Below are 144,179 nucleotides of genomic sequence, written 5' to 3'. Positions count from 1 at the left end.
TCTGCGCAACTAAGTCTACGACTGGAATATAATAATATAGCCATTTGCTGCTGGTAATTAATAACCACCTCTTTCTTTTTGCACGCAAATAGTACGCTGATATTCCCGAAAGAGCATCATACAGTAGCTTATATGTGTTTGTTAAATAGGGCACAAAAATGCTTTACTCAAATCTGCATACTATATTTGTTTGTATGATTGATTAGTTGGTGAACTTGTCGATGAGGACTTTATATTTACTGTTGCAGCAAGATACTGGCAATGTTACATGACTGAAATGTTGCGATCTCACTCAGTATGTACATGGCCCCTTCATACATTACTGACGGCGCACTGTCAATAAATGTGTCGAAGTCAGATAATTTTATTCCATGGAGCTGGATAATCTCTTTAAAGGATGCAGAGAAGACAGGAATATCCTTTGTTGCATTGTTTAGGGAGTCCTTGTTTAATTCGGAGTAATAAAATTTTGGCTTGATGTACAGTCAGTATAATGGCACATTTTTTCATAAAAGATTTAAATTACTGGCCCAAACCACATGAACAAGTTAATTACTAGCTGCAGGCATAACAAGAATTAAGGAAAAACTGCTACTTAACCATAGCTGACACAACACAGCATTGAACATGTGCGAAAAAGTGCCTTTGTGCGGTCCCTTTAGTAAAGCTATGATGTGTAGCAGTACAGTACTATCATATGTATCATGTGAAGCAGTAGTGGGAGGTCTTAAATAAGAAAAATGAAGCACTTAAACACTCAGCCTAATGGCATGCCAGAAGTTACAAAAGACAGATTTGTGAACTGGAGTTGTAAACATATACAAATTGTACTTGGTCACGAAGTAAGCATTCAGTGCATTTTAGTAATTGCAATCAATCAATATTAATTTCACTTAACTTCAGGAGAAGGAGTCAGTGGCACAATGTATCAGACGTTCGAAAGCTAAAAGGATACATTCAACGCAAGAACCAAGTTCAAGAGTGGAGATCAAGTTAGTGAACATGACAATAGTTGTGTTTTGCATGAGAGAGAAGGTCCTTATGGCAGTTATGTTGACATTTGCTGAAGAAACCATTTTGTTACTCAATTAAGGATTACTGTGGAGCTTGAAATAAGTGATGTAGTGGTGGGTCATAGCAGCAGGGAGCCTTGGCCTGGTGATCAAGGCCAGCAATTGCTCTGCCCGAGTGTCTCCTACGATACTACTGCGGTATGTCACCACATGCATTCTGTTCTAGAACCTTAAAGGCAATGCTGATCAGGGTGATTGACCTGTCGAATGCCGACGACAGTGCGATTATGCCAGTGTGACAACGATCGTATGATTGACGATGGGATGACAATTCTTGAGTCACGACGACTGAGGCATAATGACCGTGGGATGACGGCTGCATGCGTGACTACGACTGCGTGATCTACGACACAGCGTAAAGGCTGTGTCAAAGGGGTGGTATTACGATGAATTCGAAATGACAACACAATGCCAACCACAGTGTGAAGACAGTAATTGGTGACGGTGTACGATGACGCGTCTGAGGACATGTCCAATTGAATGTCGGTGAGCAGTCCTTCGAATTTTGCACTGTGAGCAATGTGCCATAGTGGTATGTGCTGCCCGAGCCAGCAAGCAGCAGCAACAGCTTGCGATGCCAACGCCATATGCCACCAACGTCCTGCATGTTGACAGACCGAGGAAGTAGCAGCGGTCACCAAGACCGGCAGGCGCGCGCATCAGCTAAGCCAAGTGGGCTTGAGAAAGAGAGAGATACGGACCGCGCGCTGACTTGTGAGAGGGAGGATGACGTGGCGTTGAGGCGATGCCCTCTCCTCTCCCGCAATACCCGAGGCCCTAGCGAGCAGCAGGTGTTCCCTTTCGTTGGGCCCGCTATACCCCGTCGAGGCGCGTTTGTGACGTGGCATCCCCAGCCAATGACAATTTAGATGCCGTTTCGCCGAGACGACAGATGCCGGCCTTTTCCCTCAATGGGCTATTTGATGCTTTCGCATCAATCATCGCAACAGAATAACAACGATGGCATGTTTATGTAGAGCTCACGTACGTTCACGCTTCGTCCGCGCGCGCTGTTTAATGCAAATTGCTTATAAGCAATGTTTATAAGCAATTGCTTATCGCAACCGCGGCGGCTGTAGCTGCTTTGATTGGATACTTTGGCTATAAAGTACAGTAAGTCTAGTTAATGAATTTTTTTGGTATAGATCTGAGGTTTTATAATTTTGTTAAATCAAGAACTTCGTTAAATCGAAACAACTTGATTAGATCATGCAACATACTATAAAATGTATGCCAGAGCCAAAAGTATGTCTTTTTTGAATACATTCGCACTAATTGTAGCAGTTGAGCATGCACTCTGCCTTCATGGGAGAAATAATTAAACATTCTTAAAAGCTATATACGTCAATGATGCTAAAATCACCAGAATTCAATTAGACCTACAATACACATATTTTGCTTTTTAATTATCGTAAATCAGGCAAGACGTTAGTTGATACTAGGTTTCCAGTGCTCATGAATGTGACAGCTAGAGTATCGAGTGGCATGTAGTGTAGCGCAGTGAAAACAAGGATACGAGAAGAAACGGAACGCAGACATAATTAGGTGCTTATGTCTGTGTTTCGTTGCTTATGGTATCCTTGCTTTTGCTGCAGTACACTACATGCCATTCCATGATGATCAACCAACAAGCCTACATTGCCACCCTTGTAGAGAACAGAAAATTTAATTTATCAATATTTGAATGTGTATATATATCTTGTTGTACAGCTCCTTGAGTCATGGTGCCCACATCATTTGTGGGTGCAAATTCTTTTTGTCAATTCTGTCCAATATAGCGGCAAGAAAAAAACAAATACAGAAACTGAGCTCGGGTCAATTGATGCTGTTTACCCAGTGTTACTCCAGTTCATTCAATCAGGCTGCAGAGTACTGCTATACACATGACAGCTTTACTAAAGGGACCACACAAAGGCACTTTTTCCGCACATGTTCAATGCTGTGTTGTGTCAGCTATGGTGAAGTAGCAGTTTTTCCTTAATTCTTGTTATGCTTGCAGCTAGTAATAAACTTGTTCATGTGGTTTGGGCCAGTATGGTAAATCTTTTATGAAAAAATGTGGCATTATACTGACTGTACATCAGGCCAAAATTTTATCACTCCGTATTAAACAAGGACTCCCTAAACAATGCAACAAAGGGTATTCCTGTCTTCTCTGCATCCTTTAAAGAGATTATCCAGCTCCATGGAATAAAATTATCTGACGTCGACACATTTAGTGACAGTGCGCCGTCAGTCATGTATGAAGGGGCCATGTACATACTGAGCGAGATCGCAACATTTCAGTCATGTAACATTGCCAGTACCTTGCTGCAACAGTAAATATAAAGTCCTCATCGACAAGTTCACCAACTAATCAATCATACAAACAAATATAGTATGCAGATTTGAGTAAAGCATTTTTGTACCCTATTTAACAAACACAAACAAGCTACTGTATGATGCTCTTTCGGGAATATCAGCATACTATTTGCGTGCAAAAAGAAAGAGGTGGTTATTAATTACAAGCAGCAATAAATGGCTATATTATTATATTCCAGTCGTAGACTTAGTTGCGCAGATTTACGTTTTATCTGCCAGTTGGCAACTGCTATATTAAAACAGCAATGGCCCAAGTTCAAAGGGTAACACAGTATGAAAAAAATATAGTACTTTACGCCTATCACACCGGAATATATGTATGCATGTATGTATGTACGTATGTATATATATATATATATATATACTATATATATATATATATATATATATATATACACCATTTTGCCTACATCATTGGCAGATTCAGTTTGTGTCTTCCCCGAGACATGTTGGAGTTAATTGTGATACGTATGACTTGTATCTGTTATGTCGAAAATCTCTCTCCCTCTTGTTCTCTTTTTTGGAGGAGGCCCCCTCTTGATGCTATCCTTGATTATACACTCAGCTTAGCCCACATCATTTTATATTTGAGGCGTGTAGGGCCACGGTTCTTTATGAGATTCAACTCTCACATCGTGCATACCATACGGAATTCTACATAAGCCTGCACCCATGCTTAATCATTTTCTGATCAACTGTTAATGTTTGTACTAGCATCCTTTCCTCTTGCATGACAGTTATCTCGGCTGTATTGCTGCTGCCCTCTCATGTATGTATTCTAATAAATTGTCATATTCAACTTCTTCTTGAACATTGAGTCCAATCTTTGCCACCTTTATGCGTGTGTTGGATGTCATTTTTAAAGACGTATCTTCACATTCTGCTTCCACTTCATCCACTTTAGCATCCTCACTTCAGTCCCTTCTCTGCCCTGACTTCTACATGACTTTATTAAAATTGTTTCAGTTCCCTATACAGTATTGCTGGTCATGTATTGCCTTATAAGTTTATTAGAAAGTAAAAATCTTTCAACTTGACTGGGACCTGTATAACATAAATATACACCATGATGCATCTTTCCAGTTTTTCCAATCTATGTCAGTTTTGCTGATCCTCTGGACTGCCTAATAGTTCCATTTTGGCGTTTTAGTTTATCATTGAACCTAGGTATCCGTCTTCTCTATGACTTACCCTCGTGGCTTCCCTTTCATTTACTATTAAGTTATTCAAAAGAAAAATCAACCTGGTGAAAGCTTCTTGAATGTTGCTGAGCAACACATACAAGTTAAGGAATGCTTTGGAAAGCCTGTGACCTGGCTTTAATTCAAGTTGCATGCCTCAATGAAATATTGCATTGAGAATTATTTTATGCCGGTAAGTGCACACATATTTGTGTTTATTTCTGATGTTCTTCTTCGTTAATTACTTTCTTGGTTCAGTGCATATATTTATAAAGCAAGAGATACTGGCTTGTTTTTTTCTTTGCATTAGCAAATTACAATATTCATTTAACAGCACACCTAACATAAATGAGCACACTAAACGTTGATTAGCAAGCAAAACACGTACTTGTCTTTTGAATATCCCAGCTTATGTTTTAGTGTGTGCAGTTCGAACACGATTCTTGAGAAGCACTACTTGACTGTTACAAGTATGTGATGTACAATTACTCAGCACAGCCGACAGATCCAAACTATTGCAGACTGGTACTTACCACACAATGCAAATCTAATCATGCCTCAGGATTGTAGAGGTGGATGCCGAGTACATATTAAGGAGAAGGGAGGGGGGGAGGGGGCTTTGGCATGAACACTGGTAAAGGAAGTATTATTTGTAGGGGTGGAAGAATATTTGAAGTTTTTGATATGAATCGAACGTCACATGCTAACTATTCGTATTCTAAAATAATCAACTATTCAGCATTTTTGATTAAATAAAACTAGCCAAATACTTCGCAGTAACCGACTGTTAAAGTTACTGTTCACCATCTGCTAACAAAGTATCCCAAATTATCACAAGTGAAACAACAAAAGTTTTCGAAGCAATGCAGAAACAAAATTGGTAATGCAAACTGTGTTTTTGGTTTCATGATGGAAGGCTACATGACAACTCCTGATTTTTTATTATAGTCTATCATTTATTTTTATTGACAGTCTGAGCATGTAAATTTTTTATAACCAGTGATTTTTTTCTTGCAACCTGTCCTTTTACATGTCTTTACAGCAAAATAGTCCTTCTGCAGCTTTTGTCTTCCGTTTTTTTTTCTGCCACAACCATTTATTTAGTACTTTTTTACAGCTAGTCATACAGCAGCTATTTATTCTTAGAACTCTTGTTTTGCCACCAGGCTCTAAAGATTTTGAGAGGTGTTTGTGCAGTTTTTTAAATCACAATTAGTGAACTTGTGTTGAAAAGTAATCCTAATCTTCCCTGATAGTTAGCAGTATTTTTCTTTTTTTTGTAGTCAGTACAAGCACGGTGCTTAATTATATCAAGATAAATAAGCCTGCTGTAAATGTATTCATCTGTATTCGACTATTCGACACTTACTATTCCCATTAGAAAAAATTTACATTTGCCAACCTCTAATTGGCATTGGAAAATGCCAATATTGTTGTATGGAAAATGTGCCGACACAGTGGCATTGAAGTAGTGAAGAGTTTGACGAAAGCTCATCTGGTCTGGTCGAAAGAGGCATGGTAAGTAGTTTAAACACAAATCATGAAAATGAAAAATTAGAGATGGTTCAACTGGAGCTTTGTTCACAATCATGGCTCTCAGGTAGGAGCTAAAACATTTATAACATTTTTTTTTCGTGGTTGGCATTCGATTTTCAATTGATTATTATAATTAATTGCATTCATCTAGTCCTAAAGAAGAGGTAATGTATTTGGAGTACTACTCTGAATTTAGTTTCTATTGCCAAGTTTTTTTTATGTAACTTTATTCACCACATAGGTACAACTGATACATATTCATTCTTTCAAGGACGTCACCACTAGTGGAGGGTGTTATTCTGTGCTTGCACAATTATTTTCAGAGATTTCCAGCAAATATGTAGTCCTCATAAACAGTACCTAAATAATTTTAGCCTATGTGGTTATTCATTAACCATGTTAATGGATAGTTACCTTCCGGTTAACCTCCCTGCCTTTCGCATCTCATTTATCTCTCTCTCTCTCTCTCATGTAGTCTTCATCAACTACCGACACGACGAGGCCTTGGCAAACTTGTGAGCTCACAAATTTGAGCATGCAGTAACCCCCCTCCATATTTGTCTTGATAAAGGCTTCTCCTTTGGTGCTACTCTGGATCCGCCCTGTTTCCGGTGATTACCACCATGGGCTTCAAGGCAGACAACCTCAGGAAAACGTTTCATGCACAAACGTGGCTCTTTCTCACTTTTGCTGATAAAGACGGATATTGAAAGCAAGGGTGCCATACCAGGCATGTTGGCCACAGACAGAACTGCGGGGGGGGGGGGGTGTTCTGAAAGTATTCATCTAGTGGACACATCCATTTCATCTGTTGCTGAAACGTTGATTGACTGGGGCACCTGTCTCCCTCTCACGTGTGCCCCAGCCCAGCCAATCAGAACTTAAGCAGCAGTTGAAATGGTTATGTCCATTTGGTTGACACTTGCAGAATACAACCCCTGTGCTCTGTCCTATCTTTCTGCCCTTCCCCATGTAATTAACTCAGTAAACTACTTGTTCATATGTTGGTTACCTTAATCAATGTTCAAATAGCTCAACGCTTAAATAGGTATGTACAAGTAAGGCACTATAAACCCAAGCAGTTAGGTTGGTGATTGCCACCATACAGACTCAACCAATGGCTTCACTGTAGCTTTCCATGGTAACTTTACTGCACTTTGAATGTAGAGAAGGTGGAATATAAAAATAGACTAGCATTTCTCTAATGTGCATCACCCCCTCCACTTTGTGTTGTTACAATCAGTATATTCAACCCAAACGAAGTCCTAACAAAAAGGAATTGTGACACTAATTTCATTTCACTGCCTCATCTTTAGAGCTGTAGCAAGATTCTTTAATTGCATTACCAGTTGTTACTCAGGTTTCAGCTATCAAGGCCTTATGGCACGTTTGGACGTTACCTGAACTGAGTAAATGGCACAGATTGCATAATTTCTAAATACATTTGCACAGCTTCCTTCACCTTTAGTTTTGAATTAAAGCCAGCATTTCTCTTGTGACCATCTTTAAAGAGGTTGTAGTAATTTATACCTAACACAAAAGATGGGTGCTTTGTAGTGCTAGCATGCTGTCCTAGAGTATATTGTTGTATGGAAAATGTGCCGACACACAAGCCCGACAAATGCCACATCAAGCATTGGTGTTTGCTACTCCACCTGGTGTTTCAACTTTACAGCATGTGCACATTTTACCTGTGCACCAGTAAAAAGGGTCCAAAGCTCTTCCTGAAAACTCTCACAAGCACTTATCACAATCAATTCCCCATATAAGTGGTTTTGCTGAAGAGAACACAGGGATACAAGCATAATTAGACACTGAGGAATGTGGGTAGGAACACTTTATTTTCAGCACACATGTTTTTTTTTGATGAACTGCTTCTATACTGGTGAAATCTGTGCTTTTAATAAAAGTACACCATGCTGCTTCACCACTCCATGCCAACTGCAAGTATCCTGTACCAGGAAGTCAAACCAAGATGTGGGACGTTCAGTCTGTCAAAAATAAAAACGAGTTTGAAACGTTGACGTGTAAAAAGTAAAGCACACTCAAGAAAAATAGCACAAGAACAAATCCAACGAATCAGAATTACATTTGAGAGCAAACATATAGTTTCTATGGCAGAGTGAAGGAACCTTATTCCTCCGACGTTTTTTTTTTTTTTGTTGTTGTTGTTGTTGTGAGAAAAGATGAAAGTGCACGTGTTCTATCCCATTTTGTGTATCTTTCACCTTTTCACACACAAAAAGATGTCTTAACGTGCCCAACTGTCTTTGCATATCCATTTCTCTGCTCTCACACCATAATACCTACAGTTAAAGGTTGTAGTAATGCTTAGCTTGAATGAACTAACACCAACTATGAGCACTGTGCTACTAAACATGGCAATGTAAGTCAAGTTCAAGCACAGCACATTCATGTGCTATATACGTGTGCTCTTGATTGTAGGTAAGATAAATAAAAGGAAGGCATGTTAATAAGAATGGTCCTTGATGTGCTATGCAGAAGTGCTCTCCTATTTGGACAGAAGTTATGCGCAACCGCAATGAACAAGAAGACAACTTATACAGCATTTCAAATCTAGGGACTCGATGTGCTGGAGATTTTTCTGAATTCATGGTAAAAAATCTAGATGCTAAAGACGACACATATATAAACAGGTCTCTGCTCAAACTGGTAATGCTATGTGTAGCTTAGTTTTACAAAATGTGCCCTACCACTGGTCTCCCAAGCTGAGGCTGCAGTCCAGTTGCAACTGCAAATCACTCAATTATGTCTAGGGCACACTTGAGCAAAATGCAGACAAAAATTACTGCCCCACTGAGAATGTACTAGAGGCTTCAACAAAGCAGCTGACAGCCTGCATGGACTGGAGCAAGAGAAGCGCGTTTTGGGTCTAGGTGAACACAGCTTGCAGTTGCTCCATGGACGCTATTTAATATATTTACATATTTCACTTACTTGTTGGTTTCAGACAAGAAATATAATGTATTTTGTATCCTTTCCACGGTTAAATACTCAAACCCAGGATACCAGAGGTCTGTTTCTGGCATCTGATTTCTCAGAAAACTACCCCTCTAAAAAAATTTCACAGGTACTTAACCCCAACCTCTCTTGAGTAGAGCCTGGTTTTTTAACATGACAAGGCCACTAATTACACAGTGACTTCTTGCGATGTGATGTACGTAAGCATTTTAAAAGGAAAGGAATATTTAATAGCAGTATGACAGGTACACAACAAAGCAAAGTGCCTGTTTTCGCCCACATATTCAATGTTTGCTTGTCTACTGGTGTTTACCCTACAAAAATGCAACAGGCGAAGCTGACTGCACTGTTTAAATCAGGGGACAGAAATGACATGTCAAATTATCGGTCGGTGTCAGTGCTCCCTGTCATTTCAAAAGGCTTAGAGAATGTTATCTGTAAAAGAGTTGTGTCATCACCAACAGCCAACAAAAGTTGCCGAAACGTCATCCTGGCGCAAAAATGTGCTTTGTTGAGACTAGAACGTTGAGACTGGTAGGGTTCGTCGCTGGGTGAAACCCTACACTCCCGATTCGCGTGACCCCTACCCACTATCGGTATGCTTCACCGCAATACACAAACTGCGGTGATATAACAGTGGTCGAACAGGCTGGTGCAAACGTTTCGACAAGAGAGCTTGCCTTAACCAGCTTTTCTTGGCAGTTTTCACATATGTGAGTACACCTGCCAATACACTTATTACGCTCCTGGGCGTGCGTAATGTGATGGGCGAAGGCGAGTGCGCGCGTACATAGTTAAGGAACATATACATGTCCCGTGATAGCGGCCCCTTTTCACTTTTGGTATGCTTCACTGCAATAATTTTTGGGTAAGCTTCACCGCGTAACACGTCTACTGCGGCGAAGCTGACTTTAGAAAGCCGATTCATTCAACGCATCTTACGAGGCAGGTCCGCTTATCACGCTTGGCAACGTTTGAACACCACACTTACTGCATTAATTTCTTTAGTTATTTTAATTGTATTGTCATCGTGATCCTGCAGCCCGAAGTAGCAGGCTGATACTGCGTCATAATCGTTCCAACTGCATCAGGACAGCGTGTAGCTGGTAAGCGTGCATGCAACAGGCACGGCGGCATTGGCTGTTGTTGGCAAACTTCCGAGACGCTCTTTCGCGCAGTAATGCCATTGTCTTATTAAAAAGAATGCAGGTGATGATTAAATGAAATGCAGCAAAGCTGTAGAAAAGCAGTAGCAACGCTGTTCGACCATCTCGCGCAAAAACGCGATTCAACACGATCTGGCGGAACAGCTCACCATGCCAGGATTTTCTTGCGTCCTCGTTTTTTCACGCATCATTCACTGAACCACACTACTGGATGGTTCTGTACACGTACTAACGATCCTGACGGAGGATCAGCTTTATAGCTTTATATGGGATGCCACGGCCCATTCCACGGGCCGGCTGCAATTTGACGCGGCCACGAGGCAAAATATGCGCGCAAGATAACTAACGGCAACACATCAAGCAGCTGACAGCCCCAACCTTTTATTACATGCATATAGAGTGGAAAAATGGATTACTTACTCTGTAAGAAGGCACGGAATACGGACCGCTTCACAACGCGACCGGCCCCGAAAAACAGCCGCCATGAAAATAAACGGACGTGACATCATGGGTTATAGCGGACGTGACGTCATGGGTCGCACCAAACGTTTTGGGCACCTTTTGTTTGCTGCGACCGGGTCGCAATGAATGCCGACCAAAAAAGAAAATGATATACCAATGTTGCTTGTTGACTTTTTTAGATTTCGCTAGATTTGGTAAAAACATCGAACATCATTTTTTTTTCGAAAAACTTCAGTATTTTATTATTTGTCGTCAGCTATACACCGAGTGTAATACAATAAAATACATCCTTGTGCAAATGACTATTGGCTGCGTTAAAACAATCATTTAGTGTTGAGGACAACACTTAGGCAAAGCCTTCGAGATCACCTCAGCGCACCAGATCTCAAAGGCCACACTTCGATCAATTTGGTCACAAAGCAACCGATCGCAAATGATCGCGAATCACCACTGTTCTGGTTCATTCGCTAAGAGCTTGATTTCTCAGTCGCGCGAACGCAGTGGCAAGCTGGTTAACCAATGCGCTGAAGATTATGTTACGCGGCGATGACGGCGCGAGCAGACGTGAACGGCATCAATCGCGAAATGTTTTGTTGATGCGATTGGGCAGGTCGCGCTTGCTGCTGTGTACATAAGTCTCCATGAGTCGAGTCGCCATTTACAGATGTTGTAAATCTTGAATAAACCAAGCAGGCTAGGTGACATATGTCTCCGCCCTGTTTCAAAGGTTTTTGATGCCGATAAATATAATAATCATCATCATCATCATCATCATTGTGGCTGGTCGCACGACCTCTGCCAACCGTCGGTGGGAATCGCACTGCATTTTGTTGCATGTCTTGCCGTAAAGTAATAAGGAAAATTTACTCGAGGTGGCCAAACCACTGGCTTTGTATCCGCGTGATAGCTTGCGATGCCACGTAATAGACATTTTAGTAGACACCAGTGGGATCCATACATCGACGTATGATGGGTTCGAAACCCAAGTTCAAAAACCAGTCATCTGTTAGTATTCTGTCTGCTTCTGCATGCATTGAGCAAGGCATGAAGCTAGGCATGCTATCGCCAGCCATTGTAAATAAATGATGAGGGGTATTAGCGCAACAAAAGAGGCGCTCAGTGGTTAGTTCGTGGACAGCAAGAAACGTAAGTTTGGGCAAGTTGGTGCGTCATCCTGAAGTATGTGCTTACAGCGCGAGGCTACACGTGGGCGGAGAGAAGTAAACACGGACAACGTTTTCGCTGTTTTGTCGCAGGGTCTCTTTTCTGGATCCGCCAATGGGTAAGACGGGGGGAGGGGGGATTGTGGGAGGTGGGAGAGTGACCTCAAAAATTCAAGAATGGCAATCTTCGGCCTACGATGGCAGCGCATATCCGAACGTAAAGCAAACAGTTAGCCAGGATGCCTGGCTTCCCTCATTGGATCGCGCGGCTTAAGTGAGAAAATGCAACGAGAAATCCATGAAAATTCGTCAACAGAAAACTTATTGAGCAATGCACAACGGAATTTTTAATGAAATCTCATTGTGCTGGCTCATTGAGTGTTGTAATTTCATAGAATTTCCATGGAATCAATGATAGTTCAACAAATCGACAACGGAAATTCAATACTCATTTTTGTAAGGGAAAGCGCCAAAACAACGGACCAAAACAAAATGTCGAGATGGAGCCGCGTATGAGAACATGAGCGCACCCTGCGCGGCGCTTCAAGCATAAAAGACTGCGCAACGAAACGCGCCAGCGCCTCGTATTGTTATCAACGTATTATTGCAAATTAGCAATACCGTGACTGTCCCGCTATCTATATGCACACTTGCCGTGAGCCGCTCCCCACGCCTTTCTCGGGCGCGTCAAGGGCGTGCCTCCTCTTTCGGGCATTCTATTTCTATCCTCCATTGTATGCGAACAGGGCACATGGGGTGCATTCTTGCACCTACACTTTCCCTGAATCGAATACTTTAAGATACGACAAATAAAATAACGGACAATTTATTTCCTAAAGTATCGGTTTTTCGTTTTGATTGCTATAAATTTCTGATGACAAATGGAACTCGAGCGAATTATTAGATTTTGCGCTTTTTTGCCGCTACTGGCGACAGTGAGGCGACAGCTTACAAGCGGATACATTCCAGAGGGTCGCACGCACGAGGTAGTTCATACGATGAGAAGTCGCCAGGGGGGATGCAGTGCTATTCTCGATTAAGTCAGTCATGACAATGATCTGACCAATCCCTGTCTATTAGGGGAAGGGCAACGCATCACCGCGGCATAGCTGTTCATGGCAGGCGCTTCACTGAGGCTATTAAGGCCGCCGCTTTACCAACGAAAAACGAGACTCTAGCCATAGAGAGGGGAGCAATGGCTGTCGCTGCAAAATGGCTGTGCGGTTCCAGTTTAATTCTGCGCGCCAAGACTCCGTGATACATTGTGAAGAAGAGCGTGCTGCCCAGCGTCACAATTAATTGCTTTTCATCGCTTGCCCAGTGAAGGTGCCTCTGTGCGCATATACGCAGTATTTTGAGTCTGTTGGGCACTCCAAGGTGCTTAACGATTGTTTCGGCTGGAGCTAACAGCGATCGCAGATGGATATCGTAATGACACCGCAACAATCGCATTTTGGCAGGTGAGGGCTCTAGTGTGCAGTTATGAAGTGCGACTTCGAATGCAGGAAATTGTTGCAACAGTTAATGTGCAGTGCTTGTGATGAAAAAAAATGTCATCGTAATGGGTCTAGAAAAGCGAGCGATGCCCGAGGCTGACCGTGTTAGCGACACTGTCGCTTCGATACATAGCCGACGACAGAGCAGTCATCTCAATGACAACTGCGATACGTTGTCGTTGGAAAACACTACGCACTCCTCAGCATCGTCGTCCACCACGGCGCATCGACACCATGCAAGTAGCTGCAGTGACGTGCCGATAATTATTTTCTGTGTGCTATGTCGCCACAATGCAGGCAATAAACCATGTTGTGGGGCCATCACAGCCCGAGAAGATATATGTATAAGCTAGCGATAGTCGGCGCTCAGTACATCGCCGATGACACTGCGTTGTGCGTGTTTTATCTCGGCGGTCAAGATTGTTGATGCCTCTCTGCTCAGCACCGCGTCACTGTTGCCGAACAATAGGTTGGGCGTGGCTCAACTGTGGTGGTTGCGCGCACAAGAGTCACATGCCTCGCGTGGGGCGTGACCTATGGTTTTGATTGACAGGCGAACTCTTGTCAAACTAGTACATCGCGAAACCCCCCTCGAGTTGAACTCGGTAACATGGCGGCGGCAGCAGAAGCCTGTGTCATTGCAATCAGCGACAGCAAGCGTCAATAGACAGTCTGGACCCGTTCACCTACATGGCCGACGTAGAGTTTGTACGTCATTTGCGCCTTTCCAATACGTCAGTGCGCTGGCTGTGTAGCGAGTTAGGCGAAGGCTCCCGTCTGTGGAGACAGCGTGGTGGGCAAATTATGCTTTCGGAGCACAGATTGGTGTGATTAGGCTGCAGAGGAAGACTTCATGCAATCGCTTCGGCTCTCTCCGGCTTCAAGCGATGTGCGTACACTGTGTCCCAGCGCTGGGACATGTCCGGTGGCGTCATCGGAGTACTGGCGCACCTGCAAGCACCAACCGGATTGGTCCCATTGTAGTGGTCACATTGTACAGGAAAACTCAGAATGGACGCCAGGCTGCCTTCCGGTGCAACAGGTGCCGAAAGCAGTCTTTGCAGTTACACGGTACCGCTGCACTGTACAGGCAGAGAGGCGAAGGAAATTACTTCGCCAACACGGACCGCCTCGGCCGTCCGAACGTCCACCTCCTTAGGCGGCAAGTGATTTGGCTCACGTACTGCGTGAGCATCAGTGTAGACGTGTGGCTATTGAAGGAGATGACCACCGACTTGTTTCCTTAATCGAAGCACGCCATCGCCGACTGGAAGAACTAGGCCCGTGAGGTTGTGATGGACTAGCTGCTGGCGCGATCTCCACTCGTGTGCCCCGGGAAGATTGTGCAAATTGGCGTGTGCTTTCTTCGCGGCAAGCGAAAGTAAAATCGAGGCCGCGTGATGAAGGGCGACAATGTTCCACCGAGCCGCCAAAATTACGGCGATGTTGAAAGATCGTGCACCTTGGGTCTTCGGCACGGTCTGCGCTACCACAGTAGTGCTTCGACATTTAAAGGTCAACCGACGCGAGACGAAGCAATTATTGCAGCCATTGTTCAACCGGGGGCCGTTATTCGCAGTAACGAATGGGCCGCATAGAACTATATTCCAAATTTAGTGGATGCTAACGAGGCTAGCTTTAATCTGCACTGCGAGACAGTCAACCACAGCGTGAAGTTTCTGGGCCCCATCACGGGCGTTCAAAAGCAGAAAATAGATTTTTATTGTCAAAAAGTGAATCGCCACCTCAACAGCGGTGGTTACAGGGTAACTGCACCGCTGCTGGAGGCCTTCCTAGCATAGATGTGGTGGAAGTCAATTAACGGCCACATACGCCGCAAAGACCTTTTCTTGCGTTTGTTAGAAGCCACAGATCGCTCGGCCTACCCAGTACAAAGTCTCTTTCCTGCGGTTGTTAGAAGCCATCGCTCAGCGCTATCCAGCACGAAGGTTCATCACAAAGTAAAAAAAATAAATAAAGCGTTGTTTTCTGACATGAGTGCGTTTCTGTATGAGTGCGTTTCGGCATTCGTGAGTGCTTACACGGTAAACGCGTGGCAAACCACTTCTGCGCTAGCCGACGCTCATTCGTCTCGCAGCCTTACTTTGGCGCCAGCAACGAGAGATCTGTTGTAAGAACAATGTGAGAATCAGGCTCACACCAATCTGTGCTCGGAAAGGGAGCGCAAGCACGTAGCGAGCCACACCAATTCAATCCAGAGGAAAGAGAAGGACCGACGAGCGATCTGTTCAAAGAATAGTGCGAAAACCAAGTGCACACCGATCTGTGCTCGGAAATGCTAGCGCAAGCACGTAGCGAGCCGCGCCAATGCAATCGAGAGGAAGAAAGAGGAGGGCGAGCGTCCCCTCGTGGTATAACGCGAAACGTATTAAACGGCAAATTAGTATAATACACATTCAGTGCACATCTTGTAAACTTTAAAATGCTTATAACCCACCTTAATGTGACTAATATTATCGTACTAACTACATTTATTTTATAACTTGCTTGTGCCTGTAATGCACTCGGTGGAACGACAAACAAGTGAAAGAAGGTACGACCATGCACCGACCACATGATCACGTGAGCTCCAGTTTGTCGACCGCCCATATGGCAACGCCCAAGGGATGATAGCCACCCAGAGTGAATCTAGATAAACTAATGAAACTGGAGACGTGCCGACGGACAAACTTTGTCTTGTTACCATTAGTTCTTTCATCTTGGGGCGTCGCCAGAGCTCGTGACGATGGCGAGTTTCACGTTCGCACGAGTTTTACCCGAGTTTGCTCGATGGCAGTCAGTGAAAGGAGATAGCAAGGAACATGCAAAAACAGCAGGCAAAAAAATGTCGCAGTTTCGCCCGAAAGGCGAAGCATCGATTGCGATAGCAAATTAGTAGAGAGCTATTCAGAGTAGGGATAGCGGTTTTATCGGCTGCATAAACTTGGACACATTCGCTTACTAACTGAATTGACAGTCGTGGTGTCAGCGCGCACAAGCAAACATGAATAGATCTCACTGAATGACCGCAGACAACGACTGTTAAAACGCTGGCAGCAAGCGCAGCCACCGGGGCGAAAGCTCGCGCGGTCTATCGCTTCAACGGAAACTAAGCGGTTAATGCACAGCGCATACAAAGGTCAGAGCCGTGTGGAGATAAGAGACGGTGCGGGTGACCGCCACAGCAAGGCAAAGTGCAGAGGAGTTGTGCAAAGGAGAAGTTGTTGGCAGAGGAGAAGCTGCCCCCCACCCTCCCCCCCTCCTTCGCGCGCTGCCTTCCCGCTTTCTTGCTTTCGCGCGAAGGTCGCGTTTGCTTTCCGCCGTGCGTTCGCTATCCGTGATAGCGCGCGGGGGAGTTCGCCCGCCGTGATAGCGCGCGTCCTCCGCGCGCTTTCGCTCGCGCATACGGCGCGCGGCGACGATTTTATCGCCCTTGGAATCTATACGGAACCTCACGGCGACGACGACGGCGACGCCGACGGCAGAAATCCGGTTGAAGTGTCCATATAATTGCTATCGCAATAAAAGAAATGTCGAGATAAAGCCGCGTATCACATCATGAGAGCACTCTGCCCAGCACAGTGCTTCCGCGCTTCAAGCACAGAAGACTGCGTAACAAAACGCGCCAGCGCCGCGTGTTGTTATCAACGTATTATCGCAATTTAGCAATACCGTCACTGTCCCGCTGTCTATCTGCACACTTGCCGTGAGCCGTTTGCGACGCCTTTCTCCGGCGCGTCAAGGGCGTGCCTCTTCTTTCGGGCATTATCTGTCTATCCTCCTTCGAATGCGAACGGTGCACATGCGGTGCATTGTTGCACCTACACTTTCCCCCAATCGAATACTTTAAAATACAACAAATAAAATAATGAACATTTTATTTCTTGAAGTATCAGTTTTTGGTTTTGAATGCTATAAATTTGTGATGAGAAACAGATCGAGCGAATGATTAAATGTTGCACTTTTTTGCCGCGAGTGGCGACAGTGAGGTGAAAGCTTACAAGCGGATACATTCTAGAGGGTCGCACGCACGAGGGAGTTCATACGGTGAGCAGTCGCCAGGGGCGCTGCAGCGCTATGTTCGATTAAGTCAGTCATGACAATGATCTGTCCATTCCCTGTCTATTAGGGGAATGGCAATGCAGCGCTGCGGCATGACTGTTCACCGCAGGTGCTTCACTGAGGCGGCTCTTTACCAACTGAAACGAAACTCTAGCCATACAGACGGGAGAAACGGCTGTAACCTGTCGCTTCAAAATGTCTGTGCGGTATTCTGGGGTCCGTAGTGACGCAGCACAGTGAAAATGCGCCAGTTTATCTGCGTGCGTGAAGCCTCCGCGATGCATTGCGAAGAAGAGCGTGCTGCCCAGCGACACAATACATTGCTTGTTATCGCTTGCCGAGTGAAGGTGCCTCCGTGCGCATGTACGCAGAATTTGAGTGCTTTGTTCATTCCAATGTGCTTGACGATTGCCTCTGCTGCTTAGCTAACAGCGATCGCAGATGGATATCGCAACGACAGCGCAGCAGTCGCCTTTTTGGCGGGTGAGGGCTGTTGTGTGGAGTTAGGAAATTAGACTTCGAACGCAGGAAGGTGTTTTAACTGTTTAGTGTGCCGTGCTTGTGATGAAGAAATACCATCGCACAGGGTCTACAAAAGCGAGCGTTTCTCGACGCTGACCGTGTTTGCGACACTGCGGCTCTCATACATCACCGATGACAGAGCAGCCATCTCAAAGGACAGCTGCGATACGTTGTCGCTGGAAAACACTACGAACTGAACTGCTCAGCATCGTCGTCCTCCACGGTGCATCGACAGTGGCGTGCCGATAATTATTTCCTATGCGCTACATCGCCACAATGCAAGCAATGAAACAGTGTTGCGGGGCCATGACAGCGCAAGAGGATATATGCATAAGCCAGCGAAAGTCGACGCTTTGTTTTCGATAGTGGTGCTCAGTACATCCCCGATAACTGTGCGTCATGCGTGTGTTATTTCAGAGGTCAAGATTGTTGATGCCTCTCCGTTCCGCACGACGTCGCTGTTGCCGAAAAATAAGTTGGGCGTGTCCCAAACGTGGTGGGCGCGCGCACAAGTTACATGCCTCGCGTGGGGCGTGATCTATGGTTTTGATTGACAGGCGAACTCGTGCGAAACTCGTACATCGCGAAAGCCCCCTCGAGTTGAACTCCGGAACATGGCGGCGGCAGCCTGCGTCATCGCATCCAGCGGCAGCAAGCGTCAATATGACCGTCTGAACCCGTTCATCTACATGACCGACGTAGAGTTTCAGCGTCATTTTTGCCTTTCCAAAACGTCAGTGCGCTGGCTGTGTGACGAGTTAGGTGAAGGCCCTCGTCTTCGCCTATGCTTTCTGAGCACAGACTGGTGTGACTAGGCTGCGGAGGAAAAGTTCGTGCGATCGTTTCGGCTCTCTCCAGCTTCAAGCGCTGTTCGTCCACCGCGCCCCAGCCCCAGGCCAGGTTCGGCGGCGTCATCGGAGTACTGGGGCACCTCCGAGCACCTGGGGTTGAACCCGGACCAACCAACCTGCGAAGGCGAAGTGGTCACATTATATAGGAAGACTCAGAATGGTCGCCGGGCTGCCTTCCGGTGAAACAGGTGCCGAAAGCAGTTTTCGCAGTTACACGGTACCGCTGCATGGCACGGGCAGAGAGGTGAAGGAAGTTACTTCGCCAACACGGACCGCCTCGGCCGTCCGAACGACCACCTCTCCAAGCGACAAATTATTTCGCTCACGTACTACGTGAGCAAAAGCAAGGCTGTTGAAGGAGATGATCTGCGACGTGTTTCCTCTATCGGAACATGCCATCGCCGACTGGAGGAACTACACCCGTGAGGTCGCGAGGGACGAGCTACTGGTGCGACCTCCACTCAGTGGCCCCGGGAAGATAGCGCAAATTGACGAGTGCCTTCTTCGCGGCGAGCAAAAGTACAATGGAGGCCGCCTAATGACGGGCCACAACGTTCCGCCGAGCCGCCAAAATTACGGCGGTGTTAAAGATGGTGGCCCATGGGTCTTCGGCATGTTCTGCGCGACCAAAGGGGTGCTGCGACTTTTCAAGGTCGAACGACGAAAGGCGGCGACATTAGGCGCCATTATTGCAGCGAATGTTCAACCAGGGACCATTAATATCGACGAATTGGCCGCATACAACTGTATCCCAAATTTAGTGGATGCAATGGGGCTATGCATCAATGTGCATTAGGAGACAGTCAACCACAGCGTGAACTTTGTGGACCCCATCACGGGCGTTCACACGCAAAGAATAGAAAGTTATTGTAAAAAAAATCACAGCATATCCACGAAGTGAATGATGATGAGTGGGCGAAGCACCGGGGGATCATTCGGGTAAACCACAGCTACGGACGAGAGATAAAGAGAGCGCGCGTCGGGAACGAACGCCCTTGTGCACCGCAGCGCACCTAGCTACGGACGAGAGAGAAAAACGCCGGAAGCGTTCTCCGGAAGCCGGAAGCTGGATTCCGGAACCGGAAGGGGAACCGGAAGTGGAAACGGAAGTCGGCTTCCGGTTATACTATACATATATATGTATATATGCGCATACATACATACATAGCGGTCTCCATGCCAACCAGAGCTACGGACTTCTAGTGAACACTTCATAAAACTACATGCGGCGTCTCTTTCACGTACGGACACACAACGCCATCTATTGAGCAGTTCATAAACTAGAGGTGGCTACATACTACTACTACTACTACTACTACTACTACTACTACTACTACTACTACTACTACTACAGAGGAGGGAACAACTCACACCCTAAGGAGCTTCGCCCCTAAAAAAAGTGAGGCGCAACCTCGTCAGCGGTGGTTACACGGCAACTGCACCGATGCTGGAGTCCCATCTGAGATGGATGTGGTGGCACTCAACGGCCACGTGCGCTGCAAAGATTTCTTGCGTTTGTTAGAAGCCACGGATCGCTCGGCCTACCCAGTATAAAAATTCTTTCTTTCCTGCGGTTGTTAGAAGCCATCGCTCGGCGCTATCCAGTATGAAGGTGTATCATAAAGTAAAAGAAAATAAAGCGTATTTTTCTTACCCTTGATATGAGTGCTTTCCGGCATTCCTGAGTGCTTACACGGTAAGCGCGTGGCAAACCACTTCTGCACTAGCCGACGCTCACATCGTCTCGCAGCCTTACTTTGGCGCGAGCAACGAGCGATTTAAAGCCTAGTGTGAAAAGCAGGCACACATCAATCTGTGCTCGGAAATGCTAGCGCAAGCACGTAGCGACCCGTGCCAAGAGGGCGAGCGTCCCCTCGTGGTATAACACGACACGTATTAAACTACGAATTAGTCTAATACACATTCAGTGTACACCTTGTAATCTTTAAACTGCTTATAACCCACGTTAATGTGACTAATAATATTGTACTGAATGCATTTATTTCATAACTTGCTTGTCCCCTGTAATGCACTCAGTGGAACGACAAACAAGTGAAAGAAGGCACGACCATGCACCGACCGTGTCATATCACGTCAGCCCCAGTTTGTCGACCGCCCATATGGCAACGCCCAAGGGATGATAGCCACCCAAAGGGAATCTAGATAAACCAATGAAACTGGAGGCGTGCCGACGGACAAACTTTGTCTTGTTACCATTTGTTCTTTCATCTTGGGGCGTCGCCAGAGCTCGTGAAGATACCGAGTTTCGCCAAGCTCGGCGCATCCTGGGTCGCGATTTTGTAGCGATGCCTTATGACTAATTTTAGAATAGTCTTATCATCCACCGCTCACGGCTGGCTGATCCCGTTGATAACGCGAGCGGACCGTCGCTCTGACCACTGACAAAGCGCGATAAGCGCGAAAAGGCATTATTACTTTAAGGCGGTGGTCCCACTCCGGCGGCACGATCCCCCCGTTTTCAGTACTTTTGGAGTAATCGTGGCGGCTCTTTTACTTAGGATATAAAGTTGTGGTATATACCATAAAAAGCTTATTTCTTGTAGATTCCAACTATATATAATATATTGAAATTGATTAATGCGATTTAGAGATAAATGTTCAAGAACAAGCATGAGATACATGGTTTTTGCGAACTGTGTCTCAGTTGTGACCATATTTAGAAGAAACTACCGCACTTACTGCATTGCGGCTTGTTGTGTAGCTTTAGGACATATTTATCTAGTTCCTAGACGTAGCAAATTAATTTTTCGTTTTTACTTTTTGGATAATTTGCTTTTGAAAATTGCCAAATATTGCAATCTTCTGTTGTAAACATCCCGGCAACTGCATGCTCAAGCAAGCTAAATTTTGGATAAAGTAGAGCTCAAGGAATTTCCATTTAGGACACAATATTTCATTTATGTAACTTTATTAGTTTTAAAGCGCAGCTTCGTAGCTTTATTACCTTCCCGCAAAAATGGGCAAAAATAAAGCCAGAATTCTAAATATTGCTTATTTTCGGCCGCATTATTAGCAAAACTAATAAAGTTACATGAATGAAATTTTGCGTCCTAAATGTAAATTCTTTGAACTCTACTTTCTCTAAAATGAAGCTTCGTTGAGCATGTAGTTGCCAGGCTGTTTACAACAGAAGATTGCAATATTTGGCAATTTTCAAAAGCAAATTATCCAAAAAGTAAAAATTAAAAATTAATTTGCTACGTCTAGGAACTAGATAAATATGTCCTAAAGCAATAGAGCAAGCCGCAATGCAGTAAGTGTGGTAGTTTCTTCTAAATATGGTCGAGGACCACGATTCCGCAAAGCAATGGTGAACGCATCGAGGCGAGCACCGCGAACGGAGCTGGCTCCGATGCGAGTGCAGCTAAGACAGCCGTTCCCTCCACGCCGGTAAGCAGTGTCGCAAACGTCAGTGATTGTCACGAAGGGGCTACCACCACGGAGGATACATAGAATTTTCTGGAGTGGAGGAGGCGCTCCTCGAGTGAAGCCGGCCGTCGCCATCTTGCCAGTAGCGAAAGCGCGCTCCAACTAGCTACACGCGCCGTCGCACGCTGCTGCATTCGCGCGTTGTTACTTCACTCTGTGGGCATGTAAACACCTATTGTTTGACAAATGGTTGCCTCTTGCGTCACTTACGGATGTGCAAACAGGCTGAAAAAACGTTGTGGCCTCACATTCCACCTGTAAGTATACGAAAACGTCTTCGACTGAGCCATTCCGCGCGCGCTACTGAGGGGTGCTAACTGACACGATGTGAACGTGCAAAAATATACTATCCCCAATTATTTTTACAGGTTTCCTAAAGATCCCGAAGTGCGGAGTCTGTGGGAGCGGGCCGTTCGCCGTGAAAAGTGGAATGCGAAAGATGGAGATCACATATGCTCCGTGATCTTCGCGCCAGAGTGCTTTGATCGCACCAGGCATACGACCAGATTGCGGGCGGGAATTGTGCCTTCCGTGTTTCCCGCGTTTCCACAGCATCTACAGAAGCCCTTGTGTACTAATACAAAGTATAACACCATGATACGCACGCTTGTCTTTCTCGCGCGAGATGTGTTATGCTGCAGCGGGCTGCAGAAGTCGAAAATAGACGAATTCACTTGTCGTACATCTAAAGGAAATGTCGTTGTTGTCTTCAGTGTTTTATGTCTTTCTCGCGTGTGCTGGTAAAAAAAACGTGGAGAGCGAGTGCCGTTTTTGTGCATCGTAAACTGTTGAATGGAAGTGATCGCGATTGCGTGGTCACAGTCGAGTGAAAGTTAAGACGCAGTTACTGCTCTACGTCTCCCAGTAGATATGAAAAGTGTGTGTCGTGTCCCCACTGCTCACGTGTGACAGCTCTCTGAGCCTGTAATTTGCTTCGTAAAGCAAAAACTTTAGGTATTCAGAAGTGCCAGCGCTAAGTTGGTGGTAGCAAATCATGCACATTTGGGTAATTAGGTCTTTCTCTTCTAACTTGAAACTCAACAAGAAATATAGGGTGTCCATTCCAGGCAAAAAGAAAGCGGCAAGAGCGCAAGCATGAAGACATCACATCCAGTAATTGTGCACCCTTCTGCGCAGTGCCTGAAGTTGAAGAACCACCTGCGTCTTCGCCGACCAAACAGAAAGTCACTGCCTCTGAAGAAGAGATAACACACCTGAAGAAGAAAATCAAGACTGCAGCAAACGAAGCGAAGGCTTGCGAAGAGAAATGAGACCGCACAAGAAATCATCAAAGAAGTCAGGGAACGAAAACTCTTCTCAGAAAAAGGCTCGATTGTGTTTACATCTGCGTTTTCAAGTGACATTCAGCAGCTTCTCTGCAGGGCTAGCAACGAAAAGAAAGGAAAGTACCCACCAGAGCTGCGTGCGTTCGCATTTTTATTCTCCAGCCGCTTATGAGTATGTTTGGTCTAAATTCAATAGTGTACAGCGCACACTTCGGGATTGGCATCGATCAATCGACGGAGCTCATGGCTTCACGGCTGAAGCATTTTCTTTCCTCAAACAGTTTGCACAATCACGGAGTGAACACTCTACTGCTCTTTGGTCGTGGATGACATGCCCATAAGAAAACACGTAGAACTTGTTGGCGAGAAAGTAATCGGTTATGGGGACTTTGGGACGGGGCTAGATGATGACAGCCTCCCCGAGGCCAAAAATGCGTGTGTGTTCATGGTTGTTGGTGTAAACATCAGACTCAAAATGCCAGTTGCATACTTCTTAATTGACTCACTCACTGGCGCAGAGAGGTAGGAGCTGACCAAACAATGTATCGAGAAACTTGCGTGAGTGCGAGTTGAAGTTGTCTCTCTTACGCTTGATGGTGCCTCGTCAAACTTTACAATGGCTAGATGTTTAGCTGCTCAGCTTCAACCGAACTCTCATTTTATTACAAACTTTGCCAACCCAGCTCATAAGGCTAAACATGTTCACTCTATTTTAAATGCCTGCCATATGATTAAGCTTGTGCGCAACTCGTTGGCAACAGTGAGCCACCTCGTTGACATTGAAGAAAAGCATGTCAAATGGGCTTACGTAGTGGCATTGGAGGCACTTCAACGTGAAGAAGGGTTGCGGCTTGGCAACAAGCTAACGAAGGTCCACGTTCAGTGGGAAAAGCAAAAAATGAAGGTGCGATATGCTGTACAAGCACTAAGTGCCTCAGTTGCTGATGCTTTGGACTTCTGCGAGCAAGAGCTCAAGCTGCCGCAATTCAAGGGTGCCAGCGCAACATCAAAGTTCATTAGAACTTTCGATCGCTTGTTTGACATCCTAAACTCCAGGAACCCGCTGCAGTGAGTGACAGAGGGACTGAAGAAAACTGGATTTGTTGGCTTTTTGGTATGCATGGCAAGCACTGAAAGAATGTTCGACGAGCTTGTCGGCCAGGGCCAGCGAAGTACTTGTTGACACACAAACTCAGTTGAGATCATGCTGAAAACTTTTGTGGGTCAATACGTGGGCGAGGCGGATATAACAACAATCAAACAGCTGCGCAGTTCATGGCTGCATACAAGCGTCTCTTGGTTCAGATCGAAGTTACGTCTTCCAGTTCTGGATACTGCTCCGAAGATATTGTCTCCGTATTGAATGCCACCGCTACTGCAGCCATGGTAGATGCAAGAAGCACGCTCACTGACATGCGCAGGGAATCAGTTCTACAGCCCAATGACCACCACTACACATATCGTATTGACTGGCCCGAAAGCCTCTCTGCTTTTGTCGGTTCTGTGGTGCCATACATTGCAGGCTTCATTGTTCGAAAAGTTTGTGCAACAACTACCTGTGAACAGTGCATCGCAGCCATGCACTCAGATGAGCTGGCACCTTTAATTAATGGAAGAACCGAGGTAGACCTAATTCAGCAATGTGATGCCATCTTAACGGTGAAGTCAAGAGCAAAACAGCTTATCTTGGAAGTTCTGGGAGCTACCGCTAAGAAAAAGTGGTTCCATAAACTGGAGTAGCACCTCCTCGACTTTGATGCACTTGATAGTCATATCTACAATTTGTGCAAGCAAATCGGCGAAGAATATGTAAAACTTAGGATGCACCACATAACGAAGGAACGAAACCGTGAACTGACCAAGAATAAGGTGAGACCACTTCGCCCAAGGGCGATCATGTTCCATCACCAGTAAGACACCTGTAATTTTTTTTACCGTGCATCTGATTCAAGTGTCGCTACTTAATGCCTGTGCTGCTGAATTTTCTTCTATACATGCCACTTGGCTGCTTACAAGTCGCACTAAACATTTGTAACCACAACTACTTGTTTTCATTGCTTTATAAACGCGAGTAACTTCATCCGCGGCGCGAATACGCATGAGTGCGGCAGCGCTCGGCTCCCTTTTGCCACTCTACTCTGCCAACAACCGTGCTCGTACGTTAGCTTTGGCGGTCGCCCGCACCGTCTCTTACCCCACACGGCTCTGAACTTTGTATGCGCTGTGCATTCGCCGCTCAGTTTCCGTTCAAGCGATAGACCACACGAACCTTCGCCCGCTGCGGTGGCTGAGCTTGCTGCCAGCGTTTTGACAGTCGTTGTCTGCGATCGTTCAGTGTGATCTATTAATGTTTGCTTGTGCGCGCTGATACCACGCTTGTTAATTGAGTTAGTAATAGTCGAACCTATCTCACATGTTCATTTTCCAACGCGCGCTACACATGCAATGTTGCCCGGATCGGCAGTGCAGCGCTACAGGTGTGCATATCTCCCTTCGCACCCGCACGCGTTGCCCACGGGAAGCGCTTCTCATCAACACCACCGTTTCACATGCGCCTTGTCGTGGTCATTGTGTCTCTCTTCATGTCGGTCTACGTACGCCGCAGCACGCCTGCTTACTTAATAAGCTCATGTTTACTACAATTCATATTGCTACCAAAGCCGCTCACCTTACTTCGTATGACATTGCTGTGTTGCTATCGCATTCATTGCTTCGCCCTTAGGGCGAAACTGTGCCATTTTTTAAACAGCGGCGCTGTTTAAGCCAGCCGTAATTTGTGGTGCATAGCAAGACACTACCAAGAAATACAAGAAAAAATGACATCATCTCACCCTACGGGTAACCATGGTGGGATGCGAAAGCATCGCGGGGGTGCGCATCGAGTTTTCGTTTCGTTTCACTTGGCAACAAAACCCAATGAAAGTTAGAGTGAGATAATGTATTGAGAAGAGAGGAGACGTTTGTACGGGGTCGTTGCGTCTTTATTTAGAGATCGTACGTGATTCCTAGCGTCGGTGCGCGCGGTATCTTGAAGACGATGGCTTTGTGGTCGGTGAAGTGTAGCGTCAATGGGTCTTGCTGCAGAGGGTCGAGTTTGAAATTTGCGAAGACGAGGTCTATGCACGTTCCCCTGATGGTGGTGGGTTGCTTGTGATCTTGGGAAATGCACCAGCCATGTGTCACCAGCCAATCGGTTGTCAGTATGTCTACGTTGAAGTCCCCTGCGAGTATGAAGAGTGTGAGTCCGGAGTTCGGGGTCGGCTTGATAACGCTGACGTTCCACTTCGGCGTGCCGAGCCCATGTTGCTTCCGTAGAAGTTTCCTGCCGACGTTGACGTTCTGCTTCCCTGGCCCGAAGTTTCGTTCTGCTTCCCTGGCCCGATTGCCGACGCCGACGTTTACGTTCGGCTTCCCGAGCCTGACTCTACTCCGCGGCGCTGCCGCTGCAACTAGCGCCGACGTTGACGTTGTGCATGGCGTTTCGCACATCGTTGCACAGAGAGAGAATGACGGAAGCACAGCGAACGCGCGATTTATACTACGCCGCGACACTTGCGCCGCCTACCGGCGTACCCTTAGAGAGAGTGGGAGAAAGGTATATGCAATGATTTGCTGCGCCGCACCTGTGGCGGAGAGGGGGAGAGGAGAGCGCACACCTGCGTAGGAGAGGAGAATGAGGGAGAGTGGCGCATGCGCAGTATGGGCGCGGACGCCACAGAACGGACACTGCCCCGAGCATAAGATGCTCTCGCATCTAATAAATTTTCTTGCCGAAGTGTGATTCGAGCCCGCGCGCCCCCGGTCCCAAAGCCAGCGTCGTAACCACTAGGCTATACAGCCACGCTTGCAGAACGTGCATTTATGCGAACCATATGATTGCGTTCGAGCATCGTCGCCTTCGGAGGAGACCACCCCACCGGAGACAAGGTGTGCAAGCATAGATTTCAAACACCCTATGTGGTACGGGCTCGCCGAAGGGAACGCGCCCGGTCGCGATCGGCCACGAGGGAGAGAAGTTGCTCTAAGTCGGGAGGAGCGCAGGTACGCTTAGAAGACGGAACACCTGGTGCCAACCCGACAGTTGGGACCACCTGGGCGGATAAAGTCAAAGGTACGGTGAGAATCGCTGGTGGCGCCGCCACGCCGGCGGTGACTGAAAGCAATGATGCCAGAATAGAACAGTTCATTAGGGAGGTAAACTCTTTGCGGAAAGCTAACGAAGAGCTGACCAAACAGGTGGTAGAACTCAAAAAGAAGGCACAGCCGAGCCCTGCCAGCGTAGCAGTAGCCAGACCAGTAAGTCAAAGCAATGAACCAAGCGAGGGAGACAGCTCCCCCGCCCCGAAAAAAGAGCAGTAAGCCCCGAAACTGACTCGATTTTCTCAGTCCTCAGCGAGCTGAAAGAGGTAATTAAAGAAATTAGAGATACGACGGAAAGGACTAACTTTAAAGTGGATAAACTACAGAAATGGAGGTTAATGGCCGAACAGTGATTCAAGAAACTTGAAACGAGATGCGATGACGACAAATTCTCGCCCTCAGACTCAGAAAGCGTCAAATCGCTCCCCGAAACGTCAGGGGGCGCTCCAAAGAGAACGATCGCCGGTAATAGCAAAATGAATCCATCCAATAATCATGGATAGCGCCCACAGTTTTAGTGCGTGGCAGTGGAATTGTCGCGGATTCCTCAACAAGAAGGCATCGCTGCACCAATTAATTAGATCAATGGGGGTCAAACCGAAAGTAATTATGCTGCAGGAAACTTTAGCGGACGAAGTCAAGCTAACCGGGTACAAATCGGTATGTAGACAAAAAGATTGCGGGAGGGGATTGGCAACCCTCGTTGACAAGAAACTACCCTTTATCGAACACGATATCCATCTCGGATTGAGTAAAATCGAGTATGCCCTAGTAGAAATCGTGCTCAAAAGGCACAAGGGCCGGGCGTAGAGTATCTTCTGCCTTAACATTTACAGCAGCCCCACCGACAAGACACAAAGCTTTAGGGCACTTTTCAACAAGGCACTTGCAGTCGCAAAGAGCTCCCCGCTCATCATCGGAGGGGACTTTATTGCCCCCTACCACGCGTGGGGATACGCTTGGAATACAAAGAAAGGCGAGGGGTTATGGAACCTTTCCACGGACCTGGGACTGTGCCTGATCACCGATCCGGCTTTCCCCGCCCGCTGTTGCACGTCCACATGCAGGGACTCTACACCCGACCTTACTTTTGTCAACAACTCGAAACAAGCTAGTTGGGAAAACTCTGGCACCGATCTAGGCAGCGACCACTATATAATACACATAGGTATAGGCATGCCGAAACAAGAGACTAGAACCTTTCGGTGCACAGACTGGGACCTTTTTAGGATAGTTAGAGCGAAGAGACTAGAATCGAAACCGATAGAAGCGGGCAGACAGTCCTTCCAGACCTGGGTCAACCAGCTCGAAGAGGAGCTCAGGGAGGCCACTAAAGAAATTAAGACCGAAGAAAACAGAGAGCATAGACAGTAGGCTCGCGCATCTGATCGAGGCCAAACAATCCATCCTGCAAAGATGGAAAACGCAAAGAGTGAACCGAAGGCTCAGGAAAAAGATAGCTTTGCTAAACAGACAGATCGAGGAGCATTCGAGAACACTCACGAAACAACAGTGGGACGAAGTTTGCCATTTGGCAGACGGCAGAATCAAACATGGGGGCAGTTGGAACCTCCTCAAACACCTATTGAACGAAAGCGAAACTAAGTCAAACAAGCGACCGGAAATTGCAAAACTAGTACATCAGGTCAGCCAGTACAGTACTCAAGAGGTAGTCATGAGACAGCTAGCGGAAAAATATCTCCCTCTCAAACAACCGGGCCATTGCGACGAACGCGTAGAGTACTTGGGAGGACCGTGCGAGGAAATGGACCACGATTTCACCGAGGGTGAAGTACGGGCCGCACTCCATGGTCTCTTTAGTAGATCGGCAGCCGGACCCGACGGTATTACCAATAAACTCTTAATGAATCTAGACGACGCCTCGATCACTTTCTTGACAGGTCATTTCAACGAGTTGTGGAGAAATGGAGACTATCCAGAGGAATGGTAGATGGCCAACACCATTCTCATACCCAAACAGGGCAAACCGCTCCATCTGGATAACCTCCGTCCAATCTCTCTTACATCGTGCCTAGGTAAAGCTATCGAGCACGTTATTCTCAACAGACTCACTAGATACGTCGAGCAAAACGACATACTCCCGTATAACCTGATCGGTTTCCGCCCCGGTCTATCGACTCAAGACGCCATGCTCCTGATCAAACACCAGTTCATACAAGTTAGCCCGGTGCACGCGAGAGCGCTCCTGGGACTAGACGTCGAAAAAGCTTTTGATCGCATAGAGCACAAGGCCATCCTCGAGGTCCTCTCCGAGCTGGGGTTCGGCGAGAGGCTTTTCAGCGTAGTCAAGGCGTTTCTCGGCGGTAGGCAAGCGAGCCTCACGCTAGGAGAACTAAATTCGAAGGTGATGAATCTGGGAAACAGGGGCAGCCCGCAGGGGGCCGTGCTCTCGCCCATGTTATTTAATTTAGCAATGACCAGAGTCGTGAGGTAACTGGAGCGTATAGAAGGTATACACTTTGCCATATACGCCGATGACATAACCATATGGAGTGCCAAAGGTAACGTAGGCCAAACGGAGACTAGACTGCCGGAGAGATTACACACCGTGGAAAGCACACTAGGCGAGATGGGACTAAACTGTTCGGCGGAAAAATCGGAGCTTTTGGTCCTAAAACATCAAGGCAGGGGTCGACGACCCAGGGGCTACGTCCCCGGGGAGGAACCCAAGATTATCTTACGCTGTCACGACGAATCCGCGATCAAGCAGGTCGAAAAAATTAGAGTTTTAAGCTTCCACATAGCAGCGGAAGGTACCAACCTCAATGCCATTCAACACATTTCAAACAAAACGGACCAAGTCATCAGGTTACTAAGGAGAATCACCAACAGACACAGGGGCCTGGGTGAGGACAGCGCTCTAAGGCTAGTGCACGCCCTCGCTCTCTGTCACTTCACCTACGTGGCAGGTCTACTCAAATGGTCGCAAGCCGAGCTGAACAAGCTCAACACTACGATCAGGAAGTTAGTCAAGGATAACCCTAGGTATACCCAACAGCACCTCGAACGTGAAGCTCATGAACCTAGGCGTACACAATACGATAGAAGAGATGGCGGAAGCGCAACAGATGGCGCAGCAGGAAAGACTGACGAAAACGCGAGCGGGCAGGCTTATACTCAAAGCAATAGGGACATGCCCCAATAGATCGAGGAACCTGAAGGAGGCCGAGGTAGAGTTGAGCGCGGACCTTAGAGACGGGATCAGAACCACCCCCCTCCCGAGAAACATGCACCCAGAACACAATGTTAGCAGGAGAAAAGCGAGAGCGAAAGCTTTGTTGAAAGAAATTGAACAGCTAGGACAACAGGCGGCCCTCGTAGACGCTGCCTGGGTCAAAGGCAAAGAGGCCTACACGGCCGTGGTGGTCGACAGCCAGGGAGAGGTATGGGACGCCGTCACCATATTCACTAAGGATTCCACGGTTGCGGAGCAAGCCGCGATTGCTCTAGCCATCAGGAACCGTAAATGGTCTTTCATTTATAGCGATTCAAAAGCAGCAATTAAGAGCTTTGACAAAGGCTATGTCGCTGGGACTGCGGCTAAAATTATCGACAAGGTATAAACTATCAAAACTGAAATCCGCTGGTTTCCTGCACATATGGGACAAGTGGACGAGGCTCGGCTCAACCTCAACGAGGTGACGAATGACCTGGCACGAGGACTTGCTTGCCGTGCCGGTCAGAACCGAACCGACGCCCACTACCATTCCGGGGATCATAAAGATCATTTACTAACTTACAACGACATAACTAAGTACTACTACTTGGGGCGTTGGCAATTCCCCCTGCCACACGTAAAGTTGAACAGGGCTCAGGCAGTCACGCTACGTTTACTGCAAACCGGGACGTACCCAACTCCCTATTTCGTAAATAAAATTCACCCCGAAAGAGAAACTAGGAAAGAATGTAACGTGTGCGAAGGCATCATTGAAATCAGAGACATGCTGGCGGGCTGTCCCGCGACTCTCGCCGACCCCGACGAAAAATGGCTTTACTGGCACAAGACGATGTCAAGCTCGTCTTATCAAGATCAACTACGGGCTGTCCAGAGGGTACACGATTGCGCCATAACGTTCGGCCTGACGGTGCCGACGTGGACGCGGCCCGCCTCGGTCTGAGAAAACCGAGCTTCAGGACTCTAATAAAGTTTTGTGAATTAATGAATGAATGAATCGTCGCATTCGTCCACAGCTGGCGCGTTCGTACGCTCGTGCTGTGCGAGGTGAAGAGGTTTTGCATGCTATGAGAGCGAGAGAGAGACGCATTCACGGAGGGGGTCTCCTGGAACGCGGTGTCGGCATTGCAACGCAAGTTGCGCGGTGTTGCAAGCTGCGCTATGCAACGCGCAGTGACGGTCGTAACTCCCAGACGCGCGAAAAGAAATTGTCATCCTCATGAGTAATAAGATAAAAGTTCGCGCGCACTTCCGGAAAATGCTGGGCTACGATCGCCCAGCTTCGCTGTTTCAAGCGTTGCGCGGCCGAGTGCAAGGTTTTTTTTCGTGAAAATGTTTTGTGCTTCACCTGCTGTGTATACGAGAGGGCTGGTCAAGCTTTCCTAGTTGTTACTCTGCTTCTGTGTTGATGATGGGAATGTTGTTCTGTTCTGTTATAAATCGATGGTACAGGAGCCATGAGAAATCAGGCATTTAACCCTTTCAGGCCCAAATTAATTCTGTTCATTGTAAAAAAATTGGTCTTTGCAATTTGAGATGTGCATGATCCTGGTAGTAAAAAACAATTTAAAAATCTGTGCTCACACTTTTCAATCAAAACTTATTAAATGATTCCAATTGGAATCAGTGGGACTTGGTGGACTTGAAATGCGTCGTTTCAAGCAATACGTGAAAAGTCTATTTTAGATGAAATTCTTTGAAGCAATTCTTTTCTTTGTTGAGGCAGAGGTGTGTGCCACACTTCTTGCAACGAATGCGGGAGTAAGAGCACATTCTTTATTTTTTATAGCTTGTGCAATGACTTCTTTTTCATCGGACGAATCAATGTCACCTCGAGGGATCAGCTCGAGCTTCGCGACTTCTTTCTTTTTCCAATAAAACTCGTATGCGCTGATTGTCGCCATCTGTTCCGAAAGCAATTGCCCCCAAAAAAGTTTATCTACACGGCATAAGCTATATCAGCAGCATAAAATCACAAATAGCTGAGCAAGGCTCCACCAATAATACAGGCTCCTGACGCGATAATGATCCATCAGATAACACGCGCCCAAAACATGGCCACGTATGGCATGGAAACGCCGTTTGAGCGCGAACAAACACGCGATTTAGTCAGTGAGGTAACGTCAATCGAAAAGGTATCGCGTGAGTAGTCGGGGCCGCTACGTCCCAATGATTCCATTTGGAATCATCAAGATTCGCAAAGATCTCCGGTACCCGCAAATACTTTTTGCCGAATAAATTTACTTCGAAGGGATAGCATAGCACCTAATAATTCAAATCGAAATGTTCGAGAAAAAAATAAAATAATTGTCGTACCTCTGCACGGTAAAACGAAGAGGGGATCTCAGCTAATGGCAGGAACAGTGCAAGCGATTCTTTTATTTTTTTCGTTCAGAGGTGACAGCACTTCCTTGAGTCTACCAGCTTGCCAGCATATGTAGAGCAAGGGCTAAATACGAGTTGTAGCGCAAGAACACTGTTTTTCTTTCAACCCGGGGTTGCCCACTTAGCTACAAAATTGCTGATTCCATTTGGAATAACTGGGCCTTAAAGGGTTAATAAAGACATTAAATGAGCTTGGTACCTTTGCACTGTCATTTCAACAATTATTGTTGTTATTTCAACGTTTACATGTGGATAATGTGACTTTTGCTGTATTTGTCACTACAAGCCTCTCTCACCTGCATCTTTTGATAGAAACAGCCTACTGTATGCCATGAACTAATAGTTTTCAGCATTCAGTTCCGCACTAAGTTGGCGCAAGAAGTACGTGGGAACTACTGACAGTGGAAAAAGGAGGAAGAGAAGACTGCAGGCAGGGTACAGGTCTGGGCAGTAACAAAGATACCTATATCGGTCAGACACTGATCCACTGCAAGTACCTTGTATTATGATGTTTTGAAAGAAGTGCTTCCTTGCTGGTGCCTTATCTTAGTTTCAGTTGCCATGGGATAGTCCAGGTGCCCAGGAAGCGAGGAAGGTATGGTGCCCATGACCACACCCCTTTTATCTTCCACAATCTTAACATCTTAAACTGAACCTTTCTTTCCAAATGCTTCCGGACTTTGCTGACAGTAGCTGCTTTTCTCTCCTGCAATCTAACTCAGAGAAAATAAACATAAAAAATTTTACACATTACATACGCATCACGTAAACATATACAAAAGTATATACGCGTTTGACAGTGGCTTTGAACCTCCGTCTCCCAGCACAATAGCCTATGCTCTTGCCAACATGCCGCTTCACAGCAATAAGTCCAGTAAGGCAACACACAACCCTATTGCAAAAACCAGCGTCTTCCAGTGCCTTCCAGTGTGAAACCAGCGCGTTTTTTGACACTGGATGGCACTGGGGACGCTGGCGCACGCTGGGAGTCACTGGGAGTCACTGCGACACTGGTGCGATCGCTGGATAAGAGCTGGGGACAATGCACGAGACGCTGGTTTCACTGGTATGACGCTGGGGCGCACTGGTTGTCGCTGGAGTTCGCTGGCTCGCACTGGACGCTGCGCTGGTTTCGTTTGTGCCGCACTGCCGGAGTACAGGCGCTGTTGAATATTAAATGCTCGATACAATTTCATGGGCATCTCCGGTCCAAAAAAACAGACTCCTGTCCTAAACAGCGCTATAATTTGGGATCATAAATGTCTGTTTCGTGTCGGCGGAGTTGCAGCTTGAAATAAAGATGCGTGAGCTAGCCCACGCATATGCGACACTTCACATCACTTTCGCTTTGTACATTTCCCTTTTGACTGTGCGGATAGCTGTATTCGTGAACGAAATTACGCCAACGCAGATAACGCCTCGTTTTCTAGTAGTTTGTACGCAATCGATGACTGCGAGTTGTCTCAGTGTTGTACAGTCGGCACGAAACCCAGCAGCCGTTCAGACGCGTTCGAACGGACCTCAGAAAGCCTCCCGCTGATTGATATTATCGCACCGACAACATAACTGCGGCGATTCGTGTGCTTCCACTTTCCCTGCTGTACTAAAAATAACAGTTAAAAGGTTCTGAAGCTCAAATACAAACATTTTCGCGTTCGCCTGGTACCCACACCGAGATCGTTCGCTTCCACCGAAGATTAGGCCCACCGTACCCACCGAGTACGCGTCTACACTCTATCGGCCCGTCTGGGCTGAGGAATAAACAAGTCTAACGAGGATAAATCACTCTGTAGTTCAGTTTTCCCGTCGGTGTCTTTAACAGACCATTCTTTCGTGTCTACAGTGTCAGCACAACAAGCCATGAGCGCCGATATGACGCGTTATAAACATACCTATATGTGCTGTCGCCGAAGCCTGCCAGCCGCATTAACCGACCGCTTCTCTGAAAGAAATATGTTCCTAAACATACGTGTCGATTGAAAAGCATTGTCGAGCTATGAAAATGTTGCATTATCTTTGCGCGAAGAATAAGAAACGGCTGTCAAAATCGACAGTAACAGCCCGTACAACATCCCGGGTAGGCGGTTCATTTAAGGCTTTTTTCGTAGTCAATATATCTATCGCAAAAGCAAATCGGTGTTGCAGCACTTCCAGTCATACTATGCAATACGGACAACAACTTTTCGTTCTGATAGATGTTTAAGTTTTAGTTTAGGGCGATATCACATCTACCATGTCTGTGCGAGATGTCTGCGCAAAGCTGCAACTGTGTCTGCGCGTTGACATGGCAAAATATGAATTGGTAATCACGAATCGGCGTGGCGTAGTTTGAAGCATTCCCACTTTTCTAGCATTGTTTTCGATGTATCATCGCGTAATTTTGTAACCATATCGCGTACTGCCTCTACAAATGGCTCGTCGTTAAGTAACCTGGCATTCATTTTCCAAAGATCCCAATTAAACGCATGTCGCCTCTTCTCTATACCTATGTGACATTTTACAAGACAATGGTCTGAAAAGGACACAGGTACAACGCAATAGTCGTGGCATTTTGGAATCGCATCCAACGAACAGTACATGCGATCCAATCGCGCATGGCTACTGCCTTGATAACGTTAATGTTAAAATGAAAGCCATAGAAAGATCCAGCTGCCTAAAATATGAGATGTAAGTGAAAGAAAAGGGTTTAAGAACGCTACTTAAGCAGCTGATAACGCTTGAGTGCAGGGAGCCTGGTGCGTATAAAGAAGATGTGCGCAACGTCAACGAAAATCTCGAACAGTTCGACAAGGAGCGGTATCAAGGGGCCATTGTGCGAGCATGTGCCGATGCACTAACGGCAGGGGAGATGCCCACAAAAAGGGCGCTCGGTCTAGAGAAGGCATACCGAAGACGAAACAACGTCGATAAGATTTTATTGAACGGCACTGTTGTTGACGACAACGAGAGCATAGGCCGCGCCTTCTTCGAGTACTACCAGTCGCTCTTTGCATTTCAGGCAGCCAATGTAGAGGGGCTTAAAGCTGATTTTCTTCATCGTATGCCACGAGTGGATGATGACACCAAAGAGGGACTAGAGGGTAAAATAACCGAGAAGGAAGTCGAGAAAGCAATCGCAATTTGAACCTGGGCAAGTCACCTGGACCAGATGGTCTCAGCGCTGGGTGGTATAAGGTTTTTAAAAGCGAACTGACCCCTATGTTAGCAGACGTCTTTAATAACGCGTAGGACCAGAAAACTTAGCCACCTTCATTTGGGAAAGCTGACACAATTCTAATACCGAAGAGCGATCAAATAGATAAACTCAAATTCGCCTCATCCTACAGGCCCATATCATTAACAAACATTGATTATAAAATATTTATGAAGGTTATAGCCACCATACTCCAAGGTGTCATCAAGCAAATAGTCGCTGACCACCAAACTTGCGGCATCAAGGGGCGATCTATTTTTGCGAACATCCATAAGATGCGGTGTGTTCTGGAGTGCTGTGACGTCACCTATGGTGGTGTTGCAGTCCTCCAGCTCGATCTCGAGAAAGCGTTCGATTGTGTCGCTCATGCTATTTTGTTGGCCATCATAGATCACGTTAACGTCGGTTCCATCATCACTGAGGGTGTGGCCTTGGCGTACCAGAATTGCACAACAGGATTAATTGTTAATAAGTCACTGGGGGCCCCCATTAACATCATGCGTTCAGTGCGCCAAGGCTGCCCCCTCAGTCCGCTTCTATTTGATATTTATATCGAAGCAATGTGTCTGGCGATTACTGAAAATGAGAAAATACGCGCTTTTAGACTAGCAGAGACTGAAGTGAAGCTGCTCGCGTATGCAGATGACATTGCAGTGTGTTGTACTGACAAACCAAGTATAACCGAAACAATTAAGGTAGTGAAACATTTCTGTGATGTAACCGGCAGCACAGTAAATTGGGGCAAATCCCTCGGGCTGTGGCCTGGGCAGTGGCCGTCTGCACCGGGCCACTTCGCAAACATGAACTGGGTGAAAACTCCGACACGGTATCTAGGTGTTCCTCTCGACAGCTACAATAGTAGCGATGAATACTGGAGGAGCCAGACTAAAGAAACAAAAGAAAAAGCAGACAGATGGACAGGTACTAACCTGTCCATTTTTGCAAGAGCGACTGTGTGTAACATGTTCTTTATAACTAAGTTGTACTACGTGATGCAAGTGTTGTATTGTTCCCGAGCAAACGTGCAAAGGCTGCACAGAGTGTTTGCTGTTTTCATCTGGGGTTCGACATGGGAAAGGTGTAGCCGAACAAACTTGTTCAGAAGGGTGAAGGACGGGGGTGTGGTCTTGGTTCATCTTTTTGTTAGACAGCTGGTAAATCGATTTTTGTTTTTTCGCGATGTGCGGGACCCCTTTCTGCGCACTGTGTGCCAGCTCAGGTTGAGCGACGCATTGCCGGAACATGTAGTTAGTACGGAAAGCATGACAAGACCACCACGTTGGTATTTCAAGGAAGTGGTCGATAGTGTACGCTTCTTGTCTGTGCGTTTTTCGAATGATTATCTTTGTGAAGTGAAAAGGAAAACACTGTACAGAGATCTATGTGATGTATTTTTCCCAGTGCCATTATACAGGGCCATATACAGTGGAGGGCCAGGGCAGGATGTGCTGAAAAGGGTGAAACGCATGCAGGTACCACCAGGGGTAAAAACCTTTTTCTTTAAGCTTCACACCGGAACGCTCTCCGTCAAGACTTTTATGAAAGAACGGGGTTGTACAGTACCATGGGGATCGCACTGCTTGATCTGCAAGCAGCCCGAAACCATTGACCATGCTTTTTTGCACTGTTGGGAGGGGGTTTACTTCTGGGATATGTTAAAGCGAACACTCAAGAAAGAGTTGCCAGTGGACCCCCGTGGGATCAGATACCTGTCCATTAAAGATGATGATGGTGTTCCTTATGACTTTATTATGTTGATTGCACTCCACTGTTTATGGCGGGCTCCCCGCAGGGGCGTCTGCGTCAGCAGGCGTTTGGTGCGTTGCGACACCACGTACCCGAGCACATGAGGGTTGGACCCTCCCGCGTGTAGCCGTGCGCGGCTTCGCCGTGTCCGGGGAAACGGGGATCCTGGGGGTTGAGCCGATGCCGGGTGTTTGGACCTCTACGGCCCCTCGGCGGAGGCAACACACCTCTTTGGCCTCTGCTTCACGTAGACGGCACCCCCGGACTGACCCACCCGGGGGAAACCGGTGGTCGCCTTTTCCTGTCCCCCTCTCCAACCTTTTGCTTTCCTATCTCCTTTCTTTTACTCTCCTATCATCTCTTCTTTTCCGTCACTTCCTAATTTTCACAGGCGGCTTGGGTTAACCTTGTGTATGTGCCCTCCCTTGGGTATAATATATTAGGTTATAGTGGCAATGTACGGTTGGCGCCTGCAGCCTTACGCGTTAAGTGCTGCAGCGTCCCCTATTTGGGCTCCGTGGTGGGTGGCCGCCATTGCTGCCGAAATAAACCAAACCAGTATGGGAACGCCTGCATTTCCCCGTTTACTTGATCGTCACCCTCACAAGAGGGGACGCACCGAAGAACTATTAAGCTTATTCAGACCAAGAGAAATTTTCCCCCGTTACCAAGTAGTTCACAGTGAGAAGACCGAAAAACCAGCAAGAACCGTATCCCCTTTTCTAGTCGCAAAAGGCTTGACTGACGCTCTTGGCCCAGGTTACAAAGTCACCAAAATGGCGAGCGGGGACCTCCTGCTTGAGATCCGTGATAAAGAGCAGCACAATAAACTCAACAAGCTTGTGGCATTTGGAGACATTCCTGTTACCGTTTCACCTCACCGTTCTATGAATACAGCACGCGGAGTAGTTTCTGATGCAGATCTCATTGACTTGTCCGAAACCGAACTATTGGAGGGCTGGAAAGAGCAAAATGTAACCAACGTACAGCGTATCATTATCCGACGAGACAATAAAGAAATTCCTACAAAACACCTGATCCTGACCTTTGCCACTTGCGATCTGCCACAAACAATAGAAACCGGATACACTAAGATAGCTGTCAGACCATACATACCTAATCCAAGACGATGTTTCCAATGTCAAAGATTTGGCCACGGCTCGCAGAGCTGTCGTGGTAGACTTACATGCGCGAAATGTGGAGTCCAAGGTCACGCCTCAGATAACTGCGAAGCGACACCACACTGTGTAAACTGTGATGGTGAACATCCAGCTTACTCCAGATCCTGTCCTAACTGGAAAAAAGAAAAAGAAATTATCACTCTCAAAGTGCGCGAGAACATATCGTTCAGGGAAGCACGCAAAAGGTGCTCACCATTCCACACTACCACATATGCTGATGCGGCGCGTCAAGGGGCAGCGTCGCAGCGGCTACTGCCACCTGCCCAGCTCGCGCGCAGCGAGCTGTCGCTTGTGGCTCCTGCCCCCAGGGTGGAAGGAGCTAAGTCTACTCCACCCAACCAGCGAACAGGCCCGGTTACCCTAGGGTTGCCGGCACCACAACAGTCCTCGGTGGCAGCCTGCGCTTCGCGTAGCGAACCCGCAGGCCCGCCAGCAGCTCCCTCGGTGGGTGCAGTCAAGGCTGCCTCACCCTCACCGGCCCCTGCTGGTGCTGGCAACAGCCGGCGCAGCTCAGGCCCAAAGGCAGCCCCATCGACATCCGGGCTGGTGGGCGCAAATGTCTCGTCCTTCGCGGCGAGACTTTCTCGTGAAACTTCTCGCTCGCAAGAGCGCGTGTCCGGCGCCTCACAAGAGGCAATGGACACCACACCCACCCCGACGGCGCACCAAGCGCCTAAGGAGCGGCGAGGTTCCCTCGACCGCTTCAGAAAAGACAAATCCCGCGTTACAGGGCCTGGAAAGGGCTCTGTAATCTACTGCAACACTTCCTTTTTGTTTTTAGTACACACAGCACCCATTTACTTTCAGTATGGCCACACAAATTATACAATGGAACATCAGAGGCCTTCTTAGGAACCTCGATGATGTGCAAGAACTTCTCCACAAACACAATCCAAAAGTGCTGTGTGTACAGGAAACTCATTTAAAATCGACACATACAAACTTTCTTCGACAGTATGTTGCGTTTCGTAAAGATCGCGATGATGGTCTCGCATCATCAGGCGGTGTTGCCATCATGACTCACAAAAGCATAGCATGTCAACGTTTGCAGCTGCAAACACCCCTTGAAGCAGTGGCAGTTCGACTGGTTCTCCTTAACAAACTCATCACCATTTGCTCACTATACATACCCCCACATTACCGCTTACACAAACACGAATTTCAGTCCTTGATAGACGAATTGCCAGAGCCCTATCTTGTTCTTGGCGATCTCAATGCACACAACAGTCTGTGGGGCGACGCTCGCATCGATGCGCGAGGCCGTCTAATTCAAGATTTTCTTTTCTCATCCGGTGCTTGTCTGCTTAACAAAAAAGAACCGACATATTATTGTCTTGCAAACAAAACCTTTTCCTCTATAGACCTCAGCATAGCTTCTCCATCCATATTACCTGAACTTGAATGGGAAGTTATAAAAAACCCTTACGGGAGCGACCATTTCCCAATACTGCTGAGAGCGCCAAGACAATACGAATGTCCACCACATGCTCCCCGGTGGAAGGTCAATGCAGCGGACTGGGAAAAATTCCAAACACTTACCAGTAAGCTCTCGTGGGCTGACATTTCATCGCTCGGAATTGACGGTGCCATCGAGTATTTTACAAATTTCATAATAGATGCAGCTTCTAAGTGTATTCCCCAAACAAGTGGTCTTTCTAGCAAACGCCGTGTTCCGTGGTGGAATGAACAATGCCGGAACGTACGTAGGCAGCAGAACAGAGCATGGAGGCAGCTTCGCAATTATCCTACTGCTGAAAACCTTGTAAGTTTCAAGAAAATCAAGTCCCAAGGTAGGAGAACACGCAGACAAGCCAGGAGAGACAGCTGGCAAACATTTTTATCAAGTATCAACTCGTACACGGATGAGGCCAAGGTTTGGAACAGGGTGAATAGAGTAAGAGGACGACAAACACATCCGCCTCCCCTGGTAGACAGACAGGGAGACAGCCTGGAGGACCAAGCGAACCATCTGGGTGCACATTTTGAACATGTTTCCAGTTCATCACACTATTCTCCAGCGTTTAAAAGATACAAATCAGCAATAGAAAAACAAAAACTGGACCGAAAGAGCACCGGAAACGAGCCATATAACCTACCTTTCTCCCTAGCAGAGCTGCATGCATCACTCACCTGTTGCAACCAATCTGCCCCAGGACCTGACCGTATACTATATGACATGTTGAAAAACCTACCCTCTGAAACTAAGAAAACCCTTCTCTGTCTCTATAACTCTATATGGACCTCCGGCGAGATCCCCTCTGCCTGGAAAGAGGCCATAGTGATCCCTATCCTGAAGCAGGGCAAGGATCCATCGTCCGTATCCAGTTACCGGCCCATAGCTCTAACAAGCTGCCTCTGCAAAGCTTTCGAGAAAATGATAAACCGCCGTCTGATACATTTCCTAGAATCAAACAAGCTGCTTGACCCATACCAGTGTGGATTCCGCGACGGCCGATCCACCACTGACCATCTGATACGCCTAGAGGCTCAGATTCGTGAGGCTTTTGTCCACAAGCAATTCTTCCTGTCTGTTTTCCTTGATATGGAAAAAGCATACGACACCACGTGGCGATTCGGAATACTAAGAGACCTCGCACACTTTGGAATACGTGGCATTATGCTGAATATCATTGAAAGTTATCTGTCCAACCGCAGATTCCGTGTTCGTGTGGGTAATGCCCTATCAAGACCATATGTGCAGGAAACTGGAGTACCACAGGGTGGTGTGCTTAGTTGCACCCTTTTTATCATAAAAATGAACTCTCTGCGTCTGTACATCCCACGCAACATATTTTATTCAGTATATGTCGACGATGTACAGATAGGCTTCACGTCATGTAACCTTGCAATCTGTGAGCGGCAGGTTCAGCTTGGACTGAACAAACTGTCTAAGTGGGCAGACGAGAATGGTTTTCGGCTTAACCCACAAACGTCCACATGCGTCCTCTTCTCCAGGAAGAGAGGTCTGCACCCTGATCCCAACATCGAGATACAGGGTGAGGGTCTACCTGTAAAAACTGAACACAAATTCCTAGGCCTAATTCTGGATGCGAAGTTAACGTTTATCCCACATCTAAAGTATTTAAGAAACAAGTGCCTGAAGACAATGAGCATCTTGAAAGTGTTGTCTCGCACTACGTGGGGTAGTGACACAAGATGTCTATTGAATCTATATAAGAGCCTCATTCGATCACGTATAGACTACGGTTACATCATATATCACTCTGCGACGCCGAGCGCCTTGAAGATGTTAGACCCTGTCCACCATCTGGGTATCCGCCTCTCTACGGGTGCGTTCAGAACAAGCCCCGTAGAAAGCCTTTATGCCGAATCAAATGAATGGTCGCTACATCTACAGAGAACTTACTTATCCTTTGTATATTTCCTAAAAGTGAACTCAAACAATACGCACCCTGCCTACACAAGTATAAATGATGTGTCCAGTGCCCAAGCCTTTCTGAACCGCCCTTCCGTGAGAAAGCCCTACGCACTGCGAGTAAGAAGTCTTGCCGAAGAAATGGATGTATCGCTCCATGAGCACGATGTCATGCCCCCTCCTGTAGAGCTACCGCCATGGCAGTGGCAGCTGATTGACTGTGATCTGTCCTTCATTGAGGTCACAAAGCATGCGCCGGTCGCACATATCCGTATGCACTTCCTCGAATTGCAGCACAAATACTCTTGTCCGGAATATTTTACTGACGCCTCAAAGTCACACACTGGCGTGTCTTACGCGGCGGTCGGTCCATCCTTTTCGGCTGCCGGAGTTCTACACCCAAACACAACCATCTTTACAGCGGAGGCCTACGCCATCTTGGCGGCGGTTAAACACATCAAACGGTTAGACATACCCAAGGCAATCATCTTTACTGACTCTTTATCCGTGTTGAAATGTTTAAAAACTCTCAGTAGGCACAGAAACCCCGTCATTATAGCTCTTTATTCCATAATTTGCACCGCGTATGCATCCAAGCAACAAATTGTGCTGTGCTGGGTGCCAGGGCACCGCGAGATCGAGGGGAATGAGTTGGCCGACAAGCTAGCCACATCTGCTCATACAGACGCTGCCACTTCACCCATAGCTGTCCCTGTAATGGACCTAAAACCCTTTCTCAAGAAAAAGTTTAGGGCCTACTGGCAACGTCTGTGGGACAGAGAAACGAGCAACAAATTACACACTATAAAGCCTCAACTCGCTCATTGGCCACCAGAATCGAAGACACGCCGCACACAAGTTACACTTTGCAGACTCAGAATAGGACACACATACAGTACACACGCATACTTATTGTCCGGTGGCCATCCGCCTGTCTGTGATGAATGTGGCGAGCCACTTAGTGTACTTCACGTCCTCCTGCAATGCCCTGAACTAGAGCCTCTGAGAAAAATACATTTTTCATTATCGTTACGGCAGAATCTACCATTGCATCCATGTATGTTTTTGGGCAATGAACCTCTTTTTAAATACCAATCCGTTATCGCGTTTTTAAAGGATATACCTAACTTTCGTGTTATATATCCAGGTGACTTGTAGCATGGTCTCTCTGGAGAGGCCGCTGCTGCGGTATTTTATTAAAGAAAGCACGTGCCTCCTGGTCTTTGTCTACAAAGGCTTCCGGTAGGCGTCGTGCTACCTTTATACTCTTAATACTCTAAGCACCATGACCATTTCTCATCCATTCACTACCCATAGATCATTCCACACGTCACTGCCATAATTCTATTCGATATATGTTTTACGCTTCTATACCGCGATTTGTTCTTAGGCCCCTTTACAGCCACATTGCATCCCGTCATCGGAACTCACTGATCATGGCAAACATACCATTCATTGTCTTGGCGCTCTTTGGCCACACTTGGCCCTTGCGCCACAAAACACCAAATATCATCATCATCATGTTTATGGCGGGCTCGTATGGCGGGGTACCACTGTGATCCTGACGCAAGGCCCGCGAAGATTTATTTCAAAGAATGTATTTATCGGTTTATTGAAGAACAGAAAATGCAATTGGCTGTACCGGATTGGCTGTCAAGGCTAGAGCCTCTGACAGTCATGAAGGAATTTTAGCGTGACAACGTTGGTCCTACACGGACGGACGACTTACTTGTGTTAGTTGTTTTTTCTAATTTATTTTCTGTCCAACAGCGTGCATTTGCGTTATTTGAGTGTGTGGTAATTTGTATGTACTGTGTTATGTCGAAGACCAGCAATAAATAATAAAAAAAATCGGCGTGGCGTAGTGGTAAGATACTAAGATTGGGATCTGTAGGTCGAAAGTTCGAATCTTAGTAGTGTTTTTTTCTGTTTCACTTTTTTTTCTTTTTTTATTGCATTACAACGCGCTCTGTTTCTTTCGGTGTTTGAAAAAATATATAAGGTAGCCAGGCACCACGTATTTCTCGCTCTAGAGCAGCATTTCGCCCCAGTACCCCAAGCCCAGCGCCTCCCAGTATGCCGCGCCATGCCAGCGTCCCAGCATCCAGCGCGCGACACTGGGCCCATAATCAGCCATGGCACTGGGCACTGGATACTGGGTTTTGCAATAGAGAAGGCGACCACGTTCGAGCCCTTTCTGGCTATGTATTCATTATTTTACGTATTAGAAGGTGTTGAACTAGAACTGTGCTCATTCACGGCAATAATCGCTGGCTGCAAATGAGACAGTAGCGCACAGGTCCTAAATATCCTGCCGGCGATGTCTAACATGTTTATAGGCACTGGCCTATCTAAAAAGTGAAATTCTTTGATGCGCCTTATAACCCTTTCAACAACAGAAAGCTGGTTTTCTTTCTTGAAGGGCGGGATATAGATCTTAATGGTTAGAGGGGAAATGCTGTCCTAGCAAAACGCTTTGTCTACCATTACGCCGTCACCTGGTTGCAAGCGTTTTAAGAGGCCACTTCTCTCCACTATTTCGGTGTCACTAACGTGACCGCCCCATAGCTCGAAAACAAAGCATACATAACCGTCAGGTGTGACACCTGCAAGTGCCTTGAAGGTATTAAAATGCTTATAGGTTGAAAAAGTTTGCCTTTGTGCTTTGAACTTTGAGGACTTCGGAATTCTGACCTCAGTGCAGTCCAGAACACTCTCGTGTTAGGGTAATCTGAAAATGCCTCTGGCCTGTGTCGTACTTCAGCTAAAGATGGCATCCGTGTGAAGGCAGACAGCTCCTTATCTAAAAGTTGATCCAGCTACAAAAAATGTGGCTCCAGGCTAGATTTTGATATGCAAAACAACCCATGGCTACTTCTCCTGCACAAACTCCCGTTCGTAGCCTGAAAAAAAGCATGAACAGTTCTTCTCGCTTTGAAAGTTGCGTGTATTTTTCAATTTTATGTTGCTGCTCATTCTTTTAGGGAACTCAGTACACCATTCTCTGGGCATTCGCTTCGAGGTGTCCATACAAAGCATCAAACTGCGCTTTGCTCGTAAATCCAGTGTAAAATTTAAATGCGTTATTATGAATAGTGTCCACAGAAAAACATTGTGATTGTAACCTTTTACATCTGACTTCTAGTTCTTGAATTCTCTTCTTCATTGCAGTATGTTCTGTTAGCAGGCCGTTGCAATTGCTTGTGCTGACATTCTCTAGCTGCTCCTTAGCTGTGGCAGTAGCGCGACGCATAAGCAATGCAGCTACACCTTCACACTCCTGTGATGAAGTAGTGAAACCTGTACATGCAACAAATGCAAAGCAGGTAAGAATAAGTGCAAAGTTATTCACGCTTTGGAAATTACTGTTTTGAATCGCAGGTACAGTTGGACATGTCCGCCTTGTCGGCGTTCTAGGTGTCTCCACCTACATAAACAAAGTTGGCTGTCATGTATGCTTTTCGATATCAGAAACAGTTGTAGTCAGTGACAAGTCAAGCATGCAGGAGATGATTTTCCACCGGAAATAAAGCATGAAGCACCTGCCCTTCGTGCCTTTATCCTTCACAAAGTTTCCTTAGACTGCCCTAGGCACCAACAAGTGCTTCCAATGTTCAGCAACAATGAATGTACCGCATTCATACATCGCACGCACAAACAGTCCGAATGCCATGGAGACAAATATAGCGTGCAGCATAAACTGGTAGTTTGTATAAGTTTAAGTGGGGACCTCACTGGCCTGTACAAATTAGCAATACAACTCAGAGCACTATGGTGTTCAGCTGTTTCTTCACCCCGTTCTCGGTTTCAACAATTTTTAAATTACCTGCTTTGTTGGCTACCCTCCGCCTGAGTGTGAGAGTGCCCCGGTTAAGAAGCACTGCAAATAAATGACAAACTTGATTCCTTCACAGCCAGTGTCACTCAGCCCTGTCATTGACTATAGTACATCATGCAACATTTTAGATGGTTTATGCATGACAAATTTCTGCCTGTTGTGCTCTCGAAATAGGACATGTCCGTCTGTTCCATTTCCACAGTCTACATCACCTGAGTATATAATGTTGCATGTGTGTTGTATTAGTATTCTTGCATAAAAGTAATATAGCCAAGTTTTTTATAAAGATTACTCACACATTGAAGAGGTCTCATTTGCCATTAAGTCCTGTTGTAGGTTTGCCTGCTTCTTTGAAACAGTTAAAGTTACAAAAAGGCAAATCATTCAATTACAAATAAGCACTCATAATAGCTCAAGTGAATCGCACTCATAGTCTTGTTTGAGATGCCTATATTTCTGCGTCGGTAACCTTAGGGAAAGACTAATAGGCAGGTCATTATTGTGGATGCAATTAAGAGTGTAGTGAAGAAGAGGGACGATGCAGTGGGGCATCCTTATCAGCGCTGTCTAGTGGATCAGTCTCTCCAGCGCATCGCTCGGACTACGCCGCTCGCGCTCGCGGTTCTTTGAACTGATCCAACGGTTGGCCCTAACGCCTCTGTGCAATAAACGCCTTTACAAGTGGTGGGGAGTGGTACGCTCGAACGCATCCTGGAGCTTCGATCTCGTACCCTCTCTTCAACCATGTCTCAGGACGTATCTCAGCCGACGTCCCACCAAACGCCTCCTGCACTCTCGGTCGTGTGCTCTGGTCTACCTCGCCACAAGGATCCTCCTGTTTTCAGTGGCACCGACGACACCGACGTGGAGGACTGGCTGTCCACGTACGAGCGAGTAAGTGGCATCAATTATTGGAACGATTCCGCGAAACTCAGCAACGTGCTCTTTTACCTCGCCGGCGTGGCAAGCCTCTGGTACAACAACCACGAGACGGAAGTTCCGACATGGTCCGCGTTCAGGACCTCCTTAGTAGCCGTGTTTGGTCGTCCTGCTACGCGCAAGGTGCGAGCAGAAGCCCGCTTGCGCGAACGAGCCCAACAGCCCGGAGAGTCCTTCACTAGCTACATCGAGGATATCCTGGACTTGTGTAAGCGCGTGGACGCGACGATGTCGGAATCGGATAGAATCAGAAACGTTATGAAAGGAATCGAGGACGCCGCTTTCAACATGCTGCTCGCTAAGAATCCGCAATCCGTCACGGAGATCGTTACGTTATGCCAAAGTTACGAGGAGCTACGCAGGCAGCGCTCGTTGACTCGTCGATCTTCATCACGCGACGAACACATCGCTGGTCTGGCTACCACCTTCGACCAGACCGCACTGCTTGCGGAAATGAAGGCATTCATTCGGGAGGAAGTTGCCCGCCAACTCTACTTGGTACCATTTGCTCAGCCACCGCATGTGCCACAGTCCGCTTCGACTGTCGTGCCTCCGCTCCGCCGCGCCATAGAGCAATAAATCGCCGAGGTCTTGCCCGACCAACGCCACCATGTTCGTGCGCCTGTGCCACCGTGCTATACCGAGGTCGTGGCACCACCCCAACTGGCACCGGCACCAGCACCACTCAGCTACGCTGAAGTCGTCGCGAGGCCCCACCCACTCTCTGCTCACGTGCCCCTCACTTATGCCGACGTCGTGGCTCGGCCACCAGTGCAGCCCGTTATACAGTCCTATCACCAGCCGCTCCATCCAGGGCGTGCTCCGACGTGGACGGGAGCAGCTACAGCGAACCGGTGGCGTACATCTGACAACCGCCCTATATGCTTTGCCTGAGGCTACGCCGGTCACGTGGCCCGTTTCTCTAATCGTGTGCAGCCGCCCAGCGTCGCATCATCCATGACCAACCGTTCGCCCCGTCCATATTACGACCCACCTTCCGGTGTGTCACCAACATACCGCCCACCGCCGAACACCCGCCGTTCCCCATCTCCGCGCCGGCGCTCACTATCGCCGATGCGGCCTCGTGCCGGCCCTCGGGATGAGGAAAACTAACAGCCGCAGTTCAAGAGGCAAGGGCTGCGACAACGTCGAACTGCACAAGTCCTCATTGCAGGCCATCCAATATGATAGACGTGTTTGTCGACGGTGTCCGCGCGTCTACACTCGTGGACACAGGAGCAGCCGTATGTGTTATGGACGCTAAACTTTGCCGCTTACTTCGGAAAGTCACGACGCCCCAGTCCGGACTATCCCTTCGAACAGCCAGTGCTCAGCACATTCGACCCTTGGCGTCTTGCACTGCTCGTGTAGAAATTGCGGACGTTGTATACGCTATAGAATTCTTCATCATTTCCTCCTGTTCTCACGATGTCATCCTCGGCTGGGATTTTCTCTCGCGCCACAATGCCGTTATCGATTGCGCACGGGCCGAAATAGAACTATCGCCGCTGCTAGATTTCACGCCCACTGACGCTCCGTCGCTTTCCAGGAAACTAATCGTCGAAGCCGACACTCAGGTTGCTCCCAACGCCTCAATGATCGTGTCCATGCACTGCAGTGGCCTCTCGGACACCATTGCATTACATTCGCCGTCTGGCCGTTTCCTCGCAAGGAAGGGCCTGTTGCTACCTTTTGCGACCGTGGACATCATCAAGGGTACTAGCACAATTTTCGTTTGCAACCCGTGCCCATCCCCTTTCATGCTGCTCCGAGGAGAATGTGTTGGTACCGTGGAAGCCATCGACGACGTGCAGGTTATCGACGTGCCCGACTACCCGAATTGCGCAACCTACCGTACGCTCAGTGCTGTTTCTACAGCTGACACATTGCCCGGAGATGTATTTGGTTCCTCCATCGCTGGGACCCTTACAGTGGCCCAGCGTTCCCAGCTGCTGTCCCTCCTGGATGAATTTTGTTCGTCTTTCGACGTGGGGCAAGCTTCCTTGGGTCGGACTTCAACTGTAACGCACCCCATCGACACTGGCTCTCACCCACCATTGCGACAACGCCCGTATCGCGTTTCTGCCAGCGAACGTCGTGTGAATAACGAGCAAGTCGACGACAGGCTTCGGCGCGAAGTAATTCGACTCTCAAAAAGTCCATGGGCTTCGCCTGTCGTCCTTGTTGCAAAGAAGGACGGCTCCGTCAGGTTTTGCGTCGATTATCGCCGGCTTAACAAGATCACTCGCAAGGACGTCTATCCTCTGCCACGCATAGACGACGCAATTGACTGCCTGCAAGGAGCCGAGTTCTTTTCATCTCTGGATTTGCGCTCCGGGTATTGGCAAGTGCCTATGGAAGAAGTCGATCGGCCGAAAACAGCCTTCATCACGCCCGACGGCTTGTACGAGTTCAATGTCATGCCTTTTGGACTCTGTAATGCGCCCGCGACATTCGAGCGCATGATGGACACAGTTCTGCGAGGCTTAAAGTGGCACACATGTTTGTGTTATCTTGACGACATTGTCGTTTTCGCGCCTGACTTCACCACGCCCCTCGAACGCCTCTGGCGTGTTTTGACTTGTTTATCGAACGCCGGCCTACAATTAAACATAAAGAAGTGCCGATTTGCTGCGCAGAAACTCACGATACTTAACTATGTGGTAACAAAGGACAGAATTCTGCCCGACCCCGACAAACTTCGCGCCGTTGCCGAGTTTCCCAAGCCAATGTCCATCAAAGAATTGCGCAGTTTCATCGGTCTGTGCTCCTACTTCCGACGCTTCATTCGGAATTTCGCCGCCATCGTATCGCACCTGACGAAGCTCCTTGGGAGCAACGGGCTCCTCACCTCGTGGTCATCAGAGTGCGACGAGGCGTTCATGAGTCTTCGTCGTTTGCTGACTTCCCCCCACAATTTTGCGCCACTACGACCCGACGGCCCCTACAGAGGTCCACACAGATGTCAGCGGTGTTGGCCTTGGCGCTGTCCTCGCGCAACGCAAGCAAGGGTTCCCTGAGTATGTCGTTGCTTATGCCAGCCGAACGCTAACTAAAGCCGAGAATAATTACACCGTGACTGAAAAAGAATGTCTCGCGATCATCTGGGCTCTTAATAGGTTCCGTCCATATTTATATGGCCGCCCATTTGATGTCATCACGGATCACCACGCACTATGTTGGCTGGCGTCGTTGAAAGATCTGTCCGACCGTCTTGCACGTGGGGCACTTCGCCTGCAAGACTACGACATCCGCGTACTCTACCGCAGCGGACGACACCACTCGGACGCCGATGCCCTCTCGCGCTTTCCCTTGGCTGACAATATATCTCGGTTGACTGTGTCTTCCATCGACCTTCCCACCATCGCTTCCGAGCAGCGAAAGGACCCCTGGATTACGTCACTTATAGGCTGGCTCTCTGATCCATCGACCAGGTCTACAACCCGCGCGTTGCGCCGTAAAGCTCACCATTTCGCCATACGCGACGACCTGCTTCACCGGCGCAATTACAGCTCCTACGGTCGCCAGTGGTTGTTAGTAGTGCCTCGCAGCCTGCATTCCGAAACATGCGCAGCGTTCCACGCTGATCCACAGTGTGCCCATGCTGGCGTTTTCAAGACTTACCAGCGCCTTCAACAGCGGTACTACTGGCGAGGGATGTACAGCTACGTTCAAAAGTTCGTACGCTCTTGTCCCGATTGCCAGCGCCGGAAATCTTCACCCCGCCTCTCGCCAGCTGGGCTGCAACCTTTACCTTGCCCCACCCGGCCCTTTGGGCGCGTCGGTATAGATTTGTACGGGCCCCTTCCCATGACTTCGGCTGGAAACCGCTGGGCCATTGTGGCAGTCGACCATCTTACGCGATACGCTGAAACTGCGGCGCTTCCGGCAGCTACAGCGCGTGACGTTGCCTCCTTCCTGCTTCGTCGATTCATCCTACGTCATGGGCCACCCCAGGAGCTGCTCAGTGACCGCGGACGGGTTTTCCTCTCCGAAGTAGTCGTAGCTGTTCTCAAAGAGTGCCACGTCGTTCATCGCACAACAGCTTACCATTCTCAAACGAATGGACTCACGGAACGATTCAACCGTACGCTCGGTGACATGCTCTCAATGTACGTCTCCTCCGACCACACCAACTGGGACGCCATTCTACCCTTCGTCACCTACGCGTACAATACCGCTACGCAGAGCACTACTGGGTTTTCGCCATATATCTTATTGTACGGCCGGCACCCATCGCACACCATCGACACAATGCTACCATACCGGCCAGACGCATCTGAATGTGCGCCCATTTCTGATACGGTGAGACATGCCGAAGAGTGCCGGGACCTCGCCCGTGCCTTTACCTCCACTGACCATGTGCGCCAGAAGAACACTCGCGGTGACACCACCTCTGCGCCCACCTTTCTTCCTAGAGCGCTTGTGTGGCTCTCAGTTCCTTCCGCTGCACCTGGTCTGTCTTCCAAGTTAATGCCCAAGTATGAAGGTCCCTACCGCATCGTCGAGCGTGTACCACCCGTCAACTATGTGATTGAGCCTGTTGAACCATCTTCGGACATGCGCCGGCGCGGACGCGACATTGTCAACCTCGAGTGCCTCAAACCGTACTATGATCCAGTAATAGTGACGAACTGTTAGGTCGACGGACGGCTCCCTTTTTCGTCCCCCGGGGTAATTGTAGTGAAGAAGAGGGACGATGGAGTGGGGCATCCTTATCAGCGCTGTCTAGTGGGTCAGTCTCTCCAGCGCATCGTTCAGACTACGCCGCCCGCGGTTCCTTGAACTGATCCAACGGTTGGCCCTAACTCCTCTGTGCAATAAACGCCTTTACAAGAGCAATAAAAATTGAAGGCTTGTCAAGTACGCACGACCTTTCTACATTGGCAGAGCGTGGTCTCCTGGCCAAAGAGCTACATATTACCACACCTTACAAAGCGTCGAGAAATTCATCCCCGGAAAAAGCCTGCTTGAATGCATATAGTAGTGTGACAGATGGATGCCGTACCAATGCGGGTAGGAAGACGCGTAAACTCGTGCGTGCGCAGTCAAATAGTTGGCATTTCCTTATCATGCTAGCGCGCGCACGCCACGATAACGTGCGCTGTTCGCCTCCGCAAGACGTACCTCGTCGGTGCTTACTGTGTTGTTTCGTACGCACTGCCGTCCGTACTTACATAGCAATGAAAAGCGTCCTTTTTCTTGAACTCATCGGTGTAAACAAACAGAGATGGCACGTAATCAGGGCGCCTGAGTGAGCTGGATGGCGATCCTGCAAAACATAACCCCCGTGAATGTAGCACCACTGCGACTAGCCAAAGGGTGTACAGTACGTTAGAAAATCACCAGAAATATGCGAACACCGCAATGGTTATGAATCAAAGCGCGGCAATCACGTTGCCGCATAAAGGGCGATTGTTTTTTTCTTCGCTGAACGGCAGAAATGAACCGTTAAGTCAGTCACGCGCCGGCCTTGCACTCTTTGGCATTCAGTATATTGTAGCGGTGAATGAAGGAGGATAAGCACACTTACGAGGATAATTTACGGGTATATAATTGATGGGCAAAGTAAACAACAGCGGGTTATGCCGAACCGACACGCGGACCCGGCCGGGGCGCGGGTTCGTCGCCACTTGGTCGGCCATATCTCACCGTTTTTGCCGTCGTATACTGTCCCTTTGAAGCAGAAGAGCTGTGTCGTACTGCTCAGAGCCATAGCGCGAGATTCATCACTGATAATACACGAAAGCAACAGCTGCGCGACAAGACTGGCAGTGCCGCACCGCCGCGCACTGAAAATAAATTCCAGCAGACGCAACATGCCGCATGAGTTACTCGAATACATAAGCGAAGTCGCAAGCATAATGCTCATAGTTAGTTTGCATATGCACCTTTTACGAACTGTTTTTCACACATCCTTGTCGAACCTGAAGGCTTCCACGGACTGCCGTCTTCATTTGGGCGCCTCACAGCCCTGATCCATGCTTCACGGCGCTGGCGATCACGTTTAACCGATGCGAAGCGGAAGAAATGGATGCTGCCGGGTACACCTCTAGAAGTACAGTCGCAATATTTTTGAGGGTGAAGACGGGAAAGCGGGGCCTTCTGAGCTCACAGCGCGGTTCAGCGGAGGCAACGAGAAGCATTGCTCATGCGCAGTGTGTCCGGAGTGCGCAAATTCTCCCGCCGCGCGCACTGCGTCACGCAAGCAAGTACGTGTCGTCTGCTGCGCGCGTACCGCAATAAGGTAGCCGTACGGTTCGGGATTGGTGACGATGTTGAACTTCTCATTACGCTCCCCACGATGCATCAATAAACTTGAAGATATATGTAATGTTTTGTGGGCGTTCTCGATGATGATGATGATGATATTTGGTGTTTTTTGGTGCAAGGGCCTAATGTGGCCAAAGAGCGCCAAGACAATGAATGGTATGTTTGCCATGATCAGTGGGTTCCGATGGTAGGATGCTATGTGGCTGTAAAGGGGCCTAAGAGCAAATCGCGGTATATAAGCGTAAAACATACATCGAATAGAATTATGGCAGTGACGTGTGGAATGATCTGTGGGTCGTGAATGTATGAGAAGTGGTCATGGTGCTAAAATTAAGGATATAAAAGCAGCACAACGCCTACCGAAGGCCTTTGTGAACAAAGACCACGAGGCACGTGCTTTCTTTAATAAAATACCGCAGCAGTGGCCTCTGCAGAGAGGCCGTGCTACACGTCACCTGGATAGATAACACGGAAATTATGTATGTCCTTTAAAAACGCGAGAAGTGATTGATATTTAAAAAGAGGTTCATTGCCCAAAAACATAGAAGGATGTAATGGGAGATATTGCCGTGATGGTAATGGAAAATGTTTTTTTCCTCCGAGGCTCCAGTTCAGGGCACTGTAAGAGGACATGAAGTACACTGAGTGGCTCGCCACATTCATCACAGACAGGCGGATCGCCACCGGACAATAAGTAAGCATGTGTACTGTATGTGTGTCCTATCCTGAGTCTGCAAAGTGTAACCTGTGTGCGGCGTGTCTTCGATTCTGGTGGCCAATGAGCGAGATGAGGCTTGATAGTGTGTAATTTGTTGCCCGTTTCTCTGTCCCACAGACGTTGCCAGTAGGTCCTGACCTTTTTCTTAATAAAGGGCTTTAGGTCCATTACAGGGACGGCTATGGGTGAAGTGGCAGCGTCTGTATGAACTGATGTGGCTAGCTTGTCGGCCAACTCATTCCCTTGGATCTCGCGGTGCCCTGGCACCCAGCAGAGCACAATTTGCTGCTTGGATACATACGCGGTGCAAATGATGGAATAAAGAGTCATAATTACGGGGTTTCTGTGCCTACTTGGAGTGTTTAAACATTTCAACACGCTCAAAGAGTCAGTGTTAATGACTGCCTTGCGTATGTCTAGCTGTTTGATGTGTTTAACCGCCGCCAGGATGGCGTAGGCCTCCGCTGTAAAGATGCTTGTGTTTGGGTGTAGAACTCCCGCAGCAGAAAAGGATGGACCGACCGCTGCGTAAGACACGCCAGCGTGTGACTTTGAAGCGTCAGTAAAATATTCCGGGCAAGAGTATTTGTGCTGCAATTCGAGGAAATGCATACGGATATGTAGGACCGGCGCATGCTTTGTAACCTCAATGAAGGACAGATCACACTGAATCAGTTGCCACTGCCATGGTGGCAGCTGTACAGGAGGGGGCATGACATCGTGCTCGTGGATTGACACATCCATTTCTTCGGCAAGACCTCTTACTCGCAGTGCGTAGGGATTTCTAATGGAAGGGCGGTTCTGAAAGTTTTGGAGACTGGACAGATCATGTATGGTTGTGTAGGTAGGGGGCGAATTGTTTGAGTTCACTTTTAGGAAATATACAAATGATAAGTATGTTCTCTGCAGATGGAGCGACCATTCATTTGATTCAGCGTAGAGGCTTTCTACGGGGCTTGTTCTGAAAGCACCCGTAGAAAGGCGGATGCCCAGATAGTGGACAGGGTCTAACATCTTCAAGGCGCTCGGCGTCGCGGAGTGATATATAATGGAACCATAGTCTATACGTGATCGAATGAGGCTCTTATAAAGATTCAATAGACATCTTGTGTCACTACCCCACGTAGTGCGAGACAACACTTTCAAGATGCTCATTGTCTTCAGGCACTTGTTTCTTAAATACTTTAGATGTGCGATAAACGTTAACTTCGCATCTAGAATTACGCCTAGGAATTTGTGTTCAGTTTTTACAGGTAGACCCTCACCCTGTAGCTCGATGTTGGGATGAGGGTGCAGACCTCTCTTTCTGGAGAAGAGGACGCATGTGGACTTTTGTGGGTTAAGCCGAAACCCATTCTCGTCTGCCCACTTAGACAGTTTGTTCAGACCAAGCTGAACCTGTCGCTCACAGATTGCAAGGTTACATGACGTGAACTCTATCTGTACATCGTCGACATATACTGAATTATATATGTTGCGTGGGATGTACAGACGCAGAGAGTTAAAGAGGGTGCAACGATAAAGAGGGTGCAACTAAGCACACCACCCTCTGGTACTCCAGTTTCCTGCACATATGGTCTTGATAAGGCGCTACCTACACGAACACGGAATCTGTGGTTGGACAGATAACTTTCAATGATATTCAGCATAATGCCACGTATTCCAAAGTGTGCGAGATCTCTTAGTATTCCGAATCGCCACGTGGTGTGGTATGCTTTTTCCATATAAAGGAAAACAGACAGGAAGAATTGCTTGTGGACAAAAGCCTCACGAATCTGAGCCTCTAGGCGTATCAGATGATCAGTGGTGGATCGGCCGTCGCGAAATCCACACTGGTATGGGTCAAGCAGCTTGTTTGATTCTAGGAAATGTATCAGAGGCGGTTTATCATCTTCTCGAAGACTTTGCAGATGCAGCTTGTTAGAGCTATGGGCCGACAACTCGATACGGACGATGGATTCTTGCCCTGATTCAGGATAAGAATCACTATGGCCTCTTTCGAGGCAGAGGGGATCTTGCCGGAGGTCCATATACAGTTATACAGACAGAGAAGGGTTTTCTTCGTTTCAGAGGGCAGGTTCTTCAACATTTCATATAGTATGCGGTCAGAGCCTGGGGCAGATTGGTTGCAGCAGGCGAGTGATGCATGCAGTTCTGCTAGAGAGAAAGGTAAGTTGTATGGCTCGTTCCCGGTGCTCTTTCGGTCTAGTTTTTGTTTTTCTATTGCTGATTTGTATGTTGTAAATGCTGTAGAATAGTGCGATGAACTGGACACATGTTCAAAATGTGCACCCAGATGGTTCGCTTGGTCCTCCAGGCTGTCTCCCTGCGTGTCTACCAGGGGAGGCGGATGTGTTTGTCGTCCTCTTACTCTATTGACCCGGTTCCAAACCTTGGCCTCATCAGTGTATGAATTGATGCTTGATAAGAATGTTTGCCAGCTGTCTCTCCTGGCTTGTCTGCGCGTTCTCCTACCTTGGGACTTGATTTTCTTAAAATTGAAAAGGTTTTCAGCAGTAGGAGAATCGCGAAGCTGCCTCCATGCTTTGTTCTGCTGCCTACGCGCGTTCCGGCATTGTTCATTCCACCATGGAACACGGCGTTTGCTAGAAAGTCCACTTGTTTGGGGGATGCACTTAGAAGCTGCATCAATTATCAAGTTAGAAAAATACTCGACGGCACCATCAATTTCGAGCGAAGACATGTCAGCCCACGAGATCGTACTGGTAAGTGTTTGTTATTTCTCCCAGTCCGCTGCATCGACCTTCCACCGGGGAGCATGTGGTGGAGATTCGTGTTGTCTTGTTGCTCTCAGCAGTATTGGGAAATGGTCGCTCCTGTAAGGGTTTTTTATAACTTCCCATTCAAGTTCGGGTAATATGGATGGAGAAGCTATGCTGAGATCTATAGAAGAAAAATTTTTGTTTGCAAGACAATAATATGTAGGTTCTTTTTTGTTTAGCAGACATGCACCGGATGAGAAAAGAAAGCCTTCAATTAGACGGCCTCGAGCATCGATGCGAGAGTCGCCCCACAGTCCGCTGTGTGCATTGAGATCCCCAAGAACAAGATAAGGTTCTGGCAATTCGTCTATTAGGGACTGGAATTCATGTTTGTGTAAGTGGTAAAGTGGGGGTATGTAAAGCGAGCAAATGGTGACGAGTTTGTTTAAGAGAACAAGTCGAACGGCCACTGCTTCGAGGGGCGTTTGCAGCGGTAAACGTTGACATGCTATGCTTTTCTGAATTATAATGGCAACACCGCCTGAAGATGCAAGAGCATCATCGCGGTCTTTACGAAACGTAACATACTGTCGAAGAAAGTTTGCATGTTCCGATTTTAAGTGTGTTTCCTGTACACACAGCACTTTTGGATTGTGTTCGTGGATAATTTCTTGCACATCATCGAGGTTCCTAAGAATGCCTCGGACGTTCCACTGTATGATTTGTATATCCATACTGAAAGTAAAATTGGTGCTGTGTGTACAAAAAAAGGAAGTGTTGCCTTAGATTACAGAACCTTTTCCAGGTCCTGTAACGCGGGATTTCTCCTTTCTGAAGCGGTCGAGGGAGCCTCGCCGCTCCTTAGGCGCTTGATGCACCGTCGGGATGGGTGTAGTGTCCATTGCCTCATGTGAGGCACTGGACACACGCTCTTGCGAGCAAGAAATTTCGCGAGAAAGTCTCGCCGCGAAGGACGAGACCTTTGTGCCCACCAGCCCGGAGGTCGATGGGGCTGCCTTTGGGCCTGAGCTGCGCCGGCTGTTGCCAGCGGCAGCAGGGGCCGGAGAGGGTGAGGCAGCCTTGACTGCAGCCACCGTGGGCACTGCTGGCGGTCCTGCCGGTTCGCTACGCGAAGCGCAGGATGCCGCCGTGGACTGTTGTGGTGCCGGTAACCCTAGGGTAACCGGGCTTGTTTTCTGGTTGGGTGGGGTAGGCTTAGCTCCTTCCACCCCGGGGGCAGGGGCCACAAGCGACAGCTCGCTGTGTGCGGGCTGGGCAGGTGGCAGTGGCCGCTGCGACGCTGCCCCCCGACGCGCCGCATCAGCATAAGATGTGTTGTGGAAAAGTGAGCACCTCTTACGGGCTTCCTTGAAAGAAATATTTTCTTTTACTTTTAGGGTGATTATGTCCTTTTCTTTTTTCCAGTTTGGACAGGAACGTGAGTAGAATGCGTGGTCACCACTGCAGTTCACACAGTGAGGAGTGCCAGTACAGTTGTCGGAGGAGTGGCCCTGTACTCCACACCTTGCACAAGTTATTTGACCACGGCAGCTCTGTGAGCCATGGCCAAATCTTTGGCATTGGAAGCACCGTCTAGGGTTAGGGACATATGGTCGAACAGTTAACCTAATGTATCCTGTTTCGATGGTTTCAGGCAGAACGCTAGATCCAAATGTGAGGACAAGATGTTTGGTGGGGATTTCTTTGTTGTCCCGTCTGATGATGATACGTTTTACATTGGTGACATTTTGATCTTTCCACCCTTCCAGGAGTTCTGCTTCTGATAATTCTAGGAGGTCTGCTTCTGATACGACTCCACGTGAGCTATTCATTGATCGGTGTGGTGATACAGAAATTGGTATGTTGCCGAAAGTCACAAGGTTGCCGAGTTTCTCGTACTGTTGTTTCTGAGGGACCTCAAGAAGAAGGTCTCCGCTAGCCATTTTGATGACTTTGTAACCTGAGCCTAAAGCTTCCGTCAAAGATTTCGCAACTATGAATGGAGAAATGGATCTGGCCGGTTTTGAAGCATTTTCACTGTTTACAACATGGTATTTCGGATAGATTTCTTTTGGTGGGTTGGAATGCAGGCTAAGTTCATCGGTGCGTCCCCTCTTTAGAGGGTGACGATCAAGTAGGCGGGGAAATGCTGCTGTTCCCATAACGGTTTGTTTTATTTCGGCGGCAATGGCGGCCACCCACCACGGAGCCCAACTAGGGGACGCTGCAGTGCTTAACGCGTAAGGCTGCAGGCGCCAACCGTACATTGCCACTATAACCTAATATATTGTACCCAAGGGAGGCCATATACACAAGGTTAACCCAAGCCGCCTATGAAAATTAAGAAGTGACAGAAGAGAAGAGATGATAGGATAGTTAAAGAAAGGAGACAGGAAAGCAAAAGGTTGGAGAGGGGGATAGGAAAAGGCGACCACCGATTTGCCCCGGGTGGGTCAGTCCGGGGGTGCCGTCTACGTGAAGCCGAGGCCAAAGGGGTGTGTTGCCTCTGCTGAGGGGCCTTAAAGGTCCAAACACTCAGCGTCGGCTCAACCCCCAGGATCCCCTTTTCCCCGGACACGGCTAAGCCGCGCATATTAGACGCGGGAGGGTCCAACCCTCGTGTGCTCGGGTACGTGGTGGCGCAACTCACCAAACGCCTGCTTGCGCAGACGCCCCTGCGGGGTGTGGGCGTTCTCAAGATCATTGTTGATCTGCAGTCAGGTCACGCATGCTCATGACACTTGTTGGCGTATTTAAAAAAAAGCGGTTTCCGTCTTTGAGGAGCGTATATATATTCTTGCACATTACCGCATCTGTCAGAGCAGCCACTGAATTTCAGCATGGCCCGCGTTCCCGAAGAAGAGAGGTGGAAAATCGTACAATATTCGCCCAAGGGATATTCACAGCGCTCCATCGGTGCTCTCGTGCACAGGCCGCTAAAGACCGTCAACAGTATTATTCAGGCATTCAGCAAGGAAGACCGACTCTGTGATCCCCACACAGGCGTCGACCAAAGGCAACGACGGAGGATGAAGACGCGCTTATGGTAGCTGCTCTCTTCGAGAACCCGTTCCAGTCCGCGAGGCAAGTGCGGGAGCAGTTAGATGTGGACGCTTCCCTTGCTATGGTCCAGCGACGCCTCCGAAGTGCTGGACTGCGAAATTCTGTAGCTGCACGAAAGCCAGTCGTCACTGCTTCGAACAAGAAGTCACGTCTCCAGTTTGCCGAAGCACACGCCTCATGGATGGCAGATGACTGGGGCCCAGTGATCTTCTCGGATGAGTCGACTTTTACAACTCGCCAAGACCAACGGATGCGAGTTAGGCGAACCAGAGGCACACGGTAGAAAATTTTTCTTAATTCACGTTTGATTTTGCGAAGGATGGTTAAAAATACGATTTACATGCAGTTACGAGCCAACCAATGTGCAGGGAATTGCCGCAAGTGGCCGAAACTGCGTGAACGTGTGGGGCGCGGTGTCAAGGCATGGTCTCGGGCCTCTGCATCGCATAGAAGGTGCCCTTACATCGCAGCGATACTGCACACAAATTTTGGACAATGTGTTGCTGTCCTACGCCCACAGCGTCTTTCCCGATGCCAACTTTGTTTCAACATGACCTGGCGCCGGTTCACACGGCAAAAGTTGTCAAGGAACATATAGAAAATCGCAGAATCAGCATGCTTTCCTGGCCGGGCAAAGGCGCTGACATGAATATCTGCGAAAATATGGGGGGGGGGTTGTTGCATACGGACCCTTTCCCGGAATCACTCAAGTTTCCCCACCACCTCAAAAGGCCGTCGCATTCCAATTATGGTGCGCCGAGGCGCATCAACCACGCTACCGTACCCGTCAGACAGGTTGGCGACACCCACCCTCATGCGCCTCACGTCAAGCTATTGCCTCTCATCCTGCTTTACTCTTCTCGAAAGTGCAACGGGAGACGCGCACGGTTCCAGGTAGGAGGCCTTGGTTGAGAGCAAAGTGGTTTTGCAGCACTGGAGGGTCGTTCCGAGCACGGGCCAATACCAGGGGAGGAAAACGACGACACCTGAGCTGGCACGACGATTGCCCGAAAATGACGGGACCCCGAGGAACCTCAATGGACCCCAAAGAATTCCGAGAGTCTCCGAGAGACCAAAGGGGTTCAAAGAGTGACAATTCGAGGAGAGGGACATTCCTCTTCTTGCCACGGGCCGGAGCGTCCGATTTGCTGCCGGCTGTCGATCACTCTATGAATGTTCATTACTTTGTATATTAGCACTGTAAATAATGTAAATAAACCTCTATTTCCCAAAGTCCGTCCTCGACATCCCTCGACTCCCGCACTCAACGGCAAGATCTAATAACTGGTGGCAGAGATCAGGATGAACCTTCGTCCGAAGAAATCCTGAGAAACTGGAACAGCGAAGAAGAAAGAGCCTTCGACCCAGACAGTCCTGAGGAACTGGGAACAGCGGAGCGATGGACCAGATGGCGTGGTGCTGCATCCGTGAGTGAGTGCGTGGTTTTTTCCTTTTGATTCGCCAGACTGCAAATTTTGCACGTTTATTTTGATTGTTCTGGGAATCGGGAATTTGTAGCATATTTTGTGTTTGCACAAATTATTTAAGGAAACAGTTCTAACCACTAGTCGGGGCAGCCGCCATGGATCTTAGAAGGTTGACGAAGTCAGAGTTGTTTATGTGCGACGAGTTGGGAGTTGAGGCGGATTAAAAGATGAAAAAATAAAAAAGGCAGCTATCCATAGGGAAATTCAAGATAGTGGCAATGATGATGAAAGCATTAAGATCGCTTGGGAGGTGCTACAAGAAACGCGGGAGCGGGAGCGTCAAGAACTAGAGAAGGAACGTGAGCGTGAGCGTGAAGAACGTGAACGCCAAGAACGTGAGAAGGAACGTGAGCGTGAGCGAGAACGGGAAAAGCACGAGAAATAGATGGCAGTGCTACAAGTAGAACTTTAGAAATCGCTTCCAGCGGCGGGAAGTGAAGGGGACAACAGCAGCAGATCCAGCGAGGTCGAGCCATGTCGGATGGACCAGTGGATGAAACCGTACAAGGTTGGAGAGGACATTGCCTTATTCTTGGTTCATTTCGAGAGAACTTGTGAGAGGTGTAATGACGCTCAGGGCACCTGGTCACAGCGGTTAGTGACTTTGTTGCCTTGTGAGGCAGTGAACGTAGTCGCTAGACTAACGGCGAATGACGCGGAGGACTACGATAAAGTAAAGGCAGCGCTGTTCAGGAGGCACTGAATTTCCCTGGAAACATTTAGGCAGCGATTCAGAGAAGCGAGCAAAAAGAGCGACGAGGGCTACTCAGAGTTTGCATACGGTTTGAAAACAAACCTCGTTGAGTGGCTTAAGGGTGCCGAAGTATACGAAAGTAGAGACAAAATTATAGAGTATACTTGTCTCGAACAATTCTACCGCAGCATTACACATTCAGTGAGGTTTTGGGTGCAGGATAGAGATGCAGTAGATACGGTAGATAAGGCGGCTCGGCTAGCTGATAAGTACGTGATGCGACGACAACTCACTACCGACGACGAGCGTTCAAATGGAAGGGATAATTCGAGAAGGTATATCCACCCAAAAAAACAGACACAGGTAAAAGCTACCGAGAGGGCCGAGTCGATGAAAAAACTCAGGAAGTCAACAACGATAAAGGAGCTAGCAACCCTCCGGAGGAGGGGACAAAGAAGTTGGATACGCGAGAGTTCGAGAAGAGGCGACCGGTCCGATGTTATCAGTGCCAGGGCCTAGGTCACTATGCCTCGGATTGCAAAAAAAAAAGCCGGTAATGCTGTCCTACGTGGGCGGAAGCGACGAAAGCTTGGAGCTTCTCCGTCCATACGTCCAGGAGCTACGGATTAGCGGAAAAACCTGTAAGGTATTAAGGGACAGTGGAGCAACTATGGACCTAGTTCACCCTTCTTTTGTAACCGCCGAGGACTATACAGGGAAGTTAACTTGGATTGAGTCAGTGCTAGAGGAACACAGCGTGTGTCTGCCAATAGCACGAGTGACAATTTCCGGTCCTTTTGGAGAACTAGAGACAGAGGCAGGCATTTCGAAGGCGCTACCAATGGACTACCCGTATCTCTTTTCAAACCATTCGGAGCATTTGTTACGGGAGCGCGGTCAGGAGTTCGGAGAAGGAAGGGTGCAGGCATTAACCCGTTCGTGAGCACGCCAAATCGCCGCTCAGCTGACCGAGGACCCCAGCGCAGCGGTGGCGGAACGCGAGGAAGCGCATTCCCTAGAACCTCGGACAACGGAGGAAAAAGAAAACAGTGTGACAGCAGAGGCGCCACTTAAAATGATCCCCGTAGAAAACTCGCGTAGCGAAGTAAAGTCGTCAGTGGAAATACCAGAAAGGGAGAGCGGCTCTGTGCTATCACCTGCCTCTGGGGGCTTTCACAGGCTTCTCCAGGTGGACAGGGAGTAGCTCAGCGCGGAGCAACAGAGGGACCAGACTCTCACACGTTTACACTACAACGCGAAAGAGGCCATAGCGAGGCGCAATGTTACCATCCACGAGAAGGGAGGACTGCTGTATAGACACTACCGAGATCGTAGGGGCCGTATCCTCGATCAGTTAATCGTTCCGGAGAGGAATCGGGCGGATCTCCTCACTTTGTGTCATAGAAATGGCTGGTCGGGCCGTCTAGGAATCAAGAAAACAAAGGAGAGGCTCTTGTTGGAATATTACTGACCAGGATGCTTTAGGGAGATGGAAAATTATGTAAGGTCCTGTGACGCGTGTCAGCGAGTTGGGAAGCCGGGAGATAAACGCAAGGCACCTTTAAAGTTCGTTCCCTTAATCACGGAGCCATTCCGTCGGCTGGTGATCGACAGAGTCGGGCCGTTGCCGCTGAGTCGATCAGGGTGCAAGTACCTTTTGACCATGCTCTTTCCCACGACAAAGTTCCCTGAGGCGATTACTTTGAAGGAACTGAGCTCCACCGAGATAGTTGACGCTTTATTGTCCACGATTGCGCGCATCGGTTTTCCTGCAGAGATTCAGGCTGACCAGGGGACGGTGTTTACAAGTGCTTTAATCACGACATTCTTAGAAAGGTGTGGCGTGCGTTTGATACACAGCTCCGTGTATCACCCACAATCAAACCCTGTTGTGAAGATACACTCAGTACTTAAGAGAGTGTTACGTGCATTGTGGCATGAACACAAAACAGACTGGGAGGACTGCTTACCCGCAACACTGTTCGCGTTGAGAACGGTCCCACACAAGGCAACGGTGTTCACTCCTTCCGAGCTTGTGTACGGTAGGGCGATCCGATCCCCCCTCAGGATGTTAAGAGAAATGTGGGAAGGAACAGGTTAAAGCCAGACGGTGGTGAGTTACGTTTTAATATTGCTGGATCGCTTAAGTGTGACGCGAGAACTGGTGGAAAAAAACCTAAAAGAGGCCCAGGAAACCGCGAAGGCGTACTATGAGAGAAATGCGCGTAGGCGAACATTTAAGGTAGGCGAGAATGTCATGATCGTAAGGCCTTCACGAAAAAACAAACTTCAGGTAAAGTGGGACGGACCTGTAAAGGTTACCCAGAAGATATCGGAGACTAACTACACCCTAGAGGTTCCCGGAAAAAGGAATAAAGAAATCATTTACCACTCTAATTTAATGAAACCTTATTGTGGCAGGGAAGAGGTGGTGAACATGGTGGTAAACGCGTCTGAAGAAGTAGCGGTCGAACTTCCGGTTTTAGCGACAGTGACAGGTGCGGAACGCTCCATGGAGGACAACCTGAATCTGTCTGTAAACCGACTGGCTCTCGAGGCCGCTCAAGTAAGCGACCTCCGGAAAATCTTTGAGGAATTTCGCCAATGCTTCAATAGCCAGCCGGTGAGAACAACGCTCATTACTCATGAGATTGAGTTGACATCAGACCAGCCCGTCCAATCCAAACCGTACCGTGTCTCACCTCGACAGCCAGAAATAATGGAAGTAGAGATCAAACGAATGCTTGAGCTTGGAATCATTGAGCCAGCGGACAGTGATTACACTTCCCCTGTGATTCTCGTAGAAGCGAGCGGGAAAGAGCCGCGTCCATCTGTGGACTATAGGAAATTGAATGCGATTACAAGGGACCAACTTTACCCTATAGCTAACATAGAAGAACGAGTCGAACGGGTGAGCGGAGCCCACTATATTTCAACAATCGACTTAGTTAGGGGGTACTGACAGATGCCCATGTCAGAAAGCTCAAGTCGCTACGCAGCGCTCACTTCCCCGCTTGGCACATTTCGACCATTAATGTTAAGTTTCGGGCTGAAAAACGCACCGTTTACCTTTTCCAAGCTGATGGATATCGTTTTGAAAGACCTACAGGATTACGCCATCCCCTACTTAGATGATGTGGCTATCTTTTCTGACAGCTGGAACGAACACATCGAGCACTTAAGGAAAGTGCTGGCACGTCTACGAGACGCGGGTCTCACGGTAAAGGCCAAAAAGTGCAACTTCGGGTGTTCGCAAGTTACCTACCTAGGGCATGTCGTAGGACGGGGAACGCGGTGGCACTCCGAACTAAAGATAGGGCCTATAAATAACTTTCCTGAACCACGAACTAAGACGGATGTCAGGGCCTTTCTGGGGCTCGTGGGATATTACCAGCGGTACATTCCAAATTTCTCCCAGATAGCAAGCCCCTTGACAGACACCCTCCGAAAGGGAGAGCCCGAAAAAGCTCGATGGAATGAGGCCAAAGAAAGCGCATTTCAGCACTTGAAAGGAATTCTGAGCTCAGCACCAATGCTTCGGACCCCCGATTATTCTAAAGAATTTGTCGTGCAGTGCGACGCTAGTGACAGAGGGTTGGGAGTCGTCCTCAGCCAGGTGGGCGAAGACGCGGAGGACCATCCGGTACTGTATGCTAGCCGAAAATTAACGTGCAGAGAGGAGGCGTACAGCGCTTCCGAAAAAGAATGCGCCTGCTTAGTTTGGGCGGTCCAGAAATTATCTTGCTACCTGTACGGGGCGAAATTCACTTTCGAGACCTACCACTGTCCTCTGACCTTGCTCAGACACATGTTCCCTAACGGACGCTTCCTCAGATGGAGTCTAATTCTTAAGGAATATAACTTCACTGTCCGTTACAAAAGGGGCAAGTTAAATGGGAACGCGGATGGTTTGAGCCGGTTGTTTCGGTAAACCGACGTATCACCTTCCTTCCCTTGACTAACGAGGCAGGATGTGTTATTATGGGTTGAAAGTCATCCTTGTAGTTTCAACACTTTGCTTGTGTATAGTTATAAAAGCTGTTTTCATTATTGTTTAATTTTCTCCCGTTTCTTTTGCAACGACAATATCACTCTGGCCTTGTCGGCATTCGGGGGGGGGGATATGGAAAGCTGTTTAGAAAGGTGGTTGGAACACTTTGTCAAAATTGGGGAAAAAAAGAAACGCAGGGTTGATTTTGACATTGTAATAGCCTGGCGAGTCAGGGGTGAAGAGCCTGCGCTTGCACGTGGTGCAGCGCTATGTTGTTTCGTTTATCTCGAGTACCCGGGATCCTGAGATTCCTCACACGAGGCTCGTCACCAGTACACTACATGTTCCCTCAGCGTTCCTCATGGCCAGTGAATTGAGTTCACCAGCCATTCTGAATTTCAGGGGTGAGGAGGAGCTGTTGCATACGGACCCTTTACCGGAATCACTCAAGTTTCCCCACCACCTCAAAAGGTCGTCGCATTCCAAATATGGTGCGCCGAGGCGCATCAACCACGCTACACGACCCGTCAGACAGGTTGGCGACACCCCCCTCATGCGCCTCATGTCAAGCTATTGCCTCTTATCCTGCTTGACTCTTCCCGAAAGTGCAACGGGAGACGGGCACGGTTCCAGGTAGGAGGCCTTGGTCGAGAGTAAAGTGGTTTTTCAGCACTGGAGGGTCGTTCCGAGAACATCCCGTCTCCTTCAGCTGAGCGCTTCCAGGCGAGGAGGCAATGCCGGAGGCAAATCAACCATCGGACGATGGAGCCCTCGGAGCGTCCCCATTGGCCGAATAAGACGGCACTTGCGCGGGCTAATACCAGGGGAGGAAAATGACGACACCTGAGCTGGCTCGACGATTGGCCGAAAATGACGGGACCCCGAGGAACCTCAATGGACCCCAAGAAATTCTGAGAGACTCCGAGAGACCAAAGGGGTTAAACGAGCGACATCTCGAGGAGAGGGACATTCCTCTTCTTGCCACGGGCCGCAGCGTCCGATTTGCTGCGGCCCGTCGATCACTGTATGACTGTTCATTACTCAAATCAAATCAAATCAAATCAAAATTTATTCCAACATACAGCAGATGTTGAGGACCATGGACAAAAAGCCAGCAAGGCTTGACGTGGTCCATGGCCCAGTTTTAAAGGCAGCTACAAAATAACAAAGGATAAACACAGTCTAACACAAGAAAATAGAAAAGGTGAATGTCCACACTAATAACTGTGAGGCCATTATCAGGATTACCATGAGGAAATAAAGCACATAAAGCAAATGATATGACATACATATTGAGTATCTTTTATGTATATTATGTATATTGATGTATATTTATGTATACTATGTATATTAGCACTGTAAATAATGTAAATAAACCTACATACCCAAAGTCCGTCCTCGACGTCCCCCGACTCCCGCACTCAACGGCAAGATCTAATAGGGCACATCAAAGCAGCCATGGTCCGAAAACCTGTCCGCCCGACGACTGGGGACGAGCTGTGGGCAGCCGTTCGACAAGAATGGGAGGACCTTCGAGCGCATCATGACTTTGTGCCAGCGCTGTACACGTTACTGCCCTCTAGGATGGCAGTAGTCATTTCCGCAAAGGGTTGTATCACCAAATAGTAGTAAGTGGTTCGTGGGGAAAGGGAAAGGTTGGCGCTATCTTCTGCAGCCCTTGAGGGCTGCAGAACATCATCAAAGCGAAAATTATTCCTGCTTACTAATACTACTTGTAACAAGCCCGCACATAATAAACAGACAAAGTAGTCTTCATGTCGCCATTACTAACTTCTTCTTTATTCTCCCCTGACCCCCGGCCCCTTTACTACAAATTCTGTCTTTCTTCTTCAACTGCTTGAGCACGCTTCACTCTCCCCGCCATTGTTTTCATCCCTCCTGGGATGGTATTTAAAAACGTTTGCTATAGAGGCTGATTCCACGGTGCCATTGGGGCCTACATACCAGACAGTCTTTAAGATTCCCTGTTGGCTTGCTGTTTTGACAACAGAGAATGGTCCTCTGTGATTTGAGCATGAGTTCGACAGCCCTTTTCTTACTAGCACCAAGTCTCCAACCTCTATTCTTGGTATGGTTGTGTTTTGTCTTTTGTCAAAGTTCCTTTTCATTCTTTCACGGTACTTAACTTCGCTCTCTTCATTTCTTCTCTCTTCTGTCAGTTGCAGCTCTGCTTGAATTCCTAGAGACGTGTCGGCTGGTAGATAGGTTGGGTTCCCTGTAGCAGCAAAGAGCGGTGTGCATCCCAGAGCTGTTGTATAGGATCGGTTATGATGAGCTACCGCCGCTTCAAGGCAGCACTTCCATCCACCTGGGAAGTCTGGATACATATTTATGTACTGTTTGATGTCCCGAATAGCTCGCTCAGCTAACCCATTAGCTGCTGGGTGATACGGTGCTGTGAACCTGAGCGTAACTCCACGTTGCTCGGCCCATTCCTTAAGGTGGTGGCTCCGAAAGGCAGGTCCGTTGTCTGACACTACTACTTTAACGTTGTCAAACATCTTTCGGCTTAGAAAGGAAATCACGCTGTTGGCGTCCTCCTTCCCCGGTTTTGCTGCCACCATCCTGGTGCACTCATCCACACACAACAGGAATGCTTGCGTTTTCTTCACGCCTTCAGATTTTTTTCGGAGTTCAGCGAAGTCCATGTGAATAACTTCAAATGGTACGCTTGAGTGCGTCGGTAATGTCATCTGTTGGGTTGGTTGCTTGAACTTTACTTTATTCACCTGGCATTTGTGGCATGATTGCACGTATCTTTTTGTGTCTTCCTTCATGCGGGGCCATGTGAACCTTTTCGTCAGTTTCATGTAGGTCCGCCAAAAGCCATCGTGACCACCTGAATGGGGACTATTGTGGTAAAGGTCCAGAATTTTCGGAACCAGTGTAGGAGGCACTGCTATTTTGCCTGTCTGGGTCAGTTGCAAAAGTTCAGTTCCTTCCCAAATTTTGGCGGTACCTATTGCTTCGTGTTGCACATCAAGAACTGTTACCCCCAATCTCGACATTGCGTCCGCATCTTTCATAGAAGCTCCGGGACGGTGATTCACTTCAAAGTCGAACTGTTGAAGCTCGCTCACCCACCGTGCGACTTTTCCTTTTGGCTCCGCCATTTTCAAGAGGTGGGTAAGTGCCTCATGATCTGTGTACAACTTGAATCTGGTACCTTCCAGGTAGGAACGGAAGTACCGAATTGCCTTTAAAACGGCTAGAGCTTCCTTCTCTGTCGTCGTGTAGTTCACCTCCGCTTTGTTAAATGTGTAGCTATGGTAGCCAATTACGCTTAGTTGGCGATTGTTCGGCTGACTTGTGTCTCGCTGGTATAGTATCGCACCCGTTCCGTAATGCGAGGCACCTGTATTGAGCTCAAATGGTAGAGCAAAGTCCGGCAGTCTGAGGACTGGATCAGACGAGATAACTCGTACTAGCTCTTGGTAGGCCACCTCACAGTCACCCGTCCAACAGAATGGTACTTCTTTTTGTGTTAGTCTAGTCAGACATCTTGTTTTGAGAGCATAATCTTGGATAAATGCTCTAAAATGTCCTGCCAACCCCAAAAACACGCGTAATGAGTGAACATCAAAAGGTTTCACAAGTTGTGCAATGCGTGCCACCGATTCTTCTTTTGTGTTTTTTGTAGTGCCATCCAGAACTCTGCCCAAGAAAGTCACCTTCTTCTTGAAAAATTCACTCTTCTTAAAATTGACCTTTAGGTTGGCTTCTGACAAAGCGGTGAGGACATGTGCCAGGTGTTGTTCATGGAGACGCTCGCTTTTGGAATACACAATAATATCATCTACGTAGACATTGCAGAAGCGGCCAATGAACGGATCCAGAACCATATTCATCATTTTCTGAAACCAGTTGGGCGAGTTCTTCCATCCGAAGGGGAGGCGGTTGTATTCGTAGATGTCAAACGGAGTTATGAACGCCGTATACTGCTTTGTATCCTCTTGAAGTGGTACTTGCCAAAAACCTTTACAAAGGTCTATCCTAGAAAACCAAGTACATCCACCTGTGTCATCAATAATTCCATCTATTCTTGGCATAGGGAATGGAATTAGATGTGTCTGTTTGTTAATTGCTCTGTAGTCAGTGCAGAGTCGGAGGGTTCCATCTTCCTTGGGTGCTATGGTTATCGGCGATGCATATGGTGATACGGACGGCACGGATACTACCTGCGTCCAACATCTTCGCAAGCTCTTCTTTCAGCCATGCCTTCTTTTCTCTGGTGAGGTTGTAAGGTTTCCTCCGTACTACAGTTTCGTCATGTAATTTAAACGGGACTTCAAACTTCGTAGCACCTGGAGGATAGCCTCCACAGCAGTATAATCCAGGATAGATTAGAGGTATGTCATCTCCTTTCTTCACAACGCGAATTTCATTTTCTTTTATAACAGGTTGCGGCTCCTGCTCATCTTGGCTCACAGACACAGTGTCATCCCAGTGTATGTTGAGCTTGAGCAACTTCATATCCGGACGGGAGAGTAGAAAGTCATACTCAATGCCTTCTATAACCAGTGCCAGTATTTCTGCAGTTTGTGATTGGTACTTAAGCTTTAGGCGCATCCATTCGCAGTGTTCCTTCTCACGCCCGTCGTAGCCTCGTACAACCACTGTTTTTCCTGTGAATATCTTCTCAGTTTTAGCTCTGCTTCCTTTTATAATTGAAACCGAAGCTCCACTGTCTACAAGAGCTCGCATTGTCTCACCGTCCACTTCAAGTTGTATATGCAATAAACTTGATGACACAAGTTGAACTGTCTCACTTGCTGTAGAGACATCTTTAGAATTCCCCTCGGCTTCTTCTTGATCTCCAATGTTTAACTCTGTGGGTTTCTGTACGGGAGTTATAGGTCTTGCGGTGCTCGCGCCAAAGTCAGACCTGACACCGTCAAACACCAACGAACACTTCTCATCCAAGCGATTCACGCTTGGCGTCCCTGAAAAGTCTTGTCTAGCCTTGCAGCTTCGCTAAGTCCAGCTATGCGGAAATAGTTTTAGCAGTTCCAAGAGCGCTACGAGCGTTTTCGGGCCTTGTGCTAGAACCTGTCGTTGCAAATCTCGAGGTAAACCATGGATGATAAGGGCAAGAAGTGATGACAGCGCCAGTTCAGGTTCAGCGAGGCGAAGAAGTCGCTGTTTCTCCAGAAAATACTCGAGTGGCGTGCTGGACTTGAAACGGTAGAATAGTGCTTCATGCCACCGCTCAACCGGATTCTTACTGAAAGTCAGAAGGAAACTCTCCTTCCATTTAAACCAAGGTTCAGGCTCTCGTTGCGAAAGTCGCCACTCGTGCCACCTTCTTGCTATCCCGCTAAGGAATTGTCGCATGTTGATCACTAGGTCTTCATCAGACCGCCATCCATTGTTCTTCGCAGCTCGTTCATAGAAAGTTATCCACCCTTCTGGACTTTCGGATGAGCCAGTTGAACGTTTCAGGACGTACTATTTGTGATGTATGGTTCGCCCGTTTGGTTAAAGTAGAAGCCAGAGTCTCAATAGTGGAGCTTTGCTGCGAAATTTGCTGTTGTTGAATTGATATGGCTCGAAGAACTGTCGCTAGCTCGTCAGATGAAGTATGCCGGAGCATGAAAGTTCTTTCTATCGGTGTCAACACCAGCTTGTTGAACAGACGCAACGGAATATTTACTTTCACTGAATGTTGCTCCAAAAGTTCCTCTGAAGACACTGAGGCTTCATCCAGAACGAGATTCAGAAGCTCACCTGTAGTGACGTGTTCGGGAAGGTCAGTGGCGGCTTCGTCCTCGACTTGATATTTCTTGAATACCACAGAGTTGCTGCAGTTCTCCACAAAGAAAGTCATCCACATATTGGTTCTTGTTGTCGACTGCGCCAAATTATGTAACAAGCCCGCACATAATAAACAGACAAAGTAGTCTTCATGTCGCCATTACTAACTTCTTCTTTATTCTCCCCTGACCCCCGGCCCCTTTACTACAAATTCTGTCTTTCTTCTTCTTCAACTGCTTGAGCACGCTTCACTACTTCTAAACGTATCAATCTTTTGTTGAACTTCACCAAATAAAAGTTCGGATGTTTGTGTTCCCTTGCCTGTTCGTTATACGATAAGAATACAGCAGAAGGAAAACTAAACAAAGTGAAACGTTGAAGTAATTACAATAACGCCAAGCATAAGAAGCACAACGTGCTGAATTAAAAGCATCAAAATCGTGGTTTCTGTCATAATTTGGTTTTTATTGAGAGGAAAAAACTGCTAGCAGACGACACACGCGCGCTACGATGACGTAATGCGCACGAAAGGAGCCTACTCCCCCCCCCCCCCCCCCCCCGAACATGCGCGCAGATATTGTGGCTGCCATCTGACGGCGCTGGTGATATAGAAAGGCACGCGCTCCCGTGTTCACCCTCAAAAAGATTGCGACTGTATACATACGCTGACCTCATCGCTGTTGCCGGCGCTGCCGGGCCTAGTCACACCAGCCATTTAGGCTTCGACAGGCCTGCCTACTATGTATTTATCCATGTGGTGAATAAATAAAGATTATTATTAATATATAATATTATTATTATTATTATTATTATTATTATTATTATTATTATTATTTGTGCGCCACTATGGCCACGGGCTTGCGTATACTTCAGCGTTCTGTTTCATGGGTTTCCTATAGAACCGGCGTGATGCATAGGGCCTCTTCGATTATCAGTCCCTGACAGTCCTGGGGGGAAGGGGTATTCCGTAAGAGTCCACCTAGTGGACAGGTCAATTTAGTCTGCTGCTAAAGTGCTGATTGGCTGGGCTGGGGTGGGCTTCAGCAGGAGCCAGGCGCCAGAGCTAATCAGAACTCCAACAGCAGACGAAATAGACATGTCCACTAGGTGGACTCATACAAAATACCTCCCCTGGACTGCTTTGGACTGCTGTGCCACATTCGACTTTGCTCGGACAGCTTTGGAAGCTCCGCCTACCAGTCCGAGAGCTGCCAGAATTGCGATCGTTTTTCGGTGACCGGAAGTCGCGGATTGTCCGCGGACTCTCTGAGCTGTCAGCAGACTTTTGCTCACTGCAGCGCAAGAAGCTAGCAGACGGCGGCTGTCTGAAAAAGATGGGGGTGGCATTTGTCGCCATGTTGTGGAAGAGGCCGTGTGCTTCTGCATACTTTGCGCGTTTCAGACTGCAAATATCGTGCTCATCTATCGCGTCTGTTGCATCAGTGCTTTGTGTGCAATCATGCGAGCTTTTGATGAGCGGTGAATATGCTGCAGCTTTAGTCCTTGTCTGGGAAGAACTTTAAAAATAAAAATAAACATGGGTGTGTACGTGCCAAAAACACGATCTGATTATGAGGGTTCTTGTAGTGGGGGACTCCGGAATAATTTGTACCACCCGGTGTTCATTAACGTGCACCTAAATATAAGTACACACGGGTGTTTTCGCATTTCGTCCCCATCGAAATGGGGCCGCCATGGCCGGGATTTGATTCCGCGATCTTTGCTTAGCAGCCCAATACCATAGCCACTAAGCAACCAGGGTGGGTAGAACTTTCTCGGGACCTAGTTGGTGCATACTTGGCAAATTTCTTAAGGAGCGAACAAGAGACACGGCACAGAAGGATGGTCAAGCACACGACAGGACCTTCCTTTTGTGCCATGTCACTTGTTGGCGCCTTAAAGAAATTGTCAAATTTAGTCTTTGTGTTTCTTTAAAAGACAAGCACAGCGATCAGGCCCACAAGCTTGCTTTTCTTGATGCGTCTCGCTAAATCTGTCGTGCTCATTTCTACATGTGTCGTAAACAGGTGGATTTCGGTTTTCAGGTGAGTGATTGCACTACAATACGTATGAAACGGGCTGCACAAGGTTCCTCGTAGAAGAAAATCGTAAAAGAATCACACGTTAATGAAAATGTCGCTAAAGGACACTTTACGCCAGCAGATAAGTAGAATATGAAAAGTCATTGCAGCTTTATGTGCTTTCTGCATCCACGATGCGTCACAAAAAGCGTCTCTACCAGCGTTGTTGCTGCGGTACACCTGTCCGGTGATCCGGTATTGCGCAAACGGTAATACTTTTACGCACAGGGCAAAACTCCACAGTGGTATTTGCGCCATCGTGCAGAAGCTTCTTATGGACGTTCTTGTCATTAGATGGCCACCCGCTAGCTGGTCGGCAAGGAGAGCAGCGACTCCCATCAATTACAAAAGCGACAAGCAAAAACCGTTGTCAGCGCAGCGTATAAAGAGCTTTCATTTTAAGGAGGTAAAGCAACCCCAATAAATTTGCGCAAGGAAGACAAAACGTTTGGGATACTAACAGACATTTGATTCGTCTTTAATGGTGTGTCCATAACGCCCGCACTTTACACGTTGAGAAGGACGAGGTGACACAAGCTCCACTTTGTAGATTAGGGGCCACGCTTCGATTTTGTTGGTCAGGTTCATCCAGCAAATGTAACAATACCTGACCGACACTACGCCTGCTACTGAAAATATGTCCAATCTCTCTGAAGGAGTTAGGTTTACGTCGACACCACAGACAAGGCCTTTCACGCAAGCGAAATGCGGTGGAAGGAATTCGCTCACCGGATTAGAAGCCAAACATAGGGTGTCTGAGACGGTCTTGTACATAGGCCCGGTCTCGGGAATAGCAGAGAATACTTCTTCGACCAAACTGGTGAACCTCAGTAATGTTCTGGAAATGGGCCGTGGCCGACAAAAGTTCCGCCTTAATGGTTTTGGGGTCTTTATCGGATAACGTCATCATTGGTTAGGACGAGAGCCGCAGGGACTGAGGTGACGCTGTTGCGCAAGAATTTCATAGGTAAATCCTGCGGAGAACAGAAACAGACCCGAGGAAAGCCCCCGACCTTGGAGAAGAAAATGGCGACTGTGTGGTCTAGCAGGCTCAATAAACATTGATAGATACTGGTGAAAAAAGTAAAGACCAAAGTGAAGTAGCAAACCACCCAATTTCTTTTGTTTTGCTTCCTCTTCGTTTTCTTCGTCCGGCGCTTACCCAGTACGTGCGACCTAATGGCGCTGTAGGCGACAGCGACCTTGTATATAGTAATGCGGATAGTAAACAACAGCAGTTGTGCGCGTAATGCAAATATGTCACGACAACGAAAGAAGGTAAGGAAGAAGACATCATGGAGGAGGTATTCAGGTATCTGGCCAACAACCCAGAATCAAATGTGGCGAGTCCTGAGCTGCACAGTCCGGCAGGTCCCGCGAGTCTCCTCAGCAACGGCGAAGTCATGCCCGGCAGGGTGGCCACATGCGCGCAGCACCATGGCCCGGTAGACCCCGCTGATACCGCCTCTTCCCCTGTCGTCGGAAGCCGTGAGTGATCATAACAAAGACCTCACTGCTGTTATTTATTAGTTTCACTCCCTCCGTGCTCATTCAGAAAGCTTTCTTAAGTACATATTCACTTCACATGACACTGAATAACTACTCGTTTTGATATTCGAGATCGATGTCACTTGCCCACAAAAATAATGTTTCTCTCATCATTGCTGCTCGCACCGCTTCTTAATACACGGTGAAAATCGTCCAGTTATCACAACACAATTTTGCTCAGCTGTATTCCAACTCTCCCGTCATCTGTGTTCACAATAGGCACTTCGGCATTTATCGCCAAAGCAATTTTGCAAGGTCTTTAACTGACTTATTCAAGATATTTAACTAAGCATGTCTTCTGTACCGAATAACATCACTACAGAATAGCATTAATGACACAGAGCAACAAAAACTCCTAGCCACGGCGATATTGCTATAGTACCGGTAAAAAAAAGTTCAACATGCGCATACAACACAGTACTTACGTACCCGCACCACCGACAGGTGGCGTGCTCCTTGTCGGCGCACAGCCTATTTCCTGGAGTCACTGAGGTTTGCATTGACGTTCTTGCTCAATAAACATGAACATTGAGACGTCGGCTTTGCTATGTTCACCAAAAAAGAAATACGTGATTTTTTCTAACTTTTGCTTTATCATTTCATAATATGATGTCCTCTCACGAATAGAATGATTATTACCTTTTAGCGTTGAGTTGATGGTAATCTGCGTCATGTGTACAAGTGTTGCTTCGTACCATTTGACTAGATTACTTAACATTTTAGAATGCATGTATGCATTGATTGTATTTTATTGCGACAGCAATTATATGGACACATCAACCGGATTTCTGCCGTCGTCGTCTAAGTCGTCGTCGCAATCGCCGTGAGGTTCCGTGTATATTCCAAGGGCCATAAAATCGTCGCCGCGCGCTGTATGCGCGGGTGAAAGCGCGCGGGGGCCGCCCGCTATCACGGGGAGCGAACGCACGGCGGAAAGCAAACGCGACCGTCGCGCGAATGTCGTGGGGATATGGGGGGAGGGAGGCGGCGCGACGCTGTGCTACGGTACCAAATGCGTATCTTGCAACCGTGCGCAAGGGGAACTGGAAACGCAATCTCCCACGCGAAAGCAAAAAAGCGGGAAGGCAGTGCGAGAGTGAGGGGGGGGGAAGCAGCTTCTACTCTGCCAACAAATACGCTTGCACTGGCTGTGGTGGCGGTCGCCCGCACCGTCTCTTATCTCCACACGCCTCTGACCTTTGTATGCGCTGTGCATTCGCCGCTCAGTTTCCGTTGAAGCGATAGACCGCACAATTCTTTGCCCGGTGCGGCGGCAGCGCTTGCTGCCAGCGTTTTGACAGCCGTTGTCTGCGGTTATTCAGCGTGATCTATTCATGTTTGCTTGTGCGCGATGACACCACGCTTGTCAATTCAGTTAGAAAGCGAATGTGTCAGAGTTTATGGAGCCGATAAAACTACTATCCCCACTCCAAATAGCTCTCTGCTAATTTGCTATCGCAATTGATGCTTCGCCTTTCGAGCGAAACTGCGACATTATTTTTTACTTGAACTACACATTTCTTGTTCCTATTATTGATTGCATTTGTTGCATTTGTACTACTTATTTCTTTTTTGTTTATCGTATTATTAGGTATAATAATTCCACTATTGTAAATCTGTCAGTTTTGCAAAACTGGACTGTGAAACCTTTGCCATGTGCCTGGGCCCTAAGGCACTTTCGAGCGGTTTGCTACCGCTTTTTGCCTTAGGGACCCCCAACTGTCGTTGGCAATAAAGGTTGATTGATTGATAGTAGAGAATCCCCCACCCATGCACATTGCGTTGATACATTCGGCACTTCTGTGAGACGGTTCGCAGCATTTTCATAGTGGTCAACTGCTCGATCAATATGCCAAACAATAAGAATGAAACTTAAGTACCCTTAGTTCATAGATCATTATTAACAATTTAAAAGACAGATGTTTTAGAGCGAAACCTCTACTACGCCATGTCTCGCAAGGTGCAATGACCCTGAGCAGCCGGAGAGCAAGTGTGGAAGGTGTGACGTCGCGCCACTTGATCCGCTGCGGAGAGGAGTCACAGCTGCGCTCGCTCATAGCCTCGCCGCCGCGGTGCCAGGTGATTAGGCGAGGGTTTAACAGGAGCTTCAAGATATATGTACGCATGGTAGCGAAGGCACCATAGAAGCTCATACGTCCTGCAATGGCGGCTTGTGGAGGCACGGCAACGTCATCTACATGTCGCGGGGCCAACTTCTCGGCGGAAAACATCAATATTTGCCGTTCCAGGCTTGTTGCGCCAAGTAGTCTACTGGGCCAGCTCACATCACATCGCTATGACGTCGCATATATTGAGCACACAAGAATACAAATAAAGCTTACTAAGTGACAACATTCGCCACAACATCGCGTCACAATCTGACGTGAATACACCCATTTATATTTGTAGACCTCGCTCAATAGCGGCACGCAATACACTGGTGAGCCTTTAGAGTTTTGGAAAGAATTCAGAGCAATGGGTTCACTTAGATTTTAAACCAAGTAGTACATCCATGCGTTATTAATACCAATACACATCTGTTATTTCGTTCTTAAGATAAAATCCACAATAGAATGAAACCATTCACAAAAACAGCACTTCAATCTTCATTAACACAGCGCGCGTCCCACCTGTAGTTTTTTTCTGGTACTGAAAACGTAGCCAGAACATAATATTTAGTGAAAGGCAGTTGAAAAATAGTCACTGATCCTATCTCATAAATTTAGCGCTATATGTGTAGCCATTACGTTTTATGGCTACGCATAAGAGTTTGGCGACATTACAGCGTTAAACATGGTAATACAATCTCGGCAAATCTCAGCATGCATCGCCATGAGCAAACTTCAGAAAGCCTGCACAATTTCGTATTCATAATTTTTGGTGGGTATCAGCAAAGAGCCTGTGACTTCACATTTTGTACTTTTTCAACGGTTTCCGTTGGAGACGTATCGGATGCACAATTTTCAACAACTAGTGCTTTGCCCCGCGAGATGTAGTCACACTTCAATCGCACGACCATAATTGATGTCGCTGCTCATTGGCTTGCAACCGTATTTCAGCCTCGCCTTCGCAACCCTGTGAATTGACCTTGGTTCCTTGGCCGGCGCTTGGTCACTCAGTTTCGCCATGGATGGAGCGCCTGCTGGGCCGTCTGTGCGTGCACTTCAGTGCAAGCGACTGGCTGAATCCAAACATACAGTAGATATAGCAAGACTGCAAGATTCGAAATCTCAACGAAATCTCAAAGTCAACGTTAGGCGAAATGCAAAAACGCCGGTGTGCTTGCGTTGTATTGCACGGTCGCGGGATCGAATCCCGGCCACGGCGGCCGCATTTCGATGGGGGCGAAATGCGAAAACACCCGTGTACTTAGATTTAGGTGCACGTTAAAGAGCCCCAGGTGGTCCAAATTTCTGGAGTCCCCCACTACGGCGTGCCTCATAATCAGATCGTGATTTTGGCACGTAAAACCCCATAATTTAATTTTTTGCGTTGTATTGCACGTTAAAGAACCCTAGGTGGTGAAAATTATTCCGGAGCACTCCACTACGGCGTGCCTCGTAATCAGAACTAGTTTTGGCACGTAAAACTCCCGGAAGAAGAATAAAGGCAACGTTGCCTGCTGAAACACTGGAGCAAAGGCAGGAAGCACTGTATAGAGAAGCTTATGAAGCGTGGAATCGTGCCAAGATCGAAGCTACTGCACTGTGTGCATAGTCCTTGCAAAACCAAGCCAAACAGACCTTTCGGTCGTGATAACTAGGCTTGAAAGAGCTAAATCTCGTCCAATTTTTTACACTTGCCATTGCTGCTTGTCGAACATAAACGGCTCTCTGTCCGAAACACACGTAAGTTATTTTGATTGACTTAAGCTTGCACATTAGAAACGTCATTTCGCTTCGGCGCTTGTGTCGAAAAGAACTGATACAAACGCGAATGGGTGTGGCAGACTTCACCTCAGGATAAAGCCGACGATGATAAAGGCGGGAATCATGATGACGAAAAGCAAATAATGAAGCAGATCCCACACACTGCAGAAACTGGTGTTACGCGTGGCATTTTCCTAGTAGCTGGCCACTCAGCATCGTTTGAGATTGCGCAAAGCTTTACGATATGGACCAACGTATTTGTGTTAGGCGAGCAGTTGCGTGTGACGCCGACGGCATGATTTCTACTTTGGCCATCCGACCTGAGCTTACAACATGCCGATTGTTGGGTTCCACATCAGCAATGGACGAGCGCGTAACCGAGAGAAACACGGGTTGTGACGTCTCAGCGACTACGTGTTATTCAGCATACGTACAGCTATGTCAGCATACAGCTATGTCAAGTGTTGTATGTGAAAGCAACAATGGTATGTGCCCTTTCGCAATCACACGCTAAAACCTTTCATCTGAGCCGCTCATGAAAGCGTTACGGCGTTGCACAGTTTCTACGTAGCTATTGCCACTATAAGAAAAGTACTGGGGAATGTGGGCCGATCCCGGTGACCGTGCAGTCTAAATCCGGGTCTTAGGCCCGTATTCACAAACGGAACTTAAGTAGGGCGTCAATAAGTGCGGGAAAAGTACAAGTGTTAGGAAAGCTTTAGGAGAGTACTTCAAAAACGACACTTAAGTATCACTTTAGAAAGTAACACTTTTCGGGTCAAGTATGTCGTCTGGTGTCGAGGGTACGTAAATAATTTACGTGTACGATCGGTTCAAGCGTAAAAAAATTATAATTTTTGCAGCAGATTACTGCGGATATAAATGTTGCAGTGCTTGGAGGCGCATTCTGCTGAGTAAAATACAACGAGAGAATGAACTTTAATGAAAAGGATGGCTCAGTGGCCTAAGCAGGGGTAAGGGTCAATGGCGGGGTTCACAAGGGAAAAAAAATAAACTACACATTCATAACCTGCCGGTCAAGCCGGCCTCGCGCACAAACTCCCATAAGGAGTTGACAGCTCGTCGGGCAACGGCCTGAGGGGATGGCATGGTCCATGCCTCCAGTGAGGTAATGCCGCCTCCCTCGTGTGTGTCTCTTATTGTCGCGAGACCGGGACAGTCCCACAATAAATGCCTGATTGTCGGTCGAGCACCGATGTCGCACGTACTGCACGTCACTGGTGTTGACATCACGTTCGCCTCCGTCTCTTCCTCCTCCTCATTGTCCAAACGTTGCCTCTGATGACCTCGCGTCTTCCTTGAAGCGGCGTACGCGCCTCTTAGCCAGGACGTCTTCGATGAGTGCTGCGCCCGTCCTGGCCTTATGCACTAGGACTTTCGTGCCCCGAGGAAGCCCCTTGGGCAAAGGGTGGGTGGGATTCAGGCGCACAGGAATGAGAGGGACTGGGCCAAGGGGAGATGAGCGGGAAAATAATGGCTCGCTCGCTGCACTGTGGGCCACACCGTTGCCGATGCTGCCCGAGTGCCCCAGGACCCAGTCCACTCGCACACCCATGTCGTAGCCCCGATGAAGGGATGCGCATGCGACCTTAATATCATGCGCCCACGTGCCTATACTCTGGGCGTCGCCGTGAGTGCCTTTAGGGCATCTAAAGAGTCGGTGAATATCGTGAACTCTTTGCCCCTGTGGTCTTCCGTAATATTTCCCGCCTTTTCCTTCAGCTTCTCTATGGCAAATAGGATGGCCTGCAGTTCAAGTGCCTTAATGGTCGCTTCTTGCTGGTGTTGGTGAATCCGGACGTCTTGCTGCTCACCCCTAACGACTGCCAGCGCCGCTCTGTATGTAGTAGGATCCCAGGCCGCATCTGTGAAAATGGCATATTCTTTCAAGTCAGCCCGTTCTGCAAGTTTGGATCGATAAGCGCCGTGGTACTCTTTCGTCTGCCGGCGTGTGACAGGCTTCGTGACCCGAACCTGCACGTCATCCCAAGGAGCAACCGCCGAAAGCACTTCCACCTTGTTTGACAAGCGTTCTCCGTCTAACTCTAAGAGCTGCTGTCCAGAGCGTGTGTAATGTCGACGGCGGTAATGTCCCTCCTTGCGTTCTATAATAATGTCCCTGAGTGGAGGAAGTCCCACGTACCGGTGCAGGTCTTCCACTCGCGCGTGGCGGGAAAGGCCCGTGATCACTCGAAGACACTCTTGGTGCATGCTTTCGAGCTTGTATTGTGCTTTGGTGAGGTCAAAGCATACCGCACCGTAACAAGCCCTCGAAGTAAGCACTGCCGACGTCAAAGTCCGAGCGGTATCGGTGGCAGCTCCTCCGCGCTTCTGCGATATGCGTTTCACCAAGTGAAGAAGTTTCTTCCACGCAGGTTTTAGTTCTTTGAGCCAGGTAGCCGCCCCTCTATCCTCGTGAATTGGAATGCCGAGTATCTTGACGTGGCACCCGCCGCGGTAGCTCAGTCAGCTAAGGCGTTGCGCTGCTGAGCACGAGGTTGCGGGATCGAATCCCGGCCGCGGCGGCCGCATTTCGATGGAGGCGAAATGCAAAAACGCCCGTGTGCTTGCGTTGTAGTGCACGTTAAAGAACCCCAGGTGGTCAAAATTAATCCGGAGCCCTCCACTACGGCGTGCCTCATAATCAGAACTGGTTTTGGCACGTAAAACACCAGAAAGAAGAAGAATCTTGACGTGGCGTTGCGGAGCTCTCTCAAGCTTCTGGTCAGCTAAGTACAGCTCGACTTTTTCCTTTCCTTGCGCCGTGCCACCGGGGAGGATGTACTTTTGTTTTTTCCGGAGTCAGCTGCATGTCTGTTCCTTTCAAGTAATCCGTCAATGTGTCGAGCGCATGCTGCATTGACTTGGTTGCTATTTCTGTTGTCTTGAGAGGGCCGCCACGTTCCGTCCACAGTGTCACGTCGTCCGCATAAATGGTGAAACGGACGCCGTGACCCTGTCGTAGACGCACAGCCAATCCTCGCATGACTAGATTAAACAGCGTAGGCGATAACATTGCGCCCTGAAGAACACCTACATTGTTCGTGAATGTCCTTGGACATGTGTTGTCACTACGGGTCTCGAAAGTCCGATGCTCCAGGAACGATTTCACAATGTTTACAATTCGTATTCCAGGGTGCGCTGCTTCGAGCGCCGAGATTACGGCTTCGTGTGTAACACTGTCGAATGCCTTCCGTTGGTCCGCGGCGACCAGGATGCCGGGAACCTTCTGTCTACCCCGCCGCTTCCTGGTGCAATGACGGAGCAAAAAAGAGGCTGTCTGGAGTGCAAAGACCTGGTCTGAATCCAGTCTGACTTGGGTCAAAGTATTGTTCGTTGTGACTTTCCTCGAGATGGTAGGTCAGTCGCGTGAGGACTAAGCGTTCGAGAAGCTTGCAAAGTGTTGATGTCAACGAAATAGGCCGCAAATTGCTGACATCGTTTGCAGGTTTGCCTTGTTTTGGGATAGGGGTCACCACGGAGTGCTTCCACTCGGCGGGAATTTCACCTGACAACCAAACTTTGTTTATCTCTTCCTTAACTGTTCTTTTCCTGGTTCGCTGAGGTTCCGCAACCACTGCCAGGTAATTCCATCCTTGCCCGGTGCACTCTTGGCATTCACATATAGCCATGATCAGTTCTTGCATAGTGAAAGCCGATTCTATATCTGCGTCTGGCGTGGGAACCATGCGTTAGTAAATTTTAGCATCAGGTAGTAGGTCTTGCTGAGGGAAGAAAGTGTGCGCCGCCTTCGCTTGGAACTCAGAGAGTGAACAGCCAGTAGCCAGCATTACATTCCTGACGGTATTGAACTTCTTTCTCTTTCCAGGCATGCCCTTGAAAGTTGACCACAGCTTCCGTGTCCCAGTCCGTTCGTCAAACGAGGCGCAGTGGTCGCACCATCGTTCTCGGTCAAGTTCCTTAGCATAACGACGCGCCTGCGCTGTCTTGTTACGTACCTTGAGCTAGTCGACGTGTTGCCGTGTTACTGTGTGTTGCTTCCCATTCTGGATGTATACCTGATGTAACATGGCTCGCGTGTCCCAGAGATGGAGGAGATGCTTGTCAGGTGTTCGAAGATGCTCGTCCACTTCAATAATTCTAGTGGCTTCCCGAGCTGCACTTGAGAGCTTCTCTAGGAGCGGTGTGTTCTTGTCGCAGGCCTCAAAACAGGAACGGAACAAGTCCCAGTCTACGGCTGACGTCATTCTTTTCTTCTGTCCGGTGTCCTTCGCCTCGACTTCAATCCAGATTGGGTAGTGATCGCTGCCCATTGGGTCGGCGCCACACCTCCAGTCATATACAAGTCCCGGTGTCGTCCAAATCAAGTCAGGCGTGCTGTCACGCTGCCCCGAGTGGAGTGCGCGACGAGTGGGGTAGTCCAGGTCGTTCGCCAAGATAACGCCGGCTGCTTCAACTTCTTCAAGGAGTATACATCCCCTTTCTGAATTCCTGTCATATCCCCAGTTTTGATGTGGAGCATTGAAGTCTCCCCCAACCAATAGTCGATCCTTCGGGTAAATAATTCGCAGTTCACGCAACCATGCGAAATTAGCTTTCTTCGCACCACCTTTCTTGTCGTAATTGGTTTTTGGGCGAAAGTAGGCGGACACAAGTAATGTTTGACGACCTCTCAGTTTACATCGCACCGCCACCACCTCTTGGATTTTGCTACAAAACTTTGCCGTGTCGAGCTTTGCGTGCGGCACATCCCTCCGCACAAACACAGCCGCCTGTGCTTCAACTTGTTCTTCTCTCGGTTGGTCGCACTTTTAGGGGCGAAGCACCTTAGGGCCGAGCCTTGTCCCTGATAGTCCGTAGCTCTGGTTGGCATGGAGACCGCTATGTATGTATACGCATATATATATATATATATATATATTGTTACGCGAAGGACCAGTCAGTAAGACAACCAACTATTTACAGGTTGTATTTACAACAGCGGTTGCAGCGCTGTTGTTGTTGTAGCCTATCACGCCTGTGTTGCAGCGCTGACCGGTTAGACTCACAGCGCGAGCCCACCTCCTTCTTCCTCTTCTTTTCTCGAGTGATGGCGCCCGCGCGCATCGTTTAAACAAACAAATACCACACGCGTGTAGCATAATTCCCCGACGGCAGAAGCGACGTCCCGGAGCGTCTAAATGTCATCACTGGTAGGGTAATACTGCTTCAGTCGTGTAACGTGCACGATATCACTGGACTGGGAAGCAGTTGGGGCGTCAGGGGCGATCTCGTAGGTGACGGCAGTCACGGCACGAAGCACTCGGTAGGGGCCCGTGTAACGAGACAACAGTTTTTCCGACAGGCCGACCTGACGCGACGGAGACCATAGAAGCACCAAAGAACCAGGCGGGAAGTGCACGTCTCGGTGTCGCTGGTCGTACAAACGCCTTTGACTCTCTTGGGAGTGCAGAAGGCGGTCACGGGCAATTTCCCTTGCGTGGGCAGCGCGGGCGACGGCATCAAGTGCGTAATCACTGGTGGGCGCTGCGTGAACAGGGAGGGTTGTGTCGAGGTTCAGTGCTGGTTCTAGGCCAAACAGAAGGAAAAATGGCGAATAACCGGCTGTGTCGCGGCGCGAGGTATTATACGCAAAGGTGACAAACGGTAAAGCGAGGTCCCAGTCAGTGTGGTCGGAAGAGACATACTTTGCGAGCATGTCTGTGAGAGTGCGATTAAGACGCTCCGTGAGGCCATTTGTTTGCGGATGGTTTGACGTGGATAGTTTGTGATTCGTGGCATAGGACTGCAGGATGTCCGCGATAACTTTTGGCAGGAATGTCCGGCCACGGTCTGTGAGAAGTTGTCGCGGAGCTGCATGTAATAAAATCACGTCGCGTAGAAGAAAATCGGCAACATCTGTGCCGCAGCTTGTAGGGAGCGCTCGGGTGATGGCGTAGCGCGTGACGTAATCTGTGGCCACAGCGACCCACCTGTTCCCAGAGGTAGAAAGAGGAAAAGGACCAAGAAAATCTAAACCAACCCGAAAGAATGGTTCCGCGGGAATGTCAATTGGTTGAAGGTACCCAGCAGGGAGCGTCGACGGTGTCTTGCGTCGCTGGCATTTCTCACACGCAGCTACGTATCTTCGAACGGAGCGAGCAAGCCCTGGCCAAAAGAAGCGTCGGCGGATCCGGTCGTATGTACGTGACACACCGAGGTGACCGGCAGTGGGTAGGTCGTGAAGTTCGTGGAGAACAGCCGAGCGAAGGTGTTTAGGGATCACAAGGAGTAATGCTGGGCCGTCGGGGTGAGCGTTGCGGCGGCAGAGTACGCCATCTTGAAGTGTGAATAAGCGAAGGGAGCTGTCGGCAAGTGACGATTCCAGGCGGTCAATGATGATACTCAAGGACGGGTCACGGCGCTGCTCGTCCGCGACATGGACCAGAGGAAAACAGAGAGAACGCAGGCGTCGGTGCCAGGCTCAGACGTGGAGGCCGGGTCTTCGACTGGGTAGCGAGAGAGGCAATCTGCGTCCTGGTGTTGGCGTCCCGACTTGTACGTCACTGTGTAGGGATATTCTTGTAGTCGGAGAGCCCAACGACCGAGCCTGCCAGTAGGATCCTTGAGCGACGAAAGCCAACACAGCGCATGATGGTCTGTGATTACTGAGAAGGGCTTGCCATATAAATATGGGCGGAACTTTGAAACAGCCCAGACGAGAGCAAGACATTCGCGCTCGGTAATCGAATAGTTGCGCTCTGCAGTTGTCAGGAGCCGGCTAGCGTAGGCTATAACGCGGTCGTGTCCGTGTTGCCGTTGCGCTAAGACTGCGCGGTCATGTCCGCGTTGCCGTTGCGCTAAGACTGCGCCGATCCCATAACCCCTGGCATCGGTTCGGACCTCTGTAGGTGCGGACAGGTCAAAGTGGGCCGAGATCGGTGGATTGGTCAGAATCGTGATAAGGCGTGAAAATGCGGCAGCCTGAGGGGAACCCCACGTAAAAGGCACGTCTTTCTTCAGAAGTTCAGTGAGTGGTCGAGCGATTGCTGCGAAATCTTTCACAAACCGTCTGAAATAAGAACAGAGCCCCACAAATCTCCGGACGTCTTTGACATACTGAGGTACAGGAAAAGCTGTTACTGCTCGAACCTTCTCCAGGTCGGGTTGTACTCCGGAAGCATGGACGAGATGGCCGAGCACTGTAATCTGTCGGCGCCCGAAGTGGCACTTCGATGAGTTTAATTGGAGCCCAGACTTGCGGAAGACGTAATGGATAGCTGCGACGCGCTCAAGGTGCGTCTCAAACGTAGGAGAAAACACAAGCATGTCGTCGAGGTAACAAAGGCAAGTTGACCATTTGAAACCTTGAAGCAGAGCGTCCATCATCCGTTCGAACATGGCTGGGGCATTGCATAAACCAAACGGCATAACCTTAAATTGGTAGAGGCCATCTGGAGTGACGAAAGCGGTCTTTTCTTGGTCTCGCTCATCGCCGGAAATCTGCCAATAACTAGATCGAAGGTCAATGGAGGAGAAGTATTTGGCACCGTGAAGACAATCAAGAGCGTCGTCAATTCGTGGTAACGGGTAAACGTCCTTTTTAGTGATTCGGTTTAGGTGGCGGTAATCAACGCAGAAACGCCACGTGCCATCTTGCTTTTTGATGAGCACGACCGGCTCGACGAGGGCTCAACAATGCCTTTGGCGAGCATCTTGTTGACTTCCTGCTGAATAACTTGCCGCTCTGCCGTGGAAACGCCATACGGTCGGCGATGAATGGGAACACCATCACCAGTGTTTATCCGATGCTTAACAAGAGACGTCTGACCAAGTGGGCGATTGTCAGTGTCAAATATGTCGCGGTAAGAAAGCAAAAGGCGATATAGGGCGGCTGCTTGGCCAGGGGCGAGGTCCGGAGCGACCATGGGACGTAATGGGCCGTCGAGGTTCAAGGCATCCTGCGGGTAATCAGGAGGATCTGGAGACGCGTCGGCTGCAAAAGCAGTGACGTGGTCGTCTGTCACTGACTGGAGCGTGGCCACCGCTGTGCCTTCAGGTAACACTTGCTTCGTCAAGCCAAAATTTACAACGGGGCGACACATCCGATTAGCGGCAAGGGTAACGACGGAGTGTGGTACAGAGATGTCGCGCGCCAGGAGGACATCACAAATAGGGGCGACGACATAGTCGCCATCAGGCACGGTTGCCGTTGAGGCCAATTCGACGAATGTTAGGGTTTTTGGAGGCAACCGAGCAAACGCTGTAGTGCATAGGGTGTTCGGTTGTGCGGGGCGAACGTCGGAAAGAAGAGGAAGCTCGAGGCACAGCGTACCGGTGGAACAGTCGATGAGGGCAGAATGCGTCGTCAGAAAGTCGAGCCCGAAGATTAGGTCATGAGGGCAACTGGTCAGCACGGAGAACAGGACGGTAACTTGGCGGCCAGCAATTCTTACGCGAGCAGTGCACATACCACAGACGGCAACAGTAACGCCGTTGGCGACGCGTACGGCTCGAGTGACGGCAGGCCTAAGAACTTTTTTTGAGGCGACGACATGGGTAGCGCTCATTATGGACACTGGGGCTCCAGTATCAATCAATGCCGTCAACGGGACACCATCGACGTCTACTTCAATTAGGTTCGTGTTCGTGAGAAGCGTCAACGGAGGATTTGGACAGGACGAACGGGATGCAGCACTACCTCCAAGAGCTGCATGGCCTAGTTTTCCGTCCGGCGGTTTGGCGAAAAGTGGCGAGGTTGGGGTGACGGTGAGCGACGGCGTTGAGGCGACGGCGATCGCCCGTAGGAGTGGCTGTCAGGGTCATCAGTAGTAGGTTACGGACGCCCAGGTGAGTAACGGCGAGCGTCGGCGTATGGGCGAGGAGCAGGGAATGAGCTCCAGTACGGCGGCATCCAGGTGGTGCGGCAGTGGCAGGATACGTGACCACCTCGGTGGCAGCGGAAGCAAATCGATTTGTCGTCAGGTGTTCGCCATTCAGCAGGATTGCGTGGACGGGGTGCGAAATACTGGCCATTAAAGGTTGAGGACATAGGAATGGGTGCCGAATCAGGTCGGGAGACAGAGCAGGTGGTAGGGATGCCAAGGTTGGCAATTTCTTGTCGCACCAGCGCTTGTATAAAGGAAATAGTAGGGGCCACTGAGTCAAAGGTACCGTCGAGGGGTCGAGGATGAAGGGGGGCCGGACTCGCCGCTTCAATCTCACGGTGAACGATACGCGTGAGGTTCTCTTGAAATGGTCGGGTTGCAGGAAGAGTGGAGCAAGAGGACGTGGCAGGGGTGTTTGGGAGCCGGGAAAACTGTGGGATGACGCGGCGGCTTTTGGCTACCTCGAAGCGGCGGCATTCTTTCACGATGGCTTCGACAGTAGAAACGTCGTTATAGACGAGCAAATTGAAGGCGTCGTCCGTGGTGCCTTTTAGGATATGGCCCACCTTGTCAACCTCGGTCATGTGCTCGTCGACTTTCCGGCAAAGCGCGAGCACTTCCTGTATGTAGGAGACATACGATTCTGTCGACGACTGGTCACGGGAAGCAATTAAGCTCTTGTCGCGCAGCCTGTTGGCGACCTGACGGCATGCCAAATAGGTCGCGAAGCCTCTCTTTGAAAGTGTCCCAGCTGGATATCTCAACTAGAGCACTGCACGGGCTCGGGCTTACCCGGGTAGAGGAGTTTTTTCACGGGCTCGGGCATGGCGTGTGCTTTTTGACCCGGGCCCGGGCCGGGCTCGAGTTTTTTGACGCGGGCCCGGGCCGGGCTCAGGCTTTCTGCGAGTTATTCTCGGGCTTCTCAACTCTGAAAAACCTGTATTTTTCGGTCTCGGGCCGGGTTCGGGCCGGTTTCGAGTCGGGCTCGGGCCGGGCTCGGGCTTAAGGTAAAGGGGTGGCAGGCCGGGCCGGGAGGGTAACGTAGATTATTTCCGGGCCCGGGCCGGACCCGGGTCTCACCATGAAAGTTTTGATCGGGCTCGGGCGGGCCGCCCAATGTAAAAACGGGCCCGGGCCGGGCCCGGGCCGCAAAAATCGGCCCGCGCAGTGCTCTAATCTCAACCTCATGGGTGCGAAACCAGACACGCGGTGTCCCGTCCAGATAAAATAGCACCTTGGCAAGCATGATGGTAGGGTCCCAGTGGTGGCTTCGGCTAACACGCTCATACATGCTGAGCCAGTCATCGACGTCAACGCCATTTTGTGCGGAGAATGTCCCAGGATCGCGGAGACTAGGAACCGTAACGTACGTTGTGGTTGGCGCCGCAGGTGTAGGTGGCGACGAGGTGTTTCAATCGGAAGCCATGGCTGAGAAGACGACGGTGCGGCCGCTTCGGAGCTCCGTGGCGAGGACGGGGAACGTTCCACCTCCACCACAATGTTACGCGAAGGACCAGTCAGTAAGACAACCAACTATTTACAGGTTGTATTTACAACAGCAGTTGCAGCGCTGACCGGTTAGACTCACAGCGCGAGCCCAGCTCCTTCTTCCGCTTCTTTTCTCGAGTGATGGCGCCCGCGCGCCCAGTTCAAACAACCAAATACCACACGCATGTAGCAATATATATATTGTGAGCGCTAACTGTGCAGTTCATCATCGTCTTCATGTGTATATACCCATCCTCACGATCATCCTCATTTTGTCGGGTTGGTGTTCGTGGGCTGTCTCGCGCTGTGTGACAATACAAGAGCTCTGCCTTCGTCTCGGGCGTCGTCTCACAAGTGGTGGAGCGTGCGTTGATATCCCCGTCCTCTTGCTCTACCGGTCACCCCTGGAGCTCCGCTCTGGTCGACGGTTGTGCTCGCCCACACCAGTCATGGCACAAACCACCGCATCCATTGCTGCCACCACCTCAGTTACGCCAGCTGGGCCTATTTGGTCCGTCACCGCACCGCAACGCGACCCTCAGGTTTTTTCTGGCCTCTGCGGCGAAGACGTGGAAGACTGGCTTGACTAGTACGACAGGGTGAGCGCTTACAACCATTGGGACGAGTCACACAAGCTCTGCTATGTTGCCTTCTACCTGGGGAAGGTCGCCCAAACTTGGTTTTTCAACCATGAGCGCAACTTCCATGATTGGCCAGCATTTACTGCGCAGCTTCGACAGATATTTGGCACATCTGCTGGGCGCTCTGAAGTAGCGAAACAGAAGCTCACTACCCGCATCCAGGGAGCCGAGGAATCTTATGCCTCTTACATTAATGACGTTCTGGCCCTCTGCCGTCGCGCTCAGAGTGACATGCCCGAAGCGGAACGTATCCGCCATATCCTGAAGGGCATCAACTCCGTTGCTTTTCACGCCCTTGTTATTGAGAACCCCACTTCCTTTAGTGACACCATCACGACTTGCCAACGACTTGCCACGATTTGCTCCTTTCGTCTTCCAAGCGCCTCCTGCGACGCTCACCTTACCGACAACGACGAATTGCGAGGGCTCATCCGCATCATTGTGCGAAAGGAGCTTCACGGCCATGCTCCGGCCAACACCGCCATTGCGTCTTTCCACGCTCCTCCTCCCAGTTTGCGCGAGATCATTAAAGAAGAACTGGCGTCCATGCCAAGTGTCACACATGCCCGGTCCCCTGAGCCTGTTTTTGCACCTTCTTACGCCGAGATTGCTTCACGGCCTGCGGTCCCAGTTCCGTCTGCACCTGCCACCGCTGTCTGCGACCACCTGGCCTCGATGGCAGCGAAGGGCCCCGTGCAACCATACGACTCTACCTGGCGCCCTTCCCGCCCAGTATGTTTCTACTGTGGCATACGTGGTCATATCTCTCGTTTCTGCCGCCGGCTCCAGCACGATGAACGACGTGGCTATTCCGCCTATTAGAGAGACTATGTGCCCAGATCGGACGCCTATGTTCCAAGACCCTATATATCCCCGTCACGTCGCTCGCCCGCACCTCCGTTGTTTCAAAACATATCCCGTCTTCTCGCTTAACCCGTCGTCGTTCCCCGTCTCCGTTCCGCCGTACTTCATCGCCCCTGCGTCCTGCCTCCACTTCTTTCGACAACCATCCGGAAAACTAGACGCGGCAGTTTTTGGAGGAGAAACTGCTTGTTTGCGAACTATCCCAATTCCTCCTACTCGCCCGACTAATTTACTCGCTCTTTGTGTGGAGGGTGTTTCTGTCGACGCTCTTATTGACACTGGCGCTGCCCTCTCTGTTATTCATCTCGAACTATGCTTCCGTCTGCGAAAAGTGCAAACTCAGTATGTTGGTCCGGTCTTATGTGGCGCCAATGACAGTCCGATTTACCCTACCGGACAGTGTACTGCTGGTTTCCTCATCGACGGAATTCGCCATCATATACAGTTTACTGTGCTTTAGTGGTGCGCTCATCCGATCATCTTAGGCTGGGATTTCTTGTCAGCTGCATCTGCTGTCATTTCGTGCGGACAACCACGGATACATATTACGGACACCGAGCTCTCTGACGCTGCCGATTCCTCGCCGCCCCACCTTGTCACAGCGGCAGATTTTGTTCTTCCACCTGGCCATGCCCGCATTCTCACCATTAGATCAAGCGAAAATATCGACGGCGACGCAGTGCGTGTTTCTTGTCTTGCCTAGTGCGTTTCTCACGCGGCTGCGCCAGTCTGACCGCCTACAACACGACATCAGAGCCACTTCTGCTGCCGGAGGGGTCCACTGTTGCCATGCTTATCGACGCAGCACCAGTATGTGTCGTCACTGCTTCGCCTCTTTCCTCCTTCGCCGAGTGTACGCCCACGGACGGTTCACCCAGTGCTCTCAGGGCTACTGTGAGTTCAGATCAGAGCCCAACTCAGACTGATGCCTTGCTGACCGTCTTAAGGAAACACCAACCTTGCTTTGACATGTGTTCGGATGGCTTGGGTAAAACAACCGTGGCCACGTATCACATCGAAACCGACGGATCCCGCGTCATTTGTCGCCGCCCTTAACGTGTATCGTCTGCTCAACGGAAATTTAGAGACCAAGTCGACGACATGCTCGCACGGAACGTTATAAGGCCTTCAGCAAGCCCTTGGTCGTCTCCTGTTGTCCTAGTTAAAAAAAAGGACGGTTCGGTACGTTTTTGCGTCGATTATAGGGCATTAAACAAAATTACCTGTAAGGATGTATATCCTGTGCCTCGTATTGACGATGCTTTGGATACCTTACAAGGTGCCGAATACTTTTCGAGCCTCGACTTGCGTTCTGGATATTGGCAGACCCCGATGAATGAGCCCGACAAGGAGAAGACGGCGTTTGCAACACCTGATGACCTTTTGGAATTCAACGTAATGCCTTTTGGTCTATGCAATGCGCCAGCCACATTTGAACAAATGATCGATACCGTACTACGCGGCCTCAAATGGAAAACCTGCCTATGTTACCTGGACGACATTGTCCTCTTTTCGTCCAGCTTCTCCCACCACCTAGAACGTTTAGACAACGTTCTCACGTGTCTAGCCAAGGCCGGTCTCCAGCTCAATACTAAGAAGTGTCGATTTGCGAGCTGCAGCATCAAAGTATTAGGTCACGTGGTCAGCAAGCATGGCATTGAGCCAGATCCCGACAAGGTCGCTGCGGTACAGCATTTCCCAACACCAACCACACCTAAAGACCTTCGCAGCTTTCTCGGATTAGCGTGGTACTTCCGCCGCTTTGTCCTTGGCTTCGCGACTATCGCAGCTCCTCTTCATAAACTCCTGACCACGACCACACACTTTACCTGGACGAATGAATGCGAAGCCGCCTTTCAGACCCGCAAGCGATGCGTCACATCATGACCAGTGCTTCGTCACTTTGATCCCACAGCCTCTACTATCCTTCACACTGACGCAAGTGGGCATGGAATAGGCACTGTCCTACTGCAGCAGAATAACGCGGCTGAACAGCAAGTCGTGGCCTCCGCGAGTCGTACTCTTTCTCCTGCTGAGCGAAACTATACTATCACCGAACAAGAATGCCTCGCCATCGTATGGTCCATACAAAAGTTTCGCCCCTATTTATATGGCCGCCAATTCACAATTGGGACTGACCAACATACTCTGTGTTGGTTGTCCTCCCTGAAGAATTTGTCCGGACACCTCGGCCGTTGGGTTCTGCGTTTGCAGGAGTACGACTACACTGTCACGTATAGGTCTGGCAGGCAACATCAAGATGCTGACGCTTTACCTCGTTGCCCGCTGTCGCCAAATTCCCATGACTTACCTTCCCTCCGTTCGGCACCGCCCAGCCAACCGACCACAACCATGGCCCCGGTACGGTTCGTGACCTCGGTCAACATTCTGTCCTCCGAAAACCTCGCCTACCTCTAACGTGCAGATACGTACTCCCGCACAATTATCGACTGGCTCACTGGCTTATCCCGTCCTCCCAACAGCCGCTTAAGACGACAACTGGCACGGTTTAAAGTTCATGATGGCTCATTATTGCGGCAAGTTTACCACCCTACCGGTCACCGATGCGTCCCAGTCGTCCCTCGCTCACTTCGACTGCAAATTTTACAAGCTTTTCACGACGACGAAACGACTGGCCACTTAGGATTTCATAAAACCTACGAACGCATTAAGACTCGCTGTTTCTGGCCTGGCCTGTCTACTAGTGTTGCCAAGTACGTCAGTTCGTGTGCGTCATGCCAACACCGAAAACGTTCGACCTCTCTTACCGCCGGCCCTTTACAACCATTGCCGTGCACGTTCGTTCCCTTTGAATTACTTCCCTTTGACACTATACTTCCTTTCGTCACGTTTGCATATAATACTGCCGTTCAACGCACAACAAACTACAGCCCCTTTTCCCTCGTGTACGGCCGTGCACCGTCTTTTGTTTTGGACACCACTTTTCTCTCTACGCCTTCTGTTCCATCCACATCTCTACCAGAGGAGTTCACCGCCCGCGTCGCCCACTGCCGCAAAATTGCGTGCGCCCACACCGCGACCATTCAGGACAAGAGCAAAGTCCGTTGTGATGCGACCTGTTGTGTCATTTCGTTCCGCCCAGGCGACGAAGTGCTCCTGTGGACACCAGTTCGAGTGCCAGGGCTCTGTGAAAAATTTCTTCACAGGTATCGCGGACCATATACCGTGCTTGAAAGAACATCTGCCGTGAACTATCGCGTAGCTCCTGTTACCTCGGTTACTCACCGCCGTTGCCGCAGCACTGAAATTGTTCACGTCTCTCGCCTTAATTAAGCCGTATCTTCGGCGTTCCGACCGTTTCTGACTCGCTGCCTTGCCGGCCGCTTTTGTGAGGGGGGGGGGACTTAGTGTGAGCGCTAACTGTGCAGTTCATCATCGTCTTCATGTGTATATACCCATCCTCACGATCATCATCATTTTGTCGAGTTGGTGTTCGTGGGCTGTCTCCCGCTGTGTGACAATACAAGAGCTCCGCCTTCGTCTCGGGCGTCGTCTGACAATATGTAATATGTATACGTCTGACGTACGCCAAGCTCCGGCTTCCGGAAGCCGGAACCGAAAGCCGACTTCCGCTTCCGTTTACACTTCCGGTTCCGGAAGCGAGCTTCCGGCTTCCGGAGAACGCTTCCGGCGTTTTTCTCTCTCGTCTGTAGCTAGGGGCGCTGCGGTGCACAAGGGCGTTCGTTGCCGACGCGCGCTCTCTTTCTCTCTCGTCCGTAGCTGGGGGCGCTGCGGTGCAAAAGGGCGTTCGTTCCCGACGCGCGCTCTCTTTCTCTCGTTCCCGACGCGCGCTTTCTTTCTCTCTCGTCCGTAGCTAGGGGCGCTGCGGTGCACAAGGGCGTTCGTTCTGGACGCGCGCTCTCTTTCTCTCTCGTCCGTAGCTGGGGGCGCTGCGGTGCACAAGGGCGTTCGTTCCCGACGCGCGCTCTCTTTCTCTCGTTCCCGACGCGCGCTTTCTTTCTCTCTCGTCCGTAGCTAGGGGCGCTGCGGTGCACAAGGGCGTTCGTTCTCGACGCGCGCTCTCTTTCTCTCTCGTCCGTAGCTGGGGGCGCTGCGGTGCACAAGGGCGTTCGTTCCCGACGCGCGCTCTCTTTCTCTCGTTCCCGACGCGCGCTCTCTTTCTCTCTCGTCCGTAGCTAGGGGCGCTGCGGTGCACAAGGGCGTTCGTTCTGGACGCGCGCTCTCTTTCTCTCTCGTCCGTAGCTGTGGTTTACCCGAATGATCCCCCGGTGCTTCGCCCAGTAATCATCATTCACTTAGTGGATATGCGGTGATTTTTTTCTTTCGTCTGCGCGTGTAATATGCTGGGTTGAAAATACCCTTCGTAACCCCGGATGCCAGGAGTGGTGCCCCTCGTTTCTTGCAACAGAAGCACCGCCGGCCTGCCCACTTGTTCAAAAAGGGCGTTGAGTTCGGCGGCGCACTGGTTGAGCGAGAGGCAATTCAACTGCAGGACATTCGGGGACTGTTAGGCACTGCATTGCGGCCGCTGCTCTTTGGTGAGCTCTTCATGCTGAGACAAAATGGCCATCATTTTATCCTGCTGTGTCTGCAGGGTTTGCATAAACTGTTGCATCATATCCTGCTGTGCCTGTTGCATTTGATGCCATTGCTTTAAAAGTTGTGTCTGTAAAACTAGCGTCTGTGCCTGAGCTTGCTGTTGCATTACCTGGGCCCTCGTATTGTTGACAAATTGCGTGATCCACTCGGGAGCGTGGTATGCCTGCGGTACGACTTCCACTGATCCTCCTGTTTCTTCTTTTGACGGCTCTTGTGGTGGATTCTTGAGCTTTCCCCCGTTCTTTGTGTGAGGCCATGTATTTTTAGGAGGTGGTGCAGAACCTCTTCGTGTTGACAGAGAATGTCGTCGCTTGGCTTGGTCAATAAGCATTCTCTCCTCTTTCCACTCTGCTAGGCGATGCTGGAGTACTAGTTTTTGCTCGTTTCGCTCCTTAAGTTTTTGGTCAAATCATGTCCGAGCCGCGTCTGTGGATCGCTCGATTTCCGACAGCTGCTTCTGGAGACGAGACAATGTATTGTCAAAATCACGGGTGCTGACTTCAGTTTCCATGTCAATCTGCTCCAGCTCCTTTGCGATCTCTTCTTCATACCGCGGACTGAAACGAGACGTTCTCTTCAAAGTCTTCTGAGCACCAGAGGTTATCGAAGCGTAGGAGACAGGAGAAGCCTGTGATGTTGACAAATGACCACCAGAATCCGGGAGTTTGCTTGATGGTCTTGATTTCGAGCATGCCTTCTGTTGCTTACGGCTTCCACTCCTGTCTTTAGATAAGTCCTTTGATTGACTAGACGACTTGACATTCTTGCCTGTTTGTATGGCACTGCGGGACTGGTGCCCCTGTGCCGCCTTGGCGTGTTTGGCAAAAAGCTTGCGCTGTGGGCACGCAGCGTCTGTAGCCAGGTAGCCGTCCTTCTCGCAGTTGCGGCAGTATTTTTTTGTCCGTCTGGGGGCACGACTCAGGGGGTTCCTCATGCTGGGATTCACATCGAGGGCACACTGCATTCCCCGCAGGGCACACGTCTTGCTTATGGCCCAACCCATGGCACCGGAAGCACACCACGGACCGCCGCTCGTAGGGGATGACATTCTTGAGAAAATCCCAGTATTTCACGTATCGAGGGGGGCGGGATGATGCGGAGGTAATCAACACCGACCCGCTCTTTCCCATAGGGCGAGCCAGGAGTACCTGCACATTCTCACTGTCAAGTGCTTCAGCCAGCGTCTACGATGTCTCATCGGGTGTGCAGCCGTATATAACACCACGTGACATGCCCTCGCTCGGGACCTGGTGCACAGACACTGGGAGAGGTGGCGTCGACGGAATTTCCAGGGTATTTAGGTTTAGTAAATCTGATGCTTGTCTTTCGTCGCCCGTCTGGACTGTGAGGGTGTTCGATGCGTCGTTGAACCGCAGCAGTTGATGTTGAGCCAACCTCTTGTGCGATAGCGTGCTAATGGCTTGTTTCACATCACGGGCGTTAAGCGAAACGATACTGCGTCGTTCCCTAGGCCGTATGGCTAAGACGAAGCAGCCAAGTTCGGTTCGCTCGACAAACCTCGCAGGTCTAGTTGAATTCCCTTGTTCACGCTGGGCGGCCTTTCGTCTCGAGTGGGTTGTGGCGCGTTCCCATAATCCGCCCCTTCAAAGCCTTCTTCAAGGTCATAGCTGTACCATTCGGCTTGGAGACTGGCTGCCTTGCGTATGGCATGCAGCATCATCTTCGAGCTGCTCACTCTCCATTCTTCGCAGTTTACTATCGTGGATTTCTTCACGTGCATTTTGGCGCCTAGCTTCTTGCATGGCTGCTGCAGAAGCTGGGAGCGCGCGCTGCGTTCGAGATTGCTATTGATTAGTCAGTCACAGGCCCGTATTCACAAACGGCCGAACTTAGGTAAGGCGTCAATAAGTGCGAGAAAAGTACAAGGGTTAGGAAAGATTTAGGAGAGTACTTCAAATACGACACTTAAGTATCGCTTTAGAAAGTAACCCTTTTCGGGTCAAGTATGTCGTCTGGTGTCGAGGGTACGTAAATAATTTACGTATACGATCGGTTCAATCGTAAAAATTTTTTTTTGCAGCAGATTACTGCGGATATAAATGTTGCAGTGCTTGCGCGCGCATTCTGTTAAGTAAAATCAAAAGAACTATTTCGTTTTAGCGCTTTACTCAAACTCGTCTGGCCACAAGTTCACATCGGTTCTCGCAGCCACTGGGGTTGTGTGTCGCCATCCCGACTTTCTTTTTTTTGCTGAAAACGTGCGGTGTTTGTTCATAGAGTGTGTGTGTGTATTGTGTGTTTGCAACCCGCGCGGGCGATGGAGAAAAAGAAAACTTTTCCGAAGAACACGCCGTGCCCCTGGAGCTCGTTTTACACATAAATTAAATAACGAAATTAACTAAACATTGAATAATTGATTAGTGCGGTTTATTGACGCAAGGGCAAGATGTGTTCAACGAGCGCCAAGGCGAATAATTAATTAATGAAACATTAACGAGATTGACAATCTGGAAGGTTTCGGCGCCGTAGAATCGCAGCACGATCAGAAACTGGAGCAGCGGCGGCACGGGTTGACCGCGTTCGTTGTCTCTTCGGGCCAGTGAAAGCATTTCCTACAGCCGTAGCACCGCTTGCTTGGAAAAGCGGTACCGCCACGAGAATTCCACGTCGTTGTATACTTCCATGGGATTCTGTCGACCCCTAAGCTGTTGCCGTATGGCAGCGCGTATCGGTATGCCTCATCATCCGTATAATATCGTGCACACGTCCGGCGAAATCGGCAAAGTCAGTGAGGCTGCCGTAACGGTCGGCTATCTTGCTTGCTAGGCGAGAGTAGCGAAAGTCGCACTTAAGGTTGCCAATGGCTGTACTTTCCGGCACGCAAGTGTCGATTAAAGTTTACCTTAAGTACAAGATTTGTCTATGAAACACGTTAAGCATGGACCGGCTACTTAAGTCGAAAGTTAAGGGTAAGTTCCGTTTGTGAATACGGGCCTCCCACTCACTCGTACTCATTTTAAAGGCGTGAGCGCGAGTGCGAGTGAGTGCCAGTGAGTGTGAGTGCAGGTGAGTGCCAGTGTGTGCGAGTGCGATTGAGGGCCAGTGAGTGTGAGTGCAGGTGAGTGCGAGTGCGATTGAGTGCCAGTGAGTGTGAATGCAGGTGAGTGTGAGCGATTGCCAGTGAGTGTTAGTGCAGGTGAGTTTAAGTGAGTGCCAGTGAGTGGAAGTGAGTGCGAGTGAGTGCCAGAAAGTGTGAGTGGAGATGAGTGTGAGTGAGTGCCAGTGAGTGTGAGTGGAGGTGAATGCGAGTGAGGGCCAGTGAGTGAAAGTGAGTGCGGTGAGTACCAGTGAGTGTGAATGTGAGTGAGTGCCTGAGTGCCTATTAGTGCGAGTGCAAATGAGTGTGAACATTAGTGTGAGTGTAGGTGAATGTGAACATGAGTGAGAGCTTGGGAGTGGCAGTGAGTGTGAACGTGGTGAATGCTTGAACGATAAGGAGCGGTGATATCGGTTCATCTTGCTTGCGGAAAAATGGAAGCACTTGGTGTGTACAAGGTCACTCGCGCTGGTGACTTATCGCGCTAGCAGGTTGTGCACACAAAGATAGAAACCACTCAATAAGGTCGTAATAATCTAAGGCTCAGGCATAAGTGAGGCAATGTATAGTGAAGGAAGCGGTTACATTATATTGCGATAGCAATTATATGGACACTCCAAGCTCACTTCTGCCGTGGTCGTGGACGTCGCTGTGAGGTTCCGTATAAAGTCCAAAGACATCGTCGCCGCGGGCCGGTCGTACGCTGTATGTGCGAGTGAAAGCCTGCGAGGGTCAGCCGACGTTTGCTGTTCAATCTCGCGCGCGCGTGGGAAGAAGGCGGGGCGGAAGCGCGCTTCTTCCGTCGCGCGCGAGGCACGGGGGGGGGGGGGGGGGGGGGTGTCGTCTTACTCCGGCGGCGGCCGCGCCAGCGCCGTATACATATCTTGAAAGCGATCTGCGACTTGGAAAAAGAGCGCGCCCGCGCGGGCTTCATCTTCAAAGCGATTTGCGACGTGAACTAAGCTCAACTATTGCCGGTAACTTCGTATGCGCTGTGTTTTAGACGTTTCGTTCGCGTTGAAGCGAGAGATGGCACGAAGGTCCATTAGCTCGCGGATTTCCGCGCCTCCTTACTCCAGCGTTCTGACAGCGAGTTGCCAAGGTCATCGAGTAAGATGTGTCCACGTTCACTTGTGCACGCGTTACACCGTGCTTGTTTTTTTGGTTAGTAAGGAATGCATTCAAATTTATACGACCGATAAAACTTCCATTGTTATCGCGATCGAGGCTTCGCCTTTCGGGCGAAACTGAAACATTTTTTTAATACGCCTGAGAGTAATGGATGGGCTGGAGCGCTCATGGCAGACATATAAAAGTCATGATCGGCAAATTTTGCCATGACTTCCACTGAGTATAGGCGCTTAATCCTGTGTAATTTGCGACAGCTTCGCTGGTCATCCCCTTCAAAGGGTGGAAGTGGTCCTCATTTTTTTTCTCTCCCTCTTAAACATACACGTACAGGCTCCGATAAACAGGCAGAGCGGAAGAGGGACTAGCCAAGTTAGCACAGAATAACAGACACGTACGCTCGCATACAAGAGAAAGAGCAAAGATGCAATAACAGATACCGCTTTGTTCTTTTTGTGTGTGTGTTTCGGCGTTAAGTCGGTGACTAAGTATACGGACAGTCAATCTCTCCCTCTATTTCCCGCTCTCTTGGCTGAATCTGACCGAAGGGGAGCTTAGTAAGCATGAGCGGCAAGCATGCACACGTCTAATGTCAATGACAGAGATAAACAGAGAGAGGTTGGTGCTGTAATGGTATTGATTAAATAAAAATGTCACAGTTTCGCCCTAAGGGCGAAGCAATGAATGCGATAGCAACACAGCAATGTCATACGATGTAAGGTGAGCGGCTTTGGTAGCAATATAAATTGTAGTAAACATGAGCTGATTAAGTAAGCAGGTGTGCTGCGGCGTAAGTAGACCGACATTAAGAGAGACTCGATGACCACGAGAAGGCGCGTGTGAAACGGTGGTGTTGATGAGAAGCGCTTCCCGTGGGCAGCGCGTGCGAAGGGACACACCTGTAGCGCTGCACTGCCGATCCGGGCAGCATTACATGTGTAGCGTGCGTTGGAAAATGTGGCCCGACTATTACTAACTGAATTAACAAGCGTGGTGTGAGCGCGCACAACCAAACATGAATAGATCACACTGAAAGACTGCAGACGACGACTGTCAAAACGCTGGCAGCAAGCGCATATATACGCGGCAGCGGCGAAGGCACGAGCGGTCTATCGCTTCAACGGAAACTGAGCGGCGAATGCACGGCGCATAAAGGTCAGAGCCGTGGAGAGATAAGAGACGGTGCGGGTGAGACAAGCGCGGTTGTTGGCAGAGTAGAAGTGCGCCCCCCCCCCCCCCCAGCTCCCTCCGGAGCTGGCTTCCCGCTTCCTTGCTTGCGCGTGGGAGAGATAAGAGACTGTGCGGACGAGCGACGAGCGTGGTTGTTGGCAGAGAAGTCCCCCCCCCCCCCCGCTCCCTCCGGCGCTGGCTTTCCGCTTCCTTGCTTGCGCGTGGGAGATTGAGTGCGTTCGCTCTCCGTGATAGCGCGCGTCCCCGCACGCTTCCGCTGGGGCATACGGCGCGCGGTGAAGATTCTATCTATACGGAACCTCACGACGACGGCGACGCCGACGGCAGAAATCCGGTTGAAGTGTCCATATAATTGCTATCGCAATAAAACAGGGAAGTGACCAGCCTTGAACGTCGGCAAAGCCAGATTTGGGTCATCGTCTTTCTCACTTAAGTTACGCAGCTGCATCAGCGCCACGATTGCTGTCTTCGTCACTACTATGGCCCCTTGAGAAACAAAACAAATAGCCATCTTGACCACTCAGGCTCACGTGCACGCCGATGGAACTCGACCAAGTACATTGCCGGCGATCCTTGGCGTAGGAAGAGCGGGGGCTGGCTGTGTGTGTGGGGTGGGGTGGGGGGGGGGTAGGGTTCAACTCCCGACCCATCCCAAAAGTTTTGCACTACTTTGTATGCACATATATTCACGCACACATGCAGACACCAGAGCACTGCACGGGCTGATTTTTTCAGCCCGGGCCCGGCCCGGGCCCAATTTTACGTCGGGCTACCCGCCCGAGCCCGACCAAGAGTTTTATGGCGAGACCTGGGCCCGGCTCGAAACCGGCCCGAACCCGGCCCGAGACCGAAAAAGACCACCGAGTGGCATTAAAAAAATAAAATAAAGAAGTGAATGAAATTAATTTATTATTAAGGCATAAATAGATGTCATATGCAATTATGAACACTATTTGATCGGTCTGAACGCAAATACCAGAGCGCGAAGTTGTACGAATGACCCTACCGAGCAGTATCGCCAGCAGTTTCCAACGGCGTGGCTTTGATGCGGCCCAATCCACTTCTATCGCCACGCCGCCACAGTATTTTTCCACGTCGGGCGCCTCACTGCAAAGCATGCGCCGCCCCAGCCGCTCGTCCCACTCAACCGTATTCTAGTACACTCTGTCTGAAGCGCAGCCACGACCACTGATCTCCCCGCATCGACAGGTCCTGAGCGCAGCGCATGGATGGAGTAAATGGAGAAAGTAAGCTTCTCGTTCCTCCATGGTGCAGCGTAATGCCCTGCTGCTAGGCGGTCTGTTGAGAACATGCGTGCAATCATAGATGGACGCAGTGCCATATTTCAGCCGCGTCACGAATTATCTTATCTTACCAGTAATCGTTTTAGCAATTCACCTTTGAAGAATCCCCAAGTCGCGAACGCGCTTACACCGCGCTGAAAGCATTAATTACATTGATTTAGGTAAGGTATACAATTGCATCCTTTGGTTTGAGGCGACTTCGGTCTTTCTGGACTTTTACATACTGTTCACAGAGACAAAGAAGAAAAAGGAAGTACACAGGAGTAGCACTGCTAGCTTCCAGCTGCGCCGGGGCAACAGGTTTTTCAGATTCGAGACGTTACATGCACAGCATACACGTTACATGCACACCACCAGAAAGTCCGAGCCCGGCCCCGGCTCGCGTCAAAATACCTGAGCACGGCCCGGGCCCGGGTCAGAAAGTCCATGCCGTGCCCGAGCCCGGCTCGAGCCTGTGATAAAACTGCCCTACCCGGCCCACGGGTCGGGCCGGGCCCGGGCTTTCGGGTAAGCCCGAGCCCGTGCAGTGCTCTAGCAGACACACACACTCGTATAGGAGGGTGCTACATTACATGTTCATACATCGGTGACCTGGAGCTCCGGGCGCTATTAGGACGTTTTCTCAAACTGCCTGCCCCGGAGACAAGAGCCTCTGTCGTTGAAATGATGAACTGATCACGCACGGCTCTTTCCGTGAATTTTTACTGGAAGCGCGAGGCGTTCGCATGTAACCATGCCTCTCACATTCCAACTGCCCGTGGTTATGTTCTCACCCCGAGGACACGCTAATGGGAAGCCGCGGCCAGGTCACATTATCGCCTATAGTGGGCCGAGACAGCGTCATCGAAGCGGCAGGTATTCTACCTCGGGCAGCCCAGCCGACGACAGAAGCTGCTTGGGGGAAATCGGCTGCATTTCTAAAGGGGCGTGAGGCCGAGTCGCGTATGAAAATAAAGAACCTCGCATACCTTTCACAGAGACCACATTCCGAGACACCCCCAACATTAATCTTTGGAAGTCTTGGAGTGCACCATTTCGAAAGCAGATTCGATGGCAGATGCGGCGAGATTTCGAACTTGCCAGAACACAGCGAATTGCAGCTCCAATGCGAGAGCCGCGGTGACAGACAAACACCACTGGCGTCTAGAAAACACGCTGGAAGCCCGGAACAGCGGTGCTTTGTCTGTTCATCGCCAGTTTAGCGACTGAAACGGTGGTCTCCACCGCGCGGGGTGTAAGAAAGCGGCGTCATGGCGCCAAGGACTCAAGCACACTGATGTATCTTCGACGGAGACTGCAAAGCTGTTGTGACGCAACATAGTATTCGTTTATGCCCTAAAAGCTGTTATTGAATCTTTATGGAAGTTGAATGCAAGATAATCGCTTTTTGTTCCTGGAATGCTTAGAAGTAAGTCGTGAGTTATGTTGCAGTGCAAGTGGACCCATAACGCCTAACTGCAGTTGTGCTTGTCGGGAACAGCCATACTTCGGATGAGCAGCTCCGTTTGCAGTAAACCCGTGGAAACAGTAGCGTCAGCCTTCTTCCTCGACATTTTTGTCGAACATGCCCAATTGCGCTGTAAAGGAACTCATAACCGACACAGGGCAGCATCGCTTGGTGGTGCGGTTATATTTTTAAAATATTTTCTCTTTGAATTAGTTTTTGCATTGCTCAATAAATCATGACGCGCAGGTAATCAAATAATGGAATGCCTTTTAAGGATAATCGGAGATCACGTCCTTATATCTTTATTCACCAGAGTTATCTAAAAAATGGCATTTAAAAGGATATTAAAATTTTCGCATTTATGGTGCATGAATTACACATGAATCAGCGAAATTCTCAAATATAATAATATAATCTAAGAAGAAAAGCAGGAAAGCAGGAACTGATTTGCCACAACCATTCCTCCCTTTAGGGGGTAAGTGAGAGAGGATGAAATGTTACTCGCCATGCGGAGGACTAACAGTAGCTCTTTTCCGGTGCTCATCAAGGAAGCAACGGTTATTCTTTCCGACGCTCCTCGAAGATGGAATTAATTAAATTCGCAATTTATACGCTGATAAAAAAATGACTGGGCTGAAAAAAAAACGCGCCGGCAAGTAGGATTCGAACTTACGTCCTCAGCTCACAAGTCGGGTACCCTACACTGTAAAAAAATGTGGTTGATCCCTCTTATATAGGAATCGGTATAGAACACGAAAGTGAAACGTGTCTTCACAGAAGTAGTGTAATGTTTATTGCACATTGATATATAATGTCTATTGGTGTTTTGTGGCTAAAGCGCCCTTAGGCGTTGATGCACCCACGCTGACGCCTGGTGGCACGTCTCCTCCATCACGACTACCAACGTCGATGACCATGAGCAACCGTCGTGCATATGGAAGCTGCACTACGCTGCACACGCTAGCACAACGCGAAAGACGAAGCACGTAACTGACACACTAATACAACGGGCAAGACAAAGCACGTAACTGAATCGTCACCGAGTCAAATCAGCGCGTACAGCGCGTCGTAATTGCAGCCTCCGCGATCAACTTCAGAAACATTTTCAGAGCTAATTGCGGAGGCCACGCTCCGCTGTGCTGAGTACGGTGAACGCCACCTAGGTGGCGTTGGTAGTGCTTCTTGATGCCAGCGTCCCTTCGAATGCTGGCATCGAGGCGTCGTAGTGCTGAGACCACCGAAGCGTTCACTGTCGGTGCGCGTTAGTGTCATAATGCAGTACTTCTCTTTTCTGCTCGTAGGCGGCGGCACCGCCCCGAGCAAGAGCGCGGGTACACGGAGGAGTGTTAGATATATAAGGCGCGTCTGTGTAGCTCTCTGCAAATGCGTTTGTGGCGCAATGGGTTAAACGCTCGGCGATCTATCGTCGCGGACCGAGAGGTCGTGGGTTCGATTTCCAAATTTTGCATGTTTGTGGAAATTTTTCTTCTGGTTTCTTTCTTTGTATTATGTTCGTGTACATTGTAAGCTGACGTATTTCCGTGACGGAAATGCACTGCACTTCAATGCACTTCACTGACGTATTTCCGTGACGGAAATACGTCAGTGAAGTCTTGGTGGACCCCGGCATGAAACACTTTCGTGTTAAAAAAATTGCTTTGGTTTTACGGCAAATCTGCTGGTAATTTGTGACCGAACACTTTCCGTAAGTAAAGAACGGTCATTTTCGTAGAAAGGACAACCCTAAAAATAGAGACCGTATTACAAAATACGAGTGCTTATGTATTCAGAAAACGGAAGACTCTGTATGCTGAATCGTATGGTTCGACCGTTAATGTACAGGTGCTTTCCGTATTCAGAAAACGGAAGGCGCTGTATATTGAATCTGTAGTATACGGTCCAACCGTTAAAATACAGGTGTTTTCGTATCCAGGAAACGAAAGGCTCCGTATGCTGAATTTGTACTATACGGTCCAACCGTTAAAATACAGGTGTTTCTGTATCCAGAAAACAAACGACTCTGTATGCTGAATCTCTACTATACGGTCCAACCGTTAACATACAGGTGTTTCCGTACTCATAAATAAAAATGGCTCCGTATGCTAAATCTGTACTATACAGTCCAATCGTTAAAATAGAGGTGTTTCATGCATTATGTTTTACAGAGCATATTGATTATTTAGAGAATGTACTATCGGGGACAGAAGTGCCCAAAATGTGCGAATGACGACCGAATTTTATTGGTGCACTTTCTGCTGGGATCAGCCACGCTAACATTTGCATTCGGAAAGTGGTCTGCAACGCAGATGATAGTGGCTGATAGTGCAGAGATGCAATTTGGTCGACACTCGCACGTCCTGGGCACTTTTGTCCCCGATAGTACATATCCTTTAATGCAAATGTCATGAATGCAGCTCATTGCAGAAGCAGCAGGTCGCTATGGAGAAAACTGTCTGGCCAACACATTGAAATAGCTCAAAAGATCAAACACTTTGCTTTTTGTGATATGAATGAATTGCACGACATATATACAAATAAGTGCAAAATTTTATTCATCAAGTACTTTAGATCACAGAAGCAATTTTATTTTCTTCGACCACTCGTCTTGCACTGTTTCCTGGTGAAAGCTGTTCGCACATGCCTTGCAAGGATAAACTTGCTGCTGTTAGGAGAAACAAATAATGTTGGTGAATTTCCATCCTAAAGGAAGTGGCAACAAAAGACAATCACAGAACACAACAAAGCGGTAACTGAAGTATTAAAAAACCATGAACGTGGTTCAACATTGTCAAAACAAGGGATGTTGCTGTAGCCAACATTTCGACAGATACGTGTCATCAGGGCAGCAACTGTTTTCCTTGGCAGCGGTTTTGGATGTGCATAGCTCACTCGCCCCTACCCTCATCTGGTGCATATAGTAGGTCAAGAGAAACTAAAGTGTTAAAATAAAGGTATGAAGGGTGTGTTTCGCAGTGATTGTGATGGAGTGTGTAGGGGCACTGCTGTAAGTTGTTACAATGAGTAGGGATGACGTAAACAGAAAACGATCTGTAGACCTAGTAGACCTATTCTTGCCAGAAATCAACATAGGAATTAAAATAAACTGTTTGGACATTTGGCAAAAAAAAGCAATGAAGAATTAGGCAAAATAAACTTTTTAACATGATGTGTCTGGTTAAGATCAGTGGAAATGGCAAATGAAGGTACGTTATCAATAAACATTTCATCAAGATCCGATAAAGAAAAAAAGATATTGGTCAAATAATAAATAAGTAAGGAGACCAAATTAAACTGGGTATGACCATAAATAGTAAAGAACAACCTGTGAAAAAAAATGGGACGGGAAATGATAAAAGGTGCAAGATAGGGAAAAGTTTAGCACTGTTTACTGTATGTTCATGCCACTACTGACGACTTGAAGTTTCAGTCTTCCTGCTGAAGCTGTATTACTTGGATAAGGAAATGGATCACTTTGCAGACAAGTCTATGTTCAGATTCTGTTCAAAACTTCAATGTAATTTTATGGAAGAAAATGGTATGGGCAGTCCTACTGGATGGGCATTCATTCAGCAGTACGATCCACAGGTATTAGCTTAAAACTTATTGGTCTCACTGGACCTTAGCTCTTGGGAAATCATTAGCTGTTTTTTTTATCACAGATGCCTTCAAGTTATATCGGTTGGCAGGAGTGCTAGCAAACAACATTATACTTGTTGCAGCAGTCAAAAGTGATATTTGGTAACAATGAGTAAAAGAAGCAGACAGCATTCTACAATACTGATTCAAGTCAACCGAAAAAGCTGCTAAAATGAATGTACCCTGGCCCCCAATACACAATAATTGCACATCACATTGATGCTCATCGTGTCGATCATGCTATTAGAACACTAGGCATCAAGTGAGGAGAATAAGGAGATCAAAAAAATTAAATTGTGGGGTTTTACGTGCCAAAACCACGATCTGATTATGAGGCACGCCATAGTGGGGGATTCCGGAAATTCGGACCACCTGGAATTCTTTAACGTGCACCTAAATCTAAGTAGACGGGTGTTTTCGCATTTCGCCCCCATCGAAATAAGGGGATCAGAGGGCACATCCTTTTTTTTCGAACATTAAATGTGCTTCGCATTAATGTTGCCTTCCAACTCCGAAAGGCGCAGTTTGCGAGATGGTGACCGACACATAAGAAAACTCATGACATTCTGTGCAGCAGAACATCACGCGCAAATACACTTTTTCCTGCAAAATGACATACTGTAGTGAAACCTTGTGCACATGTGCCAACCTTAGAATTTGAAAAACACCACAGTGGAAGACACAAAGTGTTTACTTTGCTGGAAAATACTAAAATTATATGATTATTCATTCATGATTCGCCGACTTTGCTCTCTACAGGTGCTGTAAACAGGCACCCTGATTTTGCAGTTGTAGCAACAATGATCTGTAGAGCAGATGAGGAGAAATGGTTATAAAGTTTACGCAGGAGTATACGCCGCAAATGACAATCCACTTCACATTTTAATCTGGTGGAGGATGTGTACTCCAAAATAGAAGAAACTAGTGTACCCTAAAGATTTCTGTGGCCGATGCCTGTGCACTAGCAGGTACACATAACATGGCAGTTGCAATTATATTTCCACAAGCTATAGTTACTGCAAGCTACTGCCAGTGTACTGGTCCACAGCTGTAATACATTTAGGGCAATTTAAAACCCTCTAATGAATTTATCTCATATGACAGAATTGGAATGCAATATCTTGCAAATAAGTGATGCTGTATGTGCCGTCCCATACAATGAAACACCTTTGAAAAACCTAAATAGCCACCTGGGCCGTGACGAGACGTGAAGTGTATTCTGTGTAAACTAGTAGAGCTGCATAGTGTAAAGCTCTGGAGAGTGCATTTAGTAACAGCTGTGCAGCTTTTTTCTTTTTTTAAACTGCACACAGTAAAAACCTCCTTACAGTTTTGAAAAACTCTTTGTATTAAAAAAATTTTCTGCGCGCAAACAAACAAGGACGAAGAACCATTTGCTTAGGAACCCAGAGATCTGCTCAATCCAATCAACAGGACACATCAACAGCGCATATAACAACACGTGATAAAAATGCCACGGATCAGCGCGACCCCGTCAACATAAAAACAGCAATGCACATAAAACGAGCACTTAAGATGAAACTATGTTAAAGATAAGATGACAGGAGCGAATTCTCTTTATCTAGCAATGAAACAGAAGGACGACTGATGCATTTTTACTTTAGTTTTGCAATCCAGTGCATTTCCACAATTTCCCTCGCGGTTTGATTTCGTTGCCTAAACACTGTGCCGGTGCTTCTAAGACAAGGTGAGCACGCATGTTCTTGACAATGCATGGCCAAATGCTTACTAGGGCCACCTTTCAGACTGGACAAGTGTTCCCTTAGTCTTGTGTTAATGCATCTTGCAGTCTGCCCTACGTACACATGACCACATGTCATAGAAACCTGATACTCAACATTCTTCACACAATTAAGAAATTGGTTCTTATGCGGATGTTTAATACTATTCTTTCTTTGCATCACCCTTACGTTCGAACTTACTTTTTACTCTAGAACACACATTACCTCTTTTGTTTTTAGCCGAAAACACCACTTTTACTTCATAACTCCCAGCCACCTTTTTAAGTGTGTGTGAAAGGCCATGCACATATGGAATCACTGAAACCTTGAAAGCTAATTCTTTCTGCCTTAAATTTTTTGTGCATAGTTCCTTATCCTGTTCAAGTTTTTTCATTAGTCTAGCGCATGACACCAGCATCACAGCGAGCAGGTACCCAGCCTCTCTCAACTGATCAACTTGCTCAAGAAAGGCAATGTTTACAGTGTGGTAACACGACTTCAACAATGCTGAGTGGCAACATGAAATGACTGTGCCATTCTTTACAAGCCTGGAATTGCTTGAGGCATAGTTCATGTAGCTTGTTAACAAGAAACTGTAGCTTCCTATCTACCAGTACTTGCAAAGTAAAATTTAAGCCCTTGCCTAGAGTCAAAGGCTTCTACTACTATTGAAGGCTTGACTTTTACTTCAGAAGTACCGGTAGATAACAAGCTACAGTTCCTTTATAACAAGTTAGAAATTCTACCAGAACATGTGTGTTGGTCATTCACGCCCAGAGCTGGAAAACCGCTAATGAACTATGCCTCAAACCATTCCAGGCTTGTGAAGAATGGCATAGTCATTTCATGTTGCCGGTCAGCATTGTTGAAGTCGTGTTACCGCACAGTAAACATTGCCTTTCTTGAGCAAGTTGATCAGTTGAGAGAGGCCGGGTAGAAGCCTGCTCGCTGTGATGCTGGCGTCATGTGCTAGACTTATGAAAAACTTAAACAGGATAAAGAACTATGCACAAAAAACAAAGCCAGAAAGAATTAGCTTCCAAGGTTTCAGTGATTCCGTATGTGCATGGCCTTTCACACAGACTTAAAAAGGCGGCTGGGAGTTGCGAAGTAAGAGTGGTGCTTTCGTCTAAAAACAAGAGGTAGTGTGTGTTCTAGGATAAAAAGCAAGTTCGAAAGTAAGGGTGATGCAAAGAAAGAATGCAGTATTAAAAATCCACGTGAGAGCCAATTTCTTCATTGCGCGAAGAAAGTTGTGTATCAGGTTCCTATGATATGAGGTCATGTGTACGTAGTGCAGACTGCAATATGTGTTAACACGAGACTAAGGGAACACTTTTCCAGTCTGAAAGCTGGCCCTAGTAAGCATTTGGCTATGCTTTTTCAAGAACATGCGTGCTCACCTTGACTTAGAAGCACCGGCATATTGTTTAGGCATCGAAATCAAATCGCGAGAGAAATTGTGGAAGCGCACTGGATTGCAAAACTAAAGGGAAAATGCATCAGTCATCCTTCTGTTTGACTGCTATATTCGCTCCTGTCTTTTCCATCTTAAGTGCTTGTTTAATGCGCATTGCTGTTTTTATGTTGACCGGGTCGCACTTATCCGTGGCATTTTATCACAAGTGTTGTTATATACGCTATTGATGTGTTGTGTTGACTGGATAGCACAGATCTGGGTTCTTAAGTAAATGGTTCTTCGAAAATAAAACCAGTTGTTAGAACGCGATCGTGCTTGTGTTGCTCCTTTTCTTCGTCCTTGCTTGTTTATGCACAAAACATTTTTTTTAAATGAATCTGTTCCACTTAGGCAGACTCGCAGTTTTGCTTCCTTTTTTTTAAAGGTAATGACACGTATGGCTATCACATATATGTACAGTATGACCTTCATTCCAAAACAAAGTGAACAGCACTACTCTATGGGTCAGGTGCCTTGTTTCACACATTCTCCCAAACATTATTAGCGCGGGACGCTGAGGTTGGCAGGGAAACTGATTTATGGAGCAATATAATGTATTAAGTACTCAGCTCTTAATGTTTTCTCTGCTGTTTAAGCATCGTTGGGTCTTATAGTAAATACGGAATACAACATGCATAATTCACGACGCAACCCCTTTAGAAGTATTTAGTAGTCTGAATTATTATGGATTGCATATTTAGATTAGAAGAAGGATTTCATTCCACTGCAAGAATACCATCATCCCAATAATTCTTGCATTTGGTGCTATATTTACTTTTATTTCAGTTGGAATGTAGATGCATCGACAGCGATATCGCTTGACATGTCTTCAATTGACTGTTTCTCCAACTTAAGCAAACTCATATTCTGAAATGACCTTGTAGATGATACCAAGAACTTGCTCAGCAGGAGTATGTCTAACATTCACGAGATCTGAGGCTCTTGAACGCACATCTAAGAAAGCCTGGGGTGCATGCTGCTCTGTCATTTAATCAGCAAGTTTCTGTAAATAATCTATACGTTTTCTTGTGATGAATGTAAATTTGCTTGGACGGGAGAAACATGGAACTTGAACAGGTGAATTATGCAGCATAAGAATGATCTCAGCAAGAAGCAGGCATCAAGAAGCATTGTTGCTCAACACGCATAAACCGTCAATTAAAAGAATCATTGGGATGATTTAAAATTCTGGTAGTGTAATGAAATTTGTTTTCTAATCTATATCTAAACTCCTTGATTATTCAGCCTACTACCACTACCTTAGCCAGAAACATTCATAGTCATTATCCTACCTATGCCAAATTATTCCGACCAATATTCAAGCCTTCATAAGCAGTTTTTTTTTCACTGCCAATTCTCTGAGGGAGAAGAGGTGTCCTATTTCTCTCTACCTATTTCTCGTTCACTGTTCACTCTCAAACTGCATTAAGCTTGAGCAGGTTCTATGCTTAAAGCTGTGATTCCCTTTCCCTCTGCCATCTTTGACCCACCTGGTTAGCTAAGTAGGTAGAAAAACTGCAGAAGAAAGGTTGTGGCGCTGAGTTGGACTTGTGCCCCAAGGAACCTTTGCACGGTGGTTCGAGGAGCAACTGCTTGTGTCATGGAGTGGCTCAAGCTGTGATGAGTTCACTTTGTAAAATCCTGCTGGTTACTGCTGGCCCGTCTTTGCCGGAACAGGAATGAACGTTGGCAGTCTACAGTCTCGGTTTCTTCCTTGAGCGCCATGGCCATGTAAAGAAACCTTGTCTCGACAGGCTGCATAAAAAAGGATAATTTTCTGAGCTAAGTCTTTTTTCCTAAAAGAACCCATTTAAAGTTGTATTTGTTACTTTGCGACACTTTCCGGGTGATGCTAGCGGTACTTCATTGCACAATGCCACAATCATGACTGAGCTGTGGCCATTCTGAATGCAGCTTGCAACACGTGACAAGACCATATATACAAATGCAACCAAAATAGTAAGCATTTGTTGTAGCTGCTGTATATGGCACTATTCGAATGAGACAATTGTAGCACTCTTCTCAGCTCAGTAAAGTTATTTATAGTTATTTTACTTTTCATGAGGAAATTGCCATGAGCTTCTCTTGAAAAGTAAGTAAACATTCTTGCTTCAGTTTATTCTTCAAATTCTTGCATCACGAATGGATATCAGGAACCCATTTACACCACAGGCAGAGCTCCATATGTTTAAAAACATTATAAATCAAAGACAATACCACAATTTTCATAATCGTGTCATGCTAGTATTATTGGTGGCTATGGCTGCTTCAAGCAATTATTTTTCATTAAGGCGGAAACAGTTATCATCTCAAATTGTTTGCAGCAAGGGTGTACAATCCACAAAATCAATCAAAAAGGTCACGTGTTCACTATTCAAACATTTAGGATAGGTTACATACAACAGCTAATAAAGAATGCAAACTTGAAAATCTCAACTGAAGAAGAAACCAGTTTTTGAATATGGAGCAAAATGCCACCAGCTCATGTGGAGTACACCCTTACTATGTACTCCAAGCGAAGAATGTTGTTACAGCAATGCTTGAACACTATATGAATGTAATAATCAACAACCTTAAGCAGAATCTTAACACCACTAAACAAATCGTGCTTCGAAGATTCCTGATCCGAAATTCTCAACAAATTGTTCTGGTGTTGTACGTGTTAAGCTTGTTGTGCGTTCTGAAATGCAAGCTCACAACATCTACAATTTCTCTAAAGGCAATATCAGCTTTGTCAAGATAGGTATGACGTGCAGATAAAGTGGATAATGCATGACATCATGAACACTCAGATGTGTTTACCATTGGGCGCACTCTTGCAGCCATGAAATTATGATGCAGACACATTTTACGTTGAAACCGGTTTTGTGGAGTACTGCATGCTTCCCAGGCTTCTCCAGTTGTGAGAGCCGTCTCCCCTACACAAATGAGTGATGAGGAATAAAAAAAGAATTTCACCATGCAACAATATGTTGGTCATTTCCTAGTTAGTATGCAGCAGGCTTTTTGACTCCTAGCTTGCCTCACACAAATCTACCATGCACAGTATTTGCTTTGCCCAAGCATCAGCCACTTTACGATGCAATGTGTGCAGAGCCCTTGCCCTTAGTTTTTCTGCTTTGGAAACAGTTACCGTGTGTTCAGCTGGCATCGAGAAAGGGGACATAAAATACTATGTGCACCACTGATCTCTACTATGTTTTGCTGGATGCCGCTTCGCTGCCCACAGAGCCAGGGGTAGACTATGTGCACCACTGATCTCTACTATGTTTTGCTGGATGCCGCTTCGCTGCCCACAGAGCCAGGGGTAGATGAAGCCAGCAGAAATGCAGTGTCGTGCAGCAGCTTGTACCAAAAGTAGGGCATACGCTGCACTTACTAGTGTGTGCCGTTGCACAATATTGCTGCCATAAAAATTTTTCTTCGTGGTTTTCCACATCTAGGCGATGTCTCCACATGTCTGATGAGAGCTGTTACGATGTTCTGAACCCGTACGTGATAAGTTTTTCTTACAGAAAGCATTTTCTGATTGACAAGTGTTTTCAGCACGCGCCACTCATGTTAGCGATGCTGTCAGTGCTGTGATGGAAAATTCTGGACGTCTTCTCGAAATACTTCTCTGGACTGCTTCGGTAGCTTGCGGCACAAAGGGCAAGCATTATAGCAGACGAAATGCCGCACTCCTGTGCAGGTGAAATGCCACAGCAAAGTCGTGAAGTACCAACTTCTGGGACAATGGCTTCAGTCGAAGGCGCTCAATGCGCTATCCAGCCCCCCATAGTAGAGCTCAGTGGTGTTCAACTTTTTATACTAGCTTTGCTATCTAGTCAGAACATTGGAAACAGCTCCCACCTTACTTTTCTCAACATGAAAACCGAAAGTCGCATCACTGTATTGATTCTATGTACAGTGTACTAGAAGAGTTGTAGTGCGCTCACAACGTGGCAGAGCTTGACGCACTTCGTGTCGCTGCCGAAAGGTGGCGCGGTTCGCAGCGTCACCTGAAACTTTCCTACGCGTCGCGGTAAAACAGCTATCGCGTGTTGTTGTTTTCACCGTATAAAAGTGAAATGCACGAAGTGCAGCGCACGAAAGTTCTTTTGGTGCACCTTCTCAGTGTGCAGTGAAATAAATTATTGTTGCGGCTGATCTACAGAGGGTTGGCGATGCTTTGAGCCGGAGGCATGGATGAACTAGCCTTGCTATTCATGGCTGTTCTGTTAAAGGCTTGATACGGCCGCTGCAGTCACGGTAGCAAGAGGCACTCGAGTTCTTTTCTGCAGCTGATCGATAAAATGATCAGTGTGGTTTCGCCGCAACGACCGCGCATCCGCGTTTCCAGCACCACCGCGCCGAATGTAACCGCCACTTCGTTTTTTTTTCGCAGGTAATTAAGGCGTGCAGTGCCTTAGACATTTTCACGTTGCCCCATCTATTCACGAAATTTAATATTTAGGTATGACTGCTGCACAAGTTAAGCTGGTTACCTGGTTATTTATGTATTAGATCTTTCGTAACATTAATGCGACATGAAATCGAAAGGATGAAAATACCAGGAACACCCGTGAGCAAAAGTATACGGACCACAGAGTCGCCGAAAAAAACTCAATTTCTGCGCAATTAACATGCATAAACTGAAATTGACGAGTACACTGGAAAGCTCGCAATGCCAAGACGACTGTAGCCCTCAATTTCAAGCTGTATTCGCAGGCAGTTGAAAAAATCGGCTTTATCGCGCAATCCCTGGTCCGTATACTTTTGCTCAGGGGTGTACATTTATGCAATAACAATGTTTATTTACAACGAAATAAAGAATGATCCCGGAAGCGCCGGGAGCAGCCGATGAAAACTCCGAATAGCTACTGTCTATAGTGCGCTTCGGCTATTCTTCGCGGGTGCTTTCAAACCTTTTCCTTTTGTTCCTGGGCTTCGGTGTCATCTTCGTCAGGTACTGTGGTAAATTCGGAAGAATCGTGGGAACAGCGTTTTCTGATAGCAGTGGCAATTGTCACGAGGAATGCACACATCTTTAGTCCCAAATTATGAATGGCGGTTCGAAGTGTAACTCACACACCAACAAGATTCCTCCAGTGTCTTATCTGCACGGTTGAGGTTCCTCTCCCATTCCTTTCGCCGTTCTTCATCGCGTGGAACGGTGAGCAAAGACGCCTTTGGTGCATCTTTCACGCGACTGTAGCCAGTTCAGCACTCGGGTGCAAAGCAGTAATTTCGACGGCGGCTAGCCATTCTCACTCACTCAGAGTGCACATTGAGTAAAGCGTCAGGCACAGAGGATACTGCTGAAAACGCCGGCAGGACTTGCAGTCGAGAGCCGACAACGTCGTTATTAAGTGGTTCGTTTTCAGAAAGGAAAGGTTGGCGCTATCTTCTACAGCCCTTGAGGGAGAACGGACAACGTCGCGATCCAACAGAACGCACTCCATACCAAGCGAGGGAAGTTTTCAGGAGAAACTGGCGGCAGCGCCTCTGGCAGGCGCCGGAACAGTCGACGCTGAGTGCGCTGCGGCGACGCGGCGCAGGGATACGGCAGTGAGCGCACTGCCCCTATTCTAGTACACTGTAATTCTATGGCTTTAGTTTTCTAAGCGAACTGCCTGCATATTCTAGCATGTTGTTAAAAAATATAGTTGGCACATTTTTACTGTTACAAGACAGGTTAGTTGGCTGACAGAAATGTGAAACACGTTACCAGCGCTCTGATAGGATGCAAAAAGCAGAATTGAAATTTACTTGGCACAGGGGCTACAGCTCTATTGTTGCTCTATTGTTGTTTCAAGTAAAAGTTAAGTGTTTATGCTGTATTTCTACTTATTCTGAACCATCAAACTGCACAATCAATGTTCCAAGTTTATACATTCTTGGCGTTTGATTGCCCATATGATTTATTTCCTATGAACACAGGCAGTAATCCCTCTATAATAAGCAAAATGAGTTAGAAAAAGAAAAGCCGTGATAATAGTCCACAATTGCCGAGGGCAGAAGTAATGGCTGACAGCACTTAATTGAAGCAAACATAAATATTCAATTTTCTCATAGCTTGTTCAGCAAGTAATAAAGAGGTATGCTGTGCACCTTTGCATGACCAATGCAATCTGGTTTGAGACTGTGCACTGAGTCTGCTTGGTTGTGTTCGGCAATTTGACTTTGGTATTTTGCTATACATAATTCCTTGGGTATTCGTAGCTTACTTTGCGATAAAATGGGACTTGGAGCAGTGGTCATCTATACATAAATATTTGCACATAAATAATGCAACTACAATTACAGCATGATGAGGGGGGGGGGCAATATGAGACTCTCAGAAAACGAAAAAAAAATTACGATTATAATGTGACGTGATGCCACAAGAAAACAAAGCAATGCATAGAAGCAGATGGCGCTTCCATGCCACCAAGATTATTTACTAAATAGGCAGCGCTTCAGAAGTGCCCGCGACACAATTGAACAAGGCAAAGCTGCGTTTGCTCCACACGCAGTAGCAATCACAGCATTGTTGCCAAGTGGTTTAGATCACCGCAGATAAGGTTTCCAGAAAATGTACAGAAGAACAATCTGCTTTATAGTCTTAAAGAATATAACATGAAGTACATTACAAGGCCAGAAACATTCCTAGAAAAGTTGCCTTATATTTGCTTAAATCGGCAAGCAGCATGGCTTGTTTTACATAAAATAAATTTTCATGATACCGCAGTGTGCAGGGTTTTATAGACAAAGTGAAAAACATTCAGCCCATATACCACACTATGACGGTATGCAATAATTGTAATCTCATAATCTAAAAGGTGTAGCTGATTTTACAAAAGTTGACATTCTTCAGTCTGAGCCCTGTAAATGTTAACACGCAGGGGCACCCCTTGGCTAAGCAATAGGGATGTAATGTGTATGCATACAAGCATTACCCCATGCATTTGTACCACATCGCCCAAAAGAAATCAATTTTCCCGTCCAAGTCTGCCTCATGCAAGACTGGAATTAAAGCATAGCTTATACAGTCATCCAAACAATAACACTTCATTTTCACATATGAAATTCATATAAATAGATCTCTCTTGATGCCAGCCTCCTGGAATCCTGAACCTTGCTGCATGCTTTAGAGAAATTATAGTAGTAGCACTTTACTCAAAAGTTATTTAGGGCTACAGGGCTGCAGTGTTGCAGAACACACCTACAAATGCCGCATTTCATGCGTAACAACTCGGTTGATTTGCTTGAACAACCTATCAAGAGCAAATTAAAATTGCTAGACCACAATCGAATGTCATCAGTATATTAACTTGGAGAAACAAATCTGGCTTATACGGGGTGTCCCAACACACAAAGGTTTGAAAATATGCAAATGCTACGTATCTGGGCACAACCAAGGTAAAGTTTGCCATCACCTGGAGATACTCACTTTTTTTGCATCCTGCCTAATTGCATAATTAAGTGTAAATTATTTAATCAACTTCTCAAATATTATAATCACATGAAATACGTGCTACATGAAAGTTTTTCTGAGCGTGAAAGCCACGAATACACGCAAAGAGCCTCGAGTGGCCATTCATGCGGCAATTTTATGTGTATTCGCGAGCTTCTTTCCCGCTCGGAAGAACACTTTTATGTAGCACTTTGCACAACAGGATGCTGTATCGGGAGTTCATGGTGTTCTACAATTTCCTCATTTACACTTTTCATCTGATTAGACTAATTGAGAGGTTGATTAATTAAGACTAATGATCTAATTAGGCAGAATGCAAAGAATATTCTCAGTATCTCCAAGCAATGGCAAACGTAATAACTTGGTTTTGTCCAGCTACGTGGCATCTTTATTTAAAAAAATATTCATGCATCATAGTTGGGACACTCTGTATATTAACAGCTTCACATATTGCTACAGCTGTGTGATGTAACATTCAAAGGGTGCTTGTCCACCAGCACTGCAATGTCACTAACAGTGATCACCTACACAGCTAAGTGGATTGCCATGATGCAGGTTGGTAGTAAAATGCTGAGAGAAACAAATCCACTTACTTTGAAGGCAACAATATTGCGGTAACTTGAGAGACATGGCCTCATGGCAGGCAGCAGATCTCTTCTCAGCTCCAGCAGGACACCAGCAACTAGTCTTTCAGTAAAAGAAAATATTGAATCAGTAATGTTATGTTACCTTGCTCTTGCTAAGCATCAGCACAATCATCTGATTTTCACGCATATCTACTTTCTGCTTAAGCAGTTCAACTGAAGGATTTATAAAATACAGTCTATATTGATTGCATTTGCTTCTCTGGCATGTACATTTTTTTTTGCAACTGATACATTTACAGCTAGCTACACGACACGAACGCTTGGATTGCCCAGACATCATTAGAAGCAAAACGTCTTGCTGCACCACAAGCAGTTGCACCAAGGAAAGACACAGCAGAGCTAACATTATTTTTTTTTGGTAACTATAATGAAAATGCATGCAAACAAGGAGGCAACTATCGCACGTATAGTGACAGTACAAGCGTCAATAGGAATTATGTGCGCAACTGAATGCACTCTTATTCTAAGTTTTTAACGCGCATGAGCAATAGGTTATACGCGCCACACAAAAAATTTCGATCGCGCTACCATGGAGATCGATGTGAAATTATGTGATCCTTTTTCCCATTCACGCGCCATTTTTGCCCTATGACGCTGTTTACTGGCCTTTTGAAAAACAAATAGTTCTGTTCGCGACGCCAGCTTACCACACATCATCTAAACAGCTACACTAAGCAAACCGAACAAATAGAATTACAACGGGCTTACCTCATACGTACGCGTACGCGCAGCGTGCGTACACTGTTGAACATCCGTTGAGGGCAGGCTATCCCGTATCCAAGCGCATACGTGCACCCGTACACAGGACTTCGATGCCGCAGCGTGCAGAGTTTTGTAGACGAAGGGACACATTCCGTTCAAACATCCCCGCGCTCTGACGGCACTTGACGAGCACAGAAGCGTACACCACACCGCGACAAATTCGGAACTTTGCCAGTCCTAACATGCCGAGAGTCGTAGAGCCGAGAGTCAAGCAGCCTAACCATCCATCGCGTCTGTTGTTCGCTCACGATGCGTCAATCTCTGTTCCATAGGGCCTTGCTCCACTCTTGAGTACAAATCAAGACATATTTACGGTAAACTAACAAACTATACAAGATAAAACGATAAACCGGCTGGCTACACAATGCAGCTTCGTCAACCGCTCGTCTTGTTACATCCTCCGAGATCGGAAGCGCCGCGCGTGGTTCCACCTGGTGCTGGGAGAGCGGAGAACAAAACAAAATCGGTTTCGTTTTCCCATTTATGCAGTAGTTGTTGGAAGAGTAAAATGATTGCTTGACAAATAATTGAACTCTGGAAGAGGAGATCGCTTTCTCTGCCACAGGGCATTGTATACATTGTACACAAAGAGATAGAGAAAGCAAGGAGAGAAAGGCAGACAAGTCAACCAGACGAGAGTCCGGTGAGCATTGCAATGCCGTGCTAGAGTGTAGTGCGATGCGTCAATAAGCTCTAGTATAGTGTTAATTTGGATTGGCTGGTGCATGTAATGAACGGGCAAATAATGAGTTGTGCCATTACTTTTACCCACAGATAAAGCTCATGTAATAAATGGTGTTACATGTCGGGTTAAAGAAGAAATAAAGGTTGAATCATTATGCCAACTCGGGACAGGGCGTTTTTTTTTCTTTTTCTTTCTTTCTTTTCTTTTGACAGTACGCACAGTGCTATATCCCTCATCTTCGATCACCTTCCCGTAGTTTGCACACGTATTGGTGTGTGTTCGATGCCGCAGCGTGCAAAGTTTTGCAGCCGAGTGAAACACATTCCGCGCAAGTATACCCGCGCTATGACGGCAGATGACGAGCACACAAACATACTCCACACAGCGACAAATTCGGAACTTTGCCCATTCAAACATGCCGAGAGTCAAGCAGCCTAACCATCCATCGTTTCTGTTCTTCACTCACAATGCGTCCATCTGTTATTGTACAGCAGAATTCCGTACAAGAAAGTGTGCGCTCGCCGGTCTTGTTTCAAGATGAAGCGCTAAATGATACATGATGATATACATTAATGGCATAGCATTAAATATTAATTCAACAGTTCGCCTTTTTGCGGATGATTGTGTGATTTACAGAGAGATATATGGCTAGCCCTAACGACATTATAACACTGCAATCTGACCTAATAAACTCACGGAATGGTGCTGTAAATGGCAGATGCAAATTAACACAGAAAAGACCAATCACCTGAACTTCACTTCCGTTCCAAAGTCTCAAACTAATACTTATATTTTAAACAATAGCATAGTAAACTCGGTTACATCGGCTAAATACCTCGGTGTCTACATAAATTCTAGCTTAACATGGACTGACCATGTAAAATATATCACAACTAAAGCGCAAAAGAAACTTGGCTTTCTTAAGCGACGCTTGCATCTGGCCGACAGGGACACCAGGCTTCAAGCGTACACTTTCTTCGTGCGTCCCTCCCTGGAATATGCATCAGTCATTTGGCATCCCTACCAGATCGCCCTTACCAATCTACTCGAAGCCGTCCAGAATAAAGCAGCGCGATTCATCATGTCATCCTACTCCCGATTTCAAAGCGTTTCATCTTTGAAGCAAACACTCAACATGCCGCCACTCGCAATGCGCAGAAAATTCGCCAGATTATGCTTTTTTCACACACTGTATCACAGCAACACATCATTTGCCCGGTCACACATTTTACCGTCACCTCATACTTCACATCGCATCGATCATGCCTACAAAGTTAACCCTATCTTTGCCCGGACGGAAAAGTCCAACAATTCACCGTTAACCTTATCAATAAAAGAATAGAATCAGTTACCCTCCAGAATTGCCACGATAACACACAGTCTTCCTTATTTTATTCAGCATTACTAACGTATTTACAATCCTGGCACTTTTAGTAACATTTTTCTCTCCAAGAGCACTTAGTTGCTTTCGCTATTTTGTTCTTGCTTCGTTGAGTGTGAATTTTGTAAGAATATTTACCTTGTTAATATGTTTCACGACTTGCTGTACCCCAAAGTGCTGTATTTACCACCTGCGATGCTCCTTCATTTGTGAAAATTGTGTTCTGCTTTATGTCCCCCCCCCCTATGTAATGCCCCTGTGGGCCCTTAGGGTATCTAAATAAATAAATAAGAATAAATGCTTGCGATTACATCTTACCGCAAAAATTGACAACACTGTCAACAATTGAACAGTGCAGAATATGCGTAATGGGGTGTGTCAATGAATGGCAGTTGACAGAGATGAGATATTTTGCAAATAGTGTGGGGTAATTGAAACCAAATACTGTACAGTTCAGTAAAACCCTTCCACTCCTGAGTTAATTCTTTCTCTCCGTCTAAAATTTAATCTATAGCCGCAGTACTTGGATTTATAGGCCACCAGTTCTCTTCGCGGCCATTTCTTGTTAAATGTAAACGCAATCGTGGTCATTATACTGCGTTTCGGTACTGATTTAGAGTGCGCACAATTTTGGCATAGCGCACCAATGTAATTGCCAATGCAGCAGCACCTGAACGGCGCAGGTTTGTTTACGTTGTCATGTATGGCCACCGCTCTTCATTCACTAAAACTTATATATATATATATATATATATATATATAGTGCTGACACCAAAGAAACGTCAGTACAAACACAGGCGCCATTTGCATTGCAATAAAATATTCTTAGAGGAAACTATGTGAGTACAAGTGTTCACGCAGACAGCGTGTATAGTTTTCCTTGAAAAAATACGGATGATCGCATAACAAAAATACGGAATTCTGTCTGTTTCGTACAGAACAGTGTAGTCACCGTATTATTACGGAAAAATGACCGTAAAGCTTAAAACGGGGAGCACTTTCCGTATTTTAACGGAAATTTTGCTGTATTTCTGAAAATGAGATATTTTCCGTATTCTTACTGCAATTTTTCCGTATAATGACGGAAATCCTCCGTATATTGACGGAAATTTTTTACAGTGTAACCACATAACCATGGCAGCTCGATTGACTGCCAGGTTACCGAGACGAGGTTAACCACCTTAACGCAGGTGCGGCAATACAGAAGAGACTCGGCTTTGGTGTATGCTGTGCCGGGAGAGTCTAACGTTGCGCATACTTACAAATATAAGCGAATACATAAAGAAAGCTGCCCGATTATTCTTACGGTGATTTAAACTGAAACATTACGTGATCTTCGTGTCGCGAGCGCAAACGGGGCACGCAAGACGACAGAGAAGGACAACATGTGCCCCTTTTGAGCTACACATCGCTTCAGTTAAGTTTATCATCTCCTTGGAACGAAAGGAACTCCTTAGGTACTATTGGCCAAGAAAATCTGGCAATCCATTTATGACTTGCGCGCTTAATGTGTATCGTTCACTTATGGTGCGCACGCACACGAAGTGCACGGCTCTTCAGATTCCACCTTTTAAATTTCAAGCAATTTTCTCACGAAGATGCAAAGTGGTGCTTTACATCTAGTTCAGTAGACAGTACACGAACTTCCAACTATTCATGATATATAGACAATACTGCCCCGTATACATGTTTATCTTTCACCGGCGGCCGCTTTCTACCGGCTAACAAATTTTAAACGTTATCGCTCGGCGCAGGACGCGCCTGTATAGGAAGTTTCTAGAACGTTATCGATGCTTCTTTCCGTTGCCTGTTTTCACCGACGCTTATGTTATCTGATTGTATGACCAACGCGAATTGTCTAGAACTTTCTGGAAGACCCGCGGGCATCAGGGATTAATCTGGATCCTTCGATGACTCAGGTATTTAGGTTTCGTTGTGCCGACGCGTTTCGCCACTGATCAGATTTTCGATGACCGCCGACTGTGTTCGCCGCTTTCGTTGTGCTTCGAGTGTAGCTTGCTTTTGTGGGCACAGGTTCGCCCAATAAACAACCAGTTTCGTCATACACAGTTTTACGACTGCTTGCTTCACCGTCACTATACTACGTGACAATACCGCGTTCGCCGCATCACTCCACGAGATGGGCGAAAACAGCAGAGTGCATGGGGAGTAATTTTTGCAGTTCGTCCTCGCCGTTGCTCTCTTTCGGACCAGGGATCGTATACTTACTCTCCAAAATTTGCACACGCAACCCACACTCCTGCAGTTACTCCCTTGAGGGACGAAAGTGCACTTCTTTGGACTACACTCTAAAAACTAGGGAGAGTATCGCAGGAGTGAAGGGGCCGATTTACTCTTCAAGGCATTGTTTTACTCTCGCAAAATGTCGGGGAGAGTGAAATGCAGCGTTCACTCTATCCGCATCGAGAGAGTGAAATGTTATTTCTACTCTGCCCATCTGAGAGAGAGTAGAATGCCCTTCCCACTCTCGCGGCAACAGAGAGCAAAACGTAGCATATAATGCTGCTTAAACTGCATGAGGCTGGTCGGGAACATGGCGATGTATCGCTCACGCAGGCAGAGCAAAGAGCGCATCGTTTTTTTTGTAAGAGAAGAGACATCCAGCGTGCAAACTGGTGCGGAGATCAGCGCACTGCTTTTTGTTTCGGAGTCGCCCCACCGCGCGCCCGCACAACATCGCGGAGCAGCACAGCGCCGGAGAAAGGCGATCCGTTCAGCGGGCAGGCCCGGGCAGGCGGCGCGCGCCAAGGCTATCCAAGAAAACTCTTGTGTCAGCCACGTTTCACCGCCGCGAAAAGAGGACAGTCGTTGATCGTTCGTTGGATTGAACAACAAATACTCCACGGTAAGTAATTTCTAACTTACGTGGCACATTCTGCGTATATGGCATGCTATCGCCAGGCAGTGATCGCGAAGTTAAGCCTGTTAAGCCGCCGCGATTGCCAACGGACTAGGTATGCGTGCTGCGTCATTCGATGTCAATCGAAAAAGGCAGTTGTCACGATGACTGCATGTGATTTTATCACTTGCCGCAATCTGTAAGAGCTTTCAAAATCGCAAACGCTCAGTGAAGCACGGTGTGTTCAATGGGCGTCTTGCGCTGGAGTTTGAGGTATAGGAGCGGCGCCTGGTGGCGGCGAAAAACGTCATCTAGGTAGTACCAGCTTGGAGCCCTGGCTGTGGCGAAGCACGTTTCTAGCCCGCATTTTGCGTCGATTCGCACTTTTTTCTGCCCTGTTTCGAGTGCGAAAAGGCTCGTCACTTCTCACAGACCATGGCGACCAGGCTGCAAGCTGGCCGCAGCCTATAGTTTTACGAAAACGGACTCTCCGTGTGCCGTAGGACGTAATGCTGGAAGCAGAAGACATCGGCGACGCCGATCCGGACAGACCTAGCTCAGCCTCGAAAAAGCGTCACCGTCGTTACTGCTGCGTCATGGGCTGCCATGAACAAGAAGGCCTGAATCCCAACATCAGATTCTGCAGTTTTCCTTCAAGGCCTCACGAAGTGGAGGAGCGACGGCGCGCTGGATAACTGCAGTTCGTCGCGCTGGGTAAGCGAAATGGAGGACCGAAATAGCAGCAGGCATGGCTGGTGATTATCGATTCGAGACCCGGCCACAGCGAAAATTAACAATTCGACCAGTGCGAAGTGGTGAAGTGACCAGGTGTGTGCAAATGACCACAAATGGTCGGGCTGATTCGGTGACAATTCAGAACCCCACTACGAGCAGCACAGGTTAGAGAGTTGAATGTGCTCATCCTTGACCACATGCCAGCACGTTGAGGCAGCACAGCAAGGTAGTATTGATTACAGCACATCGATGTTCGAGCGCTGTCATTAAAAGCTACATCAAGCGAACAGTGCACGAGCGCGCGCTGCAGCGCGATTCGCACGTACAGTCAACCACAAAAGTTTGCGGACCACGCGAGCGCGTGGCCAAGAGCCTCTTCGCGACACTTCCGCTACGTCACCAGCGATCGACAGCAGCGCTACGTTGAAGACGCATCCCTCCTTAAATCTATGGCCTGTCTATTTTCGCACTGTGCGCAAATATTTTCTACCTATCTCTTTCAACGTGACGCGCTCTTTGTTAGCCAGGGCTACTTGCTTATATTTTGTGAGCAGAATATCAGTACAAGTAATCAGACAGCGTATTCTTCGGCTGTTATCAGTTCTATTTTCGCGTAGCAACGCTGTTTTTTTTTCGTGAGTGCGTGAGTGAGCGGTGAGGCAGCCATGGGACACAGATGCTTAGTCAGTAGGCAGAATTTTTCCGTTCCTCCCCCATCGCTAAGTGACAGTAGCGGCCGGGATTTGATCGCCTGCGCCCAGGTTTTGCTGCGCAAAGCCCGAACCACCGCGCTGCTATAGTGGTTACATTTAGAAAAATAAGAAATAATCGGGTGCGATGACTCTTTTTATAACCCTTTGCGACACGGCGTCCTCGTTTGGGGACTCGAACTTCGGAGGCGCGTCCCACGCCACGTGTTTCTTCAAATGACCTAAAACTCAGTGTGCACATTCGTGTCCGCTTCCTGATGGGACAACTAGCGGTCAGTTAACTTCATTGTCCTGCGTATTGCTGCAGATGATCACTTTGCTGGAGACACTACCATGTTAGACAATCGTTCGACGTGCCGCGTTCCAAGACCAACGTCAAGAGTATTTTTTTTCTCCGGTCGACACGAATACAACCGAACAAGCAAGTGTGCATGCGTTTCGGGCCTAATAGTTGATTCTTTTTATGCAAGCATTGAAGCTTACGGATTTCAGAATAATTAGATAATGAGTTATACGCTAATTAATTTTTTTTACTGAAACTCGCACAAAACAGCACATTGCTTCGTCTTCTTTCTTGGAATGTAATAGTGAGCGTCTTGAAATGATGCCATGCGCATTTGACGCATTTGCAGACAGTGCATCATAATTCGTGTCTGAAGGGGATGAATTTATTCACAAGACATTTACAGAAATGTCATGAAACATAGGTCTCTCAATGATCTAGTAGGAAGTGAAATGTCCGCCGTTTTCTAGCACCTTATTGATGCGTGTGGGCATCGACTCGTACAAAGATTCAGTAATCTCCGGTCGACCGCGCAGGCTTTCCCATTCTTGTGCGATCGCTTGCCACAGCGTATCGGCCGTGCGGCCGCGGTTGGCTCGTGTGGACAGCCGTTTCTTCAACATGCCCCAGACATTTTCAATGAGATTCAAGTCGGCGCCACATGGAGGCCACTCAAGCTGGCAAACAGCATGTTCTTCTAGCAATGACTGGACGATACGTGCTTTATGGATCGGGCTGCGGTCGTGTTGAAAAAAATAGCAGCCGTCGCTGAAGGAACCGTCCAGCGCATACGGAACGAGGTGTCTAGTGATGACGTCGCAGTACCGTGACGCAGTGAAGGGCCCTTCCAGACGCACAAGGGGACCAAGGCCATCTTTGCTGATTGCTCCCCACACGCTCACGGAACACCGTCCACTGGATAGAACACTCTGTGTGTAATTAGGCAGATATCTGCAAGAAATAGCATACAATTGGGTTCCAGCGGCGCGTCTAAAAATGTTGTGATTCCTCTTGCGTATGAACTTTATAATGCTGTTATAGAGTTGCAATAGAAAACGTGCAAACATCATTAGATAGTACTGAAAGACCCACTGGCAGCTTTTAATTAGCTTCAGAGTAAGTAGTACTATGAAACAATCGTTAATGTTTTCAACATAATACCACTACAGAAAAATCTCGTAATGTCCAAAAGCTCATTTTACGTGAAACATGTTGTGATGCAGAATTAGCTTCGTGAATTAACTGCCAATACACTGTAAACACACCTGCAGTTTAGTGGACGCCAAACCCACTTCCGTTGGTCCCAGCGCGTGGAAAAAGTTGACTTGTCGCTAAAGATGACATCGCCCCATTTCTCTGTTGTCCAATCTTTCATTGCTGTAGCGAACATGAGTCGTTCTTGTAGCTGGCTGTCTGAGAGGCAGGGCTTCTGTGCTACTACGAAAGACTGCAGGCCAAGCTCACTCAGCCTTCTTCTTACAGTCTCAGACGATACCGTGAGCGAGAGCGCTTCTCGGATATCCTCTGCACTTTGAAAAGGATCAGCCACGATGGCGGCCGTAATCAGGCGGTCCTCTTCCTCAGTCGTGGCCCTTGGACGCCCACTGCGCTCCATATCTGTGAACCTGTCATCGTCGCGGAAAGCTTGAATAATCCTATTCACGGCAGTCCGGCTCCTGTTGGTTCGGCGGCAGATTTCGCGCTGAGGTATTCCCTCTATAAATAAACGCACAATGTGCCTTCTTTCGTCAAGCGGAACACGCAGCGGCATCTTTCCAAATAGGCAATCACCACGTGGCCTGAAGCAAGTCTACTACGTTTTCAGCGACTGATGCGAAGATGCGCCTATGTGTGAAAGAAAATTTTCTATGCATCCGCTTTTTCTTTATTTTTGATGACAGTGAAACACCTCCCTACCCTTTCTCTCAAGACGCAGAAGCAGCAACACTCATTGGACCAAGATGCTGCCAACCAAAGTGCGCCAGTAAACGTCGCGTAAAAAAATCGTCGCAGCGCTTCGTGAAACTTATCTACCCACTGGCACACCAGTCGACAAAGGTTGCAGTGATTGCTCCGATACTGCTATCAAGCCAGATATGTGGCGGTCTTATCGCAGACAGCGCTCTGCGTCAACACAACGAACTAACAATGTCATGCACGGGAATAAAAAATTAACAGGCAGGCGAGTACCAAGAGGGCTCATATCCGGGAGAGCGCCCCTGTCGCCGCTAGGTGGCGTACCGCTAGGTGGCGCGAATAGGCAGTCTGGCACGCCCTCGCGTGGTCCGCAAACTTTTGTGGTTGACTGTACGTACGTTACTGCCAGCTTATATGCATTGCATCAGTTATTTATCAATTGCTAGACAGATGGCCGCCACTACAGCGCAGGCATAACTACTTGTATAGCGGCATGCAGTCAACAAAGATTGCAGGAAACCCGCCATTTCGCGGCATGTCGAAAGACCGCTGCCGTCGCGGCGCGTACGATAGTGCGCTCGAGCAGTTCGTACACCGCGGCATGCTGAAAGACCGCTGCCGTCGCGGCGCGTACCGTCGTGCGCTCGAGCAGTTCCGTACACATGTCTGCAATTATCGCTGATGTGAATTCATTTATAGAAAGCATTTCCTCGCGTTTGTGCGCCTGAATCTAGCAGCGTGCAAACCTTACCTGAAGTTCAACTTCGCACGTGCGTGACTCGCTTGACTTGCGATTGACACCGCGCGAAAACTTCGCCGCTTATTTCTTGAACGGCGTACACGTATTCGGCGTTGCATGATTTCTTGCCTTTACGCAGCATGCCAACCATGGAAAAATCTTCGGCGCCCGATATTCGCTGCAAGCCGTGGTACTTCCCGAAGCAGACGACCGAGCTTGGTACTACCTAGTTTCGGATTGAGGGCGCTTTTTAGCACCATTTTTGCAGCGCCCCCTGGGCAACGCAAGAGCCCCATAGTACGTGAGGCGCGGCGTCGCATAAAAAGGTTTCTTCACCAGCCCATGATTCCGTGCCAATGCCGAGCGTGCTAGCGTGCGTAGCGTGTGTTTTATGTGTTTGAATTTATTCAGTTTCGCAGTCAACGGTGTGTGGAGCGCTGTTTAACTAAGGAGTTACATAACAAAAGGCGTCAGCTAGTTGGCGGCATGCTTTCGTTATATTAAGGCGCGCGCTTGATAGGGTGTTTTGCCCTTGGGTAATCTGCGGCCAGTGGAGTTACGTGCAGCGCTAGAGCCTGTTAGAAAGTTGCCGCAGGCATACAGCTGCACGCTGCGTGAGGTCAGTTTGGCGCGTAATGTTAAACTGCCTGAATACGCATTGGGAATTGTTGTTTTAGGCTGAATAAGACACCTTTTTTGCCAATGTATTGGTGTGAATTTATGTCTCATTTTGTGTCTCGTGTTGCGGTTTCCGAGCACGGTGCGAATGTGAACAGGCGCGTTGTGTATGGACTCGGTGACTGGTCAGGCGGCGGGTTATGCACTGGAATCGAATACAATGGCTACTATTGTAGGATTACAGTGAAAGGGACGTTCTACATTATTGCTATTGGCTCGGTGTCCACGTTTACTGTTTTCGATATGCCTGTGAATTTGCTAGTATGAGTTGTCACTTAAAAATTATGTCGTATGAACGGCTAAATCAACCTTCCTCTGCTGGATCCAAGTGTAAGCTGTGCATTTTGCTATTGCAGGGCAGATTGAAATATATTTACCATCTTGTTATTTTTCGTGGAGAAATGAAGTATCAAAGTAAAATGTTACCTTGCAGTTTACCGGTCGTTTATCATGCACAAACTATAAGTTGGTCTAATAAACTAATAACGTTGGTCTAACTGAAGCTTTTACATGCCTTCAAGAATGTAAAATGCTAGATTTCAAACTGCAGCAAGAGTTGAGTCCGTCAAAAATGAACCCCGCTGCGTACCTCATAAATGGAAATAAGTTCATGCTTCACTGTGGCCTGCATCTAATAAGATGCAGGCCACAGTGAACTGTTTCTTGTCAGTCTTGAAATGTGGGTAAGCTTGCCATAACAGGCCTTGATACCCCTTTTTATAAACACACCCAGTAATATTCATTGAACTAGATGACCATATTGGCATGCCTACTGCAAATATGATCCTGAAATTATGGCTTGAGCAGTGTAATAACCAGAGGGGGGGGGGGCGGCACAGTGGGCACGTGCCTAGGAAGTGTCACTAGCGGTGTTTGTGACACATCTGAATTCGTCATACAGCTTTGCACTCTTTGCTTTTCGGTAGGTTACATAAAAACTACATGCTTCACTGTTCAGTTAAATGATTGCAGATTTGAGCACTTCATATCGTAATCAACTTCAAATGCAGCATAAGCAGAGCGTACAGAATTCGGTCTCATAAGTTTGACGGGTTTCTTTAAAGGTGGTTTACCTCCTTTTCATGTCATGTCCCGTCATTCTTCTAGCACAACATCTGCGTTATTGTTGGCCACTTGTGTATGCCGAGTGTAGTCTTTATACTTTTCTTAACTCCACTAGCTATGCTCCCTTTACTTTGGCGGCTGATTTCTTTTGTTTTAGATAAGCCAAAGAGCCCAAATAGCGTTCAGGAATTATATTTGTTCATAACGTCAGAAATGAGATGCAGACAATACCACCACAGCTCTCTCCCCTAGTGGAGGGGATGCGTTTACGAAGTGTGCCAACAATGACCAATATTTTATTATTCAGAATTTTTGTAACACTGGAGCTTGACTGAGGCCTAACGGCCAGTTTTCTTTTTTCTTTCCTTAAGTAAAAAATTGAAATTGGTTTGGAAGTTGACTATTACAGTCATTTACATGTTTCACTTGCATTACAGTACAAATACTAATGACATTTTCCTTGACTGTTTTTAGATATTTTCACAATATTTACTCGTGTTCATATACGCGCAAAATGTTTTACAGGCACCCGTTTTACAAAACTCAAGAAGGCAGCTGCAAGGAGAAAATGGTGTCAAGGAGCCAGCTCAGCACGACTCTACATGGTGCAGAGGAGCGCACTCCAAAGCATCAAAATGTGTTGCCATGCAATTTGGACGAGAAAACTAAAATGTGGGTATACTGGGTGCACCATGTAACTAAATGGCATGAAAGCTTTCAAAAGACAGTATGTCACACAAAGATGAAAGTTTCGAATGTTTTTTACACGCGCATGTGACTGTCAGATTCCTTTCGCATCTGCATTGGGCAGACCATAAGGTACTTAACAAGTGCTGCAATGAACACCAATGAGTTATTAGGGCAGCAGTGTACTCATATTTGACAGTGCACTAATGTAGCAGGAGATGGTGCATACGCTTTAGCCTGCGTCACGACCAAGTAGCACACGGAATTATGGAAGCATTCAGCAGAAAAAAAAATCGTAAAGCAAGATGTACCAGCAAACCCCCATTGTCATCATTGATACCAAAATGGCCCTGCTAGAATGAAGATAAATGTGTGAAGTGGTGTTCTTTGCTGGTGTGGCCTTTTCCTTTTCTTTGCTTCCTTGCACTGCTCCTTTGTGTTTGGCTACGAACATGTGCCATGTATTAGTAATGAAATGGAAAATATTCTTTTACAAGCAAAAATGCCCACATCCCTGATCAGATTATTAGAATATGCATCTGTACGAAATGAACAAACTATCACGTGATGTCTTATGAGAAAGAAAATTATACAATAGACAAAACGAATACCACAACAGTTGTGAAATGCGTCAGCGTGCTGTGGCAATAGCTGTCTACGAAATACAGGGCGTGAGAAAGCGCGATGGCACGATCCCAACAGCACCAGGAAATTACTTGCATGAGGACGCCAAGAGTGAAGTCGAGCTTTCTGCCAAAAGACTACCAGCTTTGAATCCAACCGAAGGGAGCTATGATACGCCACTGTACTGCCTTGACACCGAGCGGAGATGTGTTGGACAATCACGGCAAGATGCGCGTTTAGAAAAGGGGGCTGCAGCCCATGCATGAATAACGATGTGAAATATTATACCCAAAACTAGACGGTGCGGCTTTGAAGGGACACTAAAGAGAAACCGGAAGTTGAGATTTCATGGTAGAATATCTTATCACAAGTCACAGTCATACTATTCTTACGGCGAACAAATGTTTAATAAACGAGAAAATAGCGAAAAACTGAAGGATAGGTGCTGACGCCCCTTCGAATTTCCCGCACTACACGTTCGTGACGTCGGAGATTACAAGCGCAGGCCGGTCGCGATTGGTCGAGAGCGATTTATCGCTATTAATAAATCGGAAAATGAAATACACCTTAAACGTACATAAACAGCATTTGCCAACTTTTTAAACCGTTTCAAGCGAGGAAGTACAAGTTTAGCGCAAAATTAAATAAGAAAAAATGGCATGGCGATACATCCGGTCGTGATAGTTTCGTAATTTCGTTTTTTGGTCCATGCATCATCGCGCGTGCCTGTTCCGCTCTAGAGTGTTTGGTTGCGTGTTGCGTGGCTCGAAAAAAACGTTGACTTCGCGGGAAACAGCCAGAAAATGCCTCGTGTTTGTAATGTTGAGGGCTGCATAAATGGCCCAAGGTGCTTGCTCAGGGGCAGCGGCAGTGTTGACTCGATTGTGTCCTTTCATGTGGTGCCGCTCGGTGAGCCCCGGCTCCCCGGCGTTCGCAATGGCGCAGTCCTCTGCCGATGATAAAACGGCAAAAGAGCCCGAGAAACCGATGGTGTGCTCTCTGCATTTCTCGCCCTAAGATTATGTCTATAATTCTGCCCTCGGAAAGTATCTTCCCGTTCCCCAGAGGCCATCCTTTCTCGAGCAGCTGTTCCCTCAATGCGGCCTTCATTAAACCGCCTACCGGTGCCCCTGCAGCAGCAAACTGGCGGCTCGGTGAGTGCCGAATGTCATAAAATAAAGCCACGAAATAACCACACGGAGTGCGTGCGCAACTTTTTACGCTTGCTCTGTCGGGAACATCGTCGCCTGGCGGACCGGACACACGCCTTCCGTCGACGAAAACGAAGGTCTCCTTTCCGCTGGCGCGGCCGGCGGCTCACCGCCATCGCACGCGGAAACACCTACCGCTCGAGCACGCAGGATAATTTCGCGCTCCGTTTCACTGAATATCGCTTAAATGCAGTCCTGCTTCCCTGGCGAGCTCTTCGTTGCAAGGTTCAGCGGCACCAACGGTATCCATCGCGGCGAACGCAAACGCAGCGGCCATGCAGCCATGAGGCAGCCAGCGCCTCGGCGTTTACGCAAGCGGTGACGTATCAGGGCGCATTCTGATTCGCTGAGAGCAATGAAATGTGTGACGATACTGCTTCAGCGCCAAATATGGGGTGAGAGAAATTGAGGAAGAGATATTTGGTCTTCGTTTACGAATTTCTCCGCTAATAACTCATATTTTTGCAGCCAACAAAAACTGCATGCATTCCTGAAGGTACCTCTTTTATTCCAGCTGAACTTCCCGTTTCTCTTTAGTGTCCCTTTAACGAAAGTATACAATACATTTCTAAATATACTGTATACTCTCAGTCAGGAGCATCCCTACGCTACATAGGATGTTATCAAGCGAGCTGCTGTGTTGAAAGTAATTTGCGGATGAAAAAACTTTTCCTGAACAAATCACTTTACCAGCCTCATGCTTAGCAGCTCATATGATAACCTACGGTATATAAGTACACGAGTTTTCAGCTTGAAATGAGTTTTCTGACCAGTACAGTAATGTGGTGCATCTTTCTCTTCAATCGTAGTGCCAATACTTTGCGAGTTTGTGCATGTTTGTTGTTTGTTTTATTTTACATTGTATACTTTTATTTTTTAAATGTTGCCAATTGAAAATAAAAAAAATATTTATCACTGCATTAGCGATGAAATGTTAAAGAAAATGTTTATGTATTATTGCAAGATGTGTTGTAAAGTTCATGAAAATCCGTGTAATTGGATTTTATGTGTATCTGTATGTTTTTTGAAATTTTACTCAGTTTGCCTTGTGACTGTTTGATCAATAAAAATGTTGACATTTTAAGAAAAATATGTTTCATTCGAGTGACTCGGCGACTGAACATCAAATCCAGTTCACCAAGCATAAGTGCAGGAGCTCTTTATGAAGGAATCAAATATGCCCGACATGTAAGGGTTGTGAATCGCCTCTGATGTGACCATGGTACTGCATAGTGAGTGCTTTCACACAACTGGGAGGAGTACCAGCACTCTGTATGAAGGAGTACAAACACTCTATTAGGAGGAGTACAAGCACTGTGTTTGGGGGAGTACAAGCACTGTGTTTGGGGGAGTAGAAGCACTCGGTTCGAGGGATTACTAATACTCTTGTGGGGTGGAGTATTCGTACTCTGGAAGGAGTTCTAGCACTCTGCTGAGGAGGAGTACTAATACTCTGTCTGGGGGAGTTGCTGTATTCTCTCCGAGATGGAAACGTTTTACTCCTGAAAAGGGAGTGAAATATGGGACAGGCAGAGACTCCCTCAAAGAGAGTGCCCGGAACTCTCTGTTTTTAGAGTGTAACTGTGCAGTTACTCCCGTTTTCCCCGGAATACTTCTTAGAGTGTAATAATAATCATAATAAATTACTTGCCATAACTACAATATGATTAGGAGGCACGCCGCAGTGGCGGACTCCGGATTAACTTTGAGCACCTGGGGTTCTGGCATTCGGTTCCCATAGAAATTAGGCCACCGCGGCCGGGGATCGAACCCGTGTCCTCGAATTGCTAGTTATCAAATGTAATGGGGCTGGGCAGAAGCTCAAGAATAGTCTTAAAAGATAGAACAAACACAAAAGCCAATAGCCAGCGGATTTTATTATGCTCAATTTAACGTGTCTACTGGTGTAAATTCTAGGGTTACAGGTATTCTGGGCTGTTCACAATGTTTGTGAAATTTCCCCCCAAAACTGCTTTGGTAGCAAAGTGAAATAAAATCTGCAAAATCTTACAATTCACTAGTTTCTTCAGGGCTGAAAAAAAAAATAAGCACAGAGACATAACTCCTCATCTTAAACTCCTCACGGCCACGGTTCCTCTCGTCACTTGACGTACACTCCCAGCTTCGGCGCTGGCTCGGGAGGCGTGGAGCATCTTCCAGAGTTACGCGAGTTGAGACATTAAAGCATAAGTTCTGCAGTTTGCGCATGCTACCGTGGCTAAGGTTGCATACGTCAACTCGGTGGTTTACAAGAACCTTTCAGGTCTCTCTTATGATGTTGGCGTTGATTATATTTTATATTGTGGAATACTTTAGAAACAATAAGAGAGCGCTGTTGACCTGCGTGAAGCAAGTGATTTTAGTGCATTTCAGCAGAACATCTGTGCTTTTACTTTCTTTTTGCCGCGTTGTGCTGGCTGTCTGCTGCTGCCAGTCGGAAGTGTTTTGATGCCAGGGCGCTTTCTCCAGCCCCGCCAAACTTGCTCGTACTACATTGCTGTAGTTTATAGTTTTGTCGTGTTATCGGCATTTATTGTGTGAATGGCTCTTCCGCAGAATCCTTCTCGTTGTTAGGTGGGCCAAGGGTGGAAAAACGTTTCCTTTCCTGCAGCGAAAAGAGCGCGGTTGAAATGCGCTCAAGCAGGCGAACAGAAGTCGCGTACGTAGCCTTTACTTTTTTCTTTGTTTACGAATACTACCGATCTCTTTCTTTCTGGGATTTTACGTGCCAAAACCAGTTCTGATTATGAGGCACGCCGTAGTGGAGGGCTCCAGATTAATTTTGACCACCTGGGGTTCTTCAACGTGCACTACAACGCAAGCACAAAGGCTTTTTTGCATTTCGCCTCCATCGAAATGCAATACTGCCGATCTCTAGTTCGTTGCAGGGAAGGCATACATATAAATAAAAAGCACAGTCAAGTAATTTATACATGGAAAGCACGACAACACTAGCTCAATACATTAAATCATTAGTAGCAATTACCGCGGTGTGAGTAAAAAAATAGAAGTGACGAAAAATACAATGACAGGATGTGCGATGATGCGATCAGATTATTCAACCAAAATCCCGATACAGGTTTTAAAAAATGTTCACATAAACTGCTCAGCATGTACTATCGGCCATAAAAGTTCTTCTTTCTGGGGTTTTGCGTGCCAAAACCAGTTCTGGTTATGAGGCACGCCGTAGTGGAAGGCTGCGGATTAATTTTGGCCACCTGGGGTTCTTTAACGTGCACTACAACGCAAGCACACGGGCGTTTTTGCATTTCAGCTCCATCGAATGCGGCCGCCGCGGCCGGGATTCGATTCCACGACCTCGTGCTCAGCAGCGCAACGCCTTAGCTGACTAAGCCACCGCGCCGGCTCGGCCATAAAAGTAAACGTACCACTGCTCCGGCGGCCGGAGGGGCTGCCTGACCACAACAGGGCGCTGCTGTCTCGCTCCGCGTTAAGTCCCTATTTTGATCCTTTTCGCGGAGCATTTTGTTTTAGAGAAACGAGATGGCGCTCACGGCGGCGCGCCATACCTCTCTCCTCAGCGACCGCGCACGAATACGAAACCATTTCTACCTACGAAACCGCTTCTACCTTGCTTCTGTGCGATCAGCTGTCGGAGATGCAACTGAGTTTTCGCTAACACACTGTGCTCCAATCATGCTAGATTGAATCATGTGCATTGAAGACGTGTGCAATAGTTGGCTGCAAAAATAGTGACTGTCATGTTAAGGAATAGAATGAATCTGTGGCCAAGTTCGCGGGCCGCTGCTGCAACTGTCCGAACGTGTTACCAGCACTTCGTGATGCACGGCATTCCTGGAGGATACAGAAGTTTGCTAATCCGCCAGCCTTGCATCGCTAACCTTCAAAGAAAGGGCTTCATCCCCAAAACGTCGTCAAGAGTGAGTACCACTTGTTAAACAATGACAAAGGGAGTAGCGCCGCTTCCTGTCATACTAAGTTTCGCGCACGTAATCTATGCACATCTGTCCCAAATGGCAGGAAAACTTACGCCCACTCTATCGCCGACGTATCAAGAATGAGTCAGTGGGCGCACACTTGAATATATGCGCACTGTATACGCAAAATAAATGACGGACTACACCTATGGCGCACGAATGGTCGAAGCTGAATGTTTTGTGACGGTCCAGAAGAGTAAGCGAGTTACTAGCGGTAATATATATTGGCTACAAGGTATTACAATGTCAAAAGAGCTAAGTTCCAAGCCTTGTGCGCAGCAAGAACAAATCTATCGGATCTGAGCACACCCGCGAGCGATTAGGCAGAATAAAATCAGATAGTGGCCGCACCGAGGAAATTCACTGAGTCGGAAACTGATAAGCCACTGCTTCAAAATATTTGCCGAATAAAGAACAAAGAGCAAAACCCACTAATCCTGACTGAATTCATAATCGGAAAGCTTGGATAGCTTGGAATACATATTTAGCCCTGCTTTTAGACCAAGGACCATATATGCTGCTTGCGCCATTTGGACATAGCTTAATCAGCTCCGAAAGCGCTTTTGCATGTTCTCTGAAGCTGTGATTAAAGCTTCGTGTCGCCCACCTAGTCACCGTATACGATATCTCCGAAAGCAGAGGTTTTCTAAGCCGCGCTGGCGACATACACTTCTATATTAAACAAGGAGGCAGCGGAGGCAGTTGAGGCAAGCAATTGACGCGTCACCACGTGATCAAACATGGCAGCGCCCACGGGATCGCCACGAAAAGGGTCAATAGGAAAAGTAAGCACGGTCCCTTTAATCGCGACCGCCAGCAGCAGAGCAACCGGACGACGCACTAGACATTTTATCAAGCGTGACAAGACACCGCATTCTTATCTATAGCGCGCTGCGCTATAGATAAGAACTCAGCTTCTAACTTTTGTACTTGCTGCACTACGTTGCTCTGTTTCTCCATGTTCGCTCGCCCGTAGCGATTCATTAAACCAGTTTGTTTTACGTCGTCCTGTTGCCTGCCGTTCCCTCCTCGATGGTCAACGAGGGGCAAGCTCCGAGCGAACGCTCTTCACGTTGGCAGCCGCTCCAAGTTATGAAGAAGTTATTTAAAGATAAAGCGTTAGTAATGGAAGGACTAAGTTCATTCCGTTCTCTAATTGTTGTAAGGAAATATGAACATTTAGAGCAATTTCAGTTAAAGGTATATTCTTTAGGTGTTCGTGAGTGCTTCTGGCGTGCTGACCTAGAACGATTCGAAGAACTTAGTACGGATACGTCAATGTTTATGTCACCATGAATAGGTTGAAACAAAAACTTTACTGGTGCTAGTTTTGCCCTACTTTGCCGTGTTAATAAACCAGCTCTCTTTAACAATTCAGTCAATGAATCCCCGTGAACTTGCATTTATTAATAAATAACCTTATTGCCTTCCTCTGCACCCCCTCCATTCTTGCAATGAGTTCTTTTGTGTACGGAAACCAAACAATATTGGCGTACTCAAGCACTGGTCGAACAAGATTTTGTAGGCCAGCAGATTTGCATCTGGGGGCGCAAGACGAAGGGGTCTTCTCAGAAAGAAGAGTCGCTTTAGTGCTCAGCATGTACATTAATTTGCACTTGAGGTTATTTTGTTAACATGACTTACCCATCGGGGAGCGTGTGTTAAAATGACACCTAAATACTTACGCTGAAATACGCAAGTGATAAGTGATTCATTCATATTGTTACGTAGGAAGACGCAGACGAAAACCTATATACAAGTATATTTACAAAGAAATGCGCCGCACTTGGCCAAGAAGCCACAGCCCGCAGTAGCCTCTAGTCTTCGTCGTCGTCTTCACACTGCTCGCCTCTTCGTCAAGGCAAATACTGTTCCGTTGCACTACCCCCGACGGCAAAAGCGCCGTCCCGGAGCAATTAAAGGCCGGACTCGGAAGCAGTGTTGTAGGCCTTGAGCCTACTGACGTGCACGACATCACTAGATGCCAGAGTAGACGGCGAGGTCGAACTCACAGGTTCAATTTCGTACGTCACAGGCGTCACCTGGCGCAGCACGCGGTAGGGCCCTGTGTATCGCGAAAGGAGCTTCTCTGAAAGTCCAACGTGACGAGAGGGCGACCACAGGAGCACGAGCGCACCAGGTGAAAACTGTACGTCACGGTGGCGGGCGTTGTACTGACTGCTGCTGAGTGGTTTGCGAGGCCGTCAGTCGAGTACGGGCAAGCTGGCGTGCATGGTCGGCGAGGGCGATTGCGTCGCGCGCATACTCGCTTGTTGAGATCGCAGCAGGAGGAAGTGCCGTATCAAGGGGCAAGGTCGGTTCGCGACCGTACAGTAGATAAAAAGGAGAAAATCCGGCGGTGTCATGCCGGGAAGAATTGTACGCAAATGTGACGTAAGGAAGGGCAATGTCCCAGTTGTGGTGGTCCTTGGAAACGTACTTGGACAGCATATCGGTAAGGGTACGGTTTAACCGCTCCGTCAGGCCATTGGTTTGAGGATGGTATAAGGTAGTCAGCTTGTGTTGAGTGGAGCAGGAACGCACAATGTCGGCGATAACTTTCGACAGGAACTTGCGACCACGGTCAGTAAGCAGCTGTCGCGGGGCGCCATGAACCAAGATAATGTCACGCAAGAGAAAGTCCGCGACGTCAGTGGCGCAACTGGTCGGGAGAGCCCGCGTGATAGCGTATCGGGTGGCGTAATCAGTTGCGACGGCTACCCATTTGTTCCCCGAAGATGACGTGGGAAAGGGGCCGAGGAGGTCTAATCCAACACGAAAGAACGGTTCCACAGGGACGGTGATCGGCTGGAGATGACCGGCAGGTAGCACCTGAGGTGTTTTCCGACGCTGGCAGGGATCACAGGCAGCAACATAGCGTCGGACGGAGCGAGCGAGACCAGGCCAATAGAAGCGGCGCCGGACGCGGTCGTACGTGCGGGTTACCCCAAGGTGTCCTGCAGTGGGTGCGTCATGCATCTCAAAGAGCACAGTCCGTTGTAGATGTTTTGGCACGACAAGAATAAGATCAGATCCATCAGGGAGGAAGTTCCTTCGGTACAGAATGCCGCCTTGGAGGACATGTCGGCGAACGGAGGCGTCGGTAGGTGTAGAGCGCAGACGCTCGATGAGTGCTCGCAGCGATAGATCCCGGTACTGCTCATCGGTGATGTTAGCGAAGGCAGACACAGAGAAAATACCGTGGGCGGTACTACTGTCGGCGTCGTCAGGCTCGTCTACTGGGTAGCGAGACAGGCAGTCAGCGTCCTTGTGTAGTCGGCCAGATTTGTAGGTAACACTATACGAATATTCTTGGAGGCGTAAGGCCCAGCGACCAAGTCTTCCTGTAGGATCTTTCAGTGAGCATAACCAGCAAAGCGCGTGGTGGTCTGTGACAACGGAAAAGGGCCGGCCATATAAGTATGGGCGGAACTTCGCAACCGCCCAAACTAGGGCCAGACACTCACGCTCAGTGATGGAATAGTTGCGCTCGGAGGGTGAAAGGAGCCTGCTGGCGTAAGCGATAACACGGTCGTTGCCGCGCTGGCATTGTGCCAGTACTGCACCAATTCCGTGGCCGCTGGCATCAGTACGGACTTCGATAGGCGCAGAAGGATCGAAATGGGCCAGAACGGGAGGCGTTGTGAGGAGGTCGATTAGATGCGAGAACGCAGAGGCCTCGTTATCGCCCCACTGGAAAGGGGTGTCTTTTTTCAAAAGCTCAGTTAGTGGTCGTGCTATGGCCGCGAAATTTTTAACAAAACGGCGGAAGTACGAACAAAGGCCGACGAAGCTGCGCACATCTTTGACACACTTCGGAACAGGGAAGTGCGTAACAGCATGGATCTTGCCTGGGTCCGGTTGCACTCCGTGCGCGTCAACAAGATGTCCAAGGACAGTAATCTGGCGACGGCCGAATTGGCACTTCGATGCGTTGAGTTGTAGACCGGCTCGACGAAAAACTGTCCAGGACTGCTGAGAGGCGCTCTAGATGTGTAGGGAACGTTGGGGAAAATACTATAACGTCGTCTAAGTAGCACAGGCACGTGGACCATTTGAAACCATGAAGAAGGGAGTCAATCATGCGTTCAAAAGTGGCAGGAGCGTTACATAGACCGAACGGCATCACTTTGAATTGATAAAGACCATCGGGTGTTACAAAAGCAGTCTTCTCGCGGTCTAGATCGTCCACGGCAATCAGCCAATAGCCGGAGCGAAGGTCAATAGAGGAGAAATAGCGAGCACCGTGGAGGCAGTCAAGGGCGTCATCAATCCGAGGTAGGGGATACACGTCCTTTTTGGTAACCCTGTTCAGGTGCCGATAATCCATGCAAAAGCGCCATGAGCCATCCTTCTTTTTCACCAGTACAACAGGTGATGCCCATGGACTACACGACGGTTCAATAATGTTCTTGGCAAGCATTTTGCGAACTTCTGCGTGAATAACTTGACGCTCAGCCGGGGACACTCGATACGGGCGGCGATGAATAGGAGGGGCATCGCCGGTATTAATGCGATGTTTAACAGCTGTAGTTTGGGCCAAGGGACGATCGTTGAAGTCAAAAATATCGTGGTAGGATAACAGAACGTGGTAGAGCTCACGAGCGTGCTCGGACGGCATGTCGGGCGCAATCATTTTCTGTAAGTCGGCAATGGCACAAGTCGCCGACTGCGATGGTAGAGGAGGATCGGCTGAATTGTCGTCTACTGCAATAGATGCTACTGAGTGATCCTGGAACGACCAAAGTTGGGCCAGAGACATCCCGCGTGGCAGCACTTGTGCCGTCAAGCCAAAATTGACCACTGGCAGGCAGACGCAATTCGCCGTAACAGATAAAACTGTATGAGGCACTGTGATCCCGTGTGTAAGCAGGACGTCTTGCATGGAAGCCGCGATGTAGTGACCGTCGGGCACTGGCGGGATGACACTAAGTCAACGTAAGTCAGTGCCGAAGGTGGCAAGCGAACGAAGTCGACGGAACTGAGGCGACTAGGGTGTGGTTCAGAGGGATCCAGAACAGGCAGGTCAAGGCGGAGAGTACTGGCGGAACAGTCGATGAGAGCAGAATGCGCGGAGAGGAAGTCCTAGCCAAGGATGATGTCGTGGGGACAGTGGGCGATGACTGTGAATAGCACGATAGTGGAGCGATCGGCGAAGGAGACACGGGCGGCACACATACCAATTACGGGGGCTGTTCCGCCATCGGCGACACGGACAACAGGCGTCGTGGCGGGTGTGAGTATTTTCTTCAGCCGGTTACGAAGGTCAGCGCTCATTACGGATACATGCGCCCCAGTGTCTATAAGAGCAGATACAGAGACACCGTCGACTTGCACGTAAAGAAGGTTCAGATGAGTGGGCAACGTCAGCAGAGGATTTGGCGGCGTAGGGAGTAATGCAGCGTCACCTCGAGGCGCTGCATCGTCTAGTTTTCTGGCTGGGAGCGGCGTCCGAAGGGAGTCGGCGAATAGGAGCGACGGGGCTGAGGAGAGCGAGATTGTCGTCGTTGGGGCGAAGGCGAACGAGAATAGGGGCGGGTCGGCGCAGGAGAATCAGTGGCGGCATTATCGGAGCGTGCGGCATAGGGTCGAGAAGGGCCATTTGGGCGAGAGTAGGCAGTATAAGTAGACCGGATCGGGGAACTCCAGCGACTGCGACAGTGGCGAGAAATGTGTCCGATTCGACTGCAGTGAAAACAAATGGGCTTGTCGTCAGCAGTGCGCCATTCAGATGGGTTGCGGCAACGTGTTGGGTAATAAGATGTGGGACGGGGCGGAATCGAAGAATCCGGGTGGGTATCAGGGCGATGGGCCGAGCAGATGGTGTGAAGACCCATCTTCGCGAACTCCTGGCAGACAACTGCCTGGATCAGGGAAACCGTGACTGCAGGTGCGTTGGAGGAGCTGGAGTCGAAGGCAGCTGGATAGGCGGCCTCAATCTCACGCCGGACGATCCTGGTAACATCACCAGTGTTGTTGGGACGAGGACCGTCGGCACAGGAAGATGTCGCTGGGGTGTTGGGCAGACGGGTAAACTGCTGGTCGATACGTCGGCTTTTAGCGAGTTCCAGGCGGCGACACTTTTAAACCGCATCCACCGTCGCCACGTTGTTGAATACGAGCAAGTTGAAGGCGTCATCGGCAATTCCTTTGAGGATGTGGGAAACCTTGTCTGGTTCAGTCATGTGTGCATCAACTTTGCGGCACAGAGCCAAGACGTCCTGAATGTACGTGACGTAGGGCTCTGTGGACGTCTGCACACGGCCGGATAGCGCCCTCTGCGCGGCAAGTTGGTGACCGTAGGGGTTGCCGAACAAGTCTCGGAGCTTTTGCTTAAGCGAATCCCAACTGGTGATCTCATCTTCGTGTGTCGGAAACCAAACTCGAGGTGTGCCACCGAGGTAAAAGAGTGCGTTGGCGAGCATGATAGTAGGGTCCCACTGGTTATTGCGGCTGACGTGTTCGTACAGGCTGAGCCAGTCGTCGACGTCTTTCCCCATCTTTGCCCGAGAATACGCCGGGATCACGGGAAGCGGGGAGAGCGATGTAGGTGGTCGAAGTGGCAGCAGGTGTCGGAGTCGTCTGAGTCGAGCTGTCGTCGCC

General features: G+C 48.1%; 1 long non-coding RNA gene and 1 pseudogene across 1 annotated transcript; one reads left to right on the top strand and one right to left on the bottom strand.

The window, feature by feature from the left end:
- The first annotated feature begins 62,558 nt into the window (after positions 1-62,558).
- On the top strand, positions 62,559-96,557 carry LOC125940295 (uncharacterized; annotated as a pseudogene).
- A 15,989-nt stretch (positions 96,558-112,546) lies between these two features.
- Positions 112,547-120,402, bottom strand: LOC125940164 (uncharacterized). The gene is made up of 3 exons (XR_007463402.1): positions 119,989-120,402; positions 119,227-119,320; positions 112,547-112,950 (listed from the first exon to the last, which is right to left on the bottom strand). It is a non-coding gene; the product is annotated as an uncharacterized LOC125940164 (long non-coding RNA).
- Between the last annotated feature and the right edge of the window lie 23,777 nt (positions 120,403-144,179).

Source organism: Dermacentor silvarum, chromosome 9 (genome assembly GCF_013339745.2).
Source record: "Dermacentor silvarum isolate Dsil-2018 chromosome 9, BIME_Dsil_1.4, whole genome shotgun sequence".
Taxonomy (NCBI): domain Eukaryota; kingdom Metazoa; phylum Arthropoda; class Arachnida; order Ixodida; family Ixodidae; genus Dermacentor; species Dermacentor silvarum.
Note: the sequence above shows the minus strand (reverse complement) of the source record. Positions and strands in the feature narration are given on the sequence as shown.